The 144,179-nt window shown below is 45.1% G+C and overlaps 3 protein-coding genes and 1 non-coding gene across 5 annotated transcripts; 3 read left to right on the top strand and 1 right to left on the bottom strand.

Annotated features, from left to right (window-relative positions):
- The first annotated feature begins 20,338 nt into the window (after window positions 1-20,338).
- Window positions 20,339-56,872, top strand: LOC144684149 (adenine phosphoribosyltransferase). 2 transcript variants are annotated; one of them, XM_078547811.1, is made up of 6 exons: window positions 20,339-20,465; window positions 22,712-22,836; window positions 37,021-37,114; window positions 47,160-47,306; window positions 50,362-50,457; window positions 56,701-56,872. In XM_078547811.1, exons 2-6 carry the CDS (start codon window positions 22,714-22,716, stop codon window positions 56,859-56,861), a joined length of 621 nt encoding a protein of 206 aa, XP_078403937.1. In that variant the 5' UTR covers window positions 20,339-20,465; window positions 22,712-22,713; the 3' UTR covers window positions 56,862-56,872. The 2 variants fall into 2 exon arrangements, with proteins under 2 accessions (XP_078403937.1, XP_078403936.1); XM_078547810.1 differs by having other exon boundaries at window positions 20,386-20,520; window positions 22,713-22,836.
- Window positions 56,873-64,207: 7,335 nt separating this feature from the next.
- Window positions 64,208-118,159, bottom strand: LOC144684323 (ras-related protein Rab-34-like). Its single transcript, XM_078547955.1, has 10 exons — window positions 118,082-118,159; window positions 110,268-110,359; window positions 85,681-85,746; window positions 85,397-85,498; window positions 80,071-80,135; window positions 72,924-72,975; window positions 68,935-69,016; window positions 67,846-67,936; window positions 65,727-65,834; window positions 64,208-64,534 (listed from the first exon to the last, which is right to left on the bottom strand). The coding sequence occupies exons 1-10, from the start codon at window positions 118,133-118,135 to the stop codon at window positions 64,467-64,469; spliced, it is 780 nt and encodes a 259-aa protein (XP_078404081.1). The 5' UTR covers window positions 118,136-118,159; the 3' UTR covers window positions 64,208-64,466.
- A 14,775-nt stretch (window positions 118,160-132,934) lies between these two features.
- rpl23a (ribosomal protein L23a) lies at window positions 132,935-139,651 on the top strand. Its single transcript, XM_078547956.1, has 5 exons — window positions 132,935-133,030; window positions 134,235-134,415; window positions 135,352-135,528; window positions 138,108-138,177; window positions 139,580-139,651. Exons 1-5 carry the CDS (start codon window positions 133,006-133,008, stop codon window positions 139,592-139,594), a joined length of 468 nt encoding a protein of 155 aa, XP_078404082.1. The 5' UTR covers window positions 132,935-133,005; the 3' UTR covers window positions 139,595-139,651.
- LOC144685101 (small nucleolar RNA Z17) lies at window positions 135,131-135,201 on the top strand. Its single transcript, XR_013577620.1, has one exon. It is a non-coding gene; the product is annotated as a small nucleolar RNA Z17 (small nucleolar RNA).
- Window positions 139,652-144,179: the final 4,528 nt, after the last annotated feature.

Consider the following 144,179-nt stretch of genomic DNA (forward strand, 5'->3'; position numbering starts at 1 on the left):
AAGGCTGCAGAGAGGCCAAGAAGGACAGTGAAGGATAGTGCGCCATTGTCTCAGTCACAGTGCATGTTATTTGTGACTTTGATTAGGGCCATTTTGATGCTGCGAGATGGGTGGGAACCTGATTGGATAGATTGAAGCATTGAGCTGCAAGGAAGATAGGCATGAATTTAAAAGGTGCCAATGTGCTCAAGCACCTTGTAGAGAAAAGGGAATTTGGAAATAGGAGGGAGTGTGCAAGGACAGAGGGGTCTGGGCTTTGGTTTTTATTCCTAAGAAGGAAGTGATGGTTATAGTTTTGAAAGGGCAAGGAAACAGCACCTGAGGAAAGGGAACCATTCAGAATGTCAGGTAGAATGGGGACCAGGACAGGAAATTGGGTGGTCAACAGTTTTGTGAAATGATGTCAAGTGAGCATGAGATGGGTTAAATGAGCTAAACGAGCTTGGAGATCAAGAATGTGAGGGGGAAATTGAGAGAAACTGGAGAGAGAGGTGCAGGTTCAAGGCTTGGACAGGGAGGAGTCTTGTGGGAGATTTGGACTGGGGGGCAAGGGGAATGCAGAAGAAGCTCTGACTGCCGAGTGAATGGCTTCAATCTTGATGACAAAGAAATTCATGAGCTCCTCACTCTTGTTACGGTAAGTGAATTGAGCGAGGCAGGGGAGAGGAGTCTAGGGAGACAGTGGATATTGGAGGCAAGAACCTTGCTCTCCAAAATGATCCTGGAGTTCTCAGTGGTATTGGCAGTGGAAAACAAGATCGGGTGGAGCCTGATGCTGTCCAGCCAAATGTGTTGATCATTGGCTTAGCCAGATGTGTGCTAGATACGCTCAAATCTGTGCCTCTTCGATATGAGAAGAGAAGACAAGACGCTACCAAAAAAGCAGACCAGGACGGCTGAGAATAAAGTTTTTACTCGAACCAGGGACATCAAAGAAGGAGCATGGGGGGTGAGTATTGTGGCAAGCGGGAGGCCAAACATCGCTTGTAAGTGTAATATTATTGGGGGATGGGGAGGGCGGGGACTTTCTAGGGAGGGCACAGAAGGATGTGAATGAAAGGGACAAGAGAATGTGTGTGGTAAGGGACACAAATGGAAGTTGGAGTTGGCCTTTGCTGTGACCGAGACCATGGGAGTGGAGAGGCCACGTGAGATGGCAAGGTTGAAGGGGTGGCTGTTGATATGGGTAGGTTGGCTTATGTGGAAGCAGAAGCTCAGGGAAGACAGGGGGGGTAAATAAACTCAAAGGAGAAAGGTCAAGTGAACACATAGCAATTCCCAAGCACAAAAGAAATTCTGTCATAGCCACAAAGTAAATCTTAAAGCACGTTCTTTGAAATCTATCACACAAGGAGCAAGGAAGAGCAGAAGAAACATGACTAATTAAATGCTGGAAGCTGATATTATTGGGCCAGAGACAACACCAGCAGAACTTATAAAATGTAAAAACCAGTTACGGACAGGCAAATCCACCAAAAAAATAGATAGATGCACAAATTTATTTCTGTATGTAACTGCAGAATACAAGGATTACACATTTCTTCACTTAGGCCCAGTAGTTCAATAGAAGCCAATTTATTTACACATATTGGCCTGAATTCATAAGTCAGTGGGCCGGTGTGATTAGCGGGCCCGGGAGTGACCAGGAAACAGGCCACCAACTGCGATGGGCCCCGTCCGCGATTTCACACTGGCTGGCCAGTTAAAGGGCAGCCAGCATGAAACCTGCCAGGGTGGGGGCGGGGGCGGGAAGAGGGCGGGCGTTGACATCAGCGAGGGTGTGGGCCAGCGCTGACAGGAAGCTCCCTGAAGGCAGAGGGCTGAAGACCTGAAAAGTATGAAATAAAGTTTTTTAAAATCAGGAAAAAAAATGTGCAAGCATCACAATCAGTTACCTCAACAAATACATTATAAAAACACTACCCATAGGTTTTTCTTTCTCTTTCATTTAAAAACAGAAGCCTCATCCTGCCCGTGGATGAGGTTTGAAGAAAAATGCAAAGGCCGCCTGGCCGATTCACCTGTCTGCCAACCGTGAGGTTGAGCAGGCAACGTAAAATTAAAGACAATTGCAACTTTAGTTACCTTAATTGGCCTCTTAATTGTTGGGGGGCGCGCTTCCAACTTTTGTGCGCGCCCGCTGTCTGAAATACCATGCGAGTGCGGGATGCCACCCTACATCATCTCGCGCGGCTTCAAGTCCGATCAGGCTGGGCCCGCGCCCGCCCACCAACCTAAAAATTCTGCCCATTATTTCCAATGCGTTCTTTACAAACACTGCCATATGAGGTCCTCCAGATTGTAGATTTTTTAAAATATTGGATAAGCCTGTAAACTAAATGAGTGGGTTTAATTTTCAGTAATGATACGACAGCAGTTCTTGATCACTTCTGCGAAAGGGAAAGGAACAGTTGTAGGCAGGACTTTTAAATAAAGAACACTTTGTTCTCTGTCCAGCACAGCACAGCTTTGGTTTGGTGCCATATATACAGAACAGGTTCTGTGATTTAATCTGATAGAAAATGTTTGGGGTACTGGTGGAGTCAATGCCATATAAATGCAATAGTTGTTAAATGGTCTAAACAGCTTGAGAGCTCTCAAGAAATGATCCGATTTACCAAAATTCCTTCCATGCCTTACTTTAATTCCTACTGCCTATTAGATGTCAATCAAGGCTACACATCGACCAGCAGCATTTTTGTCTTCAGCTTGTACAGTGCCCATGTGATTAACAGTGAATGAAACTATTAAAGATCTCCTTTAATGGCATGATTTCAGAGGCACACTCTAGGGAAGCAGAAAGGGTGCAGGCAGGAGATGCAACGTGTTATAAAATGGAGCTACTTATTGCACAGTAATGCATAATAAGGTACAATTATAAGCTCAGATAAGCATCATCAAATAGCGAAGCTGTCCTTAAAGAAAGCAAGAATTGCACACAGGTTGTGCAAAGGCATTTTACAGTCAGCTACATCTGAAGTGGAGTCACTGTTGTAATGTAGAAAATATGACAGGCTATTTGCACAAAGTAAACTTCCACAAACAGCAATGAAATGAATAAGTGAGAATTGTCCAAGACACCAGGAGAATATTCCTGCTCTTCTTTGAACAGTATAGTGAGATGTTTTATATCTACCTGAGGGGATAGATGGAGCCTCTATTTAATATCTCATCTGAAAGAAGGCACTTTTGACCAGAGCAGCACTCCTTCAATACTAGACTGGAATATCAGCATTTATACTCAAGTTTCTGGAGTGGGACTTGAACCCATAATCTTCCATCTCAGAGGCAAGAGAGTTACCACTGAACCGAGGCTGCAAGAAACAGCCTTCTCTCCCAACAGATAATGTGAAGCTGTCAAGCAAGAGTTTTCAATCACAATGGGAGCAGTTAACCACAATTAAAAGATGACATGCACATGAATACTCCCCTTATTCACGTGCAGTGAACAGCCTCATCCATGGTAACAGCAGTTATAATTTTCTAGTATGCAATGGCGGTGGGCAAGGTTGGTCACTGTTGGCATGCACTTGGAAAATATGCCCCAGGATTTTAGGCAGTAAAACTCAAAAATGAATGGTGAGCAATCGCTTGGGTAAGGCATGGAAGGACTGCTGATGACTTTGGAATTATAACCCAGGAATGGTGCAGAAAAGTCAAATCCAGCACATCATAAAACAGCAAATGTCTGAGCTCACATTCAAACTGTAAAGCGTTATAACATGTGGAAAATGAAGGTGGGCCTTGTTATGACTGGTGAGGGCGCATGTCAGGACTCAGCCTTTCTCTCCCATGCCTCAATTGATTGTAACAAGGGTTTTTATAATTTATAATGATGAAGGTGTTAATTCAATGTCAGTACTTAACCATTCACGTGCTGGTTGCAAAGGACTCAGTCTCACAGGCTTTCTTGAATGTAAACACAAAGGGCTTAGTTTATACTGTTCTAAAAACCCACCCAGGTAAAGATATAAAGGTATTTAAAAGGTAAATGCATGTCCCAACCTTCAGAACATACAAGCACGCAAAATTATTATACTGTAGAGGGGGTTAACTTTTGGCCAAATTAAGATTCAATGATAAAAGGCAAAAAAAAAAAATTTCTGGCATTCATGTCCGAAGCAGATATTTTCATGGTGGCCTTGAAATTCCAGTAGGGTTGTGGCTGGTGTTAATTGCAATTTCTGGAGTCAGTCTCTTTTGAACTGCAATCCGTCTTTTCAAAAGTGGATGCTATTGTTGAATATTGAAGTTTGTTTCGATTGTAAGTTCTCTTTCTCTGTGATGGATTCCAAAATATATCAGAAATAGGGTTTTGAACTTGCAAAGAGCAGGGATCAAGACGATATTACTCCTCCATTTGCAGATTTTTTCTTCTAGACTGCCTAAGAGCAACCAGGGTGTTGTAATAAAAGGCATTTCAAAATGATGATTCTGGTCACATTACCTTTGTCTCAATGATGATTATTCCACAGAAGGTATTTTTTTAGCTGATGTCTGGACAGACCTTGGCTTTTGTGTTATGGCCTAGGTGATTAATTTATTTAATGTCCAAGCCATCACTTCTGAATGGACCATTCTTCCCTGACATGAGCTAGGAGGAACCTATTAACACCTATACAGCCATTGTCCGGGTAGACTTTCTGTCCCTGCCTGAAAGGTAGCTTTATAGAAACACAAATGGTGAGAGCCAGTTACAAGTTTCAGTTCATCTTTGAAGTAATTCTTAACATCAGCAGGTGTGAAATTTCATAGGTGGTTTGCCATGGCATGTCCTAATTGTAATTCACATTGGAAACTTCCAGAAACAGACCAAATTGTCAGGTGACCTGTGGAAGCTGCGTTAAGTCAGTGACTTTGCTTGGCAAAAGTCCTTATAAAGAAGTTCAATATACATCTGACCAGCTGATGAAATTAAAGAGTAACATTTCACATGCACACGTCACATCGTCATGACAGCCTTAACTGGGTGGCCGACAGAAGCGGTTTCAGGGGACTGACCATTTACAAACTTCAGTGGGAAGCTAGGTCTGTTTCAAGAGCCAGGCTTCATTAACATACATGTGGTAACGCACATCCCTGAACAGGCTTCCCATCGCAGCTTGCTAGATCTGGGCCAGAGCCATGTTGAACAGACTGAAGGCTAACCAGGACTGGGAGAGATTGCATTTCCACTTCTGCTCCTCCCGGCTCCAAATAAATCATTCTGGCATTTCCGTCTTCTGCTTCCTGCTTCTCCCAGTTTCCCAGGTTTTACAGCATCAACCTTGCCTTAATGTCGACCACAGTTGTCATTGTGATTGACTGTCTATGACTGTGGTTCATTATCCCTCCTCATCCTCCTTAACTTCTTTGCAGCTTTTGACACAATCCATCACATCACCATTAGATTGCCACTCAGCTCCTTTATACTTACCTTACTTTGGAGCTGCACATTTCCTGACCCAGGCCTGCTGAGAAACGTGCAGCATAGCTGCTCCTGGAGGCCTTCAGTGCAGTGCAGGACCATAGGGAGAAGTGAAGCTACACCACCTTTTTATGGCACTAGCTGCTGTAAACTGGTAAATGTCCCAGCCACTTTGAGAAGCCAGGGAAAAGCGAAGTGTAGGATGGGTCGGGGGAGGGGGAGTGGAGGATGGGGAGTTGGGTGCTCGGTGTGGGGTGTGGAGGATGGGGAGTTGGGTGCTCGGTTGGTGGGGGGAGGTTTGGGGGGGTGGTTGAGTGGTTAGGATGGGGTAACATTGCAGTTGGGGGTTGGGGGGGTAGACAAGTGGTCAGGCAGTTGGGAGGTTAGTTGGGTGATCAGGGGAGTTGGGGGGTAGTCAGGAGTGTTGAGGGGGGAGTTGGGGAATGGGGGCATTGGGTGCTCAGGAAGGTGGAAGGTAGTTGGGGATAGTAAGTTGGCGGGGGAAATCGTGGGTGGGGGGAGTCTGGTACTTCGTGGGGGGTGCTGGGGGTAGTTGGGTGGTCAAGGTGGGGTGAGGGTGTAGTCGGTGGTGGGGGTAGTCGGACGTTAGGGGTGTTGGGTGCTCAGGGGGGATAGAGGGGTAGTCAGGGTTAGGGGTAGTCAGGGGCATGGGGGGGTTAGTCGGAGGGGAGGATAGTCCAGTGGTGGAGTCGGGGGTCAGTACCATAGATACCCAGGATTAGAAGTGGATTTAATCCTTCTAACTTTTCTTGGGTGACTATTCTGCTAAGAGAGCTGGAACCATCTGAAGTCTCCAATTGAAATCAGAGTTTTGGGGGATTCCAGGCACAGGGTAATTGACGGAAGTTGAAACTGAGCAATTCCCATGCAGTCCTTGCATGTTGACTCTCCTGGAGCCCCACAGCGTGTCTTCTGGGGTACGTCTGGGGTATGACCCCTCGGGGAACAGAAGATCTGGGCTTGGATCTATGTACAAATGACATCCAACTCTAGCTCGTCACCACTCCTTTCCACCCTTCGACTGCCTTTGTGCTCTCATTATGCTTGTCTGATATTCACTCTCAGATAATTCGTAACATCTTCAGGATGAGTAATGGGAAGAAGGATCCAGTTTGCAGCTGGTGCACACAGATTCCTGTAAACAAGGGAGATCAGTGTCCTGAGGCTACTCTCCCAAGGCCAGGCCAGCAGTTTGTTGGCCAGGGCAGATTTTCCTCTTGTTGTTCTCCGCTGTATCAGGTCACCTGTCTGCAGCCAGTGGATGAAATTAGAGAGGAGGAATACTAGCGCATAATGGAGCCTGACTCATTTTTCACCCAGGAATTTAAATACTTGGAAATCAGGCAGGTTTCAATGTGGGCATGCAATCAATCCACAGCCCCCATTTTCCTCTTTACACTTCACCAAGGCAATCCTTAGGGTGAAGTACGAACTAGGAAAATCTGCCCTTATGAATTACTTTGGCTCAAACCTACTCCATCACAAGTTAAAAGTGCTTTTAGATGAGATGCCATCTGATAGTGGCATATGGTAAACTGCACAGACATTGAGCAGATCTTGAAATACTGGCTCCGACTGGTTTGGACCATATCAAGGATATATGTTGGACATGGCGAAGGCCCAATTACTTGGATGAAATCATCAGAAGACTCGGACCATTTCTGACGGTCAGACCACATTCAACTTTGACCAAAGAGCTGCCAATGTGAATCATGCTGCTCACAAATAACTCAGAGTTTGGGACGGTGGGGAATCCAGTGACGCTGCTATTTCTTAAAGAAGGCCTGCATGTGGGTGACTTCTTGGTGGTTGTTCTGAGAAGAGCACTGGTTTAGGCTGACTGAAGAATGCTGATAATCAGAGAGCCTCCAATGTTTACAATGCTGCCTCGGAGGTGCTGCTGAGGTATCAGGAATGAAGTTCTTTTTCCATCTAATGGGTGATGGGTCTCAAGCCAATTCAACTAGCAAGCATCCTTCTTTTTGAAAGCAGGGCCTATCAGCTTAAAACAGGGAGCTGGTTACCTTAGTTGGCCAGATGGATAAAGTTTGGTGCAGAGTAACTTCAACAGCACAGGTTCAATCCCTGAACTGGCTGAGGTAGTTCTTGAGGCCTGTCTCTTTACCTTGCCCCAACATGAGCCATGGTTAGCAACCCTTGAGAAGGACAAGACTAAATGAAGAGAGAGATCAGTCTAAGTCCCTAGACTGTGTAGCTGAGGAGCCTAGTGAGCTGGTTCTCCAGCCAGCAGGGTCCCACACCTGTACTGCTAGCTCTACTTACTTCTCCTTCCATGTGCACTGTGACTCACCTGGTTCTACCTCCTCAAGTTTGCTATGGGTTGGGTGTATCTGTGCTGGTGCGTGCAACAGATGCAATGAAAGTCACAGGGTGGTGCAATGCCACCCTGTGTACCACCGGGACTCCTGACTGGCTCCTGTAGCAAGGTTCAGAAATAAGGAAAAGGAACATAAGTTATAATATTGACAACAGGAGAACCCTTCAGACAATGCTGACATGACAATGTATTGTGTATGCCAATGTAAGTCAACTCGTGAGTGAATAGGTGGAGAGGATATAACAAAGGAATGATGGTACTGACTTTTACCTTGTGGGACTCCTCCAGCCTCATCCTGCTTTTCTCCCTTAATTCTCCCTATCTCATTGATTCCCCCTATGGCCTCAGTGAAGGATGTTAGTGGCCAGGGATTTGGGAGCCTTTGTTCCATGCAAGTTCACACCATCCTGCTATGAGCCACTGTAACACAATGATACTTATATCCAATTGTAATCAGTATCTATGTCTTTTAATATGGACCTCATGGCAACTAGCTGTGAGCATTTTAAATTATCTATGCCTTCTATACAATGAATCCCGGTAATTATAAGATCAAAGCATTAATTTGACCTGGTTTACGGTCATTGAACTGTTTTTGCAGGAACTTTATTAAATTCCTGGCCTTATGTTACTGAGAAACCATATGGATTTTACTTAACCTTTGGGTTGCCAAAGTGCCCATACAAGAAGACAGCTGGAGACTGATTGTGCAAAATAAATCATATAAGGGAAAGGGAAAGAAATGTAGTCATATTCCAGAGACATAGAGAATGTACCTGTTTGTGAAGAAAGATACCATATATGACAATATTAAGTGGTCATGCCAAAAGTGCCTTGTATGGTAATAGCAAGTTCCTCCCAGTCATTAAATATTAATGCTGCCATATTTCAGGGAGAGCTTCAGAGCGTCTTTGAAGCATTTTCATTGCCCTGCCCTGGGACGTTGGTTATCTGAGAGTTAAGGAAACAGAACACAGTCGGGGAGATGCTATTTGGCCATCTGGGCACAGTGTCCAGTCCATCAAAGTTGATTTTGCAGAAGTTTTGCCTGAATGCTTATGGAGCTGGCTTCAAGAAGGACATTAGCATTTGTTCGACATTCCTCTCATTGAATCTGGAGGATGTGGCAGAGGCATTGCTGATGGAATTTCTGTAGTGCTCTTATGTGTCACTGATACACAGCCCAGGTCTCACTGCGGTGTAGGCGTGTGGCGACGACACCGCTCTGTACATTAAGACTTTTGTTGACTTGTGGTGGCCTTTGCTGTCAAACATTCACTGCTGTAGTTTGTAGAAGGGATCCTGAAGAGGACTGCTCAGTCACAGATGCTGCTGCCCAAAGACACCTCTGTCCCAACACTTTTATCCAACAAACTTCATGCACCTGCCGTCTGTGTGCAGATTCTTGACTAGGGACTCCCAGGTTCAGAGCCCTGGCCCTGTCACCAATTCTCCATCAGCAAGTGACTTGACAAATGGACCCTGGTGGAAGCCTGTGCGTGACTTTGTTTAATGTGGGGACCTTGGGTCGACGTCATTGTCCACAAGATCTTGACCGGGTTGGTGGTCAGAGTTCGGTGACATGTTGAACCACAATGACCACGACCACCTTGCCGCTGCAGCCTTCTTCCACCTTCACAGCCGGTGAGACACACAATCCTCCTTTGCTTGTTCTGCTGTTGAGGATTTTTTGGACCAGAATTTATCTGGCACATCCCCCCCAACTCTGTCGCCATGGGTGGCCATACCATGAGCAAGCAGCTCCTGACAGCACCAAGGGATTTTTGGACTGCATAAGCCGCTCCATCACATCAAGGTGGCGATCCACCGAGGGTCCCCATTTGCCATCTCTTGACAGATATACCACACCAGGAGTTCAAACCTTCTCATGTGAGGGGCCACATTTAAATTTTTTCTCACTCGGGGGCCGGTGCGCAAGTTTCAGAAAGAAAAGGCAATAGATGAATCAAAATGAATCTTGCTATTAATCAACAAAAATTGTACATTTTATGAACAGGCTCAAATGAGAAGATTAATTTATTACCTGACTATCTTGTCACTATACTGAACACTGATTTAGTGAGATATCTGGCATTGTTTTTGCGTGCACAAGGAGTGGATACCTGCACGCACGCTCGATGTAACGATGCAGGGTATTCTGGATTGGTGTCCATCTGTCAGGAGTGATATTGATTTTATTTTGACCTTTTTCATTTTTTGAAAAAACTGCTCACGGTAATATGTGCTGCAAGACCAGGGAGAGGGGGGGTTGCAGACGGTACTAATCACAGAGGCCGTTCTTTAGGCTGGACCAGGCTTATTGGCCAAGTAGCCTGTCATTCTGGATGGTCAGTGTCTGTAGCAGCCAATCAGGCATGTACAGCATCCCAATGGAAAGGCTACTCGGCCAGTGATTGCTGTTGTATCTGAACAGCAGCAATCATTGGTCCAGCAGGTCCCGCCAGATTCCCCAGTCCTTCCTTTCCTTGCCTAACTCCCCGTGGACTTCTGTTTGGGTGTTGTCAGACTCGTGCACTGCTTTCTACCCTGGCTGGAGCCTGGAGGCTGCTAGAGCGCAAGGTAGGTGCATCTACATTTACTTTAGGCCCCCTTTGAAGGCCCTTCCCTCCCGAACTCTTCTCTGAGTGCTGAAGTCCTCCCCAAGTCCAGTCCCTCGATGCCTTCAACGATGGTGTATGTGACCCAGGGCCTTCCCTTCCTGACCTCTTCAAGGCTAATGAATCATCGGAGTTTGATGGCATTCTTGTGGAAAGGTGGAAAATAACTTGTACAGTTGAGGGAACATAGTAAGGTGCAGATTGCCCTGTTGTGCCATTATGTTGCAAGCCATCCATAAAACCACAATGTGTAGATGGGTCAATCTCCCAGCTGAGCCCAGAGGCACAAGTTTTCATACACTTGGCTTTCTCCAGTGTTTGAGAGGATTGAATACGTGTCTTCCTGCCCTTTTGTAATGTAAAACACTCCAATCTTATGAGTTTCTTGACACTGCCTCAAATCCAAATTTTTTAGCTCTCTTAACAGCTTTGGGGCAGAATCGTCCCAGATTTGCACTGTGTGTGGTAACGGATGGGCTAAACGATGTTTTACCAGCCGGCTGCATTGGTGGGCTTTCACATCGTACCATCCCAAACCCACCACACTAGTTATACATTCCCAGGAAACACGCCGTTTCCATGGCCAGGGGGCTCTCATTTGCCCACCCCACCTTCACCTCATCACTTCATCCAGCTGTGCGCACACATCTCAGTGCTTCCAGCCCACGGCTACTGCAGGGAAGATGTCCACAAAAGGCAAAACCACTGCAGCCCCCAGGTTTAGTGATGCATCACTGGAATGCCTTTTAAACACCGTGGAGGCCTACCGTAATGTCCTCTACCCCCGCTCTGGCCACAGGATGGGCAGCGGCATGACCAACCAGGCTTGGTAAGTGATGGCAGTGGTGATCAGTGCCAATGCTGCACAGAAGAGGTTGGTCATCCAATGCAGATAGAGGATGAATAATCTTATCCGTGCCGCCAGGGTAAGGCAAGCATCTCATCACTCTAAACTCACACACTCACAAGCTCATCACACATTCACTGGCATCTCACTCACTACCAGCTCAAGGGACATCACCACTCACTCTCTCACACACACCCTCACATCTCCATCTGGCCTCATCTCCTCAGCCCTCACCATCTTGAGGCCACTTGCACGGATCAACATGTGCCCCACACACACACCCTGGGATACCCTCCTACCCAAGTACAGCCCTCGCCCTGCAGCCTCTTCCCTTGCCTGAGGGAATCTATTTAATAAAATAAATGCAATTTAGGCATACTTACAAGCATGGAAATAGGGTTCTTATTAAACAAGAGATGCTGAAAGCATTGATCAGGGATATCCAAAACATATATATATTTATATACATGCAAACATTTTTTAGATAAGAGCCATTTCTTAAAAACACTTAAATATAGAACATACAAAAATGCCAAGCAAGCCCTAGCCCTGCAGCCATTGAAAAGCCCCCCACAAATGGCTGATCTGCCGTGAGCCCCCCCCTAAAAGTGAGGTGGCGCTGTCTGTGAAGCCTGGCGCTGATGACTGTGAGTGTTGACTGTAGCAAGGTAGGCAAATAAACCTTGAAGTCCTGAGCAAAGTGCAGCTCACCAGGTGCACGTCACTTGTGTGATGTTGTGAAACACGTCAGAGTGTTTTCCTGCTGACGCGGGGGGAATGATCCAGCAGGGGGAGCACAATTCCGGCGGGCAGGCCTAATAATGATGTATTACAATGAGGTTCCCGATGTCCGATGGTGGAGAATGCGGCCCGCCCTCGGTGAGCTGAGCGGACAATCGCGAACTGGTTTCACGCCATCATGAAACCGATCGCGCCATGTTGTCTGCCCACTCCACCGAACACGCTCAACCCCAGCGGGCACGAAACTAAGTCTTTGAGTTTTTCTTCAGAAGATGGAAACTATTTCTTCGCTTCCAAGAATTCACTTTCAAGAAATAGTAAAACTGTGCTCGAGTTTCACGATGAACAGGTTCTTTTTGCCGCACTCATACAGTGATCTCTGCTCCACCTACAAATATTCCTTCGCCTGATTGTTCTGTCTGATTATAACATCCCTTCTTGAGGTCGGGAGGGGCAGGGCCCTGGGCCACACAAACCACTGCCGAGGACCGGACTGGGAGAGGATTCCATTTAAGGAAGTGGTCGGCAGGGAAGGGCCCACAGCCACCCAGGGCCCTACCCTTGCCCTCCTGAATTGGTCACCATCTCGACAGGGCAGAATTCCAGCTGACAGGTTGGGCTCACCACAAAATCATAGGAGGAAAATCGCAGCTGTTATCGAATGAGTTTGTGTGAGAGCAACTGAGTGTGTGTGAGAGGGAGTGAACTTGTGTGAGAGCAAGTGTGTGTGTGTGTGTGTGTGTGTCTGGGTGTGTGTGTTTGTGTGTGTGTCTGTGTGTGTGGGAACCCTGAGTCTAGGAGTGAGCTGGACATGCACGGACATACACATAGGCTGTTCGGTGTGGGGACACACAAACACACACACACACACACACACACACTCTCCCCCTCCTCCTTCTCCTATCCTAAAACCTATCCACAAACCGGGCGAGGGGCAGATGAAAACGCAGGTTCAAAGGCAACCCACCTCCAACCCCCACTTGCAAATGAACTCTGCTGAAACCAGCTCATAGAGTGTGCCAGCAGAGGCAAACGCAAATGCAGTGTTAGTTAAACCCAACTCCTTAGCTAGGCCCTGGTTCCCCTCTTCCTTCCCTGGTGACCAGGGGCAGGAATTTTACCTCGTCGGGTGGGCACGGCGGGCGGGCCTGGGAATGGGTGTGAAGCCGACGGCCGCCCGTGATTGGGCCCTGACCTCGATTTCAGGCTGGCTGGCCAATCTAACAGCCAGCCAAGGTGAATCGTGGGCTGCAGCGCTGAGCACTACCTGGGTAGGGGACGGAGGAGGGCGAGTGCGGGAGTTTGCATATGCACGCGGGTGTGCGCACTGAGAGTTACCTGAAGGCACAGAGCTGCTTCAGGGAGCTGAGGATTTTTACAAACACAAATAAGACATTTAAAAATGTTAAAAACATGTCCCCACTCATGTTACTCTGCCACATGAGCAGGGACATGTTATAAATGAGATTCAAACATTTTTATTGTATTTTTAATTCTTGTTGGAAACCTCATCCCACCTGTGGATGAGATTCCATTAAAAATCCAAAGGCCGCGGAAGGACAGCGAAAGTTTCCATTTAATTATTAATTTAATGGCCTTAATAGATAATTGTCAGTGGGCGTGCTTCTGATTCCCGTGCGTGCCCACCAACCGAAATATTGCGCGAGTGTGCGGTAACGTCAGGATGTTTGCCCAACGTCATCGCGCGTCATTTTATGCTCGAGCGGGTCAGCCGCGCGCCCACCCGCTCAGCTAAAAATCCTTCCACGGGACTTGGGGACTAGTCTGTCTCTCTCTAGCTCTGCTCCTGAAGTGAATAGACAAAGAAGGTTTTATTAGCTAGCTCTGCTGCTTGGAACTTTTTTTATGGTCATTTTTATTAATTATTCTTTTTTTAAATTATCAATTTATTGCTTTGACATTTCTTTTTTTTTTTTGCTCATCAAGTTGTTTATGTTTTCTTCATACCTCAACTTTCTTTTTGAAATTCATGTTTAATGTTGTTGCCAAACCAGATCTCAGGCAGCGGCTGCCGGGTTTCCGGCTGAAGGAAAGCGAGAGACTCACAAGAGTCTGATTGATTTTTGGAGGGCTGGCAAAAGGAGTTATTTTTGCTCCAACAGAAACAGGAATTGTTGGAAATGCGCAGCACATTGGCAGCACCTGTGCAGAGAGAAACAAAGGTCAGTGACCCTTCATCAGTACAAATGCAGATTGTGGACCTGAAACATGGACTCTTCTCCCTCTCCACAGATGCTGTCTGGTCTTCTGAGTATTTCCAGCATCTTCTGCTTTTCATTTCAGATTTCCAACAATTGTAGTTCTTTGCTCTCTTATTATATTATACCTTCTGTAAGAAAGACTTGGAATTGTCTAAGATTAAGCCCCTTGGACCTTATGAAATTCACTATAGAAACAATTTTTTCCATCACATGTTTCATCTCCAGGTTTTTTGCGCACAGTTGTTCTTGGTGAATGATGCAGTGATGTGCAATGACTTCACGAGGCACTGATTTGAGAATGAGAGTAACAAATCCTTGGTGCTTGCCTGTCATCTCAGGAGCTCCATCAGGTTTCAGAACACAAAGTTTGTCCTTTGAAAGATTGAACCTCACCAATACACATTTGGCTTAATTGAAAATGTCTTGTCCCATTGTTTCATTGGACGCAGGTTGAGCAATTCCTCAATGACTTTGAAAGTTTCAATGACTCCTCGAACAAAATTACCAGTTGAGCTGTATCACTCACATCCATGCTGTCATCGAACCCTAAACTGTAAAACTGATAGGCATTGAGTCCTTTGATCAGAGAATTTTGAATGTTGGATACTCGGTCATCTACTCTTCTAATAAAAGTCTGACGCGAAAGGCTGGTTTCCTCTACCATTGACTTTTTATCAGGGCATGCCACAAATGTAAATATACCCAAGCAGTCTTTCACAAATTCCCCATCAGACAACAGTTTCCCTCTCTTTGCTATTGCTTCAGCTATCAAAAAAACTGATCTTGGTCACTGCCTTAGAACTCTGGTCTGCAGCATTGAAGAAAGGTTGTTGCTCAATCATATTTTGTTTGAGTGAGTTCACTCAATTGATTCTCACCTGATCTGTGAGCCTGTCAAATTTGCCAGCGTGTTTTGTAGAATAATGTCACTTGATATTGTAATCCTTGAAAACAGCCATCTTCTCTCGACACATCAGGCACAATATGCTCCTTCTGTGCTCAATAACAAAAATAATCATGAGTCCAGGAACCTTTGAATACAAACTTCAGTATCAATTTTCCACTTCTTGCCTGGAATCAAAGGAGCTGCCACCTTTGTCTTGATAATTATTCTGGGTGATTATAGATGATGTTGTAGGGTGTTGGGTATGGTTTGGTAGGTCTGAAGAAGTCTTTATAGTCATACGTAGGTTAACTGTAAATCTTTATTGACTCCTTGAACTATTCACAAATATACAGTAAAGGGTAGAAGCTAGGAGCTGTCCCCATGCTTGCTGGTACACACCGTTCTGTCCACACTAGACATGGTACAGGTCATGTGCTCTCTTACATCACTATATGGGCGGTACTGTACTTAATCCCACATTAACCTTACATGTGCCAGATCTTTAGACTATATCTCCCCTGAGTCTTTATCCAATGTATTTTAAGTGATTATAGTTTACCTTATGTTTTACTTTGTTATTGCTATCATATAGTTATTACTACATTATCACTACCCCATCTCCTCCCTTTCAAGTCCTTGTATTCAAGTGTTCAGGGGGTCTGGGTGCCTTATAACCCTTCCACATCTCATTCACACAACTATCGGAGGAGTGGTCAGCTCTGTCACTGCTGGTTCTTCCTAAAGGTTTGGAGGTTATTCTGGCACCTGAGTGTGTTTTCATCATTTTCTTCCATTCTTTCATGTTGAGCCGCATTTGGTCAGTTCCGCTATTGCGTTGGTCGGTAGTTGCTACCCCAACTCATTTCTTGCAGCGTAGACAAAATTATGCTCATCTCCTTGTCAATCCTTTTGTTTCTTCCGAAGTTATGTGGGTCATGGCGATGTATGTGGAAGTTGATGTTTTAAAAATGGAACCCTCGTTCCCACTTGTTACACAATTTTTGATTACTTTCTTCTTTTCCAGTTGTTTATCGAGTCTGTGAATTTTTCATTCAACTCAGCAACAATTCTGGTAAGTTGAGTTGTCTTTGTTTCAGAGTTATCTGTGGAACTCTTGTATAAATATGATAACTTCAGCTGGGCATTCAGTTCTGTTTAGAACAGACTGCTCCTTGGGTTCTTGCAATTCATTCGTTAGATCATCAATCTGTTTCGTAGAATTTCAACAATCTATTTTCAAAGTCTGAAGTTCCTCTTCCATATGTGTATCTCAGCCTTCATGCTGTTCAGGGAATGGAGTTCAAGAAGTTGATCAGTTTTGGTCGTTAATTCTGTTTTTAAGCAACTATTCTGATGTATCAGCAATTCTTTCTCCTGTCCCAGGCATTTTGAACAATGCTTATTAAAGACTCCTGATGCTTGAACTTCATCAAGTTTTAATTGTAGGTCTATTTTTGTTGAACTTGCTTCTACAAGTTCACCACTTAAGTATTTCAATTCCTCTTTCAAGTGTTGCACTTCCTGTGAGTGACATTCCAGTGTTCTCATCAGTTCTCGTTTTTCCTTTACCAACTCATCTTTCGTACGTGATAGTTGGTTCTCTATGCTGATCAGTTTTTCTTTAGCAGAGCATAATTCCTCCATTCAATCATTCAAGCTCACATTCTGTAATTGCGCTTCTGCCAATTGTTTCTGCCTGGGACGGGAGAAAGAATTCAGAGTTGTTATTTCCTCCTGGTACCTTTGTCACGCTTCAGAACATTGTTTGTTCAGATCTCGAACAGTTTGGTTCATTGAAGGCTTTAGTTTATGGTGCATTTTCAAAGGTACATATTAAGCTTGAATTTTGTGTTTCAGCCCTTCCAATTCAGCTTTGATGCAAATATTTTCCAACCTTATTTCATTTTGCTTTTGCATGGTTTGTATATTTTGAACTTCATCAGATAGTTTTCCTTCATTCACAGTCAACTGCTCGCTCTGCACTGCCACCTGCTGTTGCCATACAGATAATGCGTCGGGGTTTCCGAAAAGCTATATTTTTGGACTTCCGGAAAGTTCTTTGCCTCTCCAGTGCCATTGTGTGGTTTTCTCGTGTCTTTTGTCCTTTACTGTGGGTTTTCTATGCCTCCTTTTAAGCTCTGCGTGCTCCACAACTAGGAGGTTAAAATGTTCATCAAAGTCTTTTAATATTTCATTGAAGCTAGTTGAGGGTTCATCAACACACTGCAATAGGGTTACTTCACCCGCAAGTTCACCAAACCAGTATAAAAAGGTATTAGTCTGGACGTATTCTGATTTTCTACTTAGACCTGATATACTCTGGTAGTTTTGAATTTCTCCTCACCAGGTTACCCAACTTTCCATTTGGTTTGGCCCTTGAATAAGTCCAATTTTTTCTGGATGAGTGGAATTCTGATCCGTGATTAAAAATTTAGATGTGTAGGTTTTGCTTTAAGCGCTTTCTGAATTTCAAGATGGCATCACTGTTCACTTGGAGACCAAACGATTTCTTGCACTTGCCAGTTTTGGCGGGCTCCACTACCATAATGATCGCATTCAGCTTGAAAAAACACATTTCAACAACGGCTGCCTGGACCAAGTGCCTGCAGCGCTCTCTTGCTCAGCGTTTAAGTTTGAAGTTGTGAATTTGTCGAATCCTGGCTTTTGCTTGACTTTCAGAGTTTGCCTGAGTTTAGGACTCGCGGCTCTCCCAGGTTACTTCATGAATTTTTTTTTTTTTCAAATCAGAGCGAGCTCAGGGATTGGGTTTTTGTGATGGGTTTTTTTCAAACTGTACTTCTGACTTTCAATTATTTAAAGATTTCTCAGGACTTGCTGCAGCCTGGAGTTTGAAAAGATTTAGCTCACCACTGCTGACTGAATTTGTAGTCTGGAATTTGAAGCTGGACTTCCAAAGAGCGATGAAGTCTTCTGCTGCAGTAAGTAATTTTAAATTTCTACCTGAAGCTTCCAAGCCTTTCTTTGGAGCTTTCTTTTTGGCAATATTTCCTCTGTGCCTCTGTTTCTTTTCAGGTCAAGAAGCTTTCTTGAATTTTTCTCAGTCTTCTAGCATTTCAGTTTTTCTCTGCATATTCTGTGAGGTCTTGGGTTTTTCCACAAGCTGCCACCATGTTGTAGGATATTGGTTACAATTCGGTAGGTCTGAAGAAGTCTTCATAATCATACACAGGTTAACTACAAGTCTTTATTGACTCTTAGAATGATTTACAAAGTTACAGTAAAGGGTACAAGCTTGGTGCTGACTCCATTCTTGCTGGTACGCACGGTTCTGTCCAACACTAGGCTGACCCAGAGTGCAGGTCATGTGCTCTCTTAAATCATTGTGGGGCAGTACAGTACTCAGCCCCACATTAACCCTATATATGCCAGACCCTTATACTACAGATGGTAATTTCTAGTCCTGCTGGAAATTGTTTATCTCAACAGCTCCTATTGTAATCTGCAAGTAAGTAAGGGCAAGTAAGATAAGCTCTTCTGTAAGGGTTAGCGACAGCAGGAGAGTAAAGTTCCCAGTATAATAACCCCCACCTCCACGGACAGGTAGCACACTCACAGCCTCTCCCATGGCAGCCTCTTCCCTGCTGCAAGCTCTCTCTCTCCCCATCCTCCAATCCTCCGCAGCTAGACAGCCGCTCTTTTGCAGCCTCTCCCCAGCAGCTTCTCCCCTTGATGCCTCTTCTTCCACTGTACTCGCCTGTACCCATTCCCACACCCACCACGGACAGACAACCACTGTCTTCCAGCCTCTCCACCACTGTATCAGCCTCTCACCTGGCAGCATTGCCCCCATAGCCTCTCCCCCCTCAACCTCCACCTCCCTCAGCAGACTTGCCGCCATTGCTCTGGTTCTCTGGAAACCCCGACGGATTGCTGCTCGCCCAATCGCAGACTGTTTGTCTCCTGTGTTTGTTGCTGATAGGCTCACTAGCGAACATATCAGCAGCAAACATGGGTGTTAAACAGCCTGTGATTGGATGTGCAGCTTCTTAAAAAATTGTCACTTCCACTTACCTGTACTTAAGTGTTTTTTGGCGGGTTAGCAGGTGGTTGGTTTGCATTTGGCAGGCGTTTGGCGAGCTGGATAGAAACCCTTGTTGGGTCAGACTCTGGCTTGTGGGCTGTATGTTGGACAGCCTTGTACTACACAGTTGTCCTCTCAGGAGAGTGTCCTGCGGTGCTAGATTTTCCTCCTGAACTCACACAGTAGGACCTCTGCCCTCCATTGAAAAGTGATGAGTTTCAGTTCATTCAGAATTCATAAATCGGCAGAGTCTCTGGCTGATCTTTTTTCTTATATCTCCCAATGAATCCCTTGTAGTTGCTTGCCTCTAAATGGAAGCTGCAACTCTTTAAATGGTTCCAGTGCAGCAGGAAACTCACGTCTACCGATATTGTGCAATGCGATGCAGAGCACTGTGCAAGTGAGAATTTGCACAGATCACCCAAACACCGAAACTCACCCATAATATCTTGTATTAGTAATAGAATTAGAAATGCTATGCTTAGACCTAGAATACCATGAATAGTTTTGGTCCCCTTATCTAAAGAAAGATATACTGGCATTGGAGGCAGTCCAGAGGAGGTACACTAGGTTGATCCTGGGTATGGAAGGACTTTCTTATGAGAGGTTGAGTAGGTTGGGCCTGTACTCATTGGAGTTTAGAAGAATGAGAGGCAATCTTATTGAAACACACATTCTTAGGGGGCTTGACAGGTAGATGCTGAGAGGTTGTTTCCCCTTGTGGGAGAGTCTACGACCAGAGGGCATAACCTGAGTAAGGGGTCGCCTATTTAAAACAGAGATGAGGAGGAATTTCTTCTCTGAGGGTAGTTAATCTGTGGAATTGTTTACCGCAGGGGGCTGTAGAGGCTGGGTCGTTAAGTATATTCAAGGCTGAGATAGACAGATTTTTAATCAGTAAAGGAATCAAGGGTTATGGGGAAATGGCAGGAAAGTGGGGTTGAAGATTATCAGAGCAGCCATGATCTCATTGAATGGCGGAGCAGACTCGATGGTCCGAATGGACTATATCTGCTCCTACGTCTTATGGTCTATAATCCCAATCTGTTGAAATTATAGGCTCACTAACAGCAATCGCTATTGCGCATTCGGACAATGACACTTCTCCAGAACTTCACACAGATGCCCAATGATCCACAACCTTGAGTTTGCAAGCTACTGTTCAACATAGCTTGAAATTGTAAAAGTTTGTTTATTAGGGTACTTTGACCCAATGGCAGTACTTCACGGGTTAATAATATATAAAGCAGAGCTGAACAAAGTCCAGGAGCAAAAGGACTGAAAAACTCTGAAAAAAGAAGCTTGAAGTAACCACCAATTTGTAAATCAAACTTTCCGTGGGGGTAAGTTTCTAAAAGTGGAGAAATATGAATTGAGGTAGAAGCAACGGTCAGAAAGGTAAATCATTTTCATCGTTTTATCCATTCGAGAAGGGGATTTTAAAGCAATAAATAATGGGCTGGAAAGTAGATCATTGTCAACCAAAAATAGAATCTGCTTTTCAGCAACGTTTGATTTCAATAAGGGTAAAGGCAGTATTGTTCCTGTGTTGTATTTTTGAATTAAATTCTGCAATTATCGTGCAGAGTGAACATTCCCTCTGAGCACTGCCTGCAAGTTCTGGAAAGTTTCTCCTCTGGGAATTCAGTACTGCCCATGAAGAAATGGTTTTTATGCCATTTTCCAGACATTTTGACATTGTGAGTTTGAGGTTTTATCCAGCAAGACTGTTATTTATTTTAAATTGCCTGTTTGAATTAATAGTTTAATGGGAGCAATACAGTAGATACCCAGTAAAGACCTCAGAAAAAGCTTGGGCTTGTCCACTGAACTGTATGTTTAACTTTTTGCAAAGTATTAATTGCTACCAAACATCCTCACTAGTGCTGAAGATTTACTTTTACAAGGGTGGAGTCTCATTCCTTCAGATTTTAATTATTGTTGGAGATGTAAAAAAAAATTAAAAATTTTTAAGGATTCTTCTTTTTAACCTCTCTCAATCCCACCTTTCTTTCCCTCTTGTTACTTCATTTTCTGTACATTATCTTACATTGAATTAAATATTCTAACTTACACTTCAGGGGCTGACTTATTGGCCCCCAATAGAGCCAGACACGGCAGACTGGCAGGCGCGTAAACTCAAGCCACTGGTCAGCATATCAGTTTTATGGCACCATTCTGCCCCGAGCCATTTTCCTGGAGGTGGAATCGGGGTGGATACTGGTGGAAGGGCTACCTGTCTGCAAACGGTGGGTAGCCAACTCAGCGAGTTAATGGCCTTCTCAGCTTCTCAGGCCTATTGTCGGAGGCTGACTGGAATTTTCCAGTCAGCCTCCAGGTCCCTTGAGGTGTTAGGGAACAGTGCAGTTACCTGGAGGCAGCCTCCTGACGGCTGGGGGAGCTGGCACTACAGGCAGGCTTCTGCTGTAGCTGCAGGCCGCCCTGTAGAGGGACTTCCCTCTACCATGTTAGCCTGGGTGTGAAGGGCTTTTTAAATTTTAAATTTAAAAAAGCCAGGAGAGCGCGCCTCCACCTTGGGGCACCATCTCCTTCATTTATCTGAAAAGGCAGGCTGCTGCTTCTTAAGTGCTGGAGGGCCTCATATTGGCCAATTCAAAAGCTCACAACAGGAATAAAAAGCTACTGAACTGCCTCCAGTCTCCTGGGTGATTAGTTTCAAAGTTCCACCACTGGAAATACAAACATAGCGTGTTGACTAATTCAAGTCACTCACCTTGTAACACTGAGGGGTTTTGCAAGTTCACTAAAACTATTTGAGAGTTGGATTTGTTTGAAATCTTATAAGACGCAAGATAGCTAGAGAAAGACTGGAAAAGCGATCTCTGCTGAGTCCAATATTAAGAAGCAGTACATTACGCTTTTTTAAAAATCGGTTTATGTTACGCTATTATCTTTAATAGCCAAGGCAGTCTTGACTGCAGCCTCAAGGCCTATTTCAGGCTCCATGGGTGGAGCTAAAGTATTTTTGCAGCTGACCCTAGATTGGGTTACAACTTTTGACACTGACATTACTAAAGCAGCACCAAAGCACAGAAGTCGATCAGATGCCATTAATTTCTACTCAAGTAAGGGCCAATATTTTCCTCGATATCCAGCTTTGGTTTCACAAGTGATTAATATTAGTCACGATGATGTTTTTCGTATAACGGACATGAAGAAAGAGACTATTGCTGATGATCTTGTTCTAGTGTTTGAAGGGGAAGTAGGAAAGCAGATTGAAGCACGAGTAATAGCTCGCGAGGAGGTGGAGGAGGAGTCAGGTATGCTTGAGCCTACCACAATTAATAGCCGAGTGCAGATATTAAGAATGGAAGTCTATTGACATTAGGGAATGAACAGAGGATTCACATTCCTTGTGCTAACTGTGGGAGCTTCCAAAAACCAAAAGCACATTCTATTTTATAGGAATGGAAGTATATGTCAGTAGGGTTCAAAGAAGAGCTTGGTGGGAGGAAGTTCATGTGGAGATACACATTGGTATAGACCAGTTGGGTTGAGTGATCTGCTTCTGTGCTGTAACCTTTACGTACATTGGTTGCTCTTTGACCTTGTTTTATTTTACTCTGTAGCATGGAAGCATTGACTATCCTACCAGAGCGTGGAAAAAGTTGGTATTTAGCTCTCATGGCACCCAATGTAAAGGGCCCACGGTATGCCTGGCTTGATCCATCCAGACTGTACTGTAACCAACAGGTAGGTAGACTTAATAATATGCAATCCATTGAACACAATGGTATTGACATTGTGCATTATAGCTCATGCAAAGTAGTAATAATGTAGCTCACTGGATATTTACTTGTGCCAATACAGGAAGACCAACACAATTCGGACACACAGGTTAAAAAATGCATGCTTCAATTGGTGTTCTACTTTTGGGAGCCTATTATTTTGATTTAAAAATTGTCACAGCTTAAATGAGCACTGCTGTTTGGTTAAAAAAAAAACACTCAGGTCCAGGCCAGCATGAACTGGGCACAGAGAAAGATCCTTGTACAGGATTGGCCAGAGTCATATCGAACTTTAACCAGAAGCCTGAGCTGGTAGGTGCACTGGTATCTTCCCAACCGGGCCAAGCCTTCCATAAGTTAGATTCCTGTCCAACGAGAAAGAAAGCTGTTATTGAGTTGATTTTCCAGGCAACTTTTCTTGGTGGAAACATTGAACTTTATTTACAAGATAGCAGCAGCAGCTACATGTGTGCATCAAACTCTGTAACTAAAGATGAACTCCCTCCTAGAGGCAGCCCGCGCTGCTAACTCATTGATTTACACAGATCTTGTGATCTTCCAACACAGGATTATTCTTAAAGTTATAGTCCTACATTTATCAAAACTATAATTACTACATTCCTCCCCCTTTAACTTCTCTGTACATTTTGTATTTACAAGGATATTTATCTCATGACATTACAATATTTATACAGGTTATGAAATTACAAGTTCAGTCTTTCAGGTGGTTTCCTGATCCGTGTGGAATGTCGTAGCTCCATGATTTCCGATTCTTTGGCAGGACCCACATTCTCTGGAACCACATTATCATCAGATACCTCATTAGGCACAGGCAGTTCAGTGTCTTCCATTCCGACAGAGACATCAGGCATGTCAATCCTTAGTTGGGCAACCTCAACAGGAACCACTGGTTCAGCAATGGTTACAGGTGGAACATCATTTTGTTGGGATATCTCCCTTCTTCTTAAATGATCCACGTGTTTACGGGTGGTCTGGTCCTCCATTTCCACATGGTACAACATTGGTCCGGTCACAGAGCTTACTTTACCAGGTAACCACTTTGATCCTCCATTGAAATTCCTTGTATACTGCTTCTCCAACAGTAAACTGTCGCTCACAACTATGCAAATCATGGGTTGCTTTTTGGTTCCCTTGACATTTCTCCACCTTCCCCTCCAAATTGGGAAGTATCAGGCTTAGTCTTGTCTGAAGGCAGGGCCTCACCAGTAACTCTGCAGCTGTTGCATCTGTTGGTAGTTTGGGGGGTTGTTCTGTTAATGAAATAGGAAACAAACGAGTTTAGTTTCCAATGATTCACTTTTTCATTCCCACCTTTTATTGTCTTTTTGGAACCTTCTTAATTTTTGTCTATTTCTTTCTATCACAGAGTTTAGTCTCGGCCTTCTTTTTGACTTTACTGCCGGCCAGACTTCTCTCAGGTGAAATCTCAACTTGTCTTAGTTCAGTAGTTGAGCTCCCCGTGATTTCATTATCTACTTGCATCTTGGAAAGTTCTACGACTTTTGCTTTCAAAGCCTCTTTAGCTTCATTCAGCTGATTCTTCAGCTCTTCTGTCTCCTTCTTGTATCTTTTGGCTTCCTCCTGGAACATTGAACATCGCTGCATCTTCTCTGCCAACTGGTTCTTCAGTTTGTTCAGAGTGACATTAAATTCTTCCTGTTTCTCTTTGCAATTTTCCAGAGGTACAAACTTTGACCTGAGGGATCCTTGTCGTGTGTGAAGGTCTTTCAACAGGTTTTCCTTTTCTTTGCCAAGCTCACTCACTTCATCTTGAATTCTGTCATTTAGCAGAGTCTCCTTGAGTTTCTTCTGCTGTTCTTCCGTGTCGTTGTTTAAGACAGTCTTCATTTCCTCAGGTTGCTGAATGGCCACACACACTTTTTTCATCCAGTTCTGGTCCTTGGAATCTCCAGGATCTTTCTGAAGTACCTTGCCTTGTTCCTTTTTCAACTCAGGAACTCTTCCTGCTTCCTTTTGAAATCTCACTGGCCAATCAAGGTTAATTTCCCTCAACCAATTTCGACCTAGAAGGCTTGGTCCTCTACCTTCTAATGCTATCACTGGTAGTTGTGCTGTTTGGTGTCTATAATGAACAGTTAATCTGGTGGTACCTTTTACCTGGATTTCTTCACCTGTGTATGTTTTCAATTTGGCAGATGTTTGTTCCAAATTTAACTGTTGAGCGCCTTTATTTAAATATCTGAAAGTATTTTCTCTTATTACATGGTAGGAGCACCAGTGCTACTTTAATTTTTAAGGGTTTACCATTCACTTGCAATGTGACAGTAATTATTGGCTGTCTTCCCAACTTTCATGCTGAATAATTATTAAATGTCAGAATTGGTTGTTTCTGGCTCTTCCACACTATATACTTCTTTGGACTTAGTTTGTTGCCTGGAAGCCTGTTTTAATCTTGCTTTGCAATGTTTCAGTATGTGCCTACTTCTGTGACAAAAATAACACTCCACCTTTTTAAATTGCCAATCGTTAGGAGAATGATTGTTTCCACCTCAATAAAAGTTAGTTTTCAACTTTGCTGCTAAGCTGTTTCTTCTAAGTTTGCAGTTAGCGGGGGCTGATGCCTGCTTCACAGCATAGACCCCAGGCAAAATTTTCCCCCCATTGTGGGGGAAGTGTGGAAGCAGGCGTGGGCAGGTGGCCCTCCGATCGGCACCCGCGATATGGTGGGGTGGGGAGGGGGTGCTGCCATTTTTAGTGGGTGGGCCAATTAAGTTCACAGGGAAGCCTTATGCGCTTCCTGTGCTGGGGGTGGGGGATTCCTAAAATCGGAGGTGCGCTCCGATCTCCCTGAGACTAAGTGCTGCCTCAGGGAGATCGGTTCCCAAAGTAAAGAAGTTACTGCAGTGAAAATTTCATTCACCAGCCATATCCCCTCATGTGACAATGTCATCTGAGTTGGGACATGGACATAACGTTCGTTAAAAGCGTCCCTTAATTTTTTGATTCAGCAATGAAACCTCATCCCGCCCGTGGATGAGGTTTGATGCTTTTTCTGAAGCCCGCCAGGGCTCCTGACCTGCCCGCCAGCCTTAAGGTTGGACGGGCAGGTTCACTAATGAGCTTAATCGATTTCTGAATGGCCTAAATAGGCCATTGACAGGTCGGCGGGCGCTCAGCTGACTCAGCTGCGCACCCCGCCTACCTGAAAATGCAAATGACGTGGTGACGTGGGGTGCCATCGGGAGTTCCGCCCGACATCATTCTGCATCATTTTGCGTGTTGGCGAGGGGGCCCCGCCCCCGCTCGCTGACGGGAAATTTCTTGCCCCCGTTTTGCACCACTTTTGGATGACCATTCCCGACCAACTAGGAGCGCGGCGCCATTTTGCTTACCTTGAATTGCTTGTGAATCCCTTCACTTTCCATGGCAAGCGCTATTTCTAATGCTTTCTTCAAATCAAGATCCACTCCAGCCAGCAAGCTTTGCTGAGTAGAATCCTCCTGCATGTCACTTATCAAATGATCCCTGAGCATATCATTCATGGTTTCACTGAAATCACAATATTCCGTTTGTTGTTCTAATTTCACCACGTAGGTAGCAATGGTCCCTCCTGGGGCTCTACTCCGTGAATTGGACATGAACCTCTGCATTGTGACTGAGGGCTTGGGCTGGAAATGTCTCTTAACAAGATTTACTAATTCACTGAGGATCTTCGAATCTGGGGCACTGGGGGCCGTCAAACTTGGATTAAACTGTAGGTCTTGCTCCCACAAATACTCAGGAGAATCGCTCTCCTCTTTTCCACCCCTGTGATTTTGTTGGCTTGAAAGTTTTATATATTGAGACCAGTCATCTGTAGCTGGTTCAAAGGGATCGATTCTGTCAAACTGTGGCACCTCGGATGAGTATATCTTCCTTTCTTTTTAATGAACTTAGATACTCTCAATCACTGGGTGAGGGAAAGTATCGGATCTGATTTATCCCATCCTCATCGCCAGTTTGTTATAGAGTTGATTATCCAGGCAATTTTTCTTGGTGGGAACATTGAACTTTATTTATAAGACAGCAGCAGCAACTGTATGTATGCATCTAACTCTATAACTAAAGAAGAACCCCCTCCCGGAGGGTTATTCTTAAAGCTACAGCCCTACATTTGTCAGAACTATAATTACTACAAAGGCATTGCTAGACCTGGTTCTTGGGAATGAGGGAGGCAAAATGGATCAAGGGTCAGCAGGGGAACAGTTAGGGGACATTGATCATTGTATCATAGGGTTTAGGATGGTTATGGAAAAGGACAAAGAACAATCCAAAGTAAGAATAATTTGCCGGGTGAAAACCAACTTCAACAGGGTGAGAATGGATCTGGCCCAGATCAATTGGAGTCAAAGGTTGGCAGGCAAAATGGTATCTGCCAATGGGCTGCCTTTAGAGAAGAGATAGCCTGGGCTCATAACCTATGAAGGGAAAGGCACTGCAAACAAATCCAGAGCTCACTGGATGACAGAAAAGATAGAAATTAAGATGAAGAAGAATAAGTAGGTTCATGTCAGTTATCAGGTGGACAATACAACCAAGAACCAGGCTGAATATAGCAAGTTCAGAGGGGAAGTGAAAAACAAATACGCGAACTAACATAAAAGGGAATGCAAATGTCTTCTATCTCAATTTTAAACCTTTCTCGTGTCTGAATTACCCCCTGTTTCCCCATGATCTGCATAGCATCTTCCTCCTCGGTAATTGCATCTGCAAAGTATTCGTTTATTACCTCAGTCATGCCCTCTGTACTCATGCATAAATCAATAAGGGTATAAATAGTAAAAAGGTGGTAGAAGGAGGAGGGAGTGCCAATTAGAGACCAAAAAGGGGAGGCAAGGGGCATGGCTGAAGTATTAAATGAATACTTTGCATTTGTCTCCACTGAGGAAGAAGATGCTGTACAGGTCGCGGTGAAAAAGGAAATAATTCAGACACGAGAAGGGTTTAAAATTGATAAGCAGCATTTATTGGATAGGCTGTCTGTACTTAAGAGTTGATAAGGTGCCAGGACCAGGTGGAATGCCTCCAAGGACACTGAGGGAAGTGAGAGTGAAGATTGCAGGAGCACTAGCCATCATTTTCCAATCTTCCTCACACTCAGGAGTGATGTCAAGAGGACTGGAGAATTGCAAATATTACACCTTTGTTCAAAAAAGGGCGGGGGAGGGTTCAAAATAGTTGATAAGTTGTTCAATAAAAGGGTTCTTCCCTGGTGGGGAAGCTTCTAGAAACTTTGGGCTGTAACTTCAGTGGAGTGGCAATCGGAGTTGGATCGCACTCCTCTCCTAATTACTCACCCTGAAATGCAGCCGCACCTTTCCCGCCCAACCTTCCGACTCAGGCTGGGAGAGAAAGGTGCGGGTTCCTGAGGCCCTGTGTCGAGGGCAACTGAGTCAAAGGTAAGGACGATGCCCCCATTTTTTACTGTACTAGCTGCTGTAAAGCAGGTGGGCTTAAAGGTCCAGCCACTTTGAGAAGCCAGGCAGAAGGTACGTTTGTAAGGTAATTGGGTAGGATGGGGGTTGGGGTGTAGGGTGGGTAGGGAGTGGGGATGGTCAGTGGGGGTGTAGCCAGTTGAGGTGGGTGTCAGGTGGCCAGAGGGGGGATGGTCACTGGAGGGGGTCGGGTGGTCAGTGGGTGGGTGGTCAGTTGGGGGCTTTGGTCAGGTGGTCAGTGGGGGTATGGTCAATGTAGGGATCAGGTCAGTGGGGGACAGTCAGTGGGGGTGGTGACCAGTGGGGGATGGGGAGGGTAGTTGGGAGTTTCAGGGGTAATCTGGGGCAGGGGGTAGTCGGGTGATGTGGGTGTAGTTGGGGGGAGGTGGGTAGTGGGGGGCTGGGGGGAGTAGTTGGGGAGGTGGGGAGGATAGTCGGGTGCAAGGGGGTTGTCGGGGGTAGTTGGGGGAAGGGGGTGGGGAGGTCAGTCAGTGGTGGGGAGGGCAGTCAGGGGCTGTCAGGGCAGTTGGAGGGGGATTGGGTGGGTAGTTAGTGGGGTCGGAGTAGTCAGGGTGTCCCGTGGGGGTTTGGGGGAAGGGTATTGAGAGCGTGGGGAGTAGTCAGGGAGTCCAGTGGAGCGTCAGGGGGTGGGTCAGTACTATAGTTGCCCAGAAGCTAGAAGTGGTTTTAATTCTTCTAACTTTTTCTGGGAAACTATTACTGTAAGGTAGTCGGAACCATCCAAACTTTGCAATTTAAACCGCAGCTTTGAATGTTTGCCAGTGGAGGGCAATTTCCCAGTGGAAGTTTGAACTATCCAGGCAATTGCTGCACAATCCTTATGTGGGGACTTCTGGGGGAGGGACCCCAGTGCTTCTTTGGGGTATCCCAGGGGCATGACACCAGGAGCTTGGAAGTAATGGGCTGATAATTTGGACAAAATTAATAGTCACTTGGGTAAATGAGGATTAATTAAGGAAAGCCAGCATGGATATGTTAAGGACAAATCAGGTTTAACTAACTTGCTGGAGTTTTTTGATGAGGTAACAGAGAAGGTTGATGAGGGTAATGCTGTTGATGTGGTGTACAAGGATTTCCAGAAAGCATTTGATAAAGTGCTGCTCAACAGACTTGTGGACAAAGTTATAGTTCATGGAATAAAAGGGACAATAGCAACAGGGATAAGAAATTGGCTGAGTGACAGGAAACAGAGTATTGGTTAAAGGATGTTTTTCGGACTGGACAAAGCTTTGCAGTAGAGATCACCAGTGTTGGTGTTGGGACCCTTGCTCTTGTATATTAATGACCTGGACCTTGGTGTACAAGGCACAATTTCAAAATTTGTGGATGATGCAAAACTTGAAAGCATTGTAGCCCATGGGGAGGATAGTGTAGAACTTCAAAAAGGCATAGATTGGTGGAGTGGGCAGATAACTGGCAAAAGAAGTTTAATGCAGAGAAGTGTGAAGTGATTCATTTTGGTATGAAGAACATGGAGAGACAATATAAAATAAAAGATACAATTCTAAAGAGGGTGCAGAAGCAGAGTGACTTGGGTCTATAAGTGCATAACTCATTGAAGGTGGCAGACCAGGTTGAGAGAGCAGTTAATAAAGTACACAGCATGTTATGACCTGGTGAGAAGGAATAAACTAGCTTCCCTCTATTCAGCCTCCTCGTCTGGTCACAACAAAGGATTAAGTTTCTTTTTCACGAGGTCATGCCTTTTCCAAATCCAAATGTGTCTAACTATTTAAGCAGTGAGCAATAAGGAGCCAATCAAACAAGGATTTCTTGAGTCAAAGAAAGAGCAAATTTACTAACCACTAAACCCAAGGAAAAAATAATGAAAATGACATCACACACGAAGGTATCAGAAAAAAAGTAAAAATTAGAGTCCAATGAAAATGAAAGTTTAAAGATTATGGGCAGCATTTTCCCCCGTCAGGGGGGTTGTGTGGGGACGGACAGGGGTGGGCGCAAACCCGATCGGTGCCCCCCGATTGGGGCAAAAGAGTGCAGAAATCTCCCTAAGGCACAGATATGCCTCAGGGAGATTAGTTTAAATTTTAATCTTTGAAATAAAGGAATTTAAAACTTTTAAAACATGTTCCCTCATGTGACAGTGTCACATGAGCTGGGACATGTCATTGAGTTTTTATTAAAACTTTTATTGAATTTTTAAACCCTTCATGAAACCTCATCCTGCCCGTGGATGAGGTTTCATGAAAAATGCGAAGGCCGCCTGGGCTCTTTGCCTGCCCCGACAACCTTAAGGTTGGACAGGTAGCTCCTTCAACTGTTTTAATTACTTTTGAATAGGCCTTAATAGGCCGTTGATAGTTTGGCGGCCGCGCAGCCGATTTGGCTGCATGCCTGCCGAACTGAAAACCGAAATGACGCGCAGTGAACGTTGGGACGCCTGCCCGATGTCACTGCGCGTCATTTTACGCTCCTGCTCGCCAAAGGGAAAATTCTGCCCTAAATGGTTAAGTGCCCTTGAGGTGTAGATTTTTAAACGTTGTGGCCGATTTGGATTAGTTGGTTTCATGGATGCGGCCAGGTGCAGATGATGTTGCAATTATTATGAGATCTTGGTTGGCTGGTAGATTTCTAACAAAGTTCACTTCTGAACTGGGTCATACACTTGTTCCAAAAGAGAAAGAGGGAGAGAGCCCAGTTTTCAGCCTGTTTACTCTGCTGAACAAATTCTTGCAATCTCTCTGCAGTGTCTGCAGCCTGAAGTACTTCACCCATTGTGTATTTCCAAGGGGTTTTTGGATGGGTCTATCTGTGGCAGCTATTGTTTCAATATGCAGAATTTTGTATTTTAATGTCTCATCCTTAGACTTAGTGATGAGTTTTGATGGGTCTCTGAACTATAGGAAATGTCTCTTTCTTCACACTCCCCTGAGGGTGATTTGTTTGTTTTTCACCTTCACTTTGGAAGGTGGCCTTGCATTTAAATTGGTTTGTTCTGTCTTATTTCAAATTGTAAAATTTACAGTCAGTTGAAAGTTGAAAAATCATCGGAGAATTTTAGGATCCCCCAATAGCGGGTTTGTAGGTTGGGGTGTAAACGTAAAATTTCTCGGATGGCCTTCCCACTGGGCCCCCACCCACCCTTACCTCTCTGCAATTTTACGCTTGGGTGGGGAATGCCTAGGCCGGCCCACCTGCCCTTGCCCCAATTGACGCCCTTAAGTGGCAAATTATTGGCCAACTAAGGGTGTTTTCCTGTTCAGTCTCGATTTTCAGGCTGGCGGAAGGAGATCAGGAATGGGGGGGGGGGAGGAGCCCAAAGGTGATGGCGTAGTGGTATTGTCACTGGACTAGTAATCCAGAGACCCAGGGTAATGCTCTGGTTACCCGGGTTCGAATCCCACCTTGGCAGATGGTGCAATTTGAATTCAATAAAAACCTGGAAGTAAGAGTCTAATGATAACCTTGAAACCATTGTCGACTGTTATAAAAACCCATCTGGTTCACTAATGTCCTTTAGGGAAGAAAATCTGCTGTCCTTACCTGGTCTGGCCTACATATGACTCCAGACCCAAAGCAATGTGGTTGACTCTTAAATGCCCTCTGAAATGGCCTGGCAAGCTACTCAGTTGTATCAAACTGCTACAAAGTCACAAAAAAGAATGAACCTGAGCAGACCACTCGGCATCGACCTATGCACCAGAGATGATAACGTCAAACTCAGCCCTGTTGACCCTGCAAAGTCCTCCTTACTAGCATCTGGGGGCTAGTGCCAAAATTGGGAGAGCTGTCTCACAGACTAGTCAAGCAACAGCCTGACATAGTCATCGGAATCATATCTTACAGATGATGTCCCAGACACCACCATCACCATCCCTGGGTATGCCCTATGCCACCGACAGGACAGGCCCAGCAGAGGTAGGGGCACAGTGGTATACAGTTGGGAGGGAGTTGCCCTGGGAGTCCTCAACATCGACCCTGGACCCCATGAAGTCTCATGGCATCAGGTCAAACATGGGCAAGGAAACCTCCTGCTGATTACCACGTACCGCTCTGCCTCAGCTGATGAATCAGTGCTCCTCCATGTTGAACACCACTTGGGGGAAGCACCAAGGGTGTCAAGGGCGCAGAATGTACTCTAGATGGGGGACTTCAATGTCCATCATCAAGAGTGGCTCGGTATCATCACTACTGACTGAGCTGGCTGAGTCCCAAATGACAGCCACTCGACTATGTCTGCGGCGGGTGGGGAGGGAAACAAGAGGGAATAACATACTTGACCTCATCTTCACCAACCTGCCTGCCACAAATGCATCTGTCCATGACAGTATCGGTAGGAGTGACCACTGCACAGTTGTTGTGGAAACGAAGTCCCGCCTTTACATTGAGGATACCCTCCATCGTGTTGCTAAATCGGATAGATTTCGAATAGATCTAGCGACTCAAGACTGGGCACCCATGAGGTGCTGTGGGCCATCAGCAGCAGCAGAATTGTACTCGAACACAATCTGTAACCTCATGGCCCGGCATATCCCCCACTCTACCATTACCATCAAGCCAAGGGATCAACCCTGGTTCAATGAAGAGTGCAGGAGGGCATGCCAGGAGCAGCACCAGGCATACCTAAAAATGAGGTCACAACCTGGTGAAGCTATAACACAGGCGACTTGCATGCCAAAAGCATGAGCAGCAATTTTCCAGATATTTTTATTTTTGTTTTTGTTTTGGATTTCCAGCATCCACAGTTTTTTTGCTTTTATCTAAGTGATAGACTGAGCTAAGCGATCCCACAACCAACGGGTCAGATCTAAGCTCTGCAGTCCTGCCACATCCAGTCCTGAATGGTGGTGGACAGTTAAACAACTCACTGGAGGAGGAAGCTCTAGAAATATCGCCATCCTCAATGTTGGAGGAACCCAGCACATTACTGCAAAAGATAAGGCTGAAGTTTTTGCTACTATCTTCAGCCAGAAGCTCCCAGTGGATGATCCATCTTGCCCTCCTCCAGAGGTCCCCAACATCACAGATGCCAGTCTTCAGCCAATTTGATCCACTCCAAGTGATATCAAGAAATGGCTGAAGGCACTGGATACTGCAAAGGCTATGGGCTCTTACAATATTCCAGCAATAGTACTGAAGACTTGTGCTCCAGAATTTGCTGCGCCCCGAGCTAACCTGTTCCAGTACAGCTACAACACTGGCATCTACCCAGCTAAGTGGAAAATTGCCCAGGTATGTCCCGTACACAAAAAGCAGAACAAATGCAACCTGGCCAGTTACCGCCCCATCAGTCTACTCTCCATCATCAGGAAAGTAATGGAAGGGGTCATCAACAGTGCTATCAAGCAGCACTTGCTTAGCAATAACCTGCTCACTGATGCCAAGTTTGGGTTCCACCAGGGCTACTCAGCTCCTGACCTCATTACAGCCTTGTTTCAAACATGGACAAATGAGCTGAACTCCCGAGGTGAGGTGAGAGTGACTGCCCTTGACATCAAGGCCGCATTTGACTGAGTGTGACATCAAGGCGTCCTAGTAAAACTGGAGTCAATGGGAATCAGATGGAAAACTCTCTGCTGGTTGGAGTCATACCTAGCAGAAAGAAAAATGGTTGTGGTTGGTGGAGGTCAGTCATCTCAGCTCCAGAACATCACTGCAGAGTTCCTCAGGGTAGTGTCCACAGCCCAACCATCTTCAGCTGCTTCATTAATAACCTTCCTTGCATCATAAGACAGAAGTGGGGATGTTCGCTGAAGATTGCTCAATGTTCAGCACCATTCGCGACTCCTCAATTACTGAAGCAGTCCATGTCCAAATGCACCTGGACAATATCCAGTCTTGGGCTGACAAGTGGCAAGTAACATTCATGTCACACAGGTGTCAGGCAATGACCATCTCCAACAAGAGAATCTAATCACCACCCCTTGACATTCAATGGCATTACCATCACTGAATCCCCCACTATCAACATCCTGGAGGTTACCATTGACCAGGAACTGAACTGGGCTAGCCAGATAAATACTGTTGCTACATGAGCAGGTCAGAGGCTAGGAATCGTGTGATGTGTAACTCACCTCCTAACTCCCCAAAGCCTGCCCACATCTACAAGGCATAAGTCAGGAGTGTGATGGAATACTTCCCACTTGTCTGGATGAGTGCAGCTCCCTCAACTCTCAAGAAGGTTAACACCATCTAGGACAAAGCAGCCTGCCTGATGACACCACATCCATAACATTCACTCCCTCCACCACCGACGCACAGGAGCAGCAGTGTGTAGCATCTACAAGATGCACTGCAGAAATTCACCAAGGCTCCTTAGACAGCACCTTCCAAACCCATGACCACTACCATCTAGAAGGACAAGGGCAGCAGATAGATGGGAACACCACCACCTGGAAATTCCCCTCCAAGTCACTCACCATCCTGACTTGGAAATATATCACCGTTCCTTCACTGTCGCTGGGTCAAAATCCTGGAACTCCCTTCCTAACAGCACTGTGGGTGTATCTACACCAAATGGACTGCAGCGATTCAAGAAGGCAGCTCACCATCACCTTCTCAAGGGCAACAAGGGATGGGCAATAAATGCTGGCCCAGCCAGCGAAGCCCACATCCCATGAATGAATAAACAAAAGAACCGTGTTCAGGCCTAGGGCAGGAAGGGGCTGCACCTCCATTAGCAGCCTCCTTTTAACATCAGGCACCCCCACAAAAGGTCTGGCCCTGCAGGTGCTCCCTCCCCCACCCTGACCTCTCCACCAACACCCCCACTCCTCTCTGCCCATCCCCTGGGCCTCATCTCCCCACCCCGTCCTGAGACACTTACCTGGTCCTGGACTCCTTGGACTTAGAAAGTGGGGACTGTTTACAGTCCCAGTCCCGTCCACTACAGCCTCTGGCACTGCAGGGACTGAAGAGTCTGACTAGACTGGACAATCTGATTGGATGCTGAGGTGGCACTTCCTCCTGGTGAGGGTCAGAAGTCTTGTCTCCAGCCAATTAACACTTGTTGGAGCTTTAAATTGCTGCGAGGTTGGCAGTATCGGCAGGGGTGTGTTCTCCTCTGACTGTCGGTTAGTGGGAAGGGAAATCCCTCCATCCTAAAAGTTCTGGTCCATATTTTCAAAAATAAAGGGGCATAGCCTTGTGACAAGCATCCTAGGTTTTACTAATAAGGGTATAGAGTATAAAAGCAAGGACGTTATGTTAAATTTGTATAGGACAGTGGCTCAATCTCAACTGGAGTATTGCATCCAGTTCTGGGCTTGGACATTAGGAAAGCTGGGAAAGCATTAGAGAGAGTGCAGAAAAGATTCACAAGAATGGTTCCAGGGATGAGGAACTTCAGTTATGTAGATAGATTGGAGAAGTTGGGACTGTTTTTCTTGGAGAAGAGAAGGAGATTTGATAGCAATATTCAAAATCATGAGGGGTCTGGACAGAGTAGATAGGGGAAAAGTGTTCCCACTAGTGGGAGGATTAAGAACAAGAGGGCACAGATTTGAGGTAATCGGCACAAAAAAACAATGGCAACATGAGGAAAAACTTTTTCACACAGCGAGTGGTTACAATCTGGAATGCACTGCCGGAGCGTGTGGTGGAGACAAGTTCAATCGAGGCATTCAAGAGGGGATTGGATTGTTAACTGCAAAGGAAGAATGTGCAGGGCTGAGGGGAGAAGGTGGAGGAGTGGCACTGGGTGAGTTACTACTATGGAAAGACAGCACAGACATGACAGGCCAAATGGCCTCCTTCTGTACTGTAAGAATTCAGTGATTCTGTGAGATTAAGAGACACAGCAGAAAACAGTAGGTTTTAAAACCTAAAAAAAAAAGTACTGTGGGTCAGGAGGAACAAGAACCAGGCCCCACATGGAAGCCTTAGGCCTTACTTGATGTGGGCTATGGAGACCACTCCACCCCACTCCTCCTTGGCACTCAGCTGATGCTAGGAACCCTTCCAGATGGTGGCCTCATGCTGCCCGGGTTTATGAACGGACACTTCTTTTATCATCTGCGACTTCATTCTGTCAGGTTATAAAATCTTTCCATTTTGTCCCCACTTCCCGTCAGCTCTTCACCTCACGTATCCATTACAGTCAAGAAGGCAGACAGGAAACATCCTTCCAAGCCTCACCAACTCACTCTGAATGGGCCACTACAAAGTAATGGGCTGGACATTAACATCTCTTTGATTTTCTTTCCCTCCTATGAGGAGACGCCTGAGCATAATTTTTTCAAACAATGTTATTTGAGCACCCACAATATGTAAATAAATGATTTATCATTGCCAGAGACAATGCCATTCAGAAAATGTAGGTTCTCGTCTCCCACTCCGCTGCTGTGACTTTGGCAGGAGAAAATTGACGATGATACCATTTTCCTGGGGTTTTTACTAATCTTCTGCTGAAGTTAGGATGGATGAGTTGGAGCTCTCTCATGGAAATTCCATCCTTTGATCACCAGTTGGATCCCGGTCTCCATTGGTTATCTACAAATTAACCATGATCTGATTGAATGGCAGAACAGTAATTGAGCTAAACATCCTATCGTTGCTCCTATATTCCTATCTACAGAGGAGCCACTTCAACGAAGAATATGCAAAATCAAGTTTAGGTTCATAAAATGTTCCACGAAAAGATCAATTTTGATGTAACAATTATTTTACGTCTACTCTGGTGGGTTAAGATTCATCTTTTATTTATTTTTAAGGCCTTTAAGGACTGCATTGAAGACTTGCTTCAGCCCTTCCAGAATGACACCATTGACCTTATAGCTGGGATTGATGCCATGGGCTTCATATTAGGTATATGTGTAACACAGAGATTACAACAATTTAATTGTATTGCCTGAACAAGAATTTTTTGTTAAGTTGTAACACCCCTGTAATGTTAAATTTAGCATTGTCTCAATACTAGAGCCATTGTTGCCATGTTAATTCATCACTCTGCTTACTAATACAAATTTCTGTAGCTTTGAAACAATGCAAAACTCTAAGATATCATTGACTGCAACCTTAGATGTTCAACAAAGATTATTTTCATTTAATACTAAATAGCCATAGTGGGTATTGTTGCTTGTTCACAATTTTAAGGGTAAACCCAATCTAGAGTCCCCAGTGATTGACAGCTTGGCAGGACGAACTCCCAATAGACAGACAGCCTTCGCAGCCAGCAACAAAATGTTTAGACCAACTAGCTTAGGATAGCTTTATTTGATAGTAGGCCATTTGCTTAGAGACACGGTAAGTTTGCATCTTTATAGATTTTCTTGGAGGAACATGTGAAAGCTGTATACTGCCCATTCATGGCAGTATTTACTGTCCGGAGGGCATTAAGGGCCAACTACATAGATTGGGATTGGAGTCACGTATAGGCCATCCAGAGCAGGGAAGGTTGCGGGATCCCATTCCCGCGGGACATTAGTCAATTGGATGAGTTTTTAGAAGTCTTTCATTTTCGTACAGTTTTGAAGAAAGGTCATCTGAAACATTAACTCTGTTTCTCTCTCCACCTGCTGAGCGTTTCCAACATTTTCTGCTTTTATTTCAATTGCTTTCACGTTCACTTTTTCTGACCTTATACCATAAATTAGCAGATACATTGAATTAAATTTCACAACGTACCATGATGAGATTTGAACTCCGAGCTATTCCGGTATCACATCTACGAGGCGACCATAATCTGTTGGTTTTAAGTCAACAACAACTTACATTTATGTGGTGCCTTTAACATAGTAAAATTTCACAAGGCGCTTCACAAGGAGTGTTATCAGACCAAATGTGATATTTATTTAAGGAGATTTAAAGGCCGTTTAAGGAGATATCAGGACAGGTGGCCAATAGCTTAGTCAAAAGTGGTAGACTTTAATGAGAATCTTAAAAGAAAGGAGAGAGGTAGGGAGGCTGAGAGTTTTTTATGGTTGGAGCCTGCTCTAATCCAATGTGCCTAATGCAAAACCTTTGGTCAGGCTTCCTTTGAGTCTGCTGTGTCCATGGGGGTGTAATAAACACTTTGGTTGTATTAAGATAAAAGCAAAAAACTACGGATGCTGGAAATCCAAAACAAAAACAAAAATACCTGGAAAAACTCAGCAGGTCTGGCAGCATCTGCGGAGAGGAACACAGTTAACGTTTCGAGTCTGAATGACCCTTCAACAGAACTAAGTAAAAATAGAAGAGAGGTGAAATATAAGCTGGTTTAAGGGGGGATGGGGCGGGGGGGGGGGGGGGGTGGGGACAAGTAGAGCTGGATAGAGGGCCAGTGATAGGTGGAGATAGCCAAAAGATGTCACGGACAAAAGGACAAAGAGGTATTGAAGGTGGTGATATTATCAAGGAATGTGCTAATTAAGGGTAGAAAGCAGGACAAGCAAGGTACAGATAGCCCTAGTGGGGGTGGGGTGGGGTGAAGGAATCGAAAAAGGCTAAAAGGTAGTTTATTCTGGGAGAAGTCATTGCAGTCACCACGACTCAGGAGGGAATCGAGGAGAAGGACTCTTGCACTCAACAGGAGGAAGGGCATCCAACAGAGGGCGCTGGTGAGAAATGACTGAAGCATTCTGGGAGAAGTCATCGCAGTCACCACGACTCAGGAGGGAATCGAGGAGGATCCACTGTCAAAGAACGGAAATCTGCACCAAATTTGAAAAAAAAACTGCAAAGCTAATTAATAAATTAATTATCTAAGTAGAGATGGCTTGGCAGGTGATGTGCTGTAGCTGTGTGATGTGGGAGCTGACAGATCCCATTGCAAGCTGCAGTGACCACATCTGCAGCAAGTGTTGGTTGCTGGAGGAACTCCGACTCAGAATTGATGAGCTGGAGTCCAAGATCCGGACGCTGCGGCACATCCGGGAGGGGGAGAGTTACCTGGACGCTTTTTATCAGGAGGCGGTCACACCCAGTAGATTAAGTACCTCAAGTCCGGTCAGTGGTCAGGGTCAGCAGGGTGTGACTGCAAGTGAGGCAGGTAGAGGGATCCTGTGTTCAGGAACAGAGGAGCCTCAGCTCTTGACCTTGTCCAACAGGTACAAGGTACTTGCTCCCTGTGTGGATGAGGAACAGGGCTGTAGGGAGGATGGGCCAGCTGACCACGGCACCATGGCACAGGAGGGCACTCAAGAGGGGGGAGTAAAAGACAAGTGGTAGTTGTAGGGGATTCTATAATTAGGGGAATTGATAGCATCCTTTGTAAGCAGGATCGAGAGTCCCGCATGGTATGTTGCCTGCCCGGTGCCAGGGTGAGGGACATCTCTGACCGGCTTGAAAGGATATTGGAGAGGGAGGGGGAGGATCCAGTTGTTGTGCTCCACGTCGGGACAAATAACATAGGTAAAACTAGGAAAGAGGACCTGTTTGGGGATTATCAGGAACTAGGAACTAAATTAAAGAACAGGTCCTCAAGGGTTATAATCTCCGGATTACTACCCGAACCACGTGCAAATTGGCATAGGGACGCGAGAATAAGGGAAGTAAACACGTGGCTAAAGGAGTGGTGCGGGAAAGAGGGGTTCCATTTCATGGGGCACTGGCATCAGTATTGGAACAGGAGGGATCTGTACCGTTGGGACGGTCTCCACCTGAACCGATCTGGGACCAATGTTCTAGCGAAAAGGGTAAATAGGGTGGTCAACAGGACTTTAAAATAGAAAGTGTGGGGGGGGGGGGAAGGGTAAAACTCCAAGAAGTATGACTAATGGGAAACAAAGCAGCAGGTTAGCGTGTGGGGGGATGGATTCAACTTCATGGAAAATTATGAAAAAACTGAAAAGAAAGGAGAGCCCAGGAGAGGCTATTAAAGTCTCCAGAACACAAAATAGGACAGAGTGTTTGGAAAGGGCTAGGAATCTAACTTCAAGCACATCAGATAAAGGGACGACAATGAGAAAGGGGACGGGAAATACAGGACTGAAGGTGTTGTATCTGAATGCACGCAGTATACGAAATAAGGTAAATGAGCTTGTGGCGAGATTGAAATTGGCAGGTATGATGTGGTGGGCATTACGGAGACATGGCTGCAAGAGGATCAGGACTGGGAGCTAAATATCCAAGGATATACATCCTATCGAAAAGATAGGCAGGTTGGCAGAGGGGGTGGGGTTGCTTTGTTAGTAAGAAATGAAATTAAATCGATAGCAAGAAATGATGTAAGGTCAGATGATGTAGAATCTGTGTGGGTAGAGTTGAGGAACCGCAAAGGTAAAAAAACCATAATGGGAGTTTTGTACAGGCCTCCGAACAGTAGTCAGGATGTGGGGCACAAGATACACCAGGAGATAGAAAAGGTGTGTAAGAAAGGCAAGGTTACAGTGATCATGGGGGATTTCAATATGCAGGTAGACTGGGAAAATCAGGTTGGTAGTGGATCCCAAGAAAAGGAATTTGTGGAATGTCTACGAGATGGCTTTTTGGAGCAACTTGTGGTGGAGCCCACTAGGGAACAGGCAATTCTAGATTTAGTGATGTGTAATGAGGCAGATTTGATAAGGGAGCTTAAGGTGAAGGAACCCTAAGGAGGAAGTGACCATAATATGATAGAATTTACCCTGCAATTTGAGAGGAAAAAGCTGGAATCAGATGTAACAGTATTACAGTTGAATAAAGGCAACTACAGAGGCATGAGGGAGGAGCTGGCCAGAAATTGACTGGGAAATGAGCCTAGCAGGAAAGACAGTGGAACAGCAATGGTAGGAGTTTCTGAGAGTAATTTGAGAGACACAGCAAAAATTCATCCCTAGGAAGAAGAAGTATACTAAAGGGAGGACGAGGCAACCATGGCTGACAAGGGAAGTCAGGGACAGCATAAAAGTTAAAGAGAAAGCATACAATGCGGCGAAGAGCAGTCGGAAGCCAGGGGATTAGGAAGCCTACAAAGACCAACAGAGGACAATTAAAAAAGAAATAAGGAGGGAGAAGATTAAATATGAGGGTAAACTAGCTAGTAATATAAAAGAAGATTGCAAGAGTTTTTTAGATATATAAAGGGTAAGAGAGAGGCAAAAGTGGACATTGGGCCGCTGGAAAATGACGCTGGAGAAGTAGTAGTGGGGAATAAAGAATGGCGGAGGAACTGAATAGGTACTTTGCGTCAGTCTTCACAGTGGAAGACACGAGTGACATCCCCAAAGTTCAAGAGAGTCGGGAGGCAGAGGTGACTTTGGTGGCCATTACCAAGGAGAAGGTGCTAGGAAAACTGAAAGGTCTGAAGGTGGATAAATCACCAGGACCAGATGGATTACACCCCAGAGTTCTGAAGGAGATAGCTGAAGAGATAGTGGAGGCGTTAGTGGTGATCTTTCAGGAATCACTGGAGTCAGGGAGGGTCCCAGAGGACTGGAAAATCGCTAATGTAACCCCCCTGTTTGAGAAGGGAGTGAGACAAAAGATGGGAAATTACAGGCCGATTAGCCTGACCTCGGTCGTTGGTAAGATTTTAGAGTCCATTATTAAGGATAAGATTTCAGAATACTTGTAAGTGCATGGTAAAATCGGGTAAACTCAGCATGGTTTCATCAAGGGGAGGTCATGCCTGACAAACCTGTTAGAATTCTTTGAGGAGGTAACGAGTAGGTTAGACAAAGGAGAGCCAATGGATGTTATCTACCTGGACTTCCAGAAGGCCTTTGACAAGGTGCCGCACAGGAGGCTGCTCATTAAGATAAGAGCCCATGGTGTTAGAGGCAAGGTACTAGCATGGATAGAAGATTGACTGTCTGGCAGGAGGCAGAGAGTGGGGATAAGGGGGTCCTTCTCAGGATGGTGGCCAGTGACTAGTGGAGTTCCGCAGGGGTCAGTGTTGGGACCACAACTTTTCACTTTATACATTAATGATCTAGATGAAGGAACTGAGGGCATCCTGGCGAAGTTTGCAGAAGATACAAAGATAGGTGGAGGGACAGGTAGTATTGAGGAGGCGGGGAGGCTGCAGAAGGATTTGGACAGGTTAAGAGAATGGGCAAAGAAGTGGCAGATGGAATACAACGTGGGAAAGTGTGAGGTCATGCACTTTGGTAGGAAGAATAGAGGCATAGACTATTTTCTAAATGGGGAGAGAATTCAGAAGTCTGGAGTGCAAAGGGACTTGGGAGTCCTAGTCCAGGATTCTCTTAAGGTTAACTTGCAGGTTGAGTCGGTAGTTAGGAAGGCAAATGCAATGTTGGCATTTATTTCGAGAGGATTAGAATATAAAAGCAGGGATGTGCTGCTGAGGCTTTATAAGGCTCTGGTCAGACCACATTTAGAATATTGTGAGCAATTTTGGGCCCCGTATCTCAAGAAGTATGTGCTGGTTCTGGAGAGGGTCCAGAGGAGGTTCACGAGAATGATCCCAGGAATGAAAGACTTAACATATGAGGAACGTTTGAGGACTCTGGGTCTATACTCGATGGAGTTTAGAAGGATGAGGGGGGATCTGATTGAAACTTACAGAATACTGAAAGGCCTGGATAGAGTGGACGTGGGGAAGATGTTTCCATTAGTAGGAGAGACTAGGACCCGAGGGCACAGCCTCAGTGTAAAGGGAAGACCTTTTAGAACAGAGATGAAGAGAAACTTCTTTAGCCAGAGAGTGGTGAATCTATGGAATTCATTGCCACAGAAGGCTGTGGAGGCCAGGTCATTGAGTGTATTTAAGACCGAGATAGATAGGTTCTTGATTGGTAAGGGTGGTGTAGGGTCCATTCTTCCATCACCCCCTATACCTCAGCACCTTCCCACGGCACCTTCCCATGCAACCGCAGAAGGTGCAACACCTGCCCCTTTACTTCCCCTCTCCTCACAGTCCAAGGGCCCAAACACTCCTTTCAAGTGAAGCAGCATTTCACTTGCACTTCCCTCAGTTTAGTCTACTGCATTCGTTGCTCCCAATGTGGTTTCCTCTACATTGGAGAGACCAAACGCAGACTTGGTGACCGCTTTGCAGAACACCTTCGGTCTGTCAGCAAGCATGACCCAGACCTCCCTGTCGCTTGCCATTTTAACACTCCACCCTGCTCTCATGCCCACATGTCCATCCTTGGCTTGCTGCATTGTTCCAGTGAAGCTCAACGCAAACTGGAGGAACAGCACCTCATCTTCCGACTAGGCACTTTACAGCCTTCTGGACTGAATATTGAGTTCAACAATTTTAGATCATGAACTCTCTCCTCCATCCCCACCCCCTTTCCGATCTCCCCTTTTTATTTCCAATAATTTATATAGTTTTGTTTTCCCACCTATTTCCATTATTTTAAAATATATTTCCATCCATTGTTTTATCTCCACCTTTTAGCCTATTTCAATCCCTTCCCCCCACCCCACCCCCACTAGGGCCATCTGTACCTTGCTTGTCCTGCCTTCTACCCTTAATTAGCACATTCCTTGATAATATCACCACCTTCAACACCTCTTTGTCCTTTTGTCTATGACATCTTTTGGTTATCTCCACCTATCACTGGTCCTCTATCCAGCTCTACCTGTCCCACCCCTACCTTAAACCAGCTTATATTTCACCCCTCTTCTATTTTTACTTAGTTCTGTTGAAGGGTCATTCGGACTCGAAACGTTAACTGTGTTCCTCTCCGCAGATGCTGCCAGACCTGCTGAGTTTTTCCAGGTACTTTTGTTTTTTACCTTGGTCATATTGTTGGCTTTAGACCTCCATGCTCAGTTATACAGAGAGTGAATTATATCCAACCAAATTAAGTGGTTGTAAAACCTTTATTATTGTGTCCAATCCATCAACTGCTGATTAGAAATTAAGGAACAGATGCACCATCAATTCCCATTAGCAAAACTCCTATTCATCAATGTTACCATAACCCATTATGAGGTTAAATTAAATGCCATGGCTTCTTATGTAATAAATTTCTGAAAGGATATATTAAATATTTGTTTGAATAAAGTTTGTCCTCATTCCTGTGGCTTAATCCCAGTTTCTTTTTCCCTCTTTGAAAGGAGTTGGATTAAAGATTTGTACCATGCTGTTATAACAAAGTTGCTGCATTTGTTTAATGGAAACATATTAAAATTCTTTGAGGGTTTAGTCTTTTAGCACAAGATTAGTTTTTCAAACTCCCTTTTTCTTCCAAATTGAGTACATTATTACAAAATCAATTTAAATGTATAGGAGTTATGTTTCAGCTATGTGCCAAGAATCATCTGCTGGCATTGGACATTGAAACAATATGGGTGTGTAACCCGTGATTGGCCATCCATTCATTCCAATGGCCTGTGCACCCTGGGCAGTGTGTGCTTGAGTTTTGACATGGATTGGCGGCAGGTGAGCACCCCACCACTATCTCAAGCTCATAGAATTTCCCCCAGCATCTCGCCTTTTCCTGTTCCATTTTATAATTCCACTTTCACCAGAAATTAATTTCAAATTCTCCTAAGTCATTTCTTTTCAAGAGGACAATCATTGTTGTCAAAATTCTTAAGGAAGTATCACTTGGAGTCCTTTGTGGGAATACCATCCACTCGAATGGAAATTTGGCCCTGACCTGCAGCACGTTTTTTAACTGATTATACTATACTCATCTCACCCTAACACTGAAAGGGTTATTTTACAAGCTTTTACTCCGCGTATGGAGCTTTGCAACGTGAGGACATGAATAAAAGATGGGGATTTAGAACTATTGGGCTGATTCTGAACCTAAACTCCTGTCAATCAATGCTCCAGTCTGGAGCAGAGTCTTGTAAAATCAACGCTTCACCATTAAAGATTGTGGGCAGAATTCTCACCTCGGTGGGTGGGTACGTGCCCAGCCTGCTTGAGCGTGAAATGACGCACGATGACGTTGAGCGAGCGTCCCTATGTCAACGCACAGTCGCGTGATAGTTCGGTCGGTGGGCGCATGCAGGAATCAGCAGCGCATCCATTGACAATTAGAAGGCTTATTAAGGCCATTAAAGTATTAATTAACTTAAATTTTTTGCTGCCCGTCCAACCTTACAGTTGGCGGTAAGGCAAAAAGGCCAAGCGGCCTTTGCATTTTTTGGAAACCTCATCCACGGGTGGGATGAAGTTTCCAACATCAAATAAAAATAAAATAAATTTTTAAAAATTTAATTTATAACATGATCCTATTCATGTGACAGAGTCACATGATGGGACATGTTTTGTAACATTTTAAAAATCTTTATTTCTAATTTTTAAAACTCTTCATTCCCCCTGAGGCAGCTCTGTACCTCAGGGAGATTTTCAAGCGCTCACTCGCGCCGCATGCACAAAGTTCCCCGCTCGCCCCACTCATCCTCCCCCCCCCACCCGCACGGGTAGCGTTGAGTGCTGCCGCTCGCATTTCATGCTGGGTGGGCCTTAACTGGCTCACCAGCGTGAAATCGCGATCCGGCCCCGACCACGCATGGCAGCCGGCTTCCTGACTGCCCCCGCTCACCCCCGCCAAGCCCGCCCGACAAGGGCAAAATTCTGCCCTGTATCCTTCTGTATAATAGGGAAGACACATGTCTCTGGGTTTCTGGAGAGGCTTAAACCCCCAATAGGCTGAATGTGAATGAGCATGCTGCTCATTGTAGAATTATAGATTAATAGTTATGGTAATGAAATAGTGATGTGTACTATGATGTAACAGTGGCATCTGCAGTCATGTGCAAGAGACTAAGAAGATAAGATGGAATTGTCTGTACAAGAGAGCGTTGTACTTACCTACAAGATTATTATGTAGTTAGTGTAAATAAAGGTGTTTTTGACGAAACCTACTGGAGTTAGACCTAAGTAACTCATTAGTTGAGGGAAACCTTCCCAATACCGATGAGGCCACATGTTACCTGAAAGGAGATCCAAATACTGTTCATCATGGAAACCAAACCACAAACCACTCATTTCCGGCTAATTGTTGGTAATTTCCTTCCTTCAATAAATCCTGAACTCCAGGGCTTAACTTGAATTTGGAGGAACACAGCAACGCAAATAAAATTGATCATTAGGGAAACTGTGGAACCACTAAGATAAAAGCAAAATACTGTGGATGCTGGAAATCCAAAACAAAAACAGAAAATGCTGGAAAAACTCAGCAGGTCTAACAGCATCTGTAGAGAGAGAAAAACAGAGTTAACGTTTCGAGTCCGTATGACACAAAGAAAGGTCATACGGACTCGAAACGTTAATTCTTTTTCTGTTTCTCCACCATCTACAAAGCTCAAGTCAAGAGTGTGATGGAATACTCCCCACTTGCCTGGAAGAGTGCAGCTCACACAACACTCAAGAACCTTGACACTGTCCAGGACAAAGCAGCTGGCTTGATTGGCACCACATCCACAAACATTCACTCCCTCCTCCACCACCGACACAGTGTGTACCATCTACAAGATGCACTGCAGGAATTCACCAAGGCTCCTTAGACAGCACCTTCCAAACCCATGACCACTACCATCTAGAAGGACAAGGGCAGCAGATAGATGGGGACACCACCATCTTGAACAAAAACAAAAAAGCTGGGAAAACTCATCAGATCTGACAGCATCTGTGGAGAGAAAGGTAGAGTTAACGTTTCGAGTCCGTATGGCTCTTCTTCAGAGCTCTGGGGATGGGCAGTAAATGCTGGCCCAACCAGCGAAGCCCACATCCCGTGAATGAAGAAAAAAAACTTGTGTGTGGATATCAGCTGGCTTCACTGTTCTGTGACTTGAGGAAGCAAAGATAGGGGCTCTGCTTGGACTGACAGGAATGAGGGCAATTAGTGATTTGTTAGGAGCAATATCTCTAGTTTTCACTTGGAGAATATCCATATTTTAGGCCAGTGCCTACCATGGGAGTTCATGCCTTCAACTGAGCAGGAGTGAGGACAGAATATTTGAGTTAAAATTTTACCAAACACTCATGAGATTCAAACCTGCTGTTTTGCCATTTTAGGAGCAGCTATAGCCAACCGTCTTGGAAAAGGGTTTTTAACAATCCGGAAAGAGGGTCACAGCTGCATAGAAAGCAAGGGCAAAGCCTACTCCGACTACACAGGTCAACAGAAAGTGTTGGAAATGCGCACTGATGTGGTTAAAACAGGTTGGTATTTGATGACATATCACTTTATGTTTCATGCTCGGGATGTGGATGCTGCTGTCGAGACTGGCAATTATTGCAGGTCTGTCGATGCCTTCAACTAACTGGCTTGCTGGACCATTTCAGAGGGCAGTTGAAAGTCAAGCATGTTGGTATGACATTGGAGTAACATCTGAATCAGACTGGCTAATAATAACAGGTTTTCTTCCCTAAAAGATATTAACAAACAAATTGAGTTTTTAAGAAAATTTGATGACCCCACCATACCCTCTTTTATCTCCAGGTTTTAAACTGAATTCAAATTCCCAAATTGCCATCATGGGATTTGAACTAACTTTTCCTGGGGTTACTGGCCAGACCAGATCTACTAGCCCATTGAAATAACCACTACAGCACTGTACCCCCTATTCACAATGTAATGATATAACCAGGGCACAATCATTATACAGGAAATAGCTGACATAATGTAAACCTGTCAGTTATATCCTGGACCAATTGCAGGCAGGCGAAAGTGATTTTGTACAGTTCAAGTGTAATGTTAACCAGCTATTAAGAATGCAAGCTAAAAGATTTCAAACTGCTGAAGATTACCTATCACCAAATTGCAAATCACAAATTGACTCTCATTAATTCGCAGCTCCAGCCAACAACAAACCCTATTTGTGACTGTTTAAAGGTGGCTTTTGACCAGCTGCTGGTAAACTTGAGCAAAATCAGAAGTACAAATTAGGAATCAGCCTTGGCTCATCTGATTTGCATGTGAAACTGAAACCCTCAAGAATGAATTGCCTCAGAATAAAATGTACAACAGGGTACCCATGAATTGAAGAGGGCACTGAGAAGAGCAACAAGAATGATGTCAAATGTAACGGGGATCAATTAGTCCATAAGTAAGATTAGAGAAGATTAAACTCTAGAGTCTAGAAAGAGATAAATTAAAGGGCAAAGCTCTTCGACAACATATTAGGAAGAATTTGCATCTATATACCAATATCCTCATGACAAAACAAAAATGAATTACTTTTGAAGCACAGCCATTGCTATTGTGTAAACATAAAAAACAGCTAGTTACACATAGCAAGATCCCACAAACAGAAAATGAGATCAATGGCCAGCTTGAATAAAATACTGCAGATGCTGGAAAGCTAAAACGAAAACAGAAAATGCTGGAAACACTCGGCAGGCAGACAGCACCTGTGGAGACAACAGACAAGTTAATGTTATGAACACTTTGTCAAAATTAATTTGAAAATTGGAACTTGCACAGTTTATGTGATTTTTTTTTTGGGTGGAGCTGATTGACTATGAAGCGCTGGATGCTTACTTTGCTTCTTCAAATAGCACCAAGGGCATTTGAATTGGCATTGGTTTTGCTGCCACAAATGGTATCTTAGCCACAGGTTGATGCAGAAGCCAAGTTATTATTCAAGGGGAACCAACTTGTCTTTAAAAAAATGGCCTACCCCTATAATTGTCCATTTAAGTGATAATGTTGATTTATAAAGAGCTTACTACAAATCAGTATCTGTTGTGCTGAATAAGAATATATCTTATTAACCATGACATGCCTCTTGTGCGCTGGGTGCCTCTGTGATACTCTATTCTTTTGTCCTTTTCTCCTTTTCTCTTTCTTTCATTGATGGTAGTGTTATGGACAGGGTCAGAAAAGAATTGAAACTCTTGCACCAATTCCATTACTATCCATAATCAGTGTGTGTTTTTGAAAAAGATGTGTGTTCCTTAGTCCCAGGAGTATGTGCAGTCAATTTAAATAACAGCAGCAAGCTTTCATGGATTTAAATAAAGGGGATGAATGATTCACGCATTCACCCTGAAGGTCTAAAAGCTAAATCACTCACACACACACACACACACACACACACACAAGAAAGATACAGTTCAAGAGAATAATGCACCTTTGCAAGTTGTAAACAAAAGAATAGTTCATAGTTCATGTGTTTGGCTCATTGCAGGCCCATTGAAGGCAGCATTTTCACTCCGAAAGGGTACGTTAGGTGGGTTTAATAGCTGGAGTTATATATCAGGATTATTGCTGGATTCCCTCGAAGACATGAATGTTCAGCAGGTCGCAAAGTTGGTTACTTGTAGTTTTTCCCGTGCCAGGAGGTCAAGCTTCCTTACAAGTGGACTTGGAATAGGAATCAAGCTGGCAGAACTTTAAGATGTAGCAGTCTCCTGGTTCAAAAAGGCATAGGTGTTACTGCCTTGTTCTGCAACTGAAGTTCTGCAGTGAATGTTCCTTGCAGACTGACGAGTTTCTCCCTGGTTCTTGGGATAATAATACTTGTTATACGAAGATAGTTTCAGTCACATGATCAACTGCTGTTGTTCTCCCAGAATGGTTTGGAAATATTAAGCCATTGCTACACTTTGGGAGATAGATGATGATCATTCACACTGTGGTTGTGGTTAACTGTTTTTCTGAAGTTCTCTTTTGTTAAATTTTGAACTTGGAGGCATGAAGTGTGAAAGTCTATTGACTTTGAGTTTTTAGTAAACCACAAACAATAGCAGGTATACATTCCAAGGGTGGGTTCCTTCTATCCAAGGGGTGGCTCCCCACTCAAGGTTATTCAGTTAGGAACTTTCTGGAGACTTGATATACTTCTAAGTCAATGTAGAAATTACAATCGCCATCTGACCCCCTAACAGCTATCTTAGTAGCCTGTTTGGTGTCAATTCTCAAAGGAAAAACAGTTTACAGAAAATTATATACTGAATGCAGTCCATTTTTAAAGTTATGAATAGGACATGCCTTCACTGGGCATGACAGTAGGATTAATTGATTGCTCAGTTTGTGAGTTAATGACACCATTGTGGAGAAGCACCAAGCAAACAATATTCGATTACTTATAAGGGAAAGGGAAAACCAATGGAAAGTCCACTCTGGACTACTCTTGCATAATTCTTACCAGCTAATGACAAAGCATTGTTGGAGGGTGGCTTCTACTCTCAGTAGAGAATGGTGAGTGCTGGGGAAGCGGGGCCAAAAAATACATACCTTTCCAAAGAAATACCTCAAAAATTGTGATTTCAGGTTTACGAATCCTGTTGGTGGACCAGTGGATTGAGACTGGAGGCACGATGGAGGCTGCAATTGCACTCATTGAAGAACAAGGTGGAACTATTGCAGGTAGGGAGAGAAAATGATGCTACTTGATCACTGCCATAGTAAACACCTCTAGCACATCATTAAACTTATTATTCTGGTATTTTAATCAAACAACAAACACCCCTATCAAAATTTTGAGGGAGGGCCGTTAATAAGGCTCAACCTTATTGAAAGGGGATGTTAAAAATATTCATTAAGCTTCCCTTCCCTGAATGCGATGTAGATGTCCAATTGTGTTCTAACAGTGTTGAGCAGATAGTGTGATTCATTCCTCCTCCCCAACTATATTCCATCCAAGGCAATAGCTAGTCCATTGGCAGAAATTTTAGGGTGGCGTGCAGTCATGTGCTCGACCCGATCGGACGCAAAATCGTGCGGGATGATGTCGGGTGAGTGTCCCGATGTCATCTCGCGCGATATTTCAGTCGGCGGGCACGTGCGAGAGTCGGAAGAGCGCCCGCCGACAATTAAGAAGCCTATTAAGGTCATTAAAGTTGTAACTGTCTCCGATTTTACGTGGTCCGTCCAACCTTAAGGCTGGTGGACGGGCGAATCAGCCAGGCGGACTTTGCATTTTTCAGGGGCGGGGTGAGGTTTCCATTATTAAATTTAAAAAAATAAAAGTCTATGGACAGCATTTTTTATAATGTATATGTTCAGGTGACTGACTGCGACGCGTGGACATTTTTATTCCTGATTTTACAAACTTTATTTAACTGTTTTCAGCTCTCTGCCTTCAGGGAGATTTCATTCCACGCTCACCCAGCGCTTACATCAGCGCCCACCCTCCTCCCGCCCCCCACCCCGGCAGTGCTGAGCGTTTCACTTTCGCTAATTGGCCAGCCAGTGTGAAATTGTGGTCAGGGGCCGATTGTGGTTCGTTCCCCGGCCGATCCCGGGCCCGCCAATCGTGCCCGCCCGCCCACCGACCCAATTATTTTCCATCTGGATGTATTGGCATCACAATCTTCAGTTTCAAATCCATTTCAGTAGCATTTTTTTGCGAGCTAACATTGATTTTATACATCATCTAATGTGGATCGAGATATATCAAGTACCTCATTTGTCAACATAACGTGTATTGAATAAACAAGGAAACTTTCCCATGCTGTTGCTGATTCCAGTATTTTATCGGAAACAGTGGTGGGAATATGAATATGAACAAAAAAATCCGAATAGATGGGATTATTAATACACATGGACTCTATCAAAATGGGCACCAAGATTCTTGGAGGGTACCAGAAGCTATCCTGCAGCTTCTCATATTCTTTGTTTATCTTAATGTTGGGGAATCACGGAGTGACAGTAAAAACAACGTAGGAGTGAGGGAAGCAAAGGAAACAGCAGATGAGGAAGGAAAAAAGAGAACCATGGGCAGAATTTTTAGCTTGGCAGGTGGGGGCGAACCTGACCCGCTCGAGTGTTAAATAAATCGCGTTGGCATCGGCTGTGCCAACATCAATGTGCACTCTCGCGATATTTCGCTAGGTGGGTGTGCAATGGAGACGGGTGCACACCCACCATTAATTAAGTGTCCAGTTAAGTCCCTGAAGACACCAATTGTCTCTGACTTTACGTAGCCCCTGTGATTTTCAGGCTGTCACACAGGCGTTTTGCCTGTGGCAGGCCACAATTATCAAAACCTCATCCACGGGCGGGATAAGAGGGGTCAGTGGCCTTGTCAAAGTGATTAGTGAGGAGTGCAGGATATCAGAGTTTAAGATATCACTTGCTTCTGTGAACAAGGCAGCTTCATCTCACTTCAGAGCTGCATGCAGATGTTTTATAGGCTTCAGTTCAGGACTCGGTGTTGTTTTCCAGGCCCCTGGAGGATTCACACCGCATAGGGCCTTCCAGATATCAGACAGCCTTCCCTTACCCTGGTAATGGGGATTGTGGTCTCTGCTGGAGGAGGAAGAGAGGGGCAGAAGGGGGAGGAGGCCAGCTGTCCCAATGCAGCTTCCAGGGGAGGGACCCTTGGGAGGAGAGGCGCAGGCACAAGGAACGCAGGGCCTACAGGAAGACCAAGGCGGAAGGGGCCTCAGAAGATGCCATTATCCTGCTGCCAGGATTTATAGGCGGCGATGCAGCTACCTCAATATGTCTGAGGCGCAATGCCAACAGAGGGTCCGTCTCTCACTGGAGGCAGTGACCTCCATCTGTCAGATGATCGGCCCTGAGATCAGCTCCGACTGTGTGGGCGGACACCCCATGCCAGTGGCTCTGAAGGTCACAGTGGCCCTCAACTTCTATGCATCCAGCTCTTTCCAGGGGTCAGTGGGGGATCTTTGTGGAATGTCCCAGTCAGTTGTCCACAGTTGCGTCAAACTGGTGACAGAAGCTCTGTTCAGGTGTGCATTGACTTTCATTCTTTACTGTACGGACGAGGCCAGCCAGGCTGAGTGAGTCAGAGGCTTTGCAGCGATTGCTGGGTTCCCCCGTGTCCAGGGTGCTATAGACTGTACACGTGGCCATCAAGGCACCAGCAGGTGAGCCTGGTGCCTTTGTCAACAGGAAGGGCTTCCACTCCATGAACGTGCAGATAGTGTGTGACCACAGGATGCTGATTCTACAAGTCTGTGCAAGGTACCCAGGCAGCTCCCACGACGCCTACACCCTGAGACACTCCCAGGTGCCGGGGCTCTTCAGTGCTCCAGCTCAGCTGGATGGATGGCTGCTGGGTGACAAGGGCTGTCCCCTCAGAAGGTGGCTTATGACGCCTCTCCGCTATCCAAGAACAGAAGCTGAGCAGCGGTACAATAGGAGTCAGGGCACCACAAGGGCTGTGGTGAAGAGAACCATCGGTCTTCTCAAGATGCACTTCTGATGCCTGGACTGTTCAGGGGGCTCACTGCAATACCCCTCAGGTCGTGTGTCACTGATGGTGGCTGCATGCTGCGAGCTGCACAATTTGGCACTGGCAACTGGGGACACAGTGGAGGAAGAAGATCTTGATGCAGCTGCACAGGCCTCAGTTGATGAATCCAGTGCTGAGTCTGAGGATGAGCATGGTGAGGAGAACGCTGAGGGCATGGATGTGACCTGGGTAACCTACAGGGAAGCAGGAACACCCGGGAGGCTTTGATCCAACGCTCCTTCAGCTAGACTACCAAATAAGAACCACCACCACATGCCGGGGCTGCAGGCTCCAAACTCGATCCCTGACAGGACCAGTTCCTTATTCAACAACATACACTCTGTGCCTTTGCAATAGAGTTTCAGGAGGCACACGTCCATCATAACATCATGGCCTACCCTGCACTTACAGAACACATGAAGCATAACAGAGGCCAAAAGCACAAATAACATCTCATTTACTTATGAATGTTAAAAGTAGCAGAAATTAATATTAACCGGTGTTTCTCCATCACACCGTGGGAAAATGAAGAAAAACGGGGGGACCAAATATCACCCGTGATAAGCCCGTGTTGTGTTTAAGGGGCTTTAAGTTTTCGCTTGTGGGTTCTATGTCTAGGTGCTCACCCCTCATTGGCACCGGCATTGGAGACACTCCGCTCACTCTGCTGTCTTGTTGGCCTTGAAGATCTTGGTGGGCGTCGTCTGGCCCGTGAAGCCTCTGCTGGCCCGGCCTGGGAGGGAGCGGCCAGTGCCACGGTTGGCATCGCCCCAGTTTCTGCAGCCTCAACAGATGCCACGGTCACTGGCTGAGGGGCGGAGGAGCTGCTGCCTTCATCCTGATCAGCTGAGGGGCGGAGGAGCTGCTGCCTTCATCCTGATCAGCTGAGGGGCGGAGGAGCTGCTGCCTTCATCCTGAGCAGCCTGACAGGAGCCCACAGAGACGACAGGCGCCAACATCAGGTCGCTTTGGACCTCCCTGCTCACCATTGATGGATGGGCACCTAGCTGGGATACTGGGTGCCCAACCCATCTCCCACGCTGACGCTGAACAGCTGAGGTCATTGCCGGTGTGAGGGCTTGCAGGTCCGAGCGCAGGTCCGAGCGCATCCCCAGGAGCCCCTGATTGAGTCCCTGGAGGAGCCTCTCCATGAGAGTCGCCACTCTCTCTATGGAGGAGGCAGTGCGCTCGGCCATGAGGGTCAATGCAGTGCTTATGCCCCACATGGACTCCTCCTTAATGGACACCACGGCACACATTCCCTCATATATCTCCGCCAGATCCTCCCGCACACCCTGCTGGACATCCAGCATCTGCTGCCTCAGAGACGACTCCAGAGGCTCATCATCAGCCGTCCTCCGACTGCCAGCGCCCTGGGCACTCTCTGCCTCTGCACCTCAAGTGAGTGTGAAGTGCCCTCACCAATGTGCACCGATAGACTACACCGCGATGTTATGTCCACCAAGATGCTGGTATCTGTGCTGGTGCCTGCTTGACAGAGAGGGTGGGATGCAGGTGTGCATGGTGAGCATGGTGTTCCTCAGGGGTCAGGGGTCGGCCTTCAGGCTCCACATAACAATCTGCTGGTGAGCCTCAAAGGGAGAAGAAGCACATGTCATTAGTTTAAGTCATGACACTGTCACCGTGCTTGCCTGGCACCCTGATGAGACAGAGATATGCATCATGGTGCCCTTGTCTTTCGATTATCAATGGGGAATCCAAGTTCGGGTCTCACATCAATATAGAGACTACACTGGAATGGTAGCAATAACTGATATTCTCACCTCAGTGCACTGCACTCTAACCTCCCTCTGACACCCCAACCTTACTGTGGCCGCTTGACCCAGGTGCATGGTGCCTCTCCAGCTCCAGGGCCTCCTGCTCGTACTGAGTGAGGATGAGGAGGTGTGGGGGTCCCCCGCTAGTCTGTGACCCCTCAGCATTATTATGGGATGTTTTCTCCTGAAAGGACAAAGGAGCATTGATTCGTCCACTCTACCTGCAGCGCTATTGCAGCCTGACCAACCCCACCTGAGGAACACCTCGCAGGAATCAGGTGATTCGTGACCCTGGAGCTGCAAGACACTCAGTCCGAGCAGCCAGGGCTCACCCCCTTGGCCAGCTCCTGCCTCATTGACATTTGCCCCTCACACTCTAACACCTCTGAGGTCCAAGGGGGGGAATGGGCAGCTCGTACCTGTTCTGCAAAGTGACCCATGCCAACGCGGTACTCACCCTCCCCCATCGCAGTTCGGTGAAACGCTTCCGGCACTGCACCCATGAGCGTCTCACCATGTCGTGGCTGCTGACCCTGGATGCCACCTCCTCCTGGGCCTTTTTGGTGAGGTGGGGGGAGCCTCCTCCTCCTGTCCCTGGGGACGAGGGTTTCTCTCCTGGCTGCCTCCTCATGCAGGAGGGCTGCGAGGCACTCGTCCAAGAAACGTGGGTCCGACTACCCCGCCGGCCTGCTCTCCCGCCTGCCGTGTCCACCTGCTACGGTCTCCATTAGCAACACTTCCGCGTCCCTCAGTGGCAGCGTCCCAGGGACTGCGGGGGCCACATTTGAATCGGCCGCTGGGTCGCCATGGGCCGGCGGGCATCATGCCCCCCACCCCCGCCCACCCCTTCGCACACATTCCAGGCCGCGTATCACACTGGGCGGGCCTCAATCGGCCTGCCCGTGTAAAATTGCAGAGTGCTGCCAATCACGGGCGGCAGTCGCATTCCCGACCACCCCCACTGATCCCGCACGCCAAGGGTAAAACTCTGCCCCATGTGAAGACCATCTATTTAATAGAAAGTCTTAAGTTCCGCAGACATCATTGTGGAATCAGAAAACTTAAGAATTGTTCTCCAGCTGCCTTCACCAAATCCTTTAACTGAAGAGCAATACTCACAGCACAGATCCTTACAGGACCCCTCTAGGAACTGGACCCTACGCAGACTGCTGATCAAGTAGTGAATATCTTTCTTGAAGGGAAAGCTAGTGAGTGGGGTTTCCTTGGGGCTGAGTTGGTACAAAGGTTACATTCCTGATGGTGGAACCAAGACAACCGTCTATGGCAGACTCAATGTTCTGAGCCACGAATCTGGCAGGTTCACAATGTACACGAGTGTTGTTAATTGATGACCCAGTTAGCTTAGCTCATCAATATGACCTGGTGGCATAGGGAACTGGGAATCATTCTGCTCAGCTTCAAATAACCCAGCAAGCTTAATGTGCTGATGGAGAGATAGTCCTGTCTCAACAAACAGCAGGAAGCATACTAGTGTTCTGTTTGGGTAGGATACGTGGCTTTGGCTGACGAGGGGAAGGCAGGACTGCAAACAGTTTTTGGCAGTGTAGATGAGCCATGTTGTCTTTCTCCTCTGTGTATGTCTTGTAATGTTTTTTGTTCCCTTTATAGGTATTGCTACAATCTGCATTGAGGAAACTGAACGAGGAAAGCGAATTAAAGAGAAATACAAATGTTCAACCTGTGTCCCTGATCACCTGCAGCCACAATTTAATAATAAATACCTGGAGACCTTCAAAGCCTTTGAGAAAAATTCCAGTTGTGCAAAATAAATCTGAGTGAAGCATCATTTGGCTCCTGAGGTCTCTATTTTACTGATCTGTGCACAATGAAAGTAATGTTTAGAAACATAATTTCTTACAAAGACAGGAGTTAATTTCTAACTCCAATACGTCAGACGTACAAAGTGTACTTGTCTATCCTCCCGAGCGTTTCACCTACACGATTCCATAATTGCAAGGGCACATATTCAATTTACCCAAAGGCATTTGCCTCTATTACTCTTATGGTGGCAATAATAGACACCACAGGAGCAAGAGGTAAATACTTCTGAAAAGCACAGAATGACAGAAGCCCAAGCCCACCTCAGGTTCCTGCACATTTCCACTTCAGTGCATTGCTGAAGGGATGCTGCATTGTTGATGGTGCCATCTTTCTAATGAGATGCTAAACTAAGATGTTAAACATTTGCCTGTTCAGGTAAAAGATCCCATGGCACTCTCGAAGAATAGCGATTTCTCCCAATATCCTGACCGCTATTTCTCCTTTAACCAAAAGCATCAGAATCAGATTATCTGACCATTCATCCCTTTGCTGTTGATAGAACCCTAATGCTCACAAGTTTTGCGTGCATAGATGTGCTGGGTCAATACACATAGAATTACATTGTAACTTCAAAAGTTTTCTTCACTTTCATTTGTTTTAAAAAGATGAGCCTATGAATGAAACCTTTGCCTCTTCAAAAATATTCAGTTGTGAAGACCATTTCCAGGTCCCGATCCTGCACAGACCAGAGGTACGCTGACAGGGAGGTGGCCAATTAAGAAGTCCCCTCCATGTTTGTCATCCAAGTAAGGATGTTGGGTGAGTTCCTGAGGCAGAAGCTCAGGACATCGAGGGCCACTCCAATGGAGGTCGACAGTCTCCGCTGTGAGACCAGTGGGAGAACTGCTGAGGGCCAAACTGATGAATGCAAGGTTAACCGCATCTGGCCATTGGTGACATCCATGTCCATGATCTCTTCACTCAGTGACAAGGGGGCAATATGGGTAGACAGGGGCCTTGCTATTTGCTGCCAGTGAGCTCTTCAACAGCCTCAAATGAGGCTCCGACCTGCCGGTGTGAAGCTGCCTCCTCTTGCTTGCTGGGTCTGACACGAGCCCATCCGCCACTTTCCAGGTTCCAGCTGCTTCCAAAAAACCCCTTGTAAGTGCCTTGATTGGCAACCCGCTGCTACTGCAGTGAGTCTGCATTCAGGTGGATCTCCTGGGAGCAGGGGCTGAGCCGATGCGCAGTGTTCCAAATTTCCACACCCGTCCCCAACTGCATAGCCATCTCCACAGGGCTGGCAAGGCTCCCTGCTCTGTCCCAGAATGACACCATTGTTTATATTTGTGCTGCAGACTGCCTTCTGTGTCATAAAGCAAATACCACCACGAGGCTTCCCTGTGAATCTGTGGGACCCAGCTCTAAGAATAGAAAGCAGCTCATACAATGGAAGATCAGGAAATCCATGGAAAAGTTGATCTGTGATGTTGTTGAACCTTAAAAGCTTGCATCTTTTTCCTTTGGAGGGGCTGCTGGTGTCAGAGCCGTCCGTGTCTGTGCTTCATGGGGCAGAATTTTACATCGTGTGGGCAGGTGGCATCTGACCTGATCGGGCATGAGATCACCCGAGATGACGCTGGGCGAGTTTCCCGACGTCATCGAGCACTCGCGATATTTCGCTTGGCGGGCGAGCGTCAAAGCTGGGAGCGCGCCCGCCAACAATTAAGAGGGCAATTAAGCTCATTAACGGCACAATTGTCTGCGATTTTTCATGGTCTGCCCAACCTTACGGTTGGCGGACGGGTGAATCGGCCAGGCAGCCTTTGCATTGCTCATCAAACCTCAGCCAAAGGGTGAGATGAAACCTCCATTAGGAAATAAAATAAAAAGAAACATCTGGGGACGGCATTTTTACGAGGTGTGCTTTCAGGTGCTTGATTGTGATGCACGGACGTTTTCTTGCAGCTTTTTTACTGCTTTATTTCATTATTTTGCGGGTCCGCAACTCCCTGAGGCAGCTGCCTGCCTTCGGGGAGCTCGCTCGCAGATCTCACCGCTGCCTGCAGTGGCATCATCGCCCGCCCTCTTCCCACCCCCACCCCCCACCCTGGCAACGCTGATCTTTTCCGAGCCGTTAATTGGTCAGCCAGCATGAAATCGTGGTCGGGAGCCAATCGTGGTTGGCGGTCCGTTTCCCGGGCCCACCGAACGCACGCACCTGCCAACGGGTAAAATTCAGGCCATGGGCATTCCCTGAAGTAAAACTACCTTGAACTCAGCATCACACCAACATTTGACGACTCAGAGCTATGAAGCCATCATTTTTTTTTATTTTCTCCCTCCCTCTGTTTATTTTCTATTACCCAGTGGCCCCACTTCCAACCTTTGTTTTGTTTAACGAAGCTACTTGAGATGCTGCCCTGTTCTTTGTGGACTTACATGGGTTGAAGTCTCACCTCATTCTGCCACTGCAGTTGCTGAATAATGCTTAGCATATAATGATTGGAAATGGAGCTTATGCTCTCTCCCATTTTATTCCATCTGCCTCTTAAACCTGTTATAGTTCCCACTCTGTATAGACTTCAGGCTACAAAATAGTTTCACTCTTGAATAGATAGCCTTTCCAATTTTTATTGCAGGAACATGTATCATTCTACTGTAAAGTGAAAAAGAAATGAACACAGAGCTGTATCTTATAAAAACATTCTGATCACCAAAATGAATACATTCACACAAAAAGATTCATCAACCATGATAACCACAGAGATGGAGGAATCAATTGTGCTTCTATCAATAGGCTTGCATATGATACTGTGCAAGATTGTCATAGAACTAACCATTGTCCTTTCACTCATTTTCTCAATTTTCGGTTAATATCTTTTGGTTTTCATATGAGTGGGTTGAATTCCCAAATGCTTACTCCCTTCACAACAACAAACAAATCTAAACCGCACTCGTGGATCTTACAATACGATATAATAGTATGAAATCCCATTGCCTTTAACTCATTCTGAGTGCATTTGTTACAGATGCCAAATAGCATGATTTCAACCTTTCTCTTTCAGTGGCACTTATAAAACCAGATGACTGAATTATCAACAACCTTTCCATACTGCTGCATTCATTACTCCTGTATATTAACCTTCCTAAATGGACAGCAGATTGATAGTTGTCCAGTACTAGACTTAAAACATGTAAATCTTAAAATAGGTCCGTTTAGAAGTTTAACCCCTGAAACTATTTGTAATCAGGAGAAAGAACTTAGGCCACAATATTATTGTAAATGCTCATATTACAAAGAAAGACTGTTTAGGTCACTTTGATCAAGTGACTATGTGGTAAACATTACCTGTTGCAGGGGGTTGGGGTGGGGGTCAGCTGCCTATCATACAGCCTATCTAGTTATCCTTTCCATGGAAGCCTATGAAGAGGTTAAATAAGGTCGGGGGAGGTGGGTATCTATAAGGCAGAGTTGGGGAAAGCTGTTTTCTGATCTCAACTAAAGTTAAAAACTGCCCTGGTGTAATTTTACCTGGACAAGGACTTAATATATTTTTGATTTATATATATATATATATATATAGACAGAAATGAATAAAGGGAACTTACGTTAAAACTAATTATATGCTGCAACAAGCAAGTTTTTGTGCACTAGGGATTCAATATAAGAATGTACTGTAGGTTGGCTGGTAAGTATATATTTTCCTCTGCTTTGAAGTGAATAAAACATAAAACTGGTATTATAAGTCAATGAAATTTGAGTAACAAATTTTCGTTAACTTTTCTCACAAAATGTCCCTCTGGAAGGCTTGCTCTGCTGTTTAGATTTATCTAGGCCTCATGTGGAAAGGGTACAGTGCAACTGTTAAGAAGCCTTTATCACATCCTTAGGGCAACCCAAAGCACCTAATAACCATCAAATTGCTTTTTAAGTGTCTTTTGTTACAGAGGCAAACACATGGCAGCCAGTTTGGGTGAGTGAGAAATATTGGCTAGGACGTCATCAGAACTTGGGAGTTTAGGAGCAGATTATTGCGGCAGGCAGGCAAAGGGAAGGGGTTGAAATACAAACAAAGAAATAAGGAACTCGTATTGGTATAGCACCTCAGGATGTCCCAGGATAATTCACAACCTAAAAGGCTAAAAAATATCTAAATAATCCCACACAAAAATAAAGTAAGAAAATAAAAAATGACTTTGTAATGCGCTGTGGTCCTGAGTTGGTCTGCATGTCTTTGAAAGCTATAGAAATAAGGGGTGTGGGATGTACAATAGAACAGAATCCAGAACGTGATGTTTGAAAACCATTCAGCAATATCTTATCCCCAGCAGTGCACAGAATGCTGCTGACAAAGGTGAGGCCCAGGCTGTCCTATCTGTCGGGGGATGTGTGCTCACAACCAGCACAATCAAGGGAGAAAATTGAAGTGGGACGAGAAAGGGGCTTTTTTTTGGTGATTGTGGGGACCTGTGGGATGGAACTGCGCCCAGGAGATTGTAAAAGAACACAGACAATGTTCTGATATTCGCTATGCCCGAGCACAGTGGGCCTGGACAGAAACCTGGGAAAAGCTCCCCTAAATAGTCCATGAAAACTCGCCAGCTGTACTACATCATGGACTGCAGCGGTTCAAGAAGACAGCTCACCACCACCTTCTCAAGGGCAATTAGGGGTGGGCAATAAATGCTGGCTTAGCCAGAGATGCTCACATCCCGTGAATGAATAAAAAAATAATCCTGCCACAATACTGAACTACCAACTGCACAAATACCATGGGCGGAATCTAACGCTCCCTCCAGAGGTGGGCTGGTAGGTGGGGTGGGGTGGACTGTAATAAAGGGGAGCAAGTGCAGGGTGGAGACCCTGTCACCTTCCTGACTTCCTACAAGTCTGGTGCAGGAAGGGTCAAGGATGTCTTTCTGCCCGGAGGCCAATTGAGGCCCTTAGCTGGCCATTTAAGGGCCTCATCCCGTTGCCGCTGGTGTTCTACCAGTGTCATGTGGGCAAGCCGCCTGGTAAATTAGAATCAATGCTGAGGGCCAGGATAAACTGTCACTCAGTAACACATGGGTTAATCAGGGATAGTCAACATGGATTTGTTAAGGGAAAGTTGTGTGTTGCTAAATTAATTGACTTTTTTGGGGCAGTAATAAGGAGGATTGATGAGAGCAGTGTAGTGGATGTTGTCTACATGGATTTTAGTAACTTGAAAAGGTCCAACATGGCAGACTGGTCAGGGAAGTAAAAGCCAAGGGATACAGGGTAATGTGGTGAGTTGGATCCAAAATTGGTTCAGTGACAGGAATCAAAGGGTAATGATCGATGGATGTATTTTGCAAATGAAAAATGGTTTTCAGTGGTGTTCCACAGGGTTCCGTGCTGGAACCCTTGCTGTTTGTGGTATATATTAATGATTGGACTTACATGTGGGAGAGATGATTGGGAAATTTGCAGATGACACAAAAACCGAACTGTAGTTGATATTGAGGAGGATAGCTGTGGACTCCAGAATGATATCAATGGTTTGGTTGAGTGGGCGGAAAAGTGGCAAATGGAATTCAATCCAGAGAAGTGTGAGGTAATGTATTTTGGGAGGACAAACAAAGCTAAGGGAATACACAATAAATGGTAGGATATTGAGAGGGGTAGTGGAAGTGAGAGACATTGGATTGTATGTCCATAAGTCCCTGAAGGTGGCAGGACAGGTGGATAAGGTGGTAAAAGCGGCATATGGAATGCTTTCCTTTGTTGGCCGAGGTATCTAATACAACAGCAGGGATGTAATGTTGGAACTGTCTAAAACACTGGTTAGGCCACAGTTGCAGTTTTGCATACAGTTCTGGTCACCACATTAGAGGAAGGACATAATTGCTCTAGAGATAGTACAGAGGAGATTTACAATAATGTTGCCGGGGTTTGAAAATTGCAGCTATTGGGTAGGCTGGGATTGTTTGTCTTAGGACAGAAGAGGCTGAGGGTGACTTGATTGAGGTGTACAAGATTATGAGGGGCCTAGGCAGAGTAGACAGGAAAGACTTGTTTCCCCTAGCGGAGAGGTCAATTACCAGGGAGCACAGGTTTAAAGTGATTGGTAGAAGGATTAGAGGGGATATTAGGAAAAGCTTTTTCACCCAGAGGGTGGTAGGTATCTGGAATTCACTACCTGGATTGGTGGTAGAGGCAGAAACCCTCAACTCATTTAAAAAGGTACCTGGATCTGCACCTGAAATGCTGTAACCTGAAAGGCTACAGACCAGTTGCTGGAGAGTGGGATTAGAATGATTCAGAAATGCCCATCGCCCACCTGCACTACAGTCCATCTCTGTCCCATTTGGGTGAGTCCCAGAAAACCTGCAGCATCGTCAAGGTGCCGAGACCCATAATGTTGGATCTCTACCTGTGTTGTCTGTGCTTAGCAGCCAGGGATAAGTACCCACTGGCCGCTTGTACAGGAGAATTTACCAGCCCCCCACCCCCAGCCACCCCCGTCTGCTGCAGGGGAAACTGGCAAACAGCTGTGTAGTTACATAGTTTACTTTATATTTTAAACTGTGATTTAATTTATAAGCCAGGCGTCGCCAAGAGGCTGTCTCATACATATGAAAGAGAAAGGAAATATCTTGCATCCTTGCAGTTGAATCATCTCAAAATTATTTACACAACAAATTACACTTTGGGATTGACTCGTTCTGCTGGCAGGATTAAGGATTCTGCTGTTGAGAAACATGTAAATGATGTCCCAACATGTCAACTGTGTCTGCATAACACAAACACTCAAACTCTGCAGTTCCTCACATTAACACTGAATATCTACGAACATCAAAAAACTTTGGCTACTTATAGGACTGAGAATATCGCTGATTTGTGATGCTATTTGCAACCTTGTCAAGTCTTAACATGCTGACAAAAATAGGCCAGATTTTCCTTGTCCTGAACTTGGGGATATTGGATTACCCAGATGCGACAAATGCAGGAAAATCAAGCAGGGGGCAGCACATAAGGGAGCCTATCCGATTTTATCTCTATTACCGCAAATGGACAGTCAATTGAGGAAGCTCACTTAAGAACATGTGATTCTCTCTGCTTGGTTTTCCTCCACTTGTTGTGCCTCATGTATAAAACCAGGAAAATCTACTGAAATGTACTTTTGGTTGGCACCAAACTAGCCTTGTAGCTTCTATTTCAGACCTTTGCTCTTTAATTTTGTTCTGGAGTGGTGATTCCTTAGGTTGAGCACATCAATGGTGCGGAGACACAAAACCTCGAACAATGGTTTTCTTCCTGGTTCTAACAGAGTCCAACCCAACTGGCGTCCAAGTGCACTTCAGCACATGGGAGTGTTACTTTTTTCCATTAATATTATAACATGATGCAAAGTGACATATGTGGAAAAATCTTGACAACAATTTCTTGGAGATAGTCTCAAACGGACAGGGTTCCTCACTGGACATTCTCCTGAACGGCATTTCTTTTTCATCTTTTAACGTTGTTTCGCATTACAAAGGCGATCACTGAGTGGCTGGTGGCATTTTGTTGGCGTGAAAAATCTTTGGTTAAAAATGAATTTAGTGCAACGAGTAACCTTTTAGGTAGGCGGTGTGGCTCCCTGTCACTGACAGCAGTTAGGCTTGGATTTCTTTGCATTTTTAAACAGGTTTTTGTCATTGTTGTTGATGCCTGTAGAGAAAGAAAATATTTGTAAAAATAAACTGACAAGATTGTACATTTTAGCTTATTATGCTTTATTGTATCAAAAATAAAATCCAGATTATAGTAGAAAGAATACTTATAAACTTCAGAACTCACCCTCCCCTGTACCTTGCTTAGATTTTCTCTACTCACCTAATGACACCGAGGCCTATTTTAAGCGACCCCACGAGGCATGGGAATGCCATTGGATCACTTAACACCACGTTCACACTGGCATTTTGGCTACTATCATCCTGAGTAGAGCCCTGACTTGCTTCAGCTGGGATATCACTTCTAATACATAAACTGGGCTCCTACTTCAAGTGTAGGATCTCAATTACAATTGAGGTACAAATGAGCGAAACATACGCAACCTATATCCCACCACGTCCGTCCCGCACGGCCCACCCACTCCCTCTGACCTGGTTCGACTGCCGCCCAGCCAATTTGACGCCTTTCCCAGGGAGCTAGCTGCCTCGCAGTGTCAGTTTGAGACCCAAAGCCTGCAGGAAATGAGGTCTGTGCCACAAAATGGCTCAGGCCTTGTGATGCTGGAACAATTGGTGGGCAAGTGGGTATTCCTCGCACACCCGTTGTCTGCCTCGAGTAAACAATGGCCTCATTTGAGGTGAATTTTTACTTCCATCACTTTGACGTTAGACTGACAGAGCCTACAGAACCTGGCAGGCCTTTTGAAATAAAAAGTATATGTATTTCTAGAATGGGAGTGCGATCTAGGTTATTGCCCAGCCTATGAAGGTGAAAATGACCCATAACTGAATCGTGCTGGGGAACGGTACCACACCCGCCTTGATTGATATTTTAAATAGGTTTTTCTCCTTTCTTCTCTCTCCACTGACAGCACACTATTCCGCTTTGTCAGCTGACAGGCAGTTCAGGTAACCTGCTCCTATCGCTGATAGGCAACAGTATCTTCGCATAAAGCCCGGGTCTGCTCACTTTAATTTGCCTTTCCTGTGTCATCCCTGGTGACCCAGCCAAGATCAGGGAGCTCACTGCACGGGGAGCAATTTCATCTTTTAAAATAGATATTTTAAATCAGTTTCTCTACATTGCCAGAGGAATCTCTTTTCATTGTTGCTGCCATCGCAGCCGCTGTGAGCTGGATAGTTACTACTGAATCGGAGTGACGTTATATTTTATTAACAGCCATACTTACGAACAACGTCCCCAATCTTCCTGGGGCCAGTCTTCTCCAGCTCGGCCAGTACGTTGGCTTCAAAGGTCAATGATGCAACCCTGAAGAAGAACTCCTTTACATTCTCTCCTAATGCCAACAAAGAAGAGCATCTTAGCATTCAACTGAACGGCCCTCACAGCATGTTCTCCAACTACAGTTTGCTGTATTAAAGTGTAACTATCCTCAAGACACAGCTGCACAAAGGCATGCCTGCCTGTCAATGCCACGGGGTTGTGGGACAAGTATCCAATCATTGTGGGGAACTGCCAAACAGAGAAGGCTGGGCCTTAAGGCCAGGAAGTAAGGAAAAGCCAATGTTCATTGGCATCTCACAAAGCTCTTAACACAGAGTTCAAGAGCTCCGTCGGAAGATTCCTAGATGCTGGTCACTTGTTGGGTTAGGAATGATGTGTGGGCCAGGGAGACCCATGCAGAAAACAGAAAATGAAAAGCCCCCCAACAGTGTCATTGTCCACAATACAATGATATCTAAAGTGCCTCTCACAATATACTCCTGTCCTCTGGTTACACTCTATATGCCAGCACACTAAGGATGAGTAGAGAGGAAGTAGGATACACAATTTTTATTTAGCAAAAATCACAAAATGGAATTAGATTCTTTAAGGAAAATGGTGGATTTTATGAAGAAATCCATAAATATTAGATTCAACTCATTTCAGTTATGGCAGGCTAACAGTACCAGCTCTGATAAAATAAACTGCTTGCTTCAGGTCTTTGGTAGATACTATTTTAGGTGTTGGGCCTATTGGAATTTCTGTGCTTGAATATATTCGCAATGGACTGACAAGTAGTTCAAGAGCACCATCTACTGGAATTGTACAGCCAGTAACCCGGTAATAACAACTTACATAACCATCAGGAAATTCCTCAGTGGATTCTCCTGATTGAATGCCATAACCGGTGAGACCTCATTAACACGGTTCACGCACCATTTCCACTGAAGCTACAGTGGCAAATTGGGAGACCTCCTGAGCAAATTTCCAGTAAAGACGTTTACTGTAGGAAAACATCCAAAGGGGTGGGGGTTGAATTTGTACACGAAGCAGGGCCTGGGCGAAAATTTAGGATAATTGATAAAACACTGCTCAAAGACAGGGGTTACGAGAAGGCATTTGGAGCGTAGGAGAGATGCAACAAGATGGATGTTTAAGAAGAGAATTCCCCACAGGGACCATTAGGTGAAGGCTCTGCCACTGATGGTGAAGCAGGAGGAGGGAGGAAACATACAATACTTGGGGGCTTAGGGCTGGGACTTAGGGCTGGAAGAGATTGGAAGAGCCTTGGTAGGATTTGTAAACTAACATGTACTGCTTCTAGGTAAATGAGTATTTGTCCAATATACACAAATGTCACACAAAAGCACACGTGCAAACTCAAGCACCCCTGCTAGGTGCACATGTAAGATATTTGGCATGACCTCCCCACAATTTGTGTTCACTCATTCTCATTTCACACTGTAATATTAACCCTGTAATGTTTAAATGTTAGAATCTAGATCAGGGCAGGTCCCAGTTCCATCAGGGATAGATAGGGGTCAGAAGAAGAGTCATACTGGACTTGAAACTCTGTTAACTCTGCTTCTCTCTCCACAGATGGACCGTCTAAGCATTTCCAACACTTTCTGTACACATTATCTAGCCAATACGCGAGATGTCGTCAATCCACAGCACTGACTTAGAACTTAAAAAGGTCACAATCTCATTTTTTTTTAAAATGTGAAAATAAAGTAGCAGCCTTGAAAGGTTAAAGGAGACACTGAGGGTGATTGTGTACAACATCGTGATAGTGTACAACAGGTGACATCGAATCAACCACCCATTATACATCTTTCTTGATTTTCATTTCCATTGGAAGGATAATTGGGAGTGGCGTATGACGTGCAGAAGATCCAATATCACCCAGCTTATAATGTCATACAAATTAAAATGACCCCACCACATCTAAAACGGGTCCATTCGCCAGCGGTACAATTTCTTCACTCAGCGATTAACCATTTTATTTTATAAAGAAGTTAACAAATATCAGCCATTATACATAGCAGATCTATGGCTTTGAACTAAACTCGCTTTCTACTCACCTGTTAGAGAAGACACTGCCCAATATTCTGCTTTTATTTCCTTGGCAATTTTGATAGCATCTTTCTCTATCAGGTTGTACTGGGCGGGTGACTGTAAAGGACAAGGAATGACACATTGTGTAAACGGCATGGCCAAAACATGAGCTAAATTCTGCTGCAGGATTTTCAGCCAAGTAGGGACATAGGCCGGGATTTCCCAGCCCCCGTGGTGGTGGGACCCACTGTTGGGAGGTTCGGTGGCTCAGCTAAAAGTCCATTGGCTTTCAGTGGGAGCGTACGATCCCGGAGGTGGGCAGAGCCAGAAAATCCCACCCAAAGTGTCAAAGGGGGATCGATTTTAACTCCCAGGCTGGAATAAGGCCTAGCGAGTGGTCAGGCCAACTGAGAGGCTTGGCCAATTCTAAGTGACGGCTTTCATTAGCATACCCCCTTTTGGGGCTTCCCAATGAACATGGCTGAGGAGTCTGTGGGAGGCAGCCCCTCAGGGCTGTTAAAATCATGTGGGTTGTGAGCCCATCCCCAGGAACCTGTAGGAATGTTTCCTGACTTTAGATAAGTGGCCATGGAGCAAATCCGATTGGTGTAAAAGGTGGGAGGTGAGGGAAGCCTGGGGTAGGGAATTTCCTGGTGGGCCCTGACAGAGTAATCCCGCTCCTCCTGGCTTAATGCAATCCTAAAATAAAACCTTAAATATCACTTTGAATAAACAAGGCAGGATAAGGAGACCAAAAATCATAAATTTAAAGTAGTAAAAATAATCGTCCATCAAAAACTAGAAGGAGCGACAACACACAAGGGTGTGAAAATCTGGAATTCTCTTCCCCAAAGGGTTGTGGATGCTGTGTTAATTGAAACTTTGAATACGGAGATTGATAGATATTTGTAAGTTGGCTAATAAAGTTGAGGTCCAGATCAGTGATGGTCCTAATAAATGGCAGACAGGAGCTGAATGGTTTACTCCTATTCCTAGGCTCTTAGAGCGCATGAAGTCCGAACTTTCAATATTTAAGCTTTGAAATACAGGAAATGAAACCAATTATCTCTCCATTTTAATACATTGTCTGCCAAGAAGAGGCAGATGCTACTTACACTGAGGTCTTTCTTAGTCCCAACTAAGAACAATAGTACAGAGGTAGGATCATTTTCTTTAAGGGCATCTCTCAACCATTGTCTGAGGAACAAAAAGCACAGAAACAATTATCAAAAGGTTACAGGTGACAACAGTTAGAACTGAAAATAACTATGCTCCATGGCTGATTTTGAGTTTTTAATCTGAAAGGTAGTTTTGATGTGTTGAAATATTTGTTATTGTGTCACATTGTTTATTTCTGTGGAAACCATGTTTATTTTTTATTCATTTACAGAATGTGGGTTTCGCTGGCTGGGCCAGCATTTATTGCCTATCCCCTTAATTGTCCTTGAGAAGGTGGCGGTGAGCTACCTACTTGAACAGCTGCAGTCCATGTGGTGTAGCAATACACAGCGCTGTTAGGAGGGAGTTCCAGGATTTTGACCCAGTGACAGTGAAAGAATGGCGATACGTTTACAAGTCAGGATGGTGAGTGGCTTGGAGGGGAACTTCTAGGTGGTGATGTTCCCATGTACCTGCTGCCCTTGTCTTTCTAGATGGTAGTGGTCGTGGGTCTGGAAGGTACTGCCTAAGGGGGCTTGGTGAATTCCATCTTGTAGATGGTACACGCTGCTGCCACTGGGCATCAGTGGTGGAGGGAGTGAATGTTTGTGGATGGGGTGCCAATCAAGCGGGGCTGCTTTGTCCTGGATGGTGTCCAGCGTCTTGAGTGTTGTTGAAGCTGCACTCATCCAGGCAAGTTTTCATCACACTCCTGATTTGTGCCTTGTAGATGGTGGACGGGTTTTGGGGAGTCAGGAGGTGAGTTACGCACCGCAGGATTCCCAGCTTCAAACATCTGAAGTACCAAAAACTTGGGATTTCAAATCGAATCATCAGACTTGTAAACTTTATGTGTATAACTTCTGTGCCCTAGTTGTTTAGGGTTTGTTAAAATTAATTAATTGCCCATCCCTAATTGCCCTTGTTCAGAGGGCATTTAAGAGTCAACGACATTGCTGTGGGTCTGGAGTCACATCTAGGCCAGACCAGATAAGGGCAGGATTTCCATCTCTAAAAGACATTAGTGAACCAGATGGGTTTTTACAACAATCAGCAATGGTTTTATGATCATCATCAGTCTTTTAAGCCCTGATTTTTATTGAATTCAAATTTCACCATCTGTCATGGTGGGATACAAACCCAGGTCACCAGAGCATGACCCTGGGTCTCTGGAATACCAGTCCATTGACAATACCACTATGCCAAGGAGGTGTAGGTCATCCATCACCCATGAGGGTGTACATGATTACAGCTAACCCTCTTGCCTTGGAGCTGCTTAAATACAGGAGCTGGAGTTTAGCTATCAGGGTCGCAAGGTCTGGTTTAGGTGCAGATGCGTGTAACCTCTGTGCTGCTCTCAAAAGCTAAACTCTGGGCTCTCCTCTTCCACTGTGCGAGGGTATGTTCCATTAGCACTTGCACAGGCCCAGATTCAAAACAGAAATTGTGCTCCCACCCACTGCTGTGAAGAGAACACTGGGCACCCGTCTAACAGGCGGCCTCTGCACCCAGGGTTCAAAGAATGGAAATGCAAGAGACACAAGTTCAAGTCCCAGCATAGCCGCTGGAGGAATTTAAATTCAATTAATTAATAAATCTGAAATAAAATATTAATCTTATTAATAATGACTATGAAACTACTGAGTTGTTGTGAAAACCCATCTGGTTCATTAAAGCCTTCCAGGGAGGAAATCTGGGGAAGAATTTTCGGATCGGCTGTGTGCCCACCGAACTGTCAAAGGCCTATTACGGCCTGTTAAAAACTAATTGAATTAATAAAAGAGCTGCCCGTCCAACCTTAAGGCTGTCGGGCAGGCGAAGAGCCCAGGCGGCCTTCGCATTTTTCATGGAACCTCATCCACGGGCGGGATGAGGTTTCATGAAATGTTTTAAAATTCAATAAAAAATTTTTTTAAAAATTTATTGATATGTCCCAGCTCGTGTGACACTGTCCCATGAGGGGACATGTTTTAAAAGTTTTTAATTTCTTTATTTAAATGTTTAAACCATAAAGAGCGCAGGCCACGACTCAGGGAATCACCCACTGCCCGCACAGGGAGCGCTCAGCGCTTCCGGTCGCACATCACGCTGGGCGGGCTCCCATGTAAAATGGCGGCGCAGACCCAATTGGGGGCGCCGATTGGGTTCGTGCCTGCTCCTGTGCGCCCCTGCACAACCCCCCCCAAAGGGGGGGGAGATTCTGCCCCTGTTGTTCTTATCTGGTCTGGCCTACATGCGACTCCAGACCCGCAGTACTCTTAACTGTCTTCTGAAATGGTCTAGCAAAATACTCAGTTCAAAGGTAATTAAGGATGCGTGATGAACGCATGCCTTGCCAGAGATGCTCACATCCCAAGCATGATTTTTTTTAAAAGTGACTGAGTGTGACCTTGGTGCTTTCCCTTTCCATCTATGTCTTTAATATTCTTCTTCACAGCGTAAAATAAGCCAAGAGCCTTGTTTAACTCAGGGCAAGATTTCATCGCCAATACTGAGTTGAATATACAAGATGCACTGCAGCAACTCACCAAGGCTCCTTTGACTGCATCTACCAAACTTGCAACCTCTACCATCTTGAAGGACAAGGGCAGCAGATAGATGGGAACACCACCACCTATAAGTTCACTTCCAAGCCACACACTGTCCTGACTTGGAAATATATCGCCGTTCCTTCACTGTCACTGGGTTAAAATCCTGGAACACCCTTTCTAACAGCACTGTGGGTGTACCTACACTACATGGACTGCAGCGGTTCAAGGCAAAGGCTCAGCACCACCACCCTCTTAAGGGCAATTAGGTATGGGCAATAAATGTTGGCTTAGCCAGCGATGCCCAGATCCCATGAAAGAATTTTTTTAAAAACTGGGTTGTAGAAGATCAGGTTTGCAAATGCAGCTGCTAGGCAATTTTAAAGCAAAATTCCTGCCTTCTGGACTATGCCAGTAACAAATAAACAGGAAATTTATGTGACAGGTGTGAATTTTGAGATGCAATCTGCCTTTTGTTTAACCTCCCACCCTTCATGGCATTCCCATTCTTTTTCTTGACCCTGACAATGGATAAAACCCGTTATTAGCTATACATAAATCAAGCTGCTGGTGGTCTATCTTTGGTGCAACTGTCACCCTTTAAACACAGTTGAGGACAGAAGTGTGTTAACATCTTGTCTATTACACTGGTAGTAATGTAATTGACATTAACAAACCTTAAGGTTAAGAGAAACAGATGATGGGTATTAATTGTCTTTGAGCACATATAAATAGGGGATAGCTGGGACACTGGATGGAGTAGTAGGAGGGCTCTGTGTCTTGATTTCAGCTTCACTAACTGGCTTGGATTCTATTAACAGAGAAGACTCAATTACTGCATGCAAAATGAAGTTATTTGAAAAAGTCTTTATATTTTTCTCTTTCCTTCTTTTTTCTTTTTTAGCATTTACTTTTGTTCCTATTTTGAGAAGGAGGCTCCCGCTATGTTGAGAAAACAGGACATACATTGACACAGGGCTTTTCACAAGTCCGGGGTGTCCCAAAGCACTTTACAGCCAATTAAATACTTTTGAAGCATATTAACTTTCGATACAACCAATATTTCCCTTCCTTCCCATGGAGGAGCTCCGTGCTTCTGGTGCCATGCACCACCCTACCGATCTGTTTCTCTTAACCTTAAGGTTTGTTAATGTCAATTATATTACCAACAATGTAATAGACAAGGTGTTAACACTCTCCTGTTCTCAACTGTGTTTAAAGGTTGTGATTGGGAACTCAATGTCTTCCTTATTACCATTAAAGTAAGCACACCAGACTGAGCAGTGATTATCTCAAGTTCAAGAATCCAAATGTGAAAGGGAAATGCACTGAAATTTTTAGAAGCAATAGCATGGATTGTTTTGCAGGTTTCTTTATGAAATGATAGATAAAGCAAGATCCTAATTTTGGCTACTTACTTTACATGATCCAGTGATGCTATGTCATTGACGTCAAATACAATTATTATTGCTGAAAAAAAGAGATTGCATTATAATTATTATTTCATAGAACTGAAAATGGAGTGGTTAACAAAATATGTTCAAGTGAATATTAAAAAAACTAATCGTAAATGGGATCTGGAAAAAACAAACAGTCTAACTGACAAATGTGTCAATTATAGTTTATCTATCTATAACAATCTATATCGATGGCTTGGATAAAGGGACTGAATGATGGTTGCTAAACGTGCTGATGACACCAAGGTAGGTAAGAGAATAAGTTGTCAAAAGGAGGTAAAGAGTCAACAAAGTGATTTTGATAGGTTAAGTGAATGGGCAAAATTTGGCAGATAGCGTTTGGTGTGGGAAAATGTGAATTTGTCCACTTTGACAGGAAGATCAGAAAATCAGTATACTACATAAATGAAGAAAGGCTGCCCAACTCAGTGCTACAGAGGGATCTGGGTGTCCTGGTAAATGAATCATAAAATGTTAGTAAGCAGGTACAGAAATTATTAGGAAGGCAAATGGAATGTTGGCATTTATTGCAAGAGGAATGGAATATTAAAGTAGGGAAGTTTTACTGCAGCCGTACAAGGCCTTGGTGAGACCAGGGGCTGCATTTCACGGGAGACTGAATTGATTGCCACCTCTCCAGAAGTAAAGTCGGCCAGAAGCCAACTCACTCCATGCCAGCCCTCCCTGCAGCCATAACACACTGCGGGTTGACTAAATTGGTCGAGAGTGGGATTTCCACCCCTAACTCAGGAGCTGCCGGCCAATGTGATTGGTCTCCAGTTGCACTGTGCCTGGCAGCGGCAGAGCTGAGACGTGGGCGCTGCTGGGGCTACAGCAAGAAGGCTGAAGGGGAACATGACAGCCCCAGTGTGGGTGGGTGCCCCCAATGTTTGCAGGGCAGCCCCCCACCCCCACCCCCAAGTTGAGGTGCCCCTCCCCTCCCTTTCCTTCCCACCTTCGTTCATACTGGCCTTTAAAAACGGCATACCCACTCTCACCCGACTGCCCACACCAACTGTGTTATGGCAGCGAATTATTCAGGTCAATAGGCTTGTTACCAAGTCTAAATGACCCTTGATTATTTATTTACAAATAGCGGGAAGGCCGCCGTGTTTGGCACCCGCCCACCTAGCACATTATGGGTGTGAATTCAGGGGTGGGCTGCAAGGTGGTGGGCTAGTCACTCAACCTATTTTACATGCTCCCTCCCAACTAAAGCACACCCGGTTGGGGCACATAAAATCCAGCCCCACATCCAGAGTACTGCGTATAGTTTTGGTCTCCTTATTTGAAAAAGGATATAATTGCTTTCGAAGCAGTTCAGAGAAGCTTCACTCAACTCATTCCTGGGATATGGGCAGGTGGTGGCGTAGCGATATTGTCACTAGACTAGTAATCCAGGCACCCAGGGCAGTGGGCTTTGGGGACCTGGGTTCGAATCCCAACATGGGATTTAAATTCAATAAAATATCTGGAATTAAAATTCTCATGATGACCATGAAACCATGTCGATTGTCATAAAAACCCATCTGTTCACTAATGTCCTTTCATTAGTCTATGGAAGGAAATCTGCCGTCCTTACCTGGTCTGGCCTACATGTGACTCCAGACACACAGCCATGTGGTTGACTCTTACATACCCTCTGAAATGTCCTAGCAAGCCTCGTTGTATCAAACCGCTAAAAAAAAGTCAATAAGGAATGAAACCGGATGCACTGGCATCAAGCTAGGCACCAGAAAAGACGAACTCAGCCCTGTCAACCCCCCAAAGTTCTCTTTACTAACATCTGGGGTCTAGAGCTTTCTCACAGACTAGTCAAGTAATAGCCAACCACCATCAGCATCCCTGGGTATATCCTGTCCCGCTGGCAGGACAGACCCAGCAGAGGTAGGGGCACAGTGGTATACAGTTAGGAGGGAGTTGCCCTGGGAGTCCTCAACATCGACTCCAGACCCCATGAAGTCTCCTGGGCAAGGAAACCTCCTGCTGATTACCACGTACCGTGGCCCCCTCAGCTGATGAATTAGCACTCCCCCATGTTGAACACCACTTGGAGGAAGCAAGAGTGCGGAATGTACTCTGGGTGGGCGTCTTCAATGTCCGTCATCAAGAGTGGCTTGGAAGCACTACTACAGACTGAGCTGGCCGAGTCCAAGAGGACATAACTGCTAGATTGGGTCTGCAGCAGTTGGTGAGGGAAACAACAAGAGAAAAAAACATACTTGACCTCATCCTCACCAACCTGAGGTATACAGATGCATCTGTCCATAACAGTATCGGTAGCAGTGACCACTGCACAGTCCTTGTGGAGATGAGGTCCCACCTTCATATTGAGGATACCCTCCATCATGTTGTGTGGCATTAACCCCGGGCTAAATGGGATAGATTTCGAACAGATCTAGCAACTCAAAACCGGGCAACCATGAGACGCTGTGGGCCATCAGCATCAGCAGAATTGTACTCAACCACAATCTGTAACCTCATAGCTCAGAATATCCCCCGCTCACCAAGCCAGGCGATCAACCCTGGTTTAATAAAGAGTGCAGGAGGGCATGCCAGGAGCAGGACCAGTCATACCTGAAAATGAGGCATCAACCTGGTGAAGCTACAACACAGGACTACTTACGTGCCAAACAGCATAAGCAGCAAATGATAGACAGTGCTAAAAGATTCCACAACCAATGGATCAGATCTAAGCTCTGCGGTCCCGCAATATCCAGCCTTGAATGGTGGTGGACAATTAAACAACTCAATGGAGGAGGAGGCTCTACAAATATCCCCATCCTCAATGAAGGAGGAGCCCAGCATATCAGTGCAAAAGATAAGACTGAAGCATTTGCAAAAAGTGGATGGTCCGTCTCGGCCTCCTCCAGAGGTCCCCAGCATAACAGATGCCAGTCTTCAGCCAATTCGATTCACTCCAAGTGAAAACACTGGATACTGCAAAGGCTATGGGCCCGGACAATATTCCAGCAATAGTGCTGAAGACTTATGCTCCAGAACTTGCCACACCCCTAACCAAGCTGTTGCAGTACAGCTACAACACCGGCATCTACCCAGCTAGGTGAAAAATTGCCCAGGTATGTCCTGTACACAAAGAGCAGGACAAATCCAACCCGGCCAATTACCGCCCCATCAGCCTACGCTCGATCGTCAGTAATGTGATGGAAGGGGTCATCAACAGTGCTATCAAGTGGCACTTGCTTAGCAATGACCTGCTCACTGACGCTCGGTTTGGATTCTGCAAGGATCACTCAGCTCCTGCCCTCATTACAGCCTTGGTCAAACATGGACTAAAGAACTGAACTCAAGAGGTGAGGTGAGAGTGACTAACCAAGTGTGGCATCAGGGAACCCTAGCAAAACTGGAGTCAATAGGAATCAGGGGGAAAATTCTCCACTGGTTGGAGTCATGCCTAATAGAGAGGAAGGTGATTGTGGTTGGTGGAGGTCAATCATCTCAGTTCCAGGACATCACTGCAGATGTTCCTCAGGGGAGTGCCCTCAGCCCAACTATCTTCAGCTGCTTCATCAATGACCTTCCTTCCATCATAAGGTCAGAAGTGGGGATGTTCGCTGATGATTGCACAATGTTCAGCACCATTCACAACTCCTCAGATACTGAAGCAGTCCATGTCCAAATGCAGCAAGACCTGGACAATATCTTGGCTTGGGCTGACAAGTGGCAAGTAACATTCGCGCCACCCAAGTGTCAGGCAATGGCCATCTCCAACAAGAGAGAATCTAGCCATCACCCCTTGACATTCAAATCACATTACCATTGCTGAATCCCCCACTATCAACATCCTGAGGGTTACCATTGACCAGAAGCTGAACTGGACTAGCCATATAAACACTGTGGCTACAAGTGCAGGTCAGAGGCTAGGAATCCTGTGGCAAGTAACTCACCTCCTGACTCCCCAAGGCCTGTCCACAATCTACAAGGCACAGGTCAGGAGTGAGATGGAATACTCCCCAATTGCCTAGACGAGTGCAACTCCAACAACACTCAAGAAGCTTGACACCATGCAGGACAAAGCAGCCCACCCAATCCACAAACATTCACTCCCTCCACTACCAAACGGTAGCAGCAGTGTGTACCATCTACTTGATTCACTGCAAGAACTCATCTAGGCTCCTTCGGCAGTACCTTCCAAACCCATGACCACTACCATCTAGAAGGTCAAGAGCATCAGACACATGGGAACACCACCACCTGGAAGTTCCCCTCCAAGCCACTCAGCATCATGACTTGGAAATATATCGCTGTTCCTTCACTGTCGCTGGGTCAAAATCCTGGAAGTCCCTCCCTAACAACACTGTGCATGTACCTACACCGCATGGACTGAAGCGTTTCAAGAAGGCAGCTCACCACCACCTTGTAAAAGGGCAATTAGGAATGGGAAATAAATGCTGGCCTTGCCAGCAACATCCACATCCCATGAATGAATAAAAAAAAAAGGATTGCGTTTATGAAGAAAGTATGTACAGGCCTTTACCATTGGATTTCAGAAGAGTAAGAGGTGAACTTATTGAAACGTATAAGATACTGCGGGGACTTGATAGGGTGGATACCAGGAAGATTATCCCTTTTGTGGGGGAGAGTAGAACTAGGAGACACGGTTTAAAAATAAGACGTCTCCCTTTTAAGATGGAGATGAGGGGAAAATGTTTCCTCTCAGAGGGTCGTCAGTCTGTGACTCAGAAAGAAAGTAGAAGCTGGGTCATTGAATTTATTGAAGACTGAGTTAGACAGATTTTTGATAGACAAGGGAGTCAAGAGTTATGGGGGGGCAGACAGGAAAGTGGAGCTGAGACCACAACCAAATAAACCATGATCTTATTGATGGCAGAGCAGACTCAAAGGGCCAAATGGCCTCCTGCTCCTAATTTGTATGTTTTTATATTCCCATGTTAAGAGTAAAGCTTCCTCACATCACCCAATGATTCAGTGAGAAGTAAGATTGGCTTGTCATGAGGGTGGGCCCTTGTTAAAGGAATACTCCAGGATAAAGTTATAGGCGATGTCACTGGTCTTCCCCAATAGGGCGAATTAGGCTCATAGCAAACCACCAGCTGTTGTACACCACTCCTGATTTTCATTTTGTTTGGCTTTAAGTCACTTGGATGATTTGCCCCCACAACCACTGCCAGGGAAAACTGGTTCTGACTCCATTTTCTGATTCCCCAGCTGAAGACCTTGGCCCCAATTAGTATTTCTAGTAGAGACAGAACTCCAAGGGTAATCTTTCTTTTGCAAATCTGGGGAGCCTTACCAGAGTGCTTGCTAATTACAGAATAAAACAAATGGAAAACTTAACATTGTGTCAGATACTTGAGCTTTCATTCCAGAGGCGATGTGCTCTGAGACAGAAGAATCACAACTGTTTCATTGTCACAGCAGACATGTATATTGGTGTCTACTGTCACTAGAATAAGATTCCCAACTTCAGTCCCAACCTAAGCCCAGACAGCAATGGCTGAGAAAATTTTTATTTCTTTTTCTTCCCACTTCTCTACTCTGACAGAGTGATATCTACTGATGTTACTTTGTAACTTCCCACCACTGACAAGGGCAGCACCAACCATCCCAACATAGAATTTTCCTCATAGCCACCCCAGATGAGATTGAAACTTGGCACATGAAAAAAGGTGACATTGAATCTGTTCCCTACCACAGAATAGTGCTGCATGTTTTATGTTCATGAAGAAAGAATACAGCCAGTTATTTCATGAAATCACTACAATCTTATTCCATCACGCTTAACACTATATTTATTTAGTATTGTTCATGACTATGGACGTCTCCAAGTGCTTCACAGCCAATGATGAACTTTTTTGAAGTGTAGTCACTGTTGTAGGAAGTTTAGCATGATTCTCACAGTATGATACACTAGGGTTGCTGAGAATAGGTACATTAGACAACGTGCTTTTTGGAGAGTCAAGACCATTTGACAATAGCCAAGCTGAGTCAGAGTATATCTAGGGCTCAGTCCACTTAGAAAGAAGTCCAATCCCCCTGTGCTCTCTGACCTTACATTGGCTCCTGGTTGACCAATGCCTCAATTTTAAAATTCTCAACCTTGTTTTCAAATCCCCCAGTGGATCTCTCCCTGTCTTGTTAGCTCCTCCAGCCCTACAATCCTCTGAGATACTTATGCTCCTCTAATGTCTCCTTATATAGCTTGGTGTCAAATTCATCTCTGTGAAGTACCTTGGGACTTTTTGCTATGTTAAAGGTGCTATATAAATGCTAGCTATTGTTGTGAGTCACCCAGGTTGTATTGTCACTGTTTGAGAGACATTAGTGTGGGACTGTTGTTTGCTTGTGAATCCATTCTGAGTTGGCCCATTGTTATCCTCTTGGGAGTGGTATGGGTGTGTAGGGGGATCAATGTCTTGAGTCTTGTAGGAAGAGTGTCTCATTACCTCCAAGCTCCAGAGGTACACTATAACTTTCCAACTGACAGATGGCCCAGAAGATGTTTCATGGTTATATTATTTTGAGGGAGGATTGCACTTCACCTGGGGAGGGGAGGAGAAGGCTAACAGTGAGAGGACATGTTGCAGGGTGGGCTTTGGTGGGGTGAAGGAGGGCTTGTTATCTTTGGAAGGTCTAAAAATGTAAAGCTTATGGAGTTCTCTGGCTCCTTGCCCAAAATGGTGAAATTCGAAAACAGAATTAGAATATGTGCAATAAAAAACAATTATTCCTGCACTTAAATAGCACCTAGGCATGTTGAAATGTCTCAAGGTGCTTCACATAATGAATTACTTGGAAGTGCAGTGACTAATGTCACGCAGGCAATGTAGCAGCTAACCTGCAGCATCTTACAAATAGCAAAGGAAATGAACGGCAGGATGACTGGTTTGCTTTGGTGACATTAAATATTGGCCAGGAGACCAGGCGAATCCATTGCTTTTCTCTAAATAGTGCCACGGGCATCTTTTATAGGCAGATCAGGCCTTAGTTGAATATCTCACCTGAAAGACAGCATCTGCACAAAACCAGCACTCCCTCAGAAGTGTTCTGAAGTTGGATTATGTGTTGGCCAATAAAACAGCATTGTTACCAGATACCTGATGTTGTTAAAAAATGAAGCTCGTACCTTGTGCTCCTCTGTAGTATGTGGAAGCAATACATTTGAACCTCTCCTGTCCTGCTGTGTCCCATCTATTAGAAAATATGCATAGAATTTCAGATTTATTTCAGTATTATTATAATTTATACAGCACAATTCACCCTGTATCTAAGTGTTCCTTCATAAAATCTAAATCCCATAATTTATGACAAACTAGCTGATGTCCCACAGTGATTCTCACAGTTTTTCAATTCATCCCTTCATGTAACCGGTTATGTGGATCTCTCTCAAGCTGAACTTGTTTGTGTCTTCCTCTCTTTCTCTCGCAAATGCCTCTCTTATACTTATCTCATTTTCTGGATCTCTGCGTCTTCAGCTCCTCAGCCTCTCGCAGATAAAAAAAAAAGGTGCACTAAGGGTAACTTTACTGACAGTTATGCACTCTAGAAACATAGGAACAGGAGTAGCCCATTCAGCCCCTCGAGCCTAGACCACCATTCAACTAGATCAAGGCTGTTCTATATCTTAACTCCATTTACTTGTCTTCTGAGCCATCTCTCCCTACCACCCTCGGCCGCTGCCACAGAGTCACTCTAAGGTAATGTCAGCGATCCTGTGCTCCCAGCAAAGACCTGTTCAATGGGAGCACCAGTCTGTGAATCAGAATTGCAGTGTGCAACATGCAGTCTATCAATTGAGCCTCTTCTCTGAGAGCCCAGAGACACTAAGTTACCTTATTGAGTTTGGGTTGCGCTGACTTGCTTCAAGCTCAACACTTCTGTCACGTCTTTAACAGTCAGACTCGGGCTTCTACCCAGACCCACAGCCCACCTACCTGGCACTAGCCCTACTGCCCTAATCCCATATCTAACCAATCATTGTGGCTCCATTTTTCTTCACTGCTGGACAAGACATCGCTACTGAAAACTTCTTAAAAAATAAACAAAACATTTCCTGCAATTAGGTCTTCATACCAAATACATGGAAAAGCATTGGTTGAGAAGAGGAGTTGGAAAGCCATTCCAATTATACACTCAAAATAGGTGAGGAAAAAGTACACAACACTCAGTGTTACAATGTTGTCATAGGTCAGACCACAGTGTTCTTTTTTAGGGTCATGTTTTTGGCCTGTTGATTGGCTGCACATCTGGACCTCATTGCTGCATCAGGTGCTCCACCACCCCCCCAAGTTATGCTGCATACTGGATGATATTCTGAGAGCAGGTAAACTCCTCTTGGACTGACACCTTGGGCTGGATCTTATGCTCTCCCCGCAGTGGGTTTGAAGGCAGGCGGACATGGAAAATCCAGAAGGAGGGGCCTTCCTGTCACCTATCTGCCTGCCCCTGACCTATCTGAAGTTTAGCCGGGGGCAGGGGAGGCGTTGGGCAGCCCATCGAATCTTGGGCCTATTGAAGCCCTTAAATGGCTAATTAATGACCACTAAAGGGCCTCATCCCAACGTCGTTAATATTTGATCCGCAGATGGGAGAGGCCCATGCCATGCGAAAGCTGAGCTGCAGTCAGGCAAGGTGGGGTGGCCGACTTATATCTGCCCTCTGGGCCCATCAGGGAAACCCCAAGGTCATTCCCCCTTTCACCCACCCACTGGGCTCTCAAACTCAGCACCCTAACCCCCTTGTTCCCTGCCTCACCGAGACCCCAGGCCTAGGACCCGTGGGCTCCTTGGCATGGCAGGACTGCCTGTAGTCCCAGCCCTGCCCACTGCCCCTGGCTGGCGCTGCTGTGACTATAGAGCGGCCGTCATCGGATTGGCTGGCAAGCTCCCTAAGGTGGGGTTTCCTCTCAGAGAGAGAGAGAGAGTGAGAGAGAGGCACGTAAGTCTTGCCTTGAAGCAATTAATGCTGCTTCCATTGTTAAATTGCTTTAGGGCAGCTGTCTGGCAGGCACCCCCACTCACAGGCTTCTTAGCCAGGGGCACAGGGACTGCAGCGCCCATAAAATCCAGCACTTTTACACATGCACTCACAACCACATTCAGCACAGATGCCCACGTAGCTGACATAGGTGTGGCACTGCCCTTAGCACAGCTTTGAGGGAACAAATATTTTCTTTCAAAATAAATTTCTCTCTCTGGGAACAGGGTATCTCAGAACAATAGCACTTACTCCCATATCCCCTACTGTAAATTGGGTTTCTCTCTTCTTTCACACCCCTCGGTCTGTTTTCCTTTGTCTTCCGCCCCACTGCATGATCTCACTTCCCCAAATTCAGAACAGAGTCTATCTCTCTCTCTCTCTAGTTTTTCTCAATGTGCTTATAAAGCCAGTACACTGGAAGCCCTCATGAGGGCTCATTTTCATGATATAGTTTGGGGATATACACCATGGCCAGAATTGACTGTTCTTTGAATATTTTCAGGCGTTGGGACCATTTCTGAGTCCTGACCCCACAAAGGATCAGAGGTGCCCTGACTGGGGCAATCTGACAGGAAGTGGCCAAACAAAAGGCCGCCCCTGTGTTCACCGGTCAACTAAGGGGGGCCGGTGAGTTCCTCAGGGAAGGAGTGCCGGACATTGTGAGCACCTGCGATGGAGGCTGGCAGCCCGTGTTGTGGGACCAGTGGCAGAGCTGCTGAGGGCCGGGCTGATGGATTGACAAGTGGGCTCCTCCACAGCCTGAACGGACCGAAGCTTTGGCTTCCCGCTGTCAGGCTGCCTCCTTTCACCTGCTGGGAGAGTTGACACTGCAGGAAAACACAGGCACCGTTCACAAGATTACTCTGTTCCAGATTGCCTGCCAATTAACCTAATTATTTGCACACCCACTGCTGGGCAGGCAGCCAGTGCCGCTTTTAGTTGGCATAAGCGCACGGAGGCAGGAATGCGTTGGGATGCCAACCCAGAGCGCATCTTTTCAAATTTCTCCTTGCCTCCTATCTCCAGACCCACTTTCTCAGGGCTGGTATGATTCCCACCCCATGGCTGCTTGAAATGTCAGAACCCTGGGGCAGACATGTGCGCTGAGTGGGCGTGCCCGCCCGACCCGCTCGAGTGTAAGCTGAGGCGTGATATTTCAGTCGGCGGGCGCCCGCGGGAGTTGGCAGCCTGACCACCGACAACGAACAGGCCTATTAAGGCCATTAAAGTTATAATTGAGTGAAATTTTTCGCTGCCTGTCCAACCTTATGGTTGGTGGGTGGGCAAAAAGGCCAAGCGGCCTTTGGATTTTTTAGGAAACCTCATCCATGGGTGAGGTGAGATGTCCAAAAGCAATTAAAAATTAAATAAAAATGTTAAAATTTCATTGATAACGTGTTTCTGCTAATGTGACAGAGTCACAAGAGGGGACACGTTTTTAACATTGCTGAGTTTTTTTTATTTCTGATTTTCTAAATCTTCAGCTCCCTGAGGCAGCTACCGAGTACCAATCAGAAATCACTGAATACTAATAAGAGGTCATTATTATGTGTTGATCAGAGGTCGCTGGGAATGCCAAATACTCATCTGCAGTCACTGAATATTAGCGGTCACAATATATTGATCATAGGTCAATGAATACCGATCAGGATCACTAAATGCTGATCAGGGGTTACTAACACTGATTCATGGTCACTGAATGATTTGGGTCACTGAGTAGCAATCACGATTGGGAATTCTGGCCAGTTTTCCTTTTTCTAATTCTAGGCGCTTAGAGAAAGTGCAGGATCCCTGACACTGCCCTGGTTGAGGTGAGCTAACTCACAAAGACCAGGATCAAACTGCTGATCTTCCACCTCAATGAGCCATGGTCAGAGCATAAAAACCTATTCTTAACACGGTGCGACCCAAGTAGCTCTGCCCAAGGAGTTACAGCAGGTCTGAGTGAGCTTACTTCCAGATGCGGTATGGTTTAGACAAGCAATTATACAACCTGACTCCAAAGGCCAACTGGCTTGTTTCTTTACCGATCAACTGAACCCTGAACACGGACATTGTTTGTTCCTGACAGATTGAGATGAAAATATGAAGTTGCTCAAACAATCATTTTATCTCCTCTCCTTTCCCGATCACAGGCTTCATTCAGGCAGACACAGTGTGAGCTGCAACCTTCCTTTCAAGCTCACTGCCGGCCTTTATCAGCTTTAGCTGCGAACATCTTCCACCCAGAGATGGAGCGTTTTGCCACTACAGTGCACTCCAATTGCTTTAACTGACAGAACCTACCCAGAGAGGGCATCTGAATCTGGCTGCATTTCAACTTCAGGCTTCCTCAACTGTAGCCCAGTGATCCACTAATTGAACACTCAGACTGCCTGGGCGGAATTTTACACCGCTGGGATTTTACGGTCCTGCTGAAGTCAATGGATTTTTGAATGGCTCACTACATTTTACAGGCCCACGCCTGCCACGATGCTGCTGTAAAATTCCACCCCGCGTCTCACAGAATCATAGAGCACACAAGGAGGCCATTCAGCCCGCTGTGATGGTGCTTGCTCGTTGAAAGACCTATCCAGTTAGTCCTATTCCCCCTGCTCTTTCCCCTATGAGATGCATTCTTTTTTTCATTTTTTCAAGCATTTACTCAATTCCTTTTTGAAAGCTGCTATTGAATCTGCTTCCACTATTCTTTCAGGCAGTGCAATCCAGATCATAACAACTTGCTGGGTTAAAATAAAAAAGAACCCTTTGGTTCTTTTGCCACTTGCCTTAAATCTGTGTCCTCTGGTTACTGATCCTCCTGCCAGTAGAAATAGTTTCTCCCTTTGTACTCAATCAAAGCCCATCATAAATTCGGGCACCTTTATTAGAAATCCCCTTAATCTTCTAAACCCAAAGGTGAAGTATCACATCTTCTCTAGTCTCTCCACAACTGAAGCCCGTCTAATCCCTGATGTCATTCTCGTTAATCTCATCTGCATTCTCGCCAACTCCTTGACATCCTTCCTAAAGTATAGTGCCCAGGATTGGACACAATACTCCAAACTGAGGCCTAACCAGTAACTTATAAATGTTCTGAAAAGCTTCCTTGCTTTGATGCTATGCATCTATTTATAAAGCCAAGAATCCTGTTTGCTTTTTTATGAGCCTTATCAATCTATCCTGCCATCTTCAAAGATTTATGTATGTTCACCCCCTTGTGTCTCTGTTCCTACATCCCCTTTATAATTGTAGCATTTAGTTTATATTGCCTCTCCTCATTCTTCCTTCTAAAGTGCATCACTTAACACTTCTCTGCATTAAATTTCACCCGTCACAGATCTGCCCTCCTCCACCAGTTCACCTGTGTTCTCCTGACATAACATTTATATTTGTGAAAGTTATTAAATCCAAGGACTGTGCAGCGGAACCAGTGCAAACCAAACAAGAGGCGGCTCAATATTCACAGCAGGCTTCTCCAGCTCCATACGTACAGCTGCAAACTGAAGGGAACTCCCAGCACTTCAAACCGCTCCATCTCAAAGTCCACCCCAATAGTAGCTTTGTAATTCTTGTCAAAGGTGTCCTTACAGAACCTAAAAGGGCACATGGAGGAACAGAGGGTTGTGAAATACATGTGATCTCAGACAGCAACGTGTTTATAAAAGCTGCAAGACGCTCTCAATCTCTGTCTCAGACTTGGGCCCTTTTTTGCTATTTTCACCAGTGGTTTTCATTTCTCATAAGCAGTTGTCGGCCCATTTTGAGCTGTACTTACCGGTTGATTAAACACGTTTTTCCGACTGACAGGTCCCCAACTACAATAATCTTGGAAATCTTCAACCTAAAATTAAAAGAGGTTTATTTTACACATCTCTTAGGAATGATGAAAAAGTGCATTTATTTAATTTCTTTTATATTTGACCGAAGAAATTTTTCCCGTCTCTTTAGGCTGCCGATATTTGAAAGGAACACTTTGTCATGTTCATGTTGAAGCTTCTTTGCTCGCTATTTTAACTGAGGTACTGATCCATTGCAAATGAAAGGAATAATGTCTTCATTAAATTAGTAGGCACAAATACTTCACATGAGCACATTAGTGTGTTCATTCATTACACAAGGTGATTTCGATCTGCTTTTGCTGCCCACTCTCCCCACATAAGGGAAAACAGCCCTGGAGCCATGCTGCTGTATGACTAATTTGTAGAAAGGGGCACGAGGGTGAACCAAAGTGTACCACTCATTTTCTCCCTCAGAAGAAACACTTGGCCCTCAGTGCTCCCATGTGATGGTATGACAGGACAAGCCTTAGAGTGTCAATGTGGACCTTGCATATACAGTTTAAGAGGGCAAATGATGCAATAAGTTCCAAATGTCTCCTCCCTTTTACCAACGTTTGTGCTTCAGTCATCACCAACACTATGTATTTATTCACTTAACATCAGGCAAGAGTAAGGACTGTTTGAGCCCTTACCCCCTACACCAAAGTTAACTGTTCATTAATTGGGCGCTTAATTATATTCAGGTGGTGGGCACTGGGGATTCACCTGTGTTCACACATTGAGGATCAGGCAGAAACCTGTGGTCACTGGATGATGAGGTGCTTGATATGTAATGTGTGTCTCTGTAAATAAAATTTTACAAGCATATAAAGACTAGGCTCCAGTTCCATACTTCACTACCAGGCTATCTGAATCGCAACACCCAAGGTTTTAATTCTTAACAACCGCCTGCAGTTCCTGTTTTATAGCACAGATAATACCAATGTGCTAATTGAGCAATTACACAAAGGCCGGGATTTTCCATTCTGGGACTAAGTCCCATGGTGAGGGCAGGATCCGGGAGTGCTTCCCGCTATGGATCCCAGTGCAAATTCCTGCCCAATCACCCAATGCTGGGCTCATTAATTATGCAGTCGGGGTGTTTCCCAACGCATTGTGCAACGGAGCGGGGCTGGATGACACGCACCCCGGCATCATATCCGGGCGCCATATTTAAAAGGCACCTGGACATCAACTCCTCTGTCACGAACCCACCGGTTGGAGGAGGAGATGGCCCGGCGATCCCATGGAGCCCCGGCCCCGGAATTCAGTGACGCTTCCCCCCGACGTGCTGCCCAATGCAGTGGAGGCCAGGAGGGGGCGTCCTCTACCCCGAGGATGGAAGGAAGAGGCTGAGCCATGTGACCAACACTGCATGGGAGGAGGTCGCCAGGGTGGTCAATGCCCTGGGCCTCCACCCGAGGACTGCCCTGCAGTGCCGGAAATGGATGAGCGACCTCGTTCGCAATGCCAGGGTGTGAACCTTCAACTGCTCACTCTCGCCTTACTGAATGGTAGAGCGGACATGGGTCCCCGTGCACCCCATGCATAAAAGAGCAATTCAACATGATAAAGCAATGCCTCATAGACCCATTGCAGTCCATCTAGTCTGCAGGTGGAGAGGTCACTGAGAGTCCCTGACCCTTCTACATAGAGAGCTCAGATGCTGTCTGGGGGGAAGGGGGTTGGGCGTTGAGGACACCAGCAAGCACTGCTAATGACATGCCTCTGTGGGCCTTATCCTTCTATATGCATGGGCTCATGCTCTGGAGGGTGCTGCCCCAGAACCTTTCTAGACAACCTGCAGTGCATCAATCACATGGCACACAATCCAATGGGTTATTTGTAAGACTGGAAGCATGAGAAAGATACCTGAAACCCAGGTGTCAGTAGGAAAAGGAGAAGGCCAGAAGTAGAAACCCTGTTCAGCAATACCTCCAGCCCACAGAGGACTGAGGACATTAGGAAGGGGGAAGAAAGTGCACCTGTAGAGCCATCACCTGCACCCTGCACCAGCCCAGACACACCTCGGTGGGTACGAGATCTAGTTCAGGCAGGATTTCACATTCCAGTGGTCATCACACGGACATGTATCTGCAGCAGGCAGGGACAGCCAAGCTCACCGGCACTTGGTGGACTGCAGGGGAAGAGGCATCGACGATGTCCTAGTCAGATGACGAGCCTCTGGGATTGGCCCTGCATGAGATGCTGGAGATGCTGCAAGAGGCGGGGGACCATCAGGCAGAGGTGACAGAGAATCTCAAAAGAATAGCATGTGAGGTGGAGGAGTCCGTCCGCCTGCTCTCTGATGAAGTGGTTCCAATTTGTGTGAGCTTGGAGGTCTCCATGGGGAAGATGGTGAACATCATGGAGACGCTCGTCAAGCAGAATGCCAAGTTTCTGTCAGGGGTGTGCGCAGACCTGCACTCCATCTCTGTACCCTTGGCCGAGATCTTGCTGTGGCTACGTGGGAGGGGATAGGGCACCTCGACCTCTCTCCAGGTACCCCTTCTCCTCAAGGAGTAAGGCAGGGGCTCTCAGGCACCCAAAGGGAGGGGGAGCATCTGTTGGACACCCCTGGGACCTCAGGACTCTCTGAGGGTGCCCAGCCCTTGGAATTCCCCCTTGCCTGTGATCCCTTCAGCTTCACCCTCTGTGACCGCAGAGGGAGCAGCTGCCCCACAGCCAGACAGCCAAAGTAAGCTGGGGTCCTTCAGGTCTCAGGCCTCCAGAGGATGTCCACCAAGGTCATCCAAGGCAACAGGCTGCCTCCACCACAGTTGTGGATTTCGGGGGAGCACCTAGAAGAAGTGGTAGGAAACGAAAGATTAAGAAGTTATGATTTCACATGTGGTTGCACAGTTGCACTATGATTGTTAAATGTTATGACACTTTTGTAAATAGACTATCTCGCTGATGTGGTTTAACTGAGATTCATAGTCATTAAGCCTGTGCACCCACCACCCCATTTTCAGGAGGACACCCCAGGCTGGGTCTATGTCTCTCAGAATCATGTGCAGGGAGACAAGGATCTTTGCCTGGGCCCTTGCGAACCATGTACAGGAAGCCTCCAGCGCATACTGAACCTTTGACCTTCACATGCTCGTCTGTTGAAATGCCTTAGCATTGTCAGTACTACATGCCGGGGTTCTCCTTCAGCTGTCCAGTTGAGCTGACCTCTCATTCCACCCGACCCCACTGACCCAACTCCCATGCAGCATCTCGAGATCCCCACCTCAAGGCTCTAGATAGTCGCTAGCGGCCAAGGTGCGTGTGACTTTTCAGGTTAAGTCCAACACTTTCCAACCTCTCCCCGCAACCCACACCCTCTTCCCCATAACCATCGAGTCCCCTGGTGTGACCTTAGACCTCCATACAGTCACCCTACAATCCTCCCCCATCACCCTCCATCCCACGCAGGTGAATGTCCATGTCCCTATCTTCACGGAGAGCCCACCCCCATGACAATAGAAAAGGCCCCCCTCATCCTGCTGACCCCCAGGATTCCATTTTACTTCTATGTGCCCTCCAAGAACCCTCAGCGTCTCTTCACCCATCAGCGCAAGACTCTCACCCTCCCACCTACCGGCTCCCACTGTCCCCTTTAACCCTTACCATCCCTTCCCATCAACAATTACCTCAGTATGCCCCCAGGACTCATAGAAACACAGAAACTAGGAGCAGGAGTAGGTCATCGGCCCTTCGAGCCTGCTCTGCCATTCAATATGATTATGACTGATCCACATCGCAAAGCCATATTCCCGCTCTCTCCCCATACCCCTTGATGCCAGAAATCTATCTATTTCCTTCTTAAATATATTCAGTGACTTGGCCTCCACAGAGTCTGTGGCAGAGAATTCCATAGGTTCACCACCCTCTGAGTGAAGAAGTTTCTCCTCATCTCAGTCCTAAATGGCCTATCCTGTACCCTGAGACTGTGACCCATTGTTCTAGACCCCTCAGCCAGAGGTAACATCCTCCCTGCATCCATCCAGTCTGTCCATCCCTGTCAGAATTTTATATATTTCAATGAGATCTCTCATTCTTCTAAACTCCAGTGAATACAGGGCCTAGTCGACCCAATCTCGCCTCATACAACAATCCTGCCATCCCAGGAATCAGTCTGGTGAACCTTCACTGCACTCCCTCTATGGCAAGTATATCCTTCTTAGGTAAGGAGACCAAAACTGCACACAATACTCCGGGTGTGGTCTCACCAAGGCCCTGTACAACTACAGTAAGACATCCCTGCTCCTGTACTCAATGCAATGACATCGCAGACCCCTCTTTCTGAACCCCTTCCCCCTCCTACCCCCACGCCCATTCATGACTGCACACCAGCCACCCTGTTTTCACCTGCACACCCTCCCATGCCCATTCACACCTGCATACCCTCCCATGCCCGTTCACACTTGCATACCCTCCCATGCCTGTTCACACCTGCATACCCCTCCCATGCCCGTTCACACTTGCATACCCTCCCATGCCCATTCACACCTACACACCCTTCCCATGCCTGTTCACACCTGCACACCCTCCCATGCCTGTTCACAACTGCACACCCTTCCCATGCCTGTTCACAACTGCACACCTGCCTTGCCCATTCACACCTGTACACCCTCCCTTGCCCATTCACATGCCGCCCCATGCCCATTCATACCTGCACATCACATCCTCACCCGCACTCCACCATTCCACTTCCCACCCTCCCACTCCATAAACCACCTCACCCATTTCACGGCCACCGAAGCTTCTCTCTCTTTCCCCTATCCCCGGCCCCCTCTAGGCCTCCACACCCGCCGCCACCTCTTCAATCGTCTCCTCCCTGTCTAATCCCCAACCCCACCCCAGCACAGACCATCGCCGTCCAAAGGTGCCTCATGCAGCTGATCACCTGCAGCGCAAAGATCCACATCCTGGAAGCTCCTGCAGTGTGAAGATCGACGTCTTGGATGGTCCTGCAGTGCAGGGATCCATATGGTTGATATTCCACTGCCGAATATGCCTGTCCTGCATGGGAAAGATCTACTCATGCTAAGAAGTTGGATGCCGTTCTGAATGCAAGCTGCCGACTTATCACAGGTTGTTTAAAACCAACAAACACCAACAGCCTATATATCCTGGCGGGTATCACTCCCCCTGATATAAGAAGAACGGTAGCCAGCAAGAAAGAGCGACTCCGTCAAACATCAGATCTACATCAAACATCTACATGGTCATACACCTACACCCAGCCGCCTAAAGTCAAGGAAGAGCTTCATGAACAGTGTTGTTCCATTACAATCAACCCCATCTGAAGCCCGCATCACCTTGTGGAAAGACCGGCTCGCCAGTCTCGAACAACCCCCAGCGATGGAAATTCTACCGGATGAAAGCCTTCCCCCAGGAGCTAATTGCAACTGAGCAAACTAGAAGTGCCTTAACAGGCTTAGGACTGGTGTAGGTTGTTCAAAGGTGTCACTAAGCAAATGGGGGATATACAACCAGCCCGACAACTTGTGAATGTGGAACTGAGCCACGGACTATGCAACATCTCCTGCAATGCCTATCGCTAGAGGAACCCTGCACTGTTGCCGAATTCAACAACAAGGTGCAAAAATGTGTCCAGTTCTGGCTGGGCCATGTATAGACCATCCGTGGACATGATAAGAAGATATGGTTGATGCTCCACCTACCCACTGTCGCATGTACTTCCAGGGTTCACGGTCACTAGAGACCTCCATCTTCCAATTTCCGCAAGTTGCCCCAGGCCTTCTGCAGGCGAGTCTCGACATGTCCAGGTCACGTTGGTTCAGACGTGTTCCGGACCGGCGTAATATCCCGCTGGCAGAAGGGATAAATGGACGGGGGGAGCAATTTCAGTCGGGCCTTCATCTGCATCCCATTAACAAGATGCCTCTGGCAGGAATGGAGATCTGCACACGTTCCCACCATCATTTCTCGCTGGCAGGAAACCGATTTTTCAGCTCCCGCCCCGTTGTACCCCCCCTCTCCCCACCACCTGCCCGCCATTACACCCACTGCCGTTGGGACTGAAAAATCCCGGCCAAAGTCTTTCATCTCTGGTAGAATAAGTGTAAATTAAAAGCAAGTACTTGATCGCCTCTCTCTGCACTTTCAGGGATCTTTGACCAGTTTGCTAGAATTTTCCAGAGGGGCGTTTACAGCTCCAACTTCTATAGCAAATTGCATAAATATGTGGTGAATCATTGTTAGAAACTAGACACGTGCAACTCAACAATAATATGTTGATAGCAAATTCCACAGCATTCACAACCTCACCCGGAGATGTCATAAGGGTAGCTGGTTTGAGAAATGGAAAACTTTGCAAAGATGTGCTAAGCGATGCTGCATTTTGATCTGGAAGTGTTTAATGCTGAATCCATGTGGGTTGCCAAAATGAGCAGCCCATGAATAATAAGCCTGGCCTGATGATTTACTCACACAGGGGCCATCAAACTGGTTGCAAAGGAGGTGCTTCTGAGAATATTCTCTGATGAAAGCAGGGAAAATGCAGATATTGAGTTTTACACAAAGGCACAAATGTATAGTAAGTACACACCCGCAAAGGTCACTGCTTGCTGATATTTTACACCACCTTAGGAGTAAGACCTCAGAAAATTTCCTGGACCGCTGAAAATAAATATTTACTAACTGCTCTGATGATCATCCGTTAGCAATATTATTGTGAGGATCTTCTTTCTGTTTGGCATTTCGAGCAAATCATAAAAGTTTGCTTGTCGAACCTCTTTTCAGTTAGAAAGAGTGAATGGAAGAAAGCTACACAAATAAATTTACAATGTCACACTAGTGACCACAGGAATCCTCACCTCAGTGTGTGTTGATTAGATGCCGAAAGCTATCTTTCTGTTGCATGAGGGCAGTGGCAGTTGCACAGGGACCTTGTGTACAGGTCTCACACCAGTTGTTACCCAAGGTAAATTCCAGCAGGTCAGAAGTCAATACCACTAGTAGGGGCCTTAATGCAACTTTAAAAACCCCTCACTTCTGTTTCTTTTTAAAAAACAACATGCACTTGCCTCTTCCGTTTTAACCATTGCTTAATTTGACAGCAGCTCCTGGGTTTATATTAACAAGTCTCGTCGGGTCCTGGAAAAATTTATTAATTTTGCTTCCAATTTCCACCCCTCCATCATTTTCACATGGTCCATCTCTGACACTTCCCTTCCCTTCCTTGACCTCTCTGTCTCAATTTCTGGTGATAGACTGTCCACCGATATCCATTACAAGCCTACCAACTCCAACAGCTACCTTGACTACAGCTCCTCACACCCTGCTTCCTGTAAGGACTCCATCCCATTCTCTCAGTTCCTTCACCTCCGTCGCATCTGTTCTGATGACGCTACCTTCAAAAACAGTTCCTCTGGCATGTCCTCCTTCTTCCTTAACCGAGGTTTTCCACCCACAGTCGTTGACAGGGCCCTCAACCGTGTCCGGCCCATCTCCCGCGCATCCGCCCTCACGCCTTCTCCTCCCTCCCAGAAACATGATAGGCTCCCCCTTATCCTCACTTATCACCCCACCAGCCTCCGCATTCAAAGGATCATCCTCCGCCATTTCCGCCAACTCCAGCTTGATGCCATCACCAAACACATCTTCCCTTCACCACCCCCCTGGCGGCATTCCGTAGGGATCGTTCCCTCCGTGACACCCTGGTCCACTCCTCCATCACCCCCTACTCCTCCTCCCACGGCACCTCCCTATGCAAACGCAGAAGATGCAACACCTGCCCCTTCACTTCCTCTCTCCTCACCGTCCAAGGGCCCAAACACTCCTTTCAAGTGAAGCAGCATTTCACTTGCACTTCCCTCAACTTAGTCTACTGCATTCATTGCTCCCAATGCAGTTTCCTCTACATTGGAGAGACCAAACGCAGACTGGGTGACCGCTTTGCAGAACACCTTCGGTCTGTCCGCAAGCATGACCCAGACCTCCTTGTCGCTTGCCATTTTAACACTCCATCCTGCTCTCTTGCCCACATGTCCGTCCTTGGCTTGCGGCATTGTTCCAGTGAAGCCCAACGCAAACTGGAGGAACAGCACCTCATCTTCCGACTAGGCACTTTACAGCCTTCCGGACTGAATATTGAGTTCAACAATTTTAGATCATGAACTCTCTCCTCCATCCCCACCCCCTCCCCATTTCTTCCCCCTTCTTTTTGTTTTTTCCAATAATTTATATAGATTTTTTCTTTTCCCACCTATTTCCATTATTTTTAAATGTATTTCCACCATTGTTTATTTCTACCTTTTAGTATTCCCCCACCCCCACTAGAGCTATCTGTACCTTATCTGTCCTGTCTTATACTCTTAATTAGCACATTCCTTTAGATAATATCACCACCTTCAACACCTCTTTGTTCTTTTGTCTGTGATAGCTTTTGGTTATCTCCACCCATCACTGGCTGCTTGTCCCAACAACCACCCCCCTTAAACCAGCTTATATTTCACCTCTTTCCTAATTTTACTTAATTCTGTTGAAGGGTCATGAGGACTCGAAACGTCAACCGTACTCTTCTCCGCCGATGCTGCCAGACCTGCTGAGTTTTTCCAGGTATTTCTGTTTCTGTTTTTGTTTATATTAACAAGGCCCAGTTACCTAGCTACACCTAAGTGTGGCACATTTACAGTTGTATGTATGTACACAGAGCTATCTTAGCAACCACACATTAATCAAACTTCAACAACATAATGGATGATCCTTTGTTGAGCAAATAGATGCAGTATGTATAATCCAAACTAATTTCTCCGCAAAAATAGAGGTTGGTAAACAATACTTCCTGTATTTAACACATTACTTTTTTAACTTATGAACCTGATTTTTCATTCCCTAATTAGTAATAACTACTGTAATGATAGCTACAATGTATTATTAACCTACAGGTTGCTGACCTTTACTAAGATTCAAACACTGTCCTGTAAAGGTATCATGACTAGCAGGCTGATGTATGAATCTGTCAACTGATGCAGTTCGCAGGATGTGGGCGTCGCTGGCCAGGCCAGCATTTATCGCCCATTGCTAGTTGCCCTTCAGAAGGTAGTGGTGAGTTGCCTTCTTGAACCGCTGCAGTCCATGTGGTGTAGGTACACCCACAGTGCTGTTAGGAAGGGAGTTCCAGGATTTTGACCCAGACTGGGGATTTTGACTAATCTAGATTTGTCCTACAAATGTGAAAAAAGAGACTTTGTGCTATTTTTCATCAACAACAACAACTTAAATTTATATAGCACTGTTGGATCCAAGTCTCTAGTTTAGTCGGACTAACGGATCCAGGTTGCATGCTTGTTTCGGGATGGCCAATTTGGTACCATAAGCAGGGTAGGTCAGTAAACGGTTCTTATGTAGAACACATTCTATTTATTTACAAAGGAACTCAGAAGCTACACTTATGCACTTACAACTCAAACCTTGTCTCTAACATTACAGACTCTAACTCTACACTACTCACTACTGACTACTGAGGAAGCCCGCGCTACTCTGCTATTGGATACTAAGATCATGTGATCTTCCATTGTAACATTCTTCTTAAAGGTATATTATACATCAGATTACCACAAGCATCTTTAACGTAATGAAATATTGCAAGACACTTCCCACAAGCATTCTAGAGGAAAATTAGACATCGAGTCACATAAGGAAGTATTCGGGAAGATGGAAAAAAGCTTGTTCAAAGGAAAAAAAGAGAGACAGGAGGCTTAGGGAGGAAATAGAGCTTAGGGCCTAGGCAGCTGAAGGCACAGACACAGGGTGGAATGATTAAAGTCGAGGATGCTCAAGAGGCCAGAATTAGAGGAGTGCAGATATCTCAGGGGGTTGTGGGGCTGGAGGAGAATACATAGATAGGGAGGGGCGAGAGTGTAAGGACCGATCTAATGGTTTGTAAGGCCTGTATTCCTAGCACTTGTTGTGTGGCTGTGAAACATGGACGACTTACGAATACCAAGAAAAGAAGCTCAACAATTTCCATCTTCACTGCCTGTGGTTCATTATAGATACATCCTGGCATTACAAAATCACGTATGTGCCAATCGTCTCAAAAGGTTCCTCAGCATTGATCAAACAGAGACAGCTTCATTAGCCTGGGCACAACAGCAGGATGGAAGACAGTTGCCTAACCAAGAACTTCCTGCATGGTGAGGTAGCTGGTGCCAGCTGACCAGTGGAATGCCCAAAGCTCTGCTTCAAGGATCCTTGCAAGCATGACAACAAGGCCCTAAACATCAGTGATCGCACTGGAGACACCAGCTGACGATAGAGGAAAATGGTGACATCTCCTGTGGGCCGACACACTCCACCCCGATGACCAGCGGCTTGGCAACAGGCGCCAACGCTGAAAACAACAACCCACAATGACACCTGGAAGCTTCAAATGCGGCATTTGTGGCAGAACCTGCCTCTCAAAGATTGGCTTCTCCAATTATAGGAACATAGGACCTAGAAGTAGAAATAGCCCCTTCAGCCCCTCCAGTCTGTTCCGCCATTCAATAAAATCATGACTGATATGGCTGTGGTCTCAACTCCACTTTCCTGTCTGCCCTCCCATAAGGCTTGACTTTTTATCTATCTAAAATCTAACTCTGCCTTGAATAAATTCATGATCCAGCCTCCACTACTTTCTGGGGAAGAGAATTCCACAGACAAATGACCCTTTGAGGAAAAAAAATTTCTCCTCGTACTATCAGCAAGGGTGCGCCATATGAAGACACACCCAAGTGAAATGGATTGTTTGCTGCATGTCCATCATCTTTCACAGATGGAAGGATAGAAGAAGAGGATGAGGAGGAGGGACGAGGCGATGGAGGGATTTAAAAACAAGGATGAGAATGTTAAAATCAAGCCACTGCTTGACCAGAAGTCAAGACTTAATACACTCAAGAACAATCCAATAATACTAACATTGGAGAATTGAACTCTCATTTGGAGGAATGGTGTCTGAATTGAAGGTCTGAATTCCACATCCCTACCTGGGTGAATTTTACCATTTTTCGACAGGGTTGTTAGGAGTAATACCTTCCAGTAACTCAGAGTGCTGGTGAGCAAGAGAGAGCAAGAATAATGCGAGTTGTGCAGAATGATTTTTGGACACTAAGGCAATCGAGAGGATAATGCGGGAAAATGGAGTTGAGGTAGAAGATGAGCCACAATCCTGGAGAAGGACGTAGCAGCTGGAGGGGACGTATGGCCGACTTTTGCTCCTATTTCTTGAAATCTTACGTGGTGAAGTCCACCTACCTGTCAGGCTGAAGGGTGAAAATAAAGAGATAGTCGGCAAAGGTGAAGAGAAAGAAGGTGACGCACTGTATGTGGTGTACCAATGTGTTGTATTTTAGACATGCACTTGGTTGTCTTTCTATTTCCCACCTGACAGTCAAACAATTTGCCAATCTGGTTGGCTGCCAGTTGGGAAACGGAAGAACAAAATATTAATGAGGTCCTGCCATTGGCATCAACTCCACATTCTCAGGCTCTGTGTGTTTCAACCGCACTCCAGCTCCCCAACACCTTCTCTGCCTCCCCTGAACATTGGGGCCACAGCCTCTGCTGCAGGCCTGAGAAGCCTGCAGGAGGGTGAATGACTGCCAACTGTGAGAACTTCAAAATGCAGTGCAAGAATAGCAACCAGAAGGCCTCAAGGCCCAAAGACCCCTGGGGAGGTGAGAAAAAAAAGCCAATGTGATAACTGCAGTGCCTTAGAAGCATCAGTGATTATTTTATATGAAATGGTGTTACATTTTTTTATTTAGATAAGTCCTTGCTCCAATCTGAGGGAAGGAAAGTGCAGCTACAGTCAACTTCTCTCAAAACTGGTGCTCCACCCTGCTTCACCACCAACTGGCTGGTGAAAGATGTCTGGTGTGTTGTGCTCTGCCGCAGGATGAACACACATGTCTTTCTCGCCCTTTTCATTTCTCTTCCCCTTAGAACTAAGCATTTCCTAGCCTGGTGAGCAGGAAAATCAGCTCCCAAACTCTGTGCAGATTATTATAACCCACTTAACCACACAAACTAACATGAACGGCTATAAAATAGCAAAAAAGTGACTGATGAATCTGAAGCATTGCTGTTATCATGTCTTCACATGCTACAGGTACTTAACACATGTTAACATGTGAAGGGAAATAATCTCTACACTTCACATTTGCCTTCATTGCCATCTCTTCCCTCTCTTCTTTATTGCCAGCCATTTCTCTCTTTCCCTCCTTCATTGCTCTTTCTCTCTTCCCTTCCTCTCTCCTTCATTATACTCTCTCTCCCCCTTTCCCTCTCTCCTTCATTATCCTTTCTTTCTCTCTCCTTCATTGCCCTCTCTCTTTCCCTATGCTCTCTCTCCTTCACTATCCACCATCTTTCAGTATTCTCTCCCTTTCCCTCTATAAGGCCATAAGTCATAGGAGCAGATGTAGGCCACTTGGCCCATCGAGTCTGCTTCGCCATTCAATGAGATCATGGCTGATCTGATAATCCTCAATTCCACTTTCCTGCCTTTTCCCCCATAACCCTTGATTCCCTTACTGATTAAAAATCTGTCTATCTCCGCCTTGAATATACTTAACGACCCAGCCTCTACAGCCCTGTGTGGTAAAGAATTCCACAGGTTAACTACACTCAGAGAAGAAATTCCTCCTCATCTCTTTTTTAAATGGGCGACCCCTTACTCTGAGATAATGCCCTCTGGTCCTAGACTCTCCCACAAGGGGAAACAACCTCTCAGCATCTACCTGTCAAGCCCCCTAAGAACTTTATATGTTTCAATAAGGTTGCCTCTCATTCTTCTAAACTCCAATGAGTACAGGCCCAACCTACTCAATCTCTCCTCATAAGAAAATCCTTCCATACCTGGGATCAACCTAGTGAATCTTCTCTGGACTGCCTCCAATGCCAGTATATCTTTCCTTAGATAAGGGGACCAAAACTGTTCACAGTATTCCAGGTGTGGCCTAACTAGTGCCTTGTATAGTTTTAGCAAGACTTCCCTATTTTTATACTCCATTTCCTTCTATTGTGTGTGATGGCCCTATTTATAAAGCCCTGGTTTAGGATGCTGAATTAACTGCTCTCTCAATGTGCGCTCCACATTTATCCCCAGGTCCCTCCTGCACTTCATTGCCCTCTCTTTCCCTATCCTCTCTCTCATTCATGATCCTCCCTCCTTCGTTATCCTCTCTTCCTTTCCCTCTCTCCTTCATTGCCCTCTTTCTCTCCTTCAATATCCTCCCTCCTTCATTACACTCTCTCCCTTTCCCTCCCTTCTTCATTGCCCTCTCTGTTTCCTTCTCTCCTTCATTGTCCTCTCTCTCCCTTTTCCTCTCTCCTTCATAATCCTTTCTTTCCCTCTCTTCTTCATTGCCCTCTCTCTTTCCCTATCCTCTCTCACCTTCATTATCTCTTTCATTATACTATCTCCCTCATTATTCTCTCTCCCTTTCCTTCTCTCCTTCATTGCTCTCTCCTTCATTGCCCTCTCTCTCCCTTTCCCTCCTTCCTTCACTGCCCTCTCTCCTTTTCCCTCTCACCTTTATTGCCACTGCTCTCTCATTCCCTCATCCCTTTATTGTTCACTATCTCTGCTTTTCCTCTTCCCTTCATTACCATCTCATTCCCCTTTCTATCTACCCTCTCCCCTTAGTGCCAATATACTTGAGTATCGCTACTAATGGAGGTAATTCCAGCTGTTATCCGGGCAAATTCCTGTGTTGGTGAAACTTCCTTCCTGCAGAAAAGCAGTGGCTGAGATCCTTGCCATCAACAACAGGGTAGGAGCAGCACTGGGGAGAGGGGCCTAGTTCAGGGTGATTTTTGTCAACAAATGCTTATACATGGGCTGGATCCCTAAACTCCATCCACCCCCCCCCACCCCACCCACCCCCCCAATGCCATGTGACTGATGCCTGCCATATATACAGACAGCAGTCTGCTACTCTATCTTTCTCAGTTAAAACAAACAGAATGCTCAATGTGCAAATTCCTGAATTATTGTTAGAACATTAGCACCCATCCCCCGTCCCTTGTGTGCAGGCATGTGTAAACATGCTAGCAAGGAAAATGGCCATTTGGGTTCCTTTTCATCACAGCATCTCAACACCCTGACAGAAGCTCAGCTAACCAAGTATAAACAGCTGCTCGTGTTTGCTATGCTGGTGTTGGTCTAATAAGCTATCATCTAAGATGTTGAAAGGTTAACGGCCTCACCCGTACAGTGGCTTTAATATAATGAAAGATCCCAGAGCATTTCACAGTGAGAGACTAGCAGGCATTGGGAGAGGGGCTAAAGGATGAGTCAAAGGTCATGAACCTTTACCACCCCCACCCCCCCAAAAGAAAGACACCATAGAAATAGCAAGATTCTGGCAAAGATTCTCTATGCAAAAGTTAATCTGCTCTCTTTTCACATATCCACTTTCATCAGCCAGCATTTTTGCCTCTATTTCATATTTTTTGCATTTGCTGTTTACCTTTCTAAAGCCCAATTGAGATTATCTTAAAAAATAGTTCCTGTCTTGAGAAGGCACTATATGCATCTCTCACCCTTTTAACTTGTGACATATGGACTCAAATCCTACATAGAGCACAAATATCCAAGAGCATTCCCTGCCTTTGCTTTACAGGAAGAGGAGGCCCTAAGCAGATGACCCACATCATCATGGATCTGCAATACCATGAGTTAGTTCCCTGCAGTTATTCATACTAAGTTGGATAGCCAAAAGCAGACAGACTGAGTTATCGGTAGCCAGCTGATGGGGAGGCGGTGGCATGGTGGTATTGTCACTGGACTGGTATTCCAGAGACCCAAGGTAATGCTCTGGGGATCATGGCAGATGGTGAAATCTGCATTCAATAAAAAGCTGGAATTAAAAGTCTGATGACTACCACAAAACCACTGTCGTAAAAACCCATCTGGTTCATTAATGTCCTTTAGGGAAGGAAATCTGCTGTCCTTACCTGGTCTGGCTTACATGTGACTCCAGACCCACAGCAATGTGACTGACTTTTAAATGCCCTCTGAACAAGGGCAATTAGGGATGGGCAATAAATGCTGGCCTAGCCAGCAACGCCCACATCCCATGAATGAATAAAGAACAAAGCTGAAAACAAAAAGCTAAAAGCTACTGCGGATGCTGGAAATCCAAAACAAAAAAGCTGCACTCTTCTAAAAAGCCTGGCTTAAAAACAGTTCATGGAACCTCTTCCCACTGGCTATACCACAATCTGAAGATGGGCCAACCAAATCCTAGACCAAAATTGTGGGGAATCTGTGCTCCCTCAGCATCATTGGTCACACAAAAGCTTGCTAGAAACACGCTGCACAGGATGGGATCTAGATTTTCCAGTTTCTGGTTTTATTTCTGTCCCTTCCACCACATTTTTGTGGTGCCAGAGTTGGAGGGGAGTGCACTGGAAGGGTTGAGAAATCTCAACCTCAAAATACTGTCTATTGGGGGCTACTGTCACCAGGGTTAAGATGCCATTAAGAGTCACTGGCCTCCCACAATCATATCTAATTTATTTTAGTCTTGCTGAGACAGACACTCAAGCGTTATAAAACCCTCGGGCAGTGAAGTGCAAGTAATTCATAATAAAAGGCCTGTCCACGCATTCTGTGTGTCGGTTGTCACAGGCTGTTTCCAGGACCTCCAACCTTGCCACATTCCTCTTCAGTTAGCTCACTGCAACAGACACGTGACCACTTAGGTTAGACGGTTAAAAACCTCTGCTGATGGAAACAAATTATGACCCAGTTGTCTAGTGGAGAACAGCATAATTTCAGTCATTAGTCAGAACTCTCCTTTCTTCAGCTTTGCTGCTACTTTTCACACCTCAGCCACTTGCAATTAAGCGAATGCCTTTCATTCGGAAGACGTGGAAAACAGCCAAGATTTCTGTCAGGGGGTGTTCCTGGGATACAGGCACAGCCTTTCTCAGAAAGAAAATGTCCTCTTTCAGAAAAAGCACTTCAACACGGTGAATTTCTCCCAGCTTTACTAACAGGAGGCCCAGTGAATAAAGCATTTACAGTCTCTGTCCATTACTGGTTTAACCTCATCCACATTCAGCTTCTTATTGTGAAGATTAAACTCCCCAGTACACAGCTTCTCATACAGTGCCACCGTCTTCAAGCCACCCACGGGCCCAACTCATCCATTACCAATTGCCGCAGGCTGGTTTTTTTTGGCCCAAATTCAAAAAACCTTGCCAATGGATAACATATAGTATGGGAGGACTGATGAGGCTAAAAATACATTGTCATCAGGAATGTCTATTTGGGAGGTCTAGACTGCATGTTTGAAACTGTTCAAAACATACCAATAGGAAACAGGGTAAACTCTGTACAGCCATTTGGATCCACGGCTTTTTAATCTTTTCATTCCCTCGACTGTAAGCCTGGCAGCAAATGAACATTTTTTTAAAGAAGTTTTATACAGCATTTAGCCGACAGTGTTGATGCTGATGGTAGAGCAGCTTTTGCAGCAGCATTTTAAATTAAATCAGATGGATTTGCACAGCTCAGGGAGACACCTCAAAAAGGACCACTTTCCTCCCTCCACAGCTAGAACAGCAACATAAAGAGCTTCCACTAACAGCCTTCACTCCTTCTAGCCACAAGTAGAAAGCCCATAACCAGGGATGAAAGCTGTGAACCCCGACTTCAAAGCTAACACGTGTATGTGATTAGGGTGTTGCTGCTGATGTTATGGAATCCTCCCAGCAGGCTGAACATGAAGGAGGGGATTCAAATGCAGCAGCATCCAGGACAGGCCAAAGCCTTTCTTATATTGGTGTCAGGGGGACGTTTGTATCTTGAGATCCCCAATAAAGTCTGGGTCTCACTCAGCCAGCAGTGACCCCAAAGTAAAAGCTGCCGGATGCATTAAATACACCCACCAGAAAGTCACACTTTATACCAGGGGGTGAATTTTACAAGGTTGGTGGGGGGGGTGGGAGAGCCATATTGCTCACCCCCCACACCCCCACCCCCACCCCCACCCCCCACCGGTAGAAAAGTTGATCGGCAGCTCGCCGACTTTAAAAAGGGCTGCCCCGCAGTGGTAACACGCTGGGGCAGCCTAAACAAGGTGAGAGTCGGACTTCCACCCCTCAGGGATAGAAAGTCCCACCCCCCTGAGAGCCGCTGGCCAATCAGATTGGCTGGCAGCTGAGTAGTCCCAGCAGCACTAGAACGCAGTAGTAGCCACCACTAGGACTACAAGGGAGTCCCTAAGAACGAGATCATGGATGCTGCATTTACAGATAAGTCCAGGGTTTTTTTGGTCAGGGAGGGATCTTGGACCCTAGTGAGATGGAGGGGAATGGGGTGTGCTTTGGCGGGGGGGCGGGGGGGGCAGGTTTGAGATGCCAGGGGGTAAGGTACAAGGGGGGGCACCATCTTGGGGGGGTTGCCCCCAATGGGCACAAAGGACACCCCCAAAAGAGGTGCCCTTCTCTTCTATCCTGCAGCTTACCTGAGTTGGGAAAGTAACAGGTTGGCCACTTTCCTTCCACCTTCCCCCGCCCACCAAATTATGGCAGCGGATGGGGTGCAAGGCCCTTAACTGGCCTTTAATAGGCAACTTAAGGGCCTCAATAGGCCTAAGGGCAGGCGGGTGGGTGGGCTAACGCCTGACCCACCCACCATAACATGGGGGGGCAGCTCAGGGGCAGGCAGTAAGGCTAGCCACCTGTTTTATTTTATGTACCACCCATCCTGCCTTCAAATATGCTGGTATAAAACTACCCCCCCCCCCACCCCAGGTCTTCCCAATGGTTGGATTGGGTGCATTCTGCAGGTCCACAAGGTCAGCATTTCAGAAACCAATAGCTACTAACGCCAGCATAAAAGGGCCTTCTAAATTCTGCTTAAAGAAGCTGTATTAAAGTCATCATTAAAATACCACAACAATCTCAATCCTGATTCACTCTGGTTCAACCTCTCCTGAGAGGAGTTCGGGAGTAAGTCAGGTCCTTTGAAGTTGGCCAAGCAGAATCCAATTTACAGTGTTGCACAGATCTTACAGGTCTTCAAAGGGTCTGAACTTCACAATTATTTCTTGTGCTTTGTAGTTAAGGTTGCACCTCCTATTGCACTTGTATATTGTACAATTTTAGTTTGAATTCAGGGAATAACAGCAGCTAGGAGCCAGATCCAGGCATTGACATGAATTGTCATCTTTCGGTCTTAACCTGGTGTCAGAACTGTAGATCCAAAAGAGAAACCAGTTTACAGACACTAGACTCCCAGAATTGAAACTAAAATATCAAAATAAAAACAGCTTGACAGAGTTGAATCACAGGCTAACAATTCTAGCATGCTAATCTCCAGCAGTAGCTCCATGCTAATCCCAGCCTGGCAGTACTTGAATGTTAATTCTAGGCTGCCAACAATGGAACTGATCTTTGGATGGCACATATGGGCGGACAATGGGCAGAACAATTATACCACCAAGGGCGCCAGCAAGAGGTCCTAAGCATTTTCATTGTCAGGCCTCAATGGCATAATTTTGGCACGTTACCAACACTCAACAGGGAGCTTCTGATTGGAGTGGAATAGGGGAGGTTGGAAATTTGGCAACTTGTCTGAAGAATATCCCAGAAGACAAAACTTAAAGGGGGTGGAAAGTGTAGTATAAAGAGTTAATGTTAAATATGTAAATGGACAGTCTACATCATCAGTGATGTAAGATCACATGACAACTGAGTATGCTGAAAAATAGTTCTATGTGAAGCCTCGTGCTAATCCTTGTACTGTACATAGTAGAATTTTCAATAAAAGGTAAAGTATACCAACAGCTTTGCCTCCGGCAGTCTTTATCAATCTTGACCAAGGACAACCTCAGTTAAAACCCACGACAATGATAACAGATGGTAACAGCAGAAAACACTTTGGAAACAGCACTAAGAGCCCAGTGACTGGAGGAAACAGCAAGAGAAACAACTGGGGGAATAAGTACAGCACGGGAAAAATGCCAACATAACTCGAAGAAAGGCTAGAGTGAGGGAAAAGCCATGAAGAAAATCCTATCTTTTCCAGAGCGCTTTGACCAGGAAAGCTCAGATCAAGCCGAGAAGCGGCAGACCTGGGGTCGCGGGTTTACCAAGTACAGACCCGCTTCGGGACTAGCAGTGAAGGCTAGCAAGGAATGCCATAGGCAGTGTGCATATGATGTAATGATCAGACAAGGCATAAACAAAGAGACAGCAACACACAAAGGGGTTATAAAAGCCCTTGGTGCACAGTTCAGCCTTAGAAAGAACGCCATTATAGAAAGGGGGAAGTGCAATAAACGTACCCAAAGACTGGGAGAGAGGGTAGATTCCTTCATTAACGATTTATATCGACCAGCTGAGAATTGCAAATCTGGAGCCCTGAAAGACACATTAATTTGGGATCGCTTTGTTGTAGGGATCTTAGAGCAGACTTGATCAGATATTCTGCAGTTGAAGGAAGATTTATTGCTACCGGAGGGAGGCAGAAGTGAGAACGCGCAATTGTGTATTTACTTGAGATGACAAGGGTCACTTGTGGAGAAAAGCAACTGGCAGTGCAATTTGTAGGAAGTAACGGCACACCTACTCTAAAGCAGGGAAAGAGCGAAGGGGGCGTGGTAGCCGCCATTACTCAGTGTTCTCACTATGGCAGGTAAAGGCGCATCAGCGTGAAGAATGCCCCACCAAGAATGCATAATGAGGAGAGGGCATTTGAAATCTGTCAGCCATGACAAAAAGCTCCTAAAATCGAGATTTAAGGTGAAACCAACATGTAGCATTCAAAAAATTGAAGATGGAAAAGATAATGAAGTGCCATTCTTGGGAGAAATGACAGGACCTAATGGGGACTATTGGAGCACAAACATTATGCTCAAGAAACATAAAACAAACTTCAAATTAGACACTGGAGCAGGGGTTTCAGTTCTTTCAGACACAGAAGAGTGGCTAGAGCAAGATGCTCTCCAGCCACTGACCATACGATTCCACGGTCCAGAAGACATTCAACTGAAAGTCAAGGGACAGCTAACCTTCAGTCCAAAAGAAGAGAAATCACAAAAACTTTTTATGTGTTCACTGTTAAGCTGAAAAGCTTGCATAGGTCTAAAACTCATATACAAATTGGGAAGCCAAAAAAATCTGAAAGAGTTCAGGACAAAATCGGAAGCAGAAGACAACCTGTTACATCACATTGACACCAGGTACAAAACCAGAATACTATGTATCTCGATCATCGACTGAAATGGAACAAAGATGTGTTGAATTGACAAAGAGGCATTAGGAGCCACGTGGGTCTATGAGAACAAAAACAGAAAATGCTGGAAAAACTCAGTAGGTCTAACAGCAGCTGTGGAGAGAGAAACAGAGTTAACATTTCAAGTCCATATGACTCTTCAGCCAGGGAATCAATGTGGATTTGTGACCAGAATCGCTAAGACCAAATTTTGGGGAAAAACTATATCTGCGATCTTACCTTATAGAAATAGAATAGTGAGAAAAAACAGAAGTGCATTTATATCTACAAGAAGATGACCATCAATGGAATGGACCAATTACCCAGGTGATTAGGAAAGGAGCCTGAACAGAGAGCCAGGCCAGTACTGATGATTCACACACTACTCTACCTGGTTCAAGAGAGAAGATGGAGAATTTGAATCCCATACACCCTTCGAGAGGGCTGAGAACAAGATCAGGGAGATTGATGAAACCATCACAATACTTATCCCTGTGAACCAGGGTGGAAGACAGAGACTTCGGGGGTGGGGAGGGGAGGGGAGGGGGATGTGGGTGGAGATGCAGGATAATGTAAATAATGTATTTAATAGACTGTGAGACTTGGGGGGAGACCATCACCTTCTCAAGGGTAATTATGGACCGGCAATAAATGCTGGCCTAGACAGCGATGCCCACGTCCCATCAATGAATCTTAAAAATGAAGTATATAGGGTTAATGTTAAATATGTAAATAGAAAGTCTACATCAGTGATGTTAGATCACATGACATAGTATGCTGAGAGATAGTTCTAAGTGAAGCCTTGTTCTAAACCTTGTACTGAATATAGGTAGTAGAATGTTCAATAAAGGGTAAAGTTTACCAATTGCCTTGCCTCGAGCAGTGTTCATCAATCCTGACCAAGGATAACCTCATTTAAGACCCACGACAATGATAACGCGAAAGACACAATCCAGGTTGCAGGCACTGAGCAGCCAGCAGTGGGTAGAGTGGTTATTGTTGGGCCAGGAGCTGCATACAAAGTTACTTGAAAACCTTACCTGTAATGTTTCTGCAGGGATCACCAGAGGTCCCTGTGAGGTCCCAGGTGAGTGACAGGCTTGAACTTGCAGGGTTCAGGGGGTCATGGGGTTCTGGAGGGAATCTCGGCCTCGGGGCCATATCTTGGGGTGAATCATGAGGTTTGGGTGTATCATAAGGCTTAGGTGGATCATAAGATTGGGGGAGGGGTTGCTTGCAGACTTGGGGGAAGAACACGGGGCTTGGTGAAGGGTTTGGTTTAGCGATGGCAAACCAATGTTGCTGCAGGGGTCACAAAGGTCCCTTATTTCCACGTGCAAACAGTCTAATGTCGGCTTCAGGTGGGGATAAGTGCTGGCAGCTCTTGTTTGTCCTTACTTGCTGGGAGGTGAACTTCCACCTGGAAGTGTGCTCACGTGTCCTACCTGAAATGTAAGGGTCTTTGAAGGCCATGTTGCATCTGAAAAATAGGCATTGTGTAGCCCAATTGATTCCCGCCCACCCTCATGCTATGAATTCAAATTCCACCAAGGCAGTTTGACAATTTGAATTTGGTGAAATCTTGTGTCTGTCAAAAATGACCAGGAAACTATTGGATTGTTGTAAAACCCTCACTGGTTCACTCTTATCCTTTAGTGAAGGAAGGACTGGCCATCCTTACCCAATGTGTCTCCAGTCCCACACAAACATGGTGGATTCTTAACTGCCCTCTAAAAGTAGCCTATTCAAACAACTAGGGAAGAGAATAAATACCAGGATAAAAGCAAAATACTGCGGATGCTGGAAATCTGAAATAAAAACAGAAAGTGCAGGAAAAACCCAGCAGGTCTGACAGTATCCGTGGACAGAGAAACAGAGTTTACATTTCGAGTGTGTGTGGCCCTTCTTCAGAGCTCTCTGAAGCTCAAACAGATGGTGTCAGACCTGCTGAGTTTTCCCAGTGTTTTCTGTTTTTTATTTCAGAGTAAATACCAGCCAGTGGTGCCCACATCCTGAGAATACATTTTTAACGTAAACTTGAATTTGATTTGGGCCTTCATTATTGGAGGCACAAAAATGTAAAATAAATTTCCTTTAGCCTGGGACTCTAAAGCATGGATTTTACTTGGCTTATGATTGGTGTGAATTAAAAGTAGTGCACTGTAATTGCAACATACATAGACTGGATGAGACATGTTGGCAAAATGTAATTATATGTGTCGCAGGGTGATGGTTTGGGACAGGTTTCATCTTCGTTGTGCAGATATAAATGCTTGCTCTTTGGTTCAGCTTGCTTCATTTACTGAGATAAAGCATTTCTGGCCAAGGGAAACATTGATCATTAACCAAAGTGTTGAGGGATTCCTCTGAATCGCAGAATTGTTACAGAAGGGAGCCATTTGGCCGATCGTGTCTGTACCAGTTCTCCGAATGAGCAATTCACTTAGTGCCATTCTCATGCCTTCTTTCCGTATTCCTTTTCAGATAACAGTCTAATTCAACCTGCTTCCACCACACTCTCAGGCAGTGCATTCCAGGCCTTAACCACTTGCCGTGTGAATTTTCTTTTCTGCGTTCATTCTATTTTAGAACTATAACATCCATTTATTTCTTCAAATAATGATTCTTATCTTATATGCAGTCCAAGTTATGCACAATCCTGATGCCACTTTTCTTAAATTGCAAGTCATTTCAGTCCATTCAGCATTTAAATCTGCATTTTCACCAGCTCGCTCCTTGCCTTGCTCGCCTATTCACGGATTGTCAGAAAATCAATTTCAAATCTGTCCACAGCAACATCCTCCCTATCTCCGTGACCTCCTGCAGAGACCATTCATGCCTCGAAAACAAACCTACATCTTATTATGCGCTTCCTCAGCCATTATGCTCCTACCCTCTGGAATTTCCCTCTCTCAGCATCTCCACTTTATCACCTCATTTCTTTCCATTAAAAGCCATCTTTGGCCCTTTTTGATGGCGTTTTTGCCTCTTCCTTGCCCTTCCTGACCCATTTCCCTTTCTCCTCATGCTTATTACTCACTCCTCATCTACTGCTCTGGAAAGCATCCTCAGAAATCTCTGCGTACATAGTGAGTGCTCCAAAAATTCAAGTTTCACTTCAAGTGTCAGGCTGAAATTTCGGTGTCGCATTTGTGAAACAATTATAAAGAAACAAAGACAGCTTGGAATGCATACTAACATGTCCCAGGGATGGACTTGTTCCGGGGATGGCGGGACTGTCTTATTAAGAGAGATCGGGGAAACTGGGCCTGTATTCTCTAGAGTTTCGAAGAATGAGGGGTGATCTTATTGAAACCTATAAAATACTTAAAGAAATAGACATGGTAGATGCAGGTTGGAGAGTCTAGGACCAGGGGACACAATTTCAAAATAAGGAGAAGCCAATTAGGACCAAGATGAGGAGAAATTTCATTACACAGAGAGTTGTGAATCTTTGGTATTCTCTAGAGAGCCATGGAAGCTCAGTCATTGAGTATGTTTAAGGTAGAGACTGATAGATTTCTGATTAATAATAATATAAAGGGTTATGGGGATAGTGTGGATAAACGGCATTCACAGAATCACAGTGCAGAAGAGGCCCTTCGGCCCATCAAGTCTGCGTCGACTCGTGAGAAACACCTGACCTACCTACCTAATCCCATTTACCAGCACTTGGCCCATAGCCTTGAATTTAAGACATGCCAAGTGCTCATCCAGGTACTTTATTAGCACTGAAGTGTTCGATCAGCCATGATTATATTGAACGGCAGAGGATTATATTGAACGGCAGAGCAGGCTTGATGGGCTGAATGGCCTTCGCCTGTTCCTATGAACCTCTCCACGAACAGAAGATAGTTGAGTCTGGAGCCTAGATCTTCTGTGTTGTTGTAAGTCTAGCAGGATTAAAATCATGTCAAGTGGAAAATCCAGGCTGGAATGTCTGCTGCCCCTTAATAACACTTAAAAAGACAAAGTCAGAGTTCAGAGTTACAGCCTCAGGAGTAATTAAACTCTGAATGAACTCACCAAGTGTTCACTTGAAAGAATTAGTTTGGGCTTAACAGGACACAGCACCACCTTAACAGCAGAATACTGCATTTTACTTTAAATGGCGTAATGCTCTGGATCTTCCAAAAGACAATTAATGCCACAGAAGGTCTACTAAAGGTTCACAGCTAAGGGCTGGGTGTCAACCAGGTTTGCTCTCACCTAGTTCAGAGCTGTAATTAGTTTCCATTCTAATGTTTACAGGCTGTATCCTTCAATGACGCAAAATTAATATCCTCGAGGAGATTCTCAGAAGAGACTTACCCAACTGTTCCTGTTCGATCATCCTGGCAGGCACGTTTCACTTTGGGATTAAATATGTCCTTGGTATGGAGAGCAGCTTCTTTTGTGAAACACTGGGGAAAAAAACAAGCATCAAATCGCATTAAAATCACGTGCTTATTTAAAAATTGAAAATAGACTTTTAAGTAAACTCAGTCCCAAGTCTGTATTGAGTTAGCCCAGCTGAAGGGAGCAACAGTTCAATGACCCTTGGCTAAAAAGGAGGACACAGTCGAGGGGTTTCTGTTATGAATCACTATCTAGTCACCTCTACTGGACAGTTGACGTGTGTGGACAATGTGTGAACGTAGGATGAGGTTTGGGCATGATGCCCTATCCAGCTGAGCAAACAGCTGGCACACACAATCTACGCTCACATGGGAAGTAGATCACATGAACATGGCACTAAAGGTTAACCTCCAACACAGAGAGTGTCCCTTCAGGGAAGAAGGGACAAAATGAGAAAAAGTAATAATTTTCCTCCCATTCCCACTTTGTAATTTATTTTCTGCTCCAGGAGGCTCAGTCGGTAGCACTCTTGCTTCTGGGTCACAAGGTTCCAGTTTCCAGTCCCACTCCAGGGCTTGAGCACAAAGATCAAGGCTGATACTTCAGTGCAGTAATGAGGGAGGGCTGCACTGTCGGTGGTGCCGTCTTTCAGATGAGACATTAAACTGAGGCCTCATCCACCTGCTCAGGTGGATATAAAAGAGCCCATGGAGCTATTTTTAAAGAAAAGCAGGGGAGTTATCCCCAGCTTCCTGGCCAATATTTATCCCTCAATCAACATCACAAAAATTGACTATCCGATCATTATCACATTGCTGTTTGTAGGAGATTACTGTACACAAATTGGCTGCTGCAGTTCCTACGTTACAACAGTGACTACACTTCAAAAGTACTTCATTGGCTGTAAAGTGCTTTGAGACGTCTGGTGGTCATGAAAAGCACTATATAAATGCAAATAATTCTTCCTCCGGGTATATGTACATACGCTCATACACCCCATTCATTATTCTCTAAGAAGGGAGTTAAAATATTAACACATTTCTCCTGATGTCAGTGCAGGAAAGAATCAGTGAAAGTGATGAGATAGCTCCTGAAACACCACTGCACCTTCAAAGTTTGGTAAAATAGGATTTAGTTCAAGTTACATTTAGCTGAAAGTGATTTGTTGCCTCTTTCAGGAATTGTTCTGTCTAAATGAACATAATAGCATGGTCCAAAGCCCCAACTTACAACACTGCCAAATGCACTTCCTCAATTATCATTGCATCCAATTCTTTGTTGTGTTGCTACTTTACATAAACAGAAATAAAATCTCCAATGACGGTTCGAGTACAGTGCAACCAATTTACTATCCTACTTATGATGGGTGAGTGGTGTCAGTGGGTTTTACCATAGTACCTCCACGCAGTGCTGGGACATAATGTATGCTGTCTTGCCCCAAACATAATACTTCTATGTGACTGCTCTGTGAAAGTGTGTTGGCTGCATGATTTCTTTGGAAACCGCTTGAGCTTCAGGTGACTTTGTACTTCATTCTTCTGGTTCAGCCATGTCACAGTTGCTGCCTGCTGTCAGGCACATCTTCTTTACTTGCACAAGGGTGCTGGTGGCTTCAGATGCAACATCATTACCCTGAGAGATAACTGTCTTATCCATGCCTAATCCTCAGTGTGCCCACTGACCTTTGTTGGAGCAGACATCAGGGCATCACTGACATCCATAAATCTCTGTTCTCAAAGTTCTCTCAATTCAATCAGCGAGAATGTTGAAGCCAAAACACAGAACCTTGTAGAGAATGGAGCCCAAGTTGCGAATGATCTGGATTGCTGTGAGGTAGTTCCTACTGTTCTTCCAGGCCCAAAAAAGAGAGGAGGAACACGTTGAAATGCTGTCTGAAAGAGTTAGCCCCAAACAGACCTTTTATTGAAAAATATTGAGTGGTATTTTTGAGGCTGCACATCTGTCTGTGTCAGTGAGTGAGTTCACAACAAAACATAAGAGAAGGTTAGTATTAGCCCTAAGCTTGGGGTAGGCTCCTGATTTTATATCCCTTAAGAACATAAGAAATATGAGCAGGATTAGGCCACTCGGCCCTTCAATCCTGCTTTACCATTCAATACAATCTCCTACTGCAATTGCACCTTCCCATACTATCCCCATATCTTTAGAGTATAAGGAATAGGAGCAGGGCTTGGCTTTTCCACCCTTCTCACTCATTGCTGTCCTACTCAATAATACCCAGGGTTATCTCCTCAAATCAATAAAGGCTTTGAAACTCTAAATATGTCCCTGTCTTCCACATCAGCCTTGCAGTTCTCTAATTTGCCAGACACCATTGTGTTCTGCCTTAGGTCCAAAGCTGTGGAGTGATCTTCACATTTTTCCAGGTTAGAGAGCACGTATAGCTGGGAATGCCACAGTACATCCAGCGAGGTTGTCTTACAAGGATAACAAGGTTAAATCTTGAGTCATATAAATTGTCATGAGTTTGCTGCATTTTCAGTCTGGCCATGCATGGTGAACATTCAGTCAACTGTTCCTGGAACACTCTAAAGGGTGAGCTTCTACAAATGCTAAGGACTTGCCAGTACAAAAGTTTATGAGGGGCATACATGCCAGGGACAGGCTCCTGACACTAAATCATCCTGTAGCTTCCTGCAAGCTCACCAACTTCTTCCTTGCCTGTTTCCATCTAGATTGGATTCTGCATATTGCACTGGCTCTGATTGCAATTTGCTCCCATGGTTTCTGAATTAGTCCTTTTTAAGGATCGTGTCCTTAGTCTCATACAGGACTCCTTTCCTGTATTTCATGAATGAAAACCTCCAACATTTTGGTGTCGAATCCAATGGGTTTTTTTCTGCAAGCCTCCATTTAACGTGGCTTTTTTTTTTAAACACTAACCTCTGGCCTCAACTCTCCTCTGCAATTGCAGTGACTTAAATATCTTCTTAATCCATTTGAATGCTGCTCAACAATCCGGTGCTCTGTCAATCAGCCAGTTGTGTAGATGGGGGAATCACATGATTTTATACATCCAGTTCAAGATTATATTAAAGGTTCACAGGCAGGCAAAAGTTCACCCAAAAAACTTCAGCGCTTCATGGTTAACCATTGAACAGGGTACCAACAGTGATTTCTATGCTTATGAATTCATATCCTATTATATATACACATTTGTTAGACAGTTAAACATTCAGGTATTGCTTTGCTGGTTTTGGTCTGTAGGCTTCAGAGTTGAATAAGCAACTGCTAGACCACACAATAAGAAATACCTTGGCTGTAACTACACAGCTAAAGTTCTGCTGACGAGAGTGAAAGGAGCACTCTGGTAAGTGAGTAATGCTTTCATGTTGAAAGGCAAGTCTAGACTAGGATAAGAAAAAGATTCTTTGACAGAACCTTTCAAAACTTTCTGAAGAATAACAGATTGGGGTAATTTTGGAAAAAGCAACTTACTAATACTGACATTGGAGTAAAAATGATGTTGGAGACCATTTAAACCAATTCATGTTCAGTCATATGAGACCCCATCTGAGGTGGAGTCAAAGCCATGCCACCCACTACACTGAGACTTGTGGCATTTTATTTTTCCTGCTTTTTTTTTTTAAACTTTGCCATTTTTCTGCATGAGTGAAGAGAAGGGCCTTTAAATTATAGTGAAGGACCAATTGTACGAATGCTTGGCATTCTGAAACTTCTTTCTTTGCTATTGTGACAGAGGTGGAACCAATTATTTTAAACAAGACAATGGCACAAAGGAGAAATCCAAACAAAGACGTTAACGTTTTCGTAGTGACAGCATAATTTCAAGACCGTCATGTATATTTTGTGACTTTTAAGTCACACATGTAACAGCGCAAAAATATACGCTAGTTCTCACGCTCATGCAATATGGACTTATGGAGCAAAAATTCAAAATAAGCAACTTACATTAAAACAAAATGGAGTTGAGAGGTTAGGTGACCTTTTCTTTCCTGCCAAAACACATGGAGTACGAAACCCTTGAGCTAACCCTCATGTCTGGGCAAGTCATTAAATTGCAAATGACCTTTCTGGACACATCTTTGAGAAGTATTTAAAATGCAAAAGACCCTTCCTGTGATTAATGCCTGCCCTTCTCTAATTAAATAAATGAACTGTTTTCACACACAAAAACTGAAAATTCTGGAAAAACTCAGCAGGTCTAACAGCATCTGTGGAGAAAAAAAAAGAGTTAACGTTTCAAGTCCAAAACATTTTTAGTCTTCTTCAGAGCTAAAGAGAAGTAAAAATGTGATTAAATTTATACTGTTTAAGGGGGATGGAGCAGGTGAAGCTGGATAGAAGGCCAGCAATATGTGGGCGCAAAGGAGAGATTGCCAAAGATGTCATGAACAAAAGGACAAAGGGGTGTTAATGATAATGATACTGGCTAAAGGAGGTGCTGATGGTGGCATTAAGGTCAGAAAGCAGAATGTGATAATGGAGGACCTCTTCACCATGGATGTCCAATCCCTCTACACCTCCATCCCCCACCAGCATGGTCTGAGGGCTTTCTGCTTCTCCCTTGAACAGAGGTCCAAAGAATCCCCATCCAACACCATTCTCTTCCATCTGGCTGAACTTGTTCTCTCACTGAACAATTTCTCCTTAAACTTGTCTCACTTCCTCCAAATAAAAGGTGTGGCTATGGGTATCCACGTGGGCCCCAGTTATGCCTGTTTCTTTATGGGGTATGTGGAACGTTCCTTGTTCCAGTCCTACTCAGGCCCCTTCCCACAACTCTTTTATTGGTATATCGATGACTGTTTCAGTGCCGCTTCATGCCCTCGTCTGGAAAAATTTATCAATTTTGCTTCCAATTTCCACCCCTCCATCACTTTCACATGGTCCCTCTCCAACACTTCCTTTCCCTTCCTTGACCTCTGTCTCAATTTCTGGTGATAAACTGTCCACCAATATTCACTACAAGCCCACCGAATCCCACAGCTCCTCACACCCCACTTCCTGTAAGGACTCCATCCCATTCTCTCAGTTCCTTCACCTCCGTTGCAACTGTTCTGATGATGCCACTTTCCAAAATGACACTTCTGACATGTCTTCCTTCTTCCTTAACCAAGGTTTCCCACCCACTGTAGTTGACAGGGCCCTCAACTGTGTCTGACCCATCTCCCACGCATCTGCCCTCACATCTTCCCCTCCCTCCCAGAAGCATGATAGGGTCCCCCTTGTCCTCACTTTTCACCCACCAGTCTCCGCATTCAAAGGGTCATCCTCCGCCAACTCCAGCATGATGCCACCATCAAACACATCTTCCCTTCACCACCCGCATCGGCATTCCGTAGGGACTGTTCCCTCCAGGACACCCTGGTCCACTTCTCCATCACCTCCAACACCTCGTCCCCCTCCCATGGCACCTTCCTATGCAACCGCGGAAGGTCCAACACTTCTCCCTTTACCTCCTCCATCCTCACCGTCCATGGGCCCAAACACTCCTTTCAGGTGAAGCAGCACTTCACTTGTACCTCCTTCAATTTAGTCTTCTGCATTTGCTGCTCCCAATGCAGTTTCCTCTACATTGGAGAGACCAAAAGCAGACTGAGTGACCGCTTTGCAGAACACCTTCGGTCTGTCCGCAAGTATGACCTAGACCTTCCTGTCACTTGCCATTTCAACACTCCACCCTGCTCTCATGCCCACATGTCCATCCTTGACCTGCTGCAATGTTCCAGTGAAGCTCAACGCAAACTGGAGGAACAGCACCTCATCTTCTGATTAAGCACTTTACAGCCTTCCAGACTTAATATTGAGTTCAACAACTTCAGACCATGAACTCTCTCCTCCACACCCTTTTTTATCCCCTTTTTTCAATATCCATTTTCAAATTTTTAATTTTTATCTACTTATATTTATTTTCATTTTTATTCATTGTTTTATCTCCATCTTTTATCCTATTTTCAATCTTTTTTCCCACCACCATCCCCTCCCCCCAACCAAGGAGTTCAAATTACTGTGGCAACATACACATTGATATGCAATACATTTACATAGCCTGGAGCTATGGTAGAGGCTCCAATTTCTTTCCATCATATGGTTGACCAGTAATCTCTCCCACTCTTATCACATGTCATTGGCACATATTGGAAGGATTTACAAGTTGATAATCAATCTGTTTGGCCACATTATGAACACACCTACCTCAGCCATCAGGTCCTGGACTGGGACTTGAACCTGGAGCTTCTAGCTCAGAGGCAGGGCCACTACCCACTGCACCACGAGACCAATCTGAATTAGCTAGCTGCTTTTAATTATAAATGGCTGCTTTAATTGTAAAATGCAGAGATTTATTTCAAACTTGGCGAGCCAATTACTTTGCCATTGGAGAATACCCGTGACTAACAAATCTGCCTTTTCTGGAATAATGTGTATTATGTGGATATTAGCAGTCAGGAATGTATCAATATTATGTTTAGTGTGTGTTCTTCTGCTGCATTTAATTGATTCTAATAGGAAACCTCTTTTCTCTGCCCAGGAATCCATCTACAAATATGCCAATCAGTCCTCTATATTAACTGTAGAGTGTGAATTATCTAAAATCTCACTATGAAAAGAAAAAGTTAAAGACACTAAGAAGCTCATTCTGAGTGCTGGGATTTGGTTAGACAGAGGACCTTGCAATGTGCATCTTATTTACTTACAGGGATTTCAATTCCAGGTGCACATCGGCAGTTATAAATCTATTCAATTCTTACAATAACAGATCTTGTCACCTGTAATCCCCAGATGTATGTTTATTGATAATTTACCCTTTGCAGAGAGGGATATTGTGCTGCTCCAGTTCTGTAAACTATATCAATATTGGAAATAGCCAGATATTTCGCTAACAGTGTTATATATTCACAGAATCATAGAATTGTTACGGCGAAGGAGGAGGCCTTTTGGCCAATCATGTCTGCACCGGCTCTTCAAGTGAGCATTGTGACTTAGTGCCTGCCTTTTCCCTGTACCCTTGCACATTGTTTCTATTTAAATAATCATCTAATGCCCTCCTGAATGCCTCAATTGAACCTGCCTCCACCAAACTTCCAGGCAGTGTATTTCAGACTTGAACCACTCGCTGTGCAAAAAAAGTTTTTTCCTCTCGTCACATTTGCTTCTTTTGCAATTCATTTTAAATCCGTGCCCTCTCATTCTCAATCCTTTCACCAGTGAGAACAGTTTCTCCCTATCTACTCTATCCAGCCCCCTCATGATTTTGATCACCTCTATCACAAGGTGAGTTTGTGTATAAATTATTGTTAAGTCACTCATCTGTTCATAGTATCATCAAAACTCAGCTTCTGTTCACATAATTACCATGGTATTGCTCACAGGCAGTCCAGGGCCTACAACATATTTCTAGTGTTTGCTGTAAGGGTCTCAGATTCCAGTCAGCACCATTACCCTATTATTTCACGTCATTAAGCTCCCACCTTTACTGCTTGAATTGGGAAGTTGACAACCAACGTCCACCACTGCTGTATGAATCTGACACACACTGTGTTACCTGGCCTGTAAAAAGGTAAATTTCAGGAATCTTTGTCTCATTTTACAATCTGATTATTTGCAGATTGACCAATCAGAAAGCTATCTATAATCCTCATATCACCAATTCCTATACTCCTGCATGTATATCAAGGTGAAATTTCATTATTTATATATATGTTATATATATTATATATGTTATGCTATATATATACAGCTTTATAAATGGTTCTGAAAAAATGCAAGTGATGGTCCAAACAGGAACAAGAAGTCTACTTTACCGAAGGCAGATCTGGTATGATTCGGTCTCTTCTGACTGGTGGAAGTACACTCATGGTTGGCTGCTACTCTCTGCAGAACAAATGAGATATTAAAAATTATGACTTTTTGTGTATTGAAAAGTGAGTGCATTCACAATGCTGCTTTGTATGGTTTATCTTCTGCTAAAGCATTCATCGTTTCCCTGGTACCTATAACTAAGCTTCCTTCATAAAAGTAATTCTAAAATTATCACATTGCTATTTTATCCATTAAAAAAGTGACAGAATACAGGTGTTAGCCTGTGACACCAGCACAACTGAAGCAGAAGCTGAAATGGAAGATAATCCTGCAATCCAATGTCCTCAGTGGGGTGCCCTAGCTGGAAAAGCAGCAGGAAGTGTACCAGTGCCTTCTCTCCAATGAGACTCCATTTATATCTCCCACAGGATAAAACTTGAAGAGGGCTGTGCACAGCACTGTTGCCTCTTTAGTGGGCAATTGGTTACTCAGAGCATGAGGATCTGTTAGTATCAACAATTTAAGGTATACAGATGAAGAGTTCCAATCCAAAGAAGAAAATTTAGGTTGCAGTTTAAGAATAAGAGGTCTCCTCTCTGAGGGTCGTTAGCCTGTGGAATTCACTTCCTCAGAGAGCTGTGGAGGCTGGATCATTGAATATATTCAAGGCTGACTTAGATTCTTGATTGACAAGGGAATCAAATGTTAGTGGGAGGGGCAGAGGAAAGTGGGCTTGACGCCACATTCAGGTCAGTCACGATTTTATCAAATGATGGAACAGGCTTGAGGGGCTGAATGGCCTGCTCCTGCTCCTAATTCTTTTGTTCTTATGTAAGTTCTATATATATGAAAATTAATGGAATATTGATTTAGTCTTTATTTGTGGTTCTCAAGGTTCTAGAGTACACACCAAAGACTTAAATGGAATAAAGATTAGAAGGGATGTCACATGGGCTGCTGAGATCCAACGCTACCTGAAACCCGGCTCTGCCAGCTGCTCCCTGGATTCAGGGAAGTGGGTTCATCCCTACAGAGAGAGAGAGAGAGAGAGAGAGGATGCACTCTATATCAAGAAAACAAATATTCCACAGGGTAGTCACTTGGTTCGAAGAATTAAACTCTCCAGCTCGCTGGCCAAAATAAAACCTGTGTGCAGGCCAGGAAAATTCAAAAAGGACAAAGCAAGTAAGAAATACGAGAATGAATAGGACTGAGTTGCTGCACCTTAGACTGCCAAGGATTTGGGGAGGGGGGCGGGGGTGGAGAGAGGAGGGGGGGAGAGAGATGGGGGGAGAGAGATGGGGGGGGGGTGGGGGAGAGAGATGGGGGGGGGGTGGGGGAGAGATGGGGGGAGAGAGATGGGGGGGGGTGGGGGAGAGAGATGGGGGGGGGGTGGAGAGAGGAGGGGGGGAGAGAGATGGGGGGGGTGGGGGAGAGAGATGGGGGGAGAGAGATGGGGGGTGGGGGAGAGAGATGGGGGGGGGTGGGGGAGAGAGATGGGGGGGTGGGGGAGAGAGATGGGGGGGTGGGGGAGAGATGGGGGGGGACAGATGGGGGGGGAGAGATGGGGGGGGAGAGATGGGGGGGGAGAGATGGGGGGGGAGAGATGGGGGGGGTGGGGGAGAGATGGGGGTGGGGGAAGAGATGGGAGGGTGCACAATCTACATCCTTCACTCCCCAGCCTACCTCCCACCCAGGTTCGGACACACCTCATGCTTTCCAGAACTATGGAGTAGGTATTCCAATCAGGTTGTCAACAGGAGGTTGCAAATTCGACCTTGATGTTGAATTCACTGGGAACAATCCACAATTATGAACTGTTTATCTACAGGGGTCTCCTTAAGACTGGGTTTTTGGGAGACTGGTGGCCCCTGTGATTCCTCTACTAAATCTGGCTCCTTTCCTCTCCTATAATCCTCCCACGCAGTTCACCCAGACAAAAATTGCAGACAACAGTTAAGAGATTTTGGGGGAGGGGAATCTGCTACCTCGGACCCGAAGGAAGGGGAGCTGAGTTTCTGAGCTGTGAAGTGTTGTTCGCTATCCCCACCCCCCTGGATTTCCTCATCGTTTCCCCACCCACCCCCACCCAGAATCGCCTCCTTTTGTCTTGGTTCTCCCGAATATTCCCAAGTCAAACGTTTCCAGATTCCTGGCCGGGAGCCCCATCTCAAACCATGGTCCCTGCTCCTCTCCGGAAACTACAAAACATGACTTCCTCAGGACTTGGGAAGAAAGCCAAAGTAAATGTTACAATGAGCGATCATGACAAAGTCATGTCTCGGTGGGTCTGGGGCGGGGGGGTTTATTAAAACTGCATCCCCGGGGAAAGCAAGTGGTCACAGTGATACTGTGCGCCTTCTGGTTTAAGGTCCCATCAGCTGAGCACCAAGTAACAAAGTTTGAGGTGCAGTTTTTGTTAACAAAATAACAACTCTGGGGTGTTTCTATTCTCTCTCCCCATCCACCTCAATTGTGAAAACTCGATACAATTGTAACTCACTCCCGCTACAAGGCTAAGCAAACACACGAATAACAGGGATTTCTGCCGACAAGCCAAGATGTTTAAACTACCGTCCGCGGATCAGCTCGAATTCCTGCTGCAGGGAGTTGGTGGTGGTGCCTGAGATCGTCGAGCTACATCGGGGAATAACATTGCCCCCCTGGCAATGCCACGGATCCGACCGCACACACACACACAAGCCGATGTAACGTGGGCGAGAAGTTCCCTCTCCTGCTTTTATCCTTTACCTCGTTAATTTCGGTGAAACTGACACTCGGGAAAATCTCCCCCCACCCCTCCCGGCGGCGGCGGCGTCTTGTTAAAAGTTTCCCAGCCGCTCTCGGTCTGTTCAATCCCTCACCGAGAAGTCCCAACGTGGCCGGGGCTGTGTTCTGTTCTGTTCTTGGAATGACTTATCCCAAATTCCCAAATCCCCGCAAGGCGCCCTTGCTAGAGTCGGCAGCTGTTTTCCATTCCCCTGTTCCAGGACTTCCCTCCTGCTTGATCCCAGGAATCACAGCAAGGACTGAATATTTCAGCCAAAGAGGGAGAGAGAGAGAGAAAGAGAGATCACATCCTTTCGCACAGGTATTGGGGAGGAGTGCAGTGACTTTCCAAAATCTTAAACGAATTGAATATGCAAAAATATTTCAAGAATATAACACGTTTTTTTCCCCCTCCCCGCTATTCGGCATTAACAGCCTCATCTTGCATCTGTATAGCGCCTTTAGCCTAGAAGGTCTGGAAGCTTTTGTTGATTAAAGTGAAGAATAGTTAAGGCAGTCAGCTCCATTCCCATCTGCGGTTTCTACCGAGCTGTTAGCCATTTGAAATAAATAACAGGACAAGACGAGAGCGACGCAGTCTGAGTGGTGAACTACTGGTTTGTGAATATTGACAACAGCAATGTCTAATCCCTGTATATCCTTCGGGAAGGGGGAGAGGTTCCAAATGATCGGTGCTAATTGTATCTAGCCATGCTGGAGAACTGGCATTACACAGTTGGTAAACAGCTCTTGTGTATTTTCTGAAACAAGAATGCTATCATCTGCATCTTAGTGCCTAAGCCTTGTCATTTCTGTAGGGCACAGGGGACGCTCTGCACAGAAAGCCACCCAGATGTGAGTCTAGAAAGGGGCTTATTGCCAGTAGAACAATACACAGGGCATTCAGAACATTGTGTAAAGCTTCAACTTGAAGGAAATGGGACAACTGCTCTGTAAAACTGATGTACAGGGACGATGGATAATCAGAATATAACAGTAACCTATTCAAGAGTGGATGAACTCATGGAATATTTTATGATTGAGTGTAATTGCGAGGTTTGGATGTTTTCTATCTAGAGTAATGAGTACCTGGGAGTGAGTAACTGGCTGGAATTTGATTGAGAAAGTTAGATGTTTTAGACACAGAATAAAAGATACCTGCGAATGAGTAACAGGCTGAAATCTAGTTGAGTAGAAAGGTATAGATGTATTTAAAGGAAAGCTAGATAAGTACGTGAGGGAGAAAGGAATCGACAGACATGATGACCGGATGAGACAAAGTGAGTTGAGGCTCATGTGGAGCAGAAAGAATCCCATGGACCAGTTAGGCCAAATGGCTAGTTTTGATGTTGTAACTCTATGTAATATATAAATATCACTATATACATCCATATATACATTAATACACATGGGGAAAAAATCAGTAAAATTACTCTAAATTCCAATTGATTATTATTTGTGTATTTTCTATCAGAATTAAATAATATTTCTTGAAATTCCTTATGGTGAAATACACAATGCAAAAATTACATCAAAAATGTTAGTGCACATATCATCTCTGGTATTCACATCCTATGTGTCACACTTAACTTCCTGCGTCAAACACACTTGTTACACATTTCTATCATGCCTAGATGAATTGCCTAGGTATTACTTCAAACTGTGAAATATACACACTTACCATATACATAAACTCCCAACAACCATAGTTTTGTTGCTGCTCCTTAATAGACTGTCTTGTCAGGTTCCTTTTCCCAGGTGGCAATGCAGGAAGTATTATCAATTTTAATATTTATTTCTTCATCGCAGGCTGCCGTGTTCTCTCAAGGTCAGGTAATTTTGCATTTATTCAATGTTTCTAGCTGTTATTTTTCAGTACATTTTACTCATTAGGAACTTGAGCACCATCTATTTCTACCTTTGGCCTCTCTGTTCATTTTTCCTGCTGCTCTCCAGCTCCTGGGTACTTCTGAACAATTCAAGCCTTTGGACCCTCTTGAAGATTTCCTGCCTGCTTCCCATTGGTAATCTGCAGCATTGGCTTCCCTCCCATCCCCCCTCCACCCTCCACCCCATAGTCTACTGTACCTCTGGTCGTTACCCCTTGTTGCAGTCATGCCCAGCCAGCTAGCTGCCCCTGGTATTTAAAACCCCTGAACTTCCCTGCCTCTCGTCACGAGCCCCAGTCCTTTCACCTGTTTCCTGGTTTGTTGCTCCTGACCCTTTAAACTCTGGTTTTATTGCTGCCCTCAAAATATATGTGTCTGCAAATATTTTTCAGTTTTTATTTTTAGTACCGTAAATCAGGGAGTTAAAAAAAGTTCAAAAGCAAGAGTGAAGTATTCAGAGGAAATCAAGAAAAATCAGTTTTAATTTTGAACATGACTAAAATGCTCTTCAAAATAGATACACTTGTACGTTATTCATGTTCAAAATTAAAGTACACTTTTCCTGATTTTCTCTTAAAATTTGCCCTGCTTTTTTTTTAGCACTTTTTTTTTAACCCAGCAATTTCCCAGAAAGTTTGTGATTTAAACTATTTATTGCAGGATAATCTAGTCATAGGGACAATAGGAGTGAAGTGGGGTGAGGAGACAGAGGATGGTGGGGCAGGAGAGAAAGAATAGAGGAGAGAAGCAGAATGGGAATTGTGCGGAAGCTCTTGGTTTCTCAACAAAAACAGAATTACCTGGAAAAACTCAGCAGGTCTGGCAGCATCGGCAGAGAAGAAAAGAGTTGACGTTTCGAGTCCTCATGACCCTTCAGCAGAACTGAGTATAGTTAGGAGAGGGGTGAAATATAAGCTGATTTAAGGTGATTGGGGGGGTGTGGGGGATGAGAAGTTGGCGGGTGGTTGTAGGGACAAGCAAGCAGTGGTAGGAGCAGATAATCAAAAGATGTCACAGACAAAAGGATCAAAGAGCTGTTGAAGGTGGTGATATTATCTAAGAAAATGTGCTAATTAAGAATGGATGGCAGGGCACTCAAGGTGCAGCTCTAGTGGGGGTAGGGTGGAAAGACTGACAAGGTATTACAGTTATAGATTTAAAAATAATGGAAATAGGTGGGAAAAGATAAATCTATATAAATTATTGGAAAAAACAAAAGAGAGGGGGAAGAAACGGGATGGGGATGGGGGGAGGGAGTTTAAGATCTAAAGTTGTTGAATTCAATATTCAGCCCGGAAGGTTGTAAAGTGCCTAGTCGGAAGATGAGGTGCTGTTCCTCCAGTTTGCGTTGGGCTTCACTGGAACAATGCAGCAAGCCAAGGACAGACATGTGGGCAAGAGAGCAGGGTGGAGTGTTAAAATGGAAAGCGACAGGGAGGTTTGTGTCTTTCTTGCGGACAGACCGCAGGTGTTCTGCAAAGCGGTCGCCCAGTTTGCGTTTGGTCTCTCCAATGTAGAGGAGACCCCTTTGGGAGCAACGAATGCAGTAGACTAAGTTAGGGGAAATGCAAGTGAAATGCTGCTTCACTTGAAAGGAGTGTTTGGGCCCGTGGACGGTGAGGAGAGAGGAAGTGAAGGGGCAGGTGTTGCATCTTCTGCGTGGGCATGGGGAGGTGCCATAGGTGGGGGTTGAGGAGTAGGGGGTGATGGAGGAGTGGACCAGGGTGTCCCGGAGGGAACGATCCCTACGGAATGCTGCCAGGGGGGATGAAGGGAAGATGTGTTTGGTGGTGGCATCATGCTGGAGTTGGCGGAAATGGCGGAGGATGATCCTTTGAATGCGGAGGCTGGTGGGGTGATAAGTGAGGACAAGGGGGACCCTATCATGTTTCTGGGAGGGCGGAGTCCTCACCGTCCACCGACCTGCTGAGTTTTTCCGGGTAATTCTGTTTTTGTTTTGGATTTCCAGCATCCGCAGTAGTTTTTTGTTTTTAGCTCTTGGTTTCTGTTGGGTGAAAGGAATTAAAATTCACCCTACATGTGTCACAAACTTTGGTTAACCAATATTCTTGCTGTCCAACTGGTTTACTAACACACATGTAACAATTCATTTGAAACATCTGGGGAAATATGAAGCTAAGGTGTAGAGTATAGCCTTCCTTTTAATGCAAATGAAATTGCCAAAATCTCAATAGACACCAATACCATATCTAGTCAAAGGGCTGTGCCTGGGTGTTGTACAATGGTAAGTTATTTTTTAAGTGATACCCTTTATCATGTCATGATTTAAATCCTTTTGATCTCTTGGCTATCAGCAGTGAGAGAGTATAATCAATAAAGGGGCACCTAAGATAAAATGTTGTTTGCTTTACGTCCATTGTTATCTGTTTCCTATTACTTTTTCACATTTAGATGACGTAATTGATCAAATTACCATCAAATTTTACTACATGAGTGCCACCTGCTGGACTGTCACAATCTGGAGTGGGTTTTGTACTTTAGCGATCATCTGAGGGCATTTAACCTTATAGTTGCTATATGGTTCCATTATGTCCCTCAGATAACATACAACATATCCTTCACAAAAACAGAATTACCTGGAAAAACTCAGCAGGTCTGGCAGCATCGGCGGAGAGGAAAAGAGTTGACGTTTCGAGTCCTCACGACCCTTCAACAGAACTGAGTGAATTAGGAGAGGGGTGAAATATAAGCTGGTTTAAGGTTGAGGGGGGGGGGGCGCTGAGGGGAGAGAAGTTGGGGGGGCCGGGTGGGGTGGGGTGGGGGGAGAGAAGTTGGCGGGGTGGGGTGGTTGTAGGGACAAGCAAGCAGTGATAGGAGCAGATAATCAAAAGATGTCACAGACAAAAGGAACAAAGAGGTGTTGAAGGTGGTGATATTATCTAAGAGAATGTGCTAATTAAGAATGGATGGCAGGACACTCAAGGTACAGCTCTAGTGGGGCTGGGGTGGAAAGACTGACAAGGTATTACAGTTATAGATTTAAAAATAATGGAAATAGGTGGGAAAAGAAAAATCTATATAAATTATTGGAAAAAACAAAAAGGAGGGGGAAGAAACAGAGATGGGGGTGGAGATGAGGGGGGGAGTTTAAGATCTAAAGTTGTTGAATTCAATATTCAGCCCGGAAGGCTGTAAAGTGCCTAGTCGGAAGATGAGGTGCTGTTCCTCCAGTTTGCGTTGAGCTTCACTGGAACAATGCAGCAAGCCAAGGACAGACATGTGGGCAAGAGAGCAGGGTGGAGTGTTAAAATGGCAAGCGACAGGGAAGTTTGGGTCTTTCTTGCGGACAGACCGCAGGTGTTCTGCAAAGCAGTCGCCCAGTTTGCGTTTGGTCTCTCCAATGTAGAGGAGACCACATTGGGAGCAATGAATGCAGTAGACTAAGTTAGGGGAAATGCAAGTGAAATGCTGCTTCACTTGAAAGGAGTGTTTGGGCCCTTGGACGGTGAGGAGAGAGGAAGTGAAGGGGCAGGTGTTGCATCTTCTGCGTGGGCATGGGGAGGTGCCATAGGTGGGGGTTGAGGAGTAGGGGCTGATGGAGGAGTGGACCAGGGTGTCCCGGAAGGAACGATCCCTACGGAATGCCGCCGGGGGGGAGAAGGGAAGATGTGTTTGGTGATGGCATCAAGCTGGAGTTGGCGGAAATGGCGGAGGATGATCCTTTGAATGCGGAGGCTGGTGGGGTGATAAGTGAGGACAAGGGGGACCCTATCATGTTTCTGGGAGGGAGGAGAAGGCGTGAGGGCGGATGCGCGGGAGATAGGCCGGACACGGTTGAGGGCCCTGTCAACGACCGTGGGTGGAAAACCTCGGTTAAAGAAGAAGGAGGACATGTCAGAGGAACTGTTTTTGAAGGTAGCATCATCAGAACAGATGTGACGGAGACGAAGGAACTGAGAGAATGGGATGGAGTCCTTACAGGAAGCGGGGTGTGAGGAGCTGTAGTCGAGGTAGCTGTGGGAGTCGGTAGGCTTGTAATGGATATTGGTGGACAGTCTATCATCAGAAATTGAGACAGAGAGGTCAAGGAAGGGAAGGGAAGTGTTAGAGATGGACCATGTGAAAATGATGGAGGGGTGGAGATTGGAAGCAAAATTAATAAATTTTTCCAGGTCCAGACGAGAGCATGAAGCAGCACCGAAGTAATAATCGATGTACCGGAGAAAGAGTTGTGGGAGGGGGCTGGAGTAGGACTGGAACAAGGAATGTTCCACATACCCCATAAAGAGACAGGCATAACTGGGGCCCATGCGGGTACCCATAGCCACACCTTTTATTTGGAGGAAGTGATATCCTTCCTTGGTTTCTCAACCAAACTGGTCTCCAATTCTTCCGCCAACTCCAGCATGATGCCACCACCAAACACATCTTCCCTGTACCGCACCCCCCCCACCCCACCCCGGCGGCATTCCGTCGGGATCATTCCCTCCGGGACACCCCGGTCCACTCTTCCATCACCCCCTACTCCTCAACCCCCACCTATGGCACCTCCCCATGCCCACGCAAAAGATGCAACACCTGCCCCATCACTTCCTCTCTCCTCACCGTCCAAGGGCCCAAACACTCCTTTCAAGTGAAGCAGCATTTCACTTGCATTTCCCCCAACTTAGTCTACTGCATTCATTGCTCCCAATGCGGTCTCCTCTACATTGGAGAGACCAAACGCAAACTGGGCGACCGCTTTGCCGAACACCTGCGGTCTGTCTGCAAGAATGACCCAAACCTCCCTGTCGCTTGCCATTTCAACACTCCACCCTGCTCTCTTGCCCACATGTCTGTCCTTGGCTTGCTGCAATGTTCCAGTGAAGCTCAACGCAAACTGGAGGAACAGCACCTCATCTTCCGACTAGGCACTTTACAGCCTTCCGGACTGAATATTGAGTTGAACAACTTTAGATCTTGAACTCCCTCCTCCATCCCCACCCCCTTTCCGTTTCTTCCCCTTCCCTTTTGTTTTTTCCAATAATTTATATAGATTTATCTTTTCCCAACTATTTCCATTATTTTTAAATCTATACCTGTAATGCCCTGTCAGTCTTTCCACCCCACCCCCACTAGAGCTGTACCTTGAGTGTCCTGCCATCCATTCTTAATTAGCACATTCTCTTAGATAATATCACCACCTTTAACACGTCTTTGTTCCTTTGTCTGTGACATCTTTTGATTATCTGCTCCTATCACTGCTTGCTTGTCCCTACTACCACCACCCCCCCCACCCCAACTTCTCTCAACCCACCCCACCCCCCCACCTTAAACCAGCTTATATTTCACCCCTCTCCTAACTTTACTCAGTTCTGTTGAAGGGTCATGAGGACTTGAAACGTCAACTCTTTTCTTCTCCGCCGATGCTGCCAGAACTGCTGAGTTTTTCCAGGTAATTCTGTTTTTGTTTTGGTCTCCACTTCTGTTCATCTTATCTTTCAGTCAATTTAATGCAATAGTATTAGTCCAACTCCAGATTGTCCCAAATTTTCATGTTCACAGAGAGATTTCAGTTTCCATTTGCAGCAACGAATCTCTGTTCCCTGACATTTATTAGCTAGCTCAGCCTTAAGAATTAACCCTAATTAGGGTGAATCTTTTATTAGAAAATACACTGCATGCCCATCACATTCTCCTACCAGCTGAGAGAGTGGAAAAATACACTGTCAGGTCTCTTCTCACAGCCTAAAAACCACCCGTACAGATTGATGCAGAGATAAAGTAGCACAGAGGCAATAGTATAGACAAGGCACCAGTAACAGTAAAGTGATCAAATTAATATACAAGTGGGTTGAATATTTAGAGCTAAAGAAACAAACCCTCTGTTTATTCCAGCAAGTTCTTGGGGACAGAGGGCTAGATTTTCCTCAACAACTCCACCCTGCCCATTGCATGTGATTTGCAACAGGGAGCAGGAGCGGGAATAGTGAACATGTTCCTGATGGATTTCATTTCTCTGCTGTCCAACCCACTTGCTGCCACTTCCTGGGACTGCCAGGGGAAAATGGTGTTTGGCCTAGGGGATTTTTAAAAAAAAATTATTCACTCGCCAGTATTTATTGCCCATCCAATAATGGGCATAATGGCCCCATATTATATGGGAAGGGCCGTATAGTGACCTCTGCCTTCAGTTAAGGCACTACTGTGCCTTCCTTTGTAGGTCGTGGCTTCTGTGCTGTGGACTATTGCACTTCCAATCTGTAGATATTTGGAGCATCTCCACCCCTTTGGCTGCCCAGCTACCTCCTGTGGGGTCTGAACAAGTGCTACAGCAATGCTGGGATTTTGAAGCTGCGGAATAGCAGGCTTCCCCTTGACAGCAGAAGGTCACCTTTGGTGAATGCCAGCCTTGCAAACTGGGCTGGGTTGCAACTGCGTCAGAGGCTTGCGTAGGAGTTATGCCACACTCGGACACGGGCATTGGCAGAAGAATCTTGGTTGCAGTATCTGATGATAAGTTATGTGAGATGATACCTCAGAGTCCCAACTGCCTCTACTCTATACTACGATGCAGTGAGCAAGAAAATTGGAAACCCTGAGAAAGCCCGTGGGTTATAAAGACAACTCTTCCACTAAAGATGGTTTTTAATAAACTATATCCAAGCAGACATACATCACACAAAACAATCTATTGTGATATTGACTTTTTTGTGGCGTTCACATTTTCCTGGCTTAATAATAATGGAAATGATATTTTAAGACAGTGACAGCCATAACGTCTTCATATAACATGATCCTGCTGGAATCCCAGGGAGCCAAAGAGTGGGTTATATTTTGGGTAGCTCAACATGGAATGCAACCTAACAATGAAATCCATTTAGGACAGACATTCCCTTTTAATAAATTGACAATTATAATTACAATACAGCCAGCATTGTACATCGGCCATCTGAATATTAACTTTGCCACAGAACAAAGAAGAAAGAGAACTCCTGGAGTGGACCTTGTGTACACAATGGTCTGGAGCATGTCTTTATCTGCCCAATTTCTAAGTAAATACAACAGTAAGATGTAGAGGTTGATAAGAGAACACTTTCCACTGTGCTGCAGCTTATTGGAATTATCACCTGCCACAAGATGACTGATGCACTATTGAGAAGGGATTTAAGATACAAACAAACACACAACCTAATTTCCAAAGAATGAGTAAAGAACAATAATGCAAATTTGCAAACTTTCATATCCTTCAGAATGCACAAATCAAAAAGCATAAAGATGCCACCACCTTCAACACCTATTTGTTCATTTGTCTGTGACAGCTTTTGGTTATCTCCACCTATCACTGACTGCTTCTCCCAACAACTCCGCCCCCCCCCCCCAAACCAGCTTATATTTCACCCCTTTCCTATTTTTACTTAGTTCTGTTGAAGGGTCATGAGGACTCGAAACGTCAACTGTGCTCTTCTCCGCCGATGCTGCCAGACCTGCTGAGTTTTTCCAGGTATTTCTGTTTCTGTTTTGGATTTCCAGCATCCGCAGTTTTTTGCTTTTATCTCTCTATTATATAGCATAAAGATGCTTCCCAGAGCTTTCTTTCAACATAACTGGATGGACCTGAATTTTAGGGGTGTTCATTTCTTACAAGCTAAAGACTGCTATGGTGTGAAACCAGCACAGAGTTTCTAGTGGCTGGGGAGTGCCTGTTAAAGCAAATCACTCCAAATCCTTTGAAGGTATACTGAACATAGCCCAACCATTTAATAAATGAAGTGAAATGATTAAGCTTTCTTTGACAATGGCATTTATGGGATCATTTTTCACGATGCAGATGTGCTTGTGAAGGGTAATTTACTGTACTATTTTGGGATCTATATGTGATTGCGTGGGGTCTAATTTCTGGATCGCACTCACACTATTTTGTAATCAGCTCCCAGCAACATTTGTTTATGTGGGAGCAGGTCACTTGCTTCCCCCCTACCTGAAGATGTTGAGTGGGAGGAGCAGAAAATAAAGATATTTTATATTCTTTATCCACACATTCACTCAGCCCTGACCTTAGCTTCAGCCGTTAACCATTAGATGTACTTTGGAGAGGAAAGAACAATAAGGAAAGTCAAGAGCTGTTGCTCTTCACTTTCCTTAAAGGTTGGAGAGTAAAGGCATTATGGAGAGCAGCATATGGAAGCATTAGTGTCAGTAAATAGTATGTGCACTTAAAACTGAAGATTCAAATTTCTCCTATCCCTGGAGCTGCAGTAACTGAGAAATAAAATCCCAAGGGGTGGAAAATTTGAATCCTCTTATTTTAATGCACATCACATATGGAACAGAGGAGGCTGGGGGTAGATTTGATTGAGATGTACAGAATTGTGAGGAGCTTGGATAGAATGGATGAGAAGGGCCTATTTTCCTTACCAGAGTGGGGTCAGCAACTAGGGGACATAGATTTAAAGTGATTGGTAGAAAGATTAGAGAGGAGATGAGGAAAATCTTTTCACCCAGAGGATGGTGGGGGACTGGAACTCACTGCCTGAAAGGGTACTGGAAGCAGAAACCCTCAACTCATTTAAATGTGTCCGGATATGCGTCTCAGGTGCTGTAACCTCCAAGGCTATGGACCAAATGCTGGAAAGTGGGATTAGGCTGGGTGGCTTGTTTTTCGGCCGGCACAGACATGATGGGCCGAGTGGCCTCTTTCTGTGCCGTAAGCTTTCTATGATTCTATGACTCTATGATCACCATCAGCAGTTTCCCTCACTCTAATGTTGTCTCATCAGAAAATTATATGTATATTTTTGTGTAGGGGCAACTGGAACCTAGAAAAAAGACTGAACATAGTAATAAGAAGTACTTTTTCGCCAGTCAAATAAATATGTACAAAATTAGAGAGGGATGCAGCAATCTTCATGGACAAAGACTCCCACTGAGAAGTATGATTGAAGCACATATAGACGAAAGAATTTTAATATATCATCTGCAGTCATTCACCTGTGTATTGCACAAGGGGAATCAAGACCAAATGTCATTGAGAGACAGGGGATAACTGGACTACAGTACACTGTTGGAATTCAATCCTCTTCAAAGTCAAACATTCTGTCATTTCTATATTCCCATTATAAATTTGAATGTTCTCATTTATAATGGCCAATGCCTGTGTAAATGGTCATACTGTAATTATGCCCTCTTGCCAAATGGAGTGATGGGAACACTTCCACTGTTGGGCGACTGTAATTACAGGATGACAAGTTTAAATAGGCAATTTCCATGATAATGGAAAGTTGACAGGATGTTGGTGCAGATGTCAATTTTTTAATATATTAACAGAGGTAGGCATATCGTAGAATAAAACAGCATAGAAAGAGACCTTCTGCAAGCCTGTGCCAACTCTTCTGATCATAAAAGCAAAATACTGCGGATGCTGGAAATCTGAAATAGAAACAGAAAATGTTGGAAAAACTCAGCAGGTCTGACAGCATCTGAGGAGAGAGAAAAACAGAGTTAACGTTTCGAGTCCGTATGACTCTTCTTCAGAGTATTCTCCCTCCACCTGGACCCCTCCCTCTGGCCTCTTACCTGCTCTTGATCTTTTCATTGAGAACTGTCGGTGTGACATCAGCCATCTCAATTTCTCTGCTCCTGTCACCCACTCTAACCTGTCTCCTTCTGAACTTGCTGCACTCCGTTCTCTTAGGTCCAGCCCTGGCTTTATTATCAAACCAGCCGACAAGGGTGGTGCTGTTGTTGTCTGATGTGCTGACCTCTACCTCGCAGAGGCTGAGCGCCAACTCTCAGGCAGTTCTTCCTACCTCCCCCTGGACCATGACCCCCACCGCCAAACATCAAGCCATTGTTTCTAGCACTGTCACTGACCCCGTGTCCTCTGGAGATCTTCCCTCCACAGCTTCCAACCTCATAGTTGCATAAACCCGGACAGCCCGCTTCTACCTCCTGCCCAAAATCCACAAACAGTACTGTCCCAGCAGACCGATCGAGTCAGCCTGTTCCTGTCCCCCAGAGCTCATTTCTTCCTATCTTGGCTCCAATCTCTCTCCCCTTGTCCAGTCTCCTGCCACCTACATCCTCAATTCTTCTGATCATGTTTGATAAATATTTCAGAGCATATGAAAGGCTTTAGAAGAGATTGTAGTGTAACCACAGAAGTGGCCCAGTCAGCAAGTCATAACCAACACTAAACCCAGAGGTAGGACTACACCTCCCACAAGGCCTTGCACAGCGGGACTCCCCCCCCCTGAACTCTCGCGAGATCTCCTGTCGCTCCCTGTACTTTAGGCCGGGCGGCCCCGTGTTCGCCCTCTTTTCCTAAGATGGCTCCGAAGGCGAAGAAGGAAGGTGAGGGGGGCCCGGGGGGCGCAGGCGGCTGCTTTCCGACACCAGCGAGCGACACGGCGGCTCCCACTTCACCTGCAGCAAGAGGCGCCTTTTCTGTAGGAGAGGCGGCGGATTGTTCAGTTTGAATGGTGTTGCTGCGGCGTTTAAGCTGCGGTTTCGGTCGGACCCGCTGCCCAGCAACGTGGTGGTGATTGCGGGCCCGGGGTGGGCCTGAGACCTGGGGCCGGGGTAGGGTGCGGGCCCGGGGTGGGCCTAAGGCCTGGGGGCCGGGTAGGGTGCGGGCCTTGAATAAGACGGAGATCTCCCAGTGATCCCTTGAATAGGACGGAGATCTCCCAGTGATCCCTTGAACAGGACGGGAGATCTCCCAGTGATCCCTTGAATAGGACGGAGATCTCCCAGTGATCCCTTGAATAGGACGGAGATCTCCCAGTGATCCCTTGAATAGGACGGGAGATCTCCCAGTGATCCCTTGAATAGGACGGGAGATCTCCCGGTGATCCCTTGAACAGGACGGGAGATCTCCCGGTGATCCCTTGAACAGGACGGGAGATCTCCCGGTGATCCCTTGAACGGGACGGGAGATCTCCCAGTGATCCCTTGAACAGGACGGGAGATCTCCCGGTGATCCCTTGAATAGGACGGAGATCTCCCGGTGATCCCTTGAACAGGACGGGAGATCTCCCGGTGATCCCTTGGTCCTGGTTTTCCATCCTGGAGCCCGGCCTCGGCTGCTCTTGTGTAAATGGACCCAGATCCTCCCAGCCCCTGTAGCCAGTGATCTGGATGCTTTGACATGAAGGTAATTTGATTTTGTCTAGGATTATCTGATGGTAGTGTTTCTGTGTTGAGTGCCATCACTAGGTAATTTAGGAGTGTTGGTGAGCTGCAAACCTATCGACAAGGGACTATGGTAGTAATCATGAAAACTGGGTCAGAGTCTAGAGCCTACACTGTGAGCCTATCACCTGGCAGTTTTAATATTTGAGGGAAAATTCTGCTCATTTTAAGTTAAAATGAATATGATAAAATTTATATGGGCTAATCCTGAGAGACCTGTGTCTTTTTTTAAGATTGCTACGATGTTGAATGTCAACTTGCATGTAACAAACTTTGTACTTGGAAATAGGTGTTTGTGCTCTTTATTGGGGGGAAAAAAGCGAAGGTATAGGAGTTGTAATTGAAGACTGATTTTCCTCTTTAGCTGTCCCTGCCAAGACTGAGGCTAAATCCAAGGCCTTGAAAGCAAAGAAGGCCATTTTGAAGGGGGTTCATAGTCACAGGCAGAAGAAAATTAGGACGACGCCTACCTTCAGGAGACCAAAGACACTCAGACTGAGAAGGCAACCCAAGTACCCCAGAAAGAGTGCTCCCAGGAGGAACAAGTATGTCTTCAAATGGCTTAAAATTTTAAAATAAACTTTAGCTCGTTCTATTGTAGTGAGGGCTTGTTTAGATCTTTCAGCACTTCTTGAAGCGGAGAGGGTAAAAGTCACAACTTAATTTCTGGAACAAAGCAAAATACTGCAGATGCTGGGAATGTGAAGTAAAAACAGAAATTGCTGAAAATGCTCCACATGTCCGGCATCCTTTGAGAGCAAGAGAGGGGGGAAATAGAATTAACATTTCAGATTGCTGACCTTGCATCAGAACTGGAAAAAAATTAGAGACGTAATTGTTTGTTTAAAGAAGGCTGAGGTAAATTATGTCAAAGAATAGGATCCTCAGCCATGTGGAGTTCTCTTTCAAACTCTGATGCAATGCATTGTTGTGTGGGTTTTTCAATGTGGCTGGTAGTGGACACAGACTGACTATGGTGCTGTTCCAGTTAAGATCCCCTAACTTAATACAGATCCAGGATCAAATTTGGGCACCTTGTGTTCTACTATTGTGATACTGTGCTTTCCTTAAGTTACATTCATCCACTGAGGCATTACAGAGTTGACTAGTCTCCTGTTTAAGGTTTGGAATAATGATATGTTAGCGGCTTTAAGTGTTTTATTTTTGCATATAGGCTGTTATTGCTTTACAACAAGAAAAATGGAGAAGTTATGGGTGTCCATTAATCTCCCTGAGTTAAGAATCTGCAGGAACATAATTGGTGCAAATGATGTATTTTAGCGATCAAAGCATGAGAATTTATGATTATCACATTCTTGTACTGATGCACCTTAATCTGCAGATACAAGCAACGTAGTTTAACATTGATATTTAGTAATCCCTTTTGAAATGTCGATTTCCTCTTTTCCAACAGTGAGCTTTTATCTACCTCCTTATGAATCAGATTTTAAAATTCAAACTTTTTTGCATGTCTTATTCAGATTGGACCATTATGCTATCATTAAATTCCCTCTGACCACTGAGTCTGCTATGAAGAAAATCGAGGACAACAATACTTTGGTTTTCATTGTTGACATCAAGGCCAATAAACATCAAATAAAACAGGCTGTCAAGAAACTGTATGATATCGATGTAGCTAAAGTCAACACACTTATCAGGTGAGCAATGGGATATTGAATACTGAATGTTTAAGTACCTAACAGATTTATTTATTTTTTTGAAGTGAAATATATTGCAAACATGTGTCGAACTTGAAAAGGTATAAATAGTTCTTGAGTATTTGGAAAATGGTCTGAAATTGGGAGGAAACAAAGAATTCCCAAATCACATAAGTCAGTGGGTGCATATAATGTATTTATGTGCTACATTTAGTGGGTTTTCTGATTAATAGTCCCTTGAGCTTCCATTCGAATTGCCTAACGGGGATATTGAGTAGCGTTGTCATTAGGATTTCAGTAAGATAGGCCAGTGAAATGTTTATGCTTTGCCCATTTGAACTTTTAAAATGGTGCAGTTGGAAATAGTGAACACTTCCAGTGTAACACTAAGCTAGTTGCCAGCTTGGTGACAATGCTGCAGTGAGTGTTCAGTAAATGAATATCCAGTAAAATACAGTCGAACACTTGATTGTGGGTGAGACAAGTTACCGAACAACTATCAGGATTAATATTGGGGGCTCTGTGGTGGTTTGAAGTGGATTTTGACTGTCAGAAAAAGTTTACAATACCATGTTGCGAGATATAGTCCATTAAGTAATAGACAGAGTTGGAGAGTATGCTTAAAGGTATGTGAATCCCAATATCATTGTACTTTACTTTGAAGGCTGTGTGTGAATTAAAATTTGTGTCTCGTACCAAATTTGCTTGAGTTCATTGTATGCATCAGAAAAGTTGATTACTTTTGACCGTTAAGTAAGACTTACACTAATATAAATGCAATATAGGAAACATAGCCAGTTTGTAGACAGCAATGAAATCAAATGCAGTCAGTTGCAAAGCGATGGCAATTGTCTACTGGCCTTCAAGAAGGCTGCCCACAAAGATCTAGTGGTCTCTGCAGCGTGGATATTCCTTTTCCCTTGTCCGTTTGAATCTGACTCGTTGCTGAGATCTCCAGGAGTCCAGCAATAATTGTCTTCAAGCAGGTTTAGCAGCCAAACTCATTGACGTGTTCTCACAGACAGTAAAACTGCACTGATCCCTCATTTGATTTCACTGTTTAAAATTTATAGAAAAATTGGGGCATAGACAAATTTAAAATATCAAACTTAAGAATTGTTATATTGAACCATGGGATTTTTATGATAATGGAAAAAACTTGACATTACACAAATATAAAATTGGTTTTCAGGACCAGAGAGGTTCTTCATTCATGATTTAGCGCAGCATTTTTGAAAAAAAAAGTTAGACCTCATTAACAAGGTACATGTACAAGGGAAAATTATTGTCAGTTTAGTTATTTCTAAAAGATTGCTGCCTACAAGGACTACTTTTTAGTGATGTTGGTTGAGGGGTAAATATGGGCCAGGATATGGGAGAACTGAGCTCTTCAGAATAGTGCCATGGGATATTCTGTCTACATGAGGGCAGACTACTTCATATGCTTTGATTTATTGCAAAGAGAAACCTTGTTCCTGGTGCATTCATGTTTAAATTCACTTGCATGCTACTTGATGCTAAAGCAGGCTTTAGAAATTTGTCCATGAACTTGATAGCAAATTACTATACATATGCGGAGTGCCTGATCTTCAGTGCTACATATATAGTTATCCATTTTCCAGCACTCTTGTCAGTTGCGTGGACAGTTTCAGATTATGTACAATGTTTTTTTGTCAGTTATCAGTATTATAGACCCTGTCTGTTGAAGTAGAAAGTGCATTTGTAATTATTTTAAGAGGTGCTGATAAACTCTACATCAGGGAAGAAATGGTGAAATGGGCTTTTATTTAGACAATATATCCAGTGTTATACAATGTTAGATGTTTCATTTTTCTGGATTACTTAATTTAGGATCATATGACTTCTGTGAAGTAAGGAACATTTCACTTTAAAATGTACCAAAAGATTCATTTTAAAGACTCAAGAATTCAAAAGACTTCCAACTGTTGTTTCTTGTTAGAAGGCAAAACACATCTGTGCACTCCATGGTGAGGTAGAACTTTCCAGGGTAAAGAAACCTAATGGTGTGCATTGACTTGTTGTTCATGTCTAGTCACTGAGATGTCAGTATATAACTGTGCTGCTAGATTACATTGTTAAATGATCTGAGTTAAATTCTGGAAATTGTGCTGCTTGCACACATTGCATTGCCCTGAAAAAAACTATACTGGGAAAGCGTGTTGAAATCTGGTTCCCATGACGTAAGTGAATTGTACAGGTCCCAGAGCAGGGGGTTGAAGTTCTGACTGGAGGGATATGCTTTGCAAATCACTAAATAAGGTTCAGACTTGTTTTACAAAATGGATTAAAGGCTAGTATTGGTACTCTGAATGAGACAGACAGAGAGAGTGAGACTGACTGACCTTGAGCTTTTGTCCAAACCTGTCTTGTGATCTTGTTAGAACTGTGAAATTGTGTAGATGCCACTGGGTCATTGTGCAAAATGATGGAAACTGTTTCACCTGATCGATGTGAAGAAATTGATTCAAAGGAACCGCTGATGCACAATGACAAACCTTGGGTTATGCATTTATCTCCTTTTTTTGTCTCTGGTTTATGATGATTGGTCTCTCTTTTAGGCCCGACGGTGAGAAGAAAGCTTACGTCCGTCTGGCCCCAGACTATGATGCATTGGATGTTGCTAATAAGGTAATAACTTTAATGTTTTTAGTTTTATTCTCTGCCCCCCCCCCTCTCCCTCCCTCCCAGCTGCTGACTAACTGAGAGTAGGTTCACTGGACACCAGCAGCCCTGTGCTCCTTGCCAACTGGCTATTCACATATAAGCCTTGTTAACAAATGCTGGTAGGACTTGCTAAATTGATAAGTGTACTTTCCAAGGTCGACAAGTGATGTGAGCCCTGACTTAATTTATTTCCTCCTCAATTGGTTATTCTCTGCCCATGTTCACTTAAGTTACATAAAAACCTTACTGCAATTTTAATTTCTCCAGAATTGTCATGTAAAAGGATAGAATTCTGAGGCACCATCATTTCACTGTAAAGGAACAAATTGCTTGTTTCCTCCAACCAAAATACAAATAGGACAGCACGAGTGATGGTAGGTGTGCATGAACACCTGGTAGAAAAGAGACGAGAGATCCTTTTGCGGGCCAGCTAGAATTTATGGCTCAGCTGGGAATGGGATCAGTTTTTCCTGTTTCCGTTTGTGCCCCATCAAGGGTGTGCACGCAGGCAATGTAACACCTGAAGTTGTCTTCAAGAAGGTGCATATTGTTACAATCCCTGTAGAGCCTGATAACTTTGGTTGTTTGGAAAATTCATCTCAATGAAAATAACCAAAGGTTTCTCTTTTTTTTTTTAAAAAAGACTTTTACAGAAACAAACTAAAATTGCCATAGATTAAAGATGCAACTGATTCATCATACTAAAGTTAAATTTCACATTAACAAATGCAACCAAAATATATCTTACAAAACAGTCTTACATTACATTTCTGGCACACATGTAGCATGAGAGGAACAGTGACAAAGTTGCTGCCAGCTTCCCAGCAGATGTTCACCTCTCCCCACCTTGCCAGGTCAAAAATTCCAATGTCCTTTGGTAGTCATTACACTCTGCCTAAATTTTCTGGATTCAGTTATCACCGGCAAGCCACACCTCAATGACTCCTTGTTCCTTAAATCTTCAAGAGACCCATCTGTTCTGTTCCCATTTTTTTGAACAGAAACTGAACCCTTGAAGAAAAAAAAAATCCTTGTTCTTTAACACAAACAGTTTTCCCTGCTTTCCCACTGCGGCAGCATTTATTACTGTGTATCAGCAGCATTTTCTGTTCTTGAGATAAGCTCAGCACTTGTGATAATATTCTCCAGAGTGATGTTCCCTTTTTGCTTCTTGTGCAAATGTGCATTCCTTTATATCAGTGCCTCCCACACACTTTCCAATGTTTGGTAACTTAGTATGCATGGGATTTGTGGTATACACCTTTGAAGTACTGGAATGATGATTTGTCTTGCATGGTCATTGTGAAATTTTATATACTCCAGCTTGGATAGACCTTTGTTCACTGGTCCTTTTCTTCTTTTACAGATTGGCATCATCTAAACTGATTTCAGGAAGAGCTGTATAAATATTTCAATAAAGTTTTAAAATGAAAGATGAGTTCTTTTGGTAGTGTACCTTGGGTTTGATTTTCCTTTGGTCAATTGGAGCAGTCTTATTAAACCCTCAATGCTTTGCTGCTGGAGTCTTCACCTGTGCTGTTGTCATTTCCAAGTTGAACTATTCTGATGTTCCTATTTTCCACCCTCTTAAGCTTCTAGCTTATCTAAAACTGGTGTCAGTATTCCAACCTGCTTACTTAATGTCACCATTGCCGGGTTACATTGGTTCTCGCTTAAAAATGAACTCTGTTTTAATCCCATCATTGTGTTACCCACCCTATTTCTGTATCCTTCTCTCCAACACCCCTCCCTCTAGCTTTTTCCATCTCTGACCTTCTGTGAATGCCTTTCACCCCATTGTGTGGCTATGTCTTCTGTTGCCTCTGCCTCACATTGTGCCTAAGCCATTCACCGTTAAGACCCTTCACACTTGTTTATTTGGGCAGGCTTTGATTCTAAAAAATACTGAGGGCTGAAAAATTACCACCATTTGGTGGAATTTCAAATTTTGGATCACAGAATTCTGTCCCTTTTTCATTTTTTTCCCCCTGACCTCTGCCTGGCCCAGGAGAACTGTCACAGACCCCCTCTGCTGATCTACGGCTTTCTGATTGGGAGATGTAGAGGCTGTGTCCCCAGTAGCTGCTGCTCCCATGTGCAGTCTGCAGAGTGTCTTCTTGCACTGGGCCATCTTCCTGATGCAGGATGACTGGATCTTTTTGCCAAACCTGAGGCCTCATTACTGACGGAGTGACTCAGTCCCAGCCCAGCACTTGACTTCAGGCGGGGAGGGGGAAGATTACAGCTGGCTGTGGTCTCGCCCATGTCCAGCTTTCAGCAACAGTTGTCACTTTGTGCTGGCTCCGCTTACTTGGGACCCAAGCACCCAGTGCTGGAAAAGGCTGTGGTCGTCAGCTCGCTGGTCCCCGGGGCTGGGGCTTAAAGGTGGCTTGTCTTTCCCTGGCAGTGTGGCTCCAATGGCACCGGCCGAAGGAAATCCACAGCCATTCGCTGACGAGCTAGCACGGACTGGGTTCCTCATCACTGTCTGACAAGTGGGTGGGTGAGTCTGGGTAGGGAAGGGAGGGTTCTGCGTGGCGAGGGCATGAATGGGGACATGGTACGAGAGAGTGGGAAGGGACTGCTGAGTGAGCGGAGGCGGCAGGTTGGGAAGAGGGGTGTGGGGATGAAGGGCTTCGCTGAATCTTGTTATGGAATATGGAGAATTTGGCTCAAACCTGCACACATACATAACATTTTTCATGTCCAATACAGGCATGCCATTATGAACTTTCAGTCGCCATACTTTTTTTTAAGAAAATAAAAATTTGGACACAAACAAGCTGTTAAAATGGCTGCTGTAAATCATGTGACTTTTAACATTTGGGCTACACACAGTATCAAGTCTCCAGCAAATATCTAATTAAATAGGCTTAGATGAGGATCCCTCAACCATCCGTGAAATTCACAACCACTCTTCAAGGTTAGGCCAACACGAAAGATGAGTTTCTAGACTGCCTGTTTCATTTTTGATATTGAACAAAAGCGGAGACTGAAACTCCATTTGTGGCAGATGGAAGTGAATGACCACCATCAACCTCCCATTGTATCATGACAGCCTCACCCATCCAAGCTAGGTGTACCACGGAAGTGTTAACCTATAACAGATTGCGGAATCAACTTAAACATGCATTATTTGGAAAAGACCTTGCAATTGCGAAGAGCCACATGGTGAGACAGCCATGTTTTCTTTGTTTTAAAGATCAGCTAAGAGTAGTTTGATGATCAGAACCGTTAGTTCAGCCGGTCTGTGAATCAGACCCAAAACTAACTAAGGCATCAAGCAGCCAAAGTACTTGACCTGTTCCAGTTTTCACAGTTCACCTGTGAATCAACCTAGATATTTGAATACAAGAAACCTCACAACCTGCTGTGAACCCTTTGCTTTACAAGACCTTAACTTCAACTTTAAATCATAAATCCATTCAAGAAACCACAGGCCTGCTAAGTGGGACACCAGAAATTATAAATCAAGAGACGAAGTAACTAATCTAAAAGTGCATTATCTTTATCTGTATCCAATCTTTTGGGTACGTAAATGTGTGAGTCTTTGCGCTAATTCTTCGTAAGTGTGTGAGAATAAACAACCTTTGTTTTAAACTTACAAAAGCTTGCTGCTGAATTATTTAATTGGAATACGCTCTCCACGGGTAAGAAAATACCCTTCTCTTTCCATACAAAACATACTGATTATGGGCAGTATGAAAGTGGACACATTCTGCCCATGACCATTTTAGAAACAGATTTTCACACATGTTGAACTATCATATGCAAACTTTAACAACATAACCAAATGTTAGTATGCTTTATTTTTTTTTAACTGGTGTCTGGGGGGTCATGTTAATTTTCAAGACTTCTTTTGTGGACTTTGCTGGCAAAGCTAGCCTTTGCCCATCCCTAATTGCCCTTGAGAAGGTGGTGGTGGTGAATTAAAATGGGGTCAAATTGGAAAATAGTTTGTAAAGCTTCACCTGTACATAATCCAGCAGTCATGTTCTATTGTTAGTCTGGACTAACACGCACTAACCGCATTGAATGCTGAGGTCACTTTGGTTATTTTATACAAATGCATTAGTCCACAATCTTGATACTAATAGAAGGCAAACAAAGGAAAAAACTAATGTTTCTACCCACTTGGAAGTCTAATAATTCCACCCATTTGAAATCACCTAGAAGTATTTGCATTACACCACAGATCGTATGTGTGATAATTACACGATTTCTTGTCAAACAATTTTCAGACATTAAAAACAAAAAGCTAAAAGCTTTTTTCGTTCTCTCAGGTCCAACCCCAACATTGTCATCAAACCTGCTGACAAGGGTGTACTGTTGTTGTCTGGCGCATTGACCTCTACCTCGCGGAGGCTGAGCGTCAACTCGCAGACATTTCCTCCTACCTCTCCCTGGACCATGACCCCACCACAGAACATCAAGCCATTGTTTCCAGGACTGTCACTGACCTCATCTCCTCTGGAGATCTTCCTCCCACAGCTTCCAACTTGATAGTCGCCCAACCTCGGACGGCCCGCTTCTACCTCCTACCCAAAATCCACAAACAGAACTGTCCTGGCAGACCGATCGTGTCAGCCTGTTCCTGCCCCATGGAACTCATTTCTCGTTATTTTGACTCCCTTCTCTCTCCCCTTGTCCAGTCCCTTCCCACCTACATCCGTGATTCCTCTGACACCTTACGTCACATAAACAATTTCCAGTTCCCTGGCCCCAACCGCTTCCTCTTCACCATGGATGTCCAATCCCTCTACACCTCCATCCCCCACCAAGATGGTCTGAGGGCCCTTAGCTTCTTCCTTGAACAGAGGCCCCAACAATCCCCATCCATCACTACTCTCCTCCGTCTGGCTGAACTTGTTCTCACACTGAACAATTTCTCCTTTAACTCCTCTCACTTCCTCCAAATAAAAGGTGTGGCTATGGGTAACCGCATGGGCCCCAGCTATGCCTGTCTCTTTATGGGGTATGTGGAACATTCCTTGTTCCAGTCCTACTCCGGCCCCCTCCCACAACTCTTTCTCCGGTACATCGATGATTACTTCGGTGCTGCTTCATGCTCTCGTCGGGACCTGGAAAAATGTATTAATTTTGCTTTCAATCTCCACCCCTCCATCATTTTCACATGGTCCATCTCTGACACTTCTCTTCCCTTCCTTGACCTCTCTGTCTCAATTTCTGGTGATAGACTGTCCACCAATATCCATTACAAGCCTATCGACTCCCACAGCTACCTCGACTACAGCTCCTCACACCCCGCTTCTTGTAAAGACTCCATCCCATTCTCCCAGTTCCTTTGCCTCCGTCGCATCTGTTCTGATGACGCTACCTTCAAAAACAGCTCCTCTGACATGTCCTCCTTCTTCCTCAACCGAGGTTTTCCATCCACGGTCGTTGACAGGGCCCTCAACCGTGTCCGGCCCATATCCCGCGCATCCTCCCTCACGCCTTCTCCTCCTTCCCAGAAACATGATAGGGTCCCCCTTGTCCTCACTTATCACCCCACCAGTCTCCGCATTCAAAGGATCATCCTCCGCCATTTCCGCCAACTCCAGCATGATGCCACCACCAAACACATCTTCCCTTCACCCCCCCTGACGGCATTCCGCAGGGATCGTTCCCTCCGGGACACCCTGGTCCACTCCTCCATCACCCCCTACTCCTCAACCCCCACTTATGGCACCTCCCCATACCCACGCAGAAGATGCAACACCTGCCCCTTCACTTCCTCTCTCCTCACCGTCCAAGGGCCCAAACACTCCTTTCAAGTGAAGCAGCATTTCACTTGCATTTCCCCTAACTTAGTCTACTGCATTCGTTGCTCCCAATGCGGTCTCCTCTACATTGGAGAGACCAAATGCAAACTGGGTGACCGTTTTGCGGAACACCTGCGATCTGTCCGCAAGAAAGACCCAAACCTCCCTGTCGCTTGCCATTTTAAAACTCCACCCTGTTCT

This window comes from Cetorhinus maximus, chromosome 9 (assembly GCF_964194155.1).
Source record: "Cetorhinus maximus chromosome 9, sCetMax3.hap1.1, whole genome shotgun sequence".
Lineage (NCBI taxonomy): Eukaryota > Metazoa > Chordata > Chondrichthyes > Lamniformes > Cetorhinidae > Cetorhinus > Cetorhinus maximus.

What these genes read in the sequence shown, in the direction of transcription:
- LOC144684323 (XM_078547955.1), bottom strand. Translation starts at nt 118,135, where the DNA reads ATGAGTGTACTTCCACCAGTCAGAAGAGACCGAATCATACCAGATCTG. An exon ending in AAAACGTGTTTAATCAACCG is followed by an intron (nt 85,499 to 85,680) that starts GTAAGTACAGCT and finishes GTGCCCTTTTAG; the next exon opens with GTTCTGTAAGGACACCTTTG. An exon ending in GGCAGTGTCTTCTCTAACAG is followed by an intron (nt 65,835 to 67,845) that starts GTGAGTAGAAAG and finishes TGTTGGCATTAG; the next exon opens with GAGAGAATGTAAAGGAGTTC.
- LOC144684149 (XM_078547811.1), top strand. Translation starts at nt 22,714, where the DNA reads ATGGAAGCATTGACTATCCTACCAGAGCGTGGAAAAAGTTGGTATTTA. An exon ending in GACTGTACTGTAACCAACAG is followed by an intron (nt 22,837 to 37,020) that starts GTAGGTAGACTT and finishes TTTATTTTTAAG; the next exon opens with GCCTTTAAGGACTGCATTGA. An exon ending in ACAAGGTGGAACTATTGCAG is followed by an intron (nt 50,458 to 56,700) that starts GTAGGGAGAGAA and finishes TTCCCTTTATAG; the next exon opens with GTATTGCTACAATCTGCATT.
- rpl23a (XM_078547956.1), top strand. Translation starts at nt 133,006, where the DNA reads ATGGCTCCGAAGGCGAAGAAGGAAG. An exon ending in TCCGAAGGCGAAGAAGGAAG is followed by an intron (nt 133,031 to 134,234) that starts GTGAGGGGGGCC and finishes TTTCCTCTTTAG; the next exon opens with CTGTCCCTGCCAAGACTGAG. An exon ending in AAAGTCAACACACTTATCAG is followed by an intron (nt 135,529 to 138,107) that starts GTGAGCAATGGG and finishes TCTCTCTTTTAG; the next exon opens with GCCCGACGGTGAGAAGAAAG.